Raw genomic sequence first — 106,078 nt, 5'->3', positions numbered from 1 at the left:
CAGGATGAAATCTAAACATAGCCTATTTTATCAAGTGGTGTGTATTAATATCCTACTTCTCATCATTAACACCGAGTACAGATGTGGTGTGTGGTCCACGTGCAGAGTAACCTCGAGTTAACCACGAACAAAACCTGCTCGGAGCAGTTTAGAGATGCGGTGTAAATTGCCATGGCAACAGACCTCGGTTAACACCTATCCACCTTTCGTAGTGCGGGTTGACCGGCAAGTTACACCCGACGTCACCAACTTACTCCTGAAGTTACCTGAATAAGCCAGTTATCTTGCTTCGTAGTACAGGCCACTGATGACTTTGGTGATTCCCCTTTTTTGTAGCGCCACCAAAAGATCAAATATTTTACATATCCTGTGACACATCTCTACATCTACTAAATAGACTGGCACATTTACTTGACTTACTGACTTTGGTTTATCTCCTGACTTTTCCTCTTGTGCCACCTCGAGGTTGATAAGTCTGTTTTCTGAAATGTCTCATTAATGGACAGCTGTTGGCACAGACGTTTATGGTCTCCAGAGGATGAATTGTAATAACCTTTATGATCCTCTGACTTTTCATCCAGCGCCGTCATCAGGTCAATATTTTAATTTGTCCACTACTTTGGTTTTTGATTTTATACTGTACCTCACAATCCAAGGACATTCCCATCAGCCTCTGTACTTTGTGCTTAGTGCTAATTAGAAAATGTTTGCACATGACTACAGCCTGTTCTGAAGCTGTTTCTTTGTCATGTCACAAAAATAAAATCTATTGAAATAAAATAAATATAATAATAATGGAACAAATTTAGAACAGCTTCAGTCCCGCTTGTTCCTGCCTTCATAACGGTCTATGAAAAACAACTCATCAGACCAAAACTACCTTCTTAGTGCTACAGTCTTTTGTGTTCTTCACATCATGTTGTGGAAGTGCTTTCTGAATAGCATCCCCGCTATCAAAAAAGGCTTTAATGCAATTCGAAAGAGAGTGCTTTTTACTGTGCAGATAGGGGCACAAAACGTGTGGGTTCAGTTGTGGTTATTTTTCAGGCCAAAGCTTTGTAATGACTCATAGGTCATTCTGTTTGTGAGGTTCTGCTGGCAAACTCCCTGTACAGCGTGTTGGGGTTTTAATTTTCCAGGCTTTAAACATATTAAGCCAACAAGCCTGCATTACCATAAAACTCAGCCTTTGACACTGACTGTTCATAATTATTCTGGATATAAATGTGGTGCTGGACAATCTTGTGGTAAAAAACGCTCCTCCAGAGCTGCACGAAAACAATGGATTTTTTTATTTTTTTTTACTTCTTGGTCCTTGGTTTTACTTGAACGTGTGTTTTTTTACATGTTTCAAGTACTTGGATAGGATCTGAACCGACAACCCCTTTGTCACTAAACTTGCGTGTTAACCATTAAGAGTATCGGAGGGGGCGGAGCTAGACTCTCAGCGCAGTGCTTTATTACGAGGCCCACCTTCTACAAAGTAATTTATACTAAGTTTACATGACCAAGGACTCACTGAAAATCCACTGAGTCCGTCTGTGTCGTGGCTGCCAAAGCTGATCGCAGCCACTCTAGTCAATGCTTGTGCTCACACCAGAAGTGTCTCTCCGCTCCTCTCTGGAGAGAATACGACGCCATTTTCAAACAATAAACACAGTTAAAACAGACAAAAAAGAAATAATTTAATTATTTATCCTACTTAATCATAGTAGAAGGTCAAAAAGCAAGCACTTATCTCTAAATAGACAAAATCTAAACATGTCAGCAAAGTCAGGCAGGTAAAATTGCTTATGGCTTATTCTGAAATGCCTCCTGTGGGATCAGCAGATCGCAACAAAAGCGGGTCACATAGAGCTGAGCTGTAAAGAAGGTAGTAGAAGCATAAAAAGGACATATTAAAAACAAGTCATTAATGTGGGGCAGGCTGCACACTCCGCTGCTGAAACACTTAGAAGCGCCTGTTTCATTTGATATGAGCGGCTGCACCGTTATTTTGACAGTGCATATTTCCTATGCCCAATTCTCTTGTTGTTTCTACAAGCAATTTTAGCCCACGTAGCGGGGCCCTACCTATCCTGGGCCCTGAGTAGGCCGCCCCCATGCACCCATGCTATTTCCGCTTATGGTATCAGGTCTTTCTGAGCTCTGTCAGCCCTCACAGACACAGAAGACTATATGGAGATAAAAATAAGCTGATTAGAATCCATCGTTAACCGCTTATCCTGTGTACAGGGTCGCGGGGGGGCTGGAGCCGATCCCAGCTGACACTGGGCGAAAGGCGGGGTACACCATGGACAGGTCGCCAGTCCATCGCAGGGCTGATTAGAATCATGACACTAAACATGAAATTTGACCTCGTCACGCTGGGAATTCAGATGGAAATCTTGTTTGCTGGGGCGGCTTTTGTCCAGAAATATTTCTCAACAACTATTTGATGGACTGCCATGAAGTTTTGTACAGGTATTCATGGTTCCCTGAGGATAAATCCTGCTGGCTTTGGTTATCCCTGACGTATAATCTAGTGCCACCAGCAGGTCAAAGTTTTCATTTATTCATCCAGTGAAACCTCTCCACCTGTACTACATGGATTGCCACAAAATTAAACTTGCATGGCTGTAGACTCTTAGTCTTGTTTAAACTTAATTTTATTTTGTTGCTTGGTACTTGAATAAAATGGAGACAATGTGCAATTTTAAACTAATTAATTTATTCTAATTAATTAGTTAGTGCAGAGAAACTTTCATTCTGCTGAACATGCCAAAATGTGAAATTTATCTACAGACAAACAGGAAATCAAAGCTGTTTAAACTGTAAATCAAAAAACTGTCTCAGAACTTTGTTTTTTTCTTACCAATTGTTACCAAATTATATGGGTATATGGATAGACGACAAACTTTTATTCAATGTACATATTGCTAATCTAGTTAGAAAACTCAAGTTGACGATTGGCTTTTATTTTAGAAATAAATCTAGCTTTAAATTTAATGCCAAAAACACTTGTGGAAGCTACTTTTCTGTCTGTTGTATATGCACGCAGCCTCCTCCATCTTACAGCCTTGATGTGTATTATGCATCTCTACGTTTTATTACAAATGTAAATTCCCTCACTTACTATTGCATTCTTTATGATTTAGTGGGTTGGAAATCACTGACCACCCACAGACAACAGCACTGGTGTATTTTTATATATAAAGCAACGATTGGTAAACTTCCAGCTTACCTCTCTGTCTATGTTCTGCTAGTTACCAGCTACTCTCCTCCAAGTGGTTGCTTTTCAATGTACCCCGGGTTTTGACAGATCTGGGAAAAACTGCACTTGCAGACTATACACCCCGGGTATGGAATAATTTGCAAAAAGATCTCAAAGTAGAGACGTCTATTTCAATATAAAATGATATGAATTGATAAATTTTAGAGCGTCATTAAGAATGTGGTTGTTTTTCTTGAGAGGCCATTGTTTTTGAATAGCTTTTTTCTTGTTGATATTTTTGTTTTATTGTGAATTTTGTCATGTTGTATATGTTGCATTTTAATATGTTGCGTGTATGTATGGCTGTTACCTTGGCCGGATCTCTCGTAAAAGAGATTTTTGAACTCAATGTGTCACAGACACTGGCAAAACACACATCTCACGAAAGAGCATACACATGCTACAATGACCGGACAGGGAATGAACAGAAACACCAAACATTTATACACAGGGATCAAGGGAGAACAGAGAGACAGACAGGCAGAGCGCTTCTGGAGTAACAGACAGGATACAGGTTACTAAAGACTAAACACAGACATAATCAAAGTAAGAAGTAACAGATCAGAATAATATACTGTAAATAACAAACTAATCCAGACACAAGCAGACAGATCACCAATAAACTACAACCAACAGGGAAAACAGACTGAAGCAAGGGTTAAACAGAACACAGAGAGGACAAAGACAAATAATGTAAACACAGAACAAGGAGTAAATATAAAGACTTTAACTAAGACGCAGAACTAAAATGCAGGGCTAAATCTAAGATACAAGCAACCTGGTTTCATGGGATATACGTACCTCTGACTACATTTTTGCAGCTCCACAATTGTGTACCCTCAGGTACATTTTGCCACAGTTTTGAGAAACAAATGTCCACTGGGGGTGCTAAAGAGACGGACAGTAATGGAACACTGTGGTTGACTTTTTAATTTTTATTATTAAAAAGGCCTAAACCTCAACTTTTATACTTTTATTTAAATATACTATTTTACAGTAGTGAACATGTGTATGTACTGTCACAGCCCAGCTCTTGGACTGTAACAAAAACGGGCGACACACGGGTAAACTAAATAACAAATTGATTTATTCATAAGAAAAATGTGTCCCATGCTGCTGATTACCCTGCCAATCAGGTCTGCAGCCCTGGAGACAGAAAGCATATGGATAGCAGTATGAACCCCTGCAGAGGGGGCCGTCACAGTACCTTAACCAAGCAAAATATGGACTTTTTTCACTGCAAAACGGCCATAACAACTTGACCTTTGTAGTCTGATTTTTTAAGTGATTTATTTATCTACCCGGATCCACTCCCTACACCATGGGTTTTGCTTATTTTTCTTATTAATAAATCAGTTTGTTATTTAGTTTACGTGTGTGTCGTAATTGTGGAGCTGCAAAAATGTAGTCAGAGGTACGTATATCCCATGAGACCAGGTTGGATACAAGACAGACAGCTACAAATGAGCAAAACTGAACCTGCAAATGAACAATGGAATTAACGAGCCTAAACAGAGAACACAAGACCAGGAACAAAACCCCAAATCAGAAAACATGGACCAGCTGTTACACAGACCAGGGTAGGGAACAGAGACAGGACCAACCAGGAAACAGGACAACACTCAACAAGGAACAGAACAGTAATAAGGAAAATACCAAAACACCCCTAAACACCAGCTGGCAGATAATAACCAGATAAATGATAACCCAGACTAAACAACAGATGCCGAACTGATCAATAAGTAAACACAGTGAACTAAACTCAGCGGAACAGATGACAGAAGTAAAATGTAGATACAAAACCCAAACCACAGAGGTTAAAAAAATAAATTAATTTAAAAAAAAATTACATAAAAATTACACAGTTCTAGTTACAATGCACCTAATATTAAATAAGAATAGATAAAATTGTAAAATTGTACAGACTGAAAAATATTTGAACAGCTTAATCACTGTGTATCATGTCTGGGTGATGACATTCTTCAGCACTTACCTCTCCTCGCCATGTGGGGCCGCCGGCGTGCGAACATCTCTCACAGCTGATGTAATACAACTTTCCTGCTTAGATCCCTTTTGATTTTGCTTCACTTACTTCAAAGGCAAAAGTCCTTTTACAAGAGAAGGAGAACCACCTGCAGGGCTGTCTCACCCTGAAAAATGTGTGTGTTCATGAATGTGAAAGAAACTGTATGAAAGTGTCTAAATTTGTATTAGTGTGAGTTAGAGAGAATAAGTGTGTGTGTGTGTCTTATAGAAACTCTTGCTCCTCATCTCTGACATTTCCAGGTCACTCAGTTATAAGATGGCTTCTCTGCCTCCTGCCCCCTCTCTTCCTCTTTTCCCTCTCTTTCCTCCCCCTCTGCTTTTCTCTTTTTACCACTCACCATCTCTTGGAGGCAGGGAGGGTGTAAGACAGAAGGAGAGAACTGGATAGAAAACAAAGAAATGGTTTTCAGCCACAGGCACCACTGTCTTCCATCTAGGTTACTATCGTAGGTAGTACGCTAATTAGCCAGGCATGCTAACGTTTGCAGATTATGCCAGAGCAGACAAACTGACCATTTAATCCATTTCTCACACTTTGGCTTTTGTGTATTGGATTTTGGAAAGACTAAACAAAAGACACTACCCTCCAAAGAAGGAATACCTCTCTTACTAAAGCCCCATGTGTTTATCAAAAAGTATTTTGCGTTATTTGTTAAGGCTGATGGTAAGCACAGTAGCCTCGCTCGCTAGCGCCAAGGCTAGCTTGGCTTGCCCCCACTTTGCACGTCATATTGGTTCTCTGAGACTCTCCCCAGGCAGACTTTGAGTTTCTATAGGTGGTCTTTTCTTTCTTTCTTTCTGTTGCCACCAAACTCACTTCCCAGTTTCTTTTATTTTGTTTACATGAACATAAAACGCATCACTTACCGTGCAGATAGCAGATGTCCAGAAGAGTGAATGTTAAAGCTTTCAGGTGTTGCCTCAACAGAACATCAAAAAACAGACAAAGCTGATGCTGATTTTTTATTCGTATATGTAGATCTTGAATAGTTAAAAAAATAAAATAAAAAAAAAAAAAAGACATGGGAGATTTGGGATACAGCATACAGACATATATTTCTTTAGAGGAAAAGTCAGAAACAGTATGTGTAAGGGAAACCGGTTGGAGGAGGGGGAATACACAATTTGTTGTGCTTAGAGCTGAGATGCTGAAATCAGCAAAAACATTTTGCTTCAGAAGAGTTTTGCTCCCATTTATGGCTGCTTTCACTGCACATTCCCTCAGTAACAGCTGAGACGGAAGCAGGCGAGCGCCGGGCCAGCTGTAATTGGTTTGCTTAACCTGCTGAGACTCACAGACACACACATGCAAAAACACACACACACACACACACAGGTGAAAGGTAAACAAAAATGCCATGATGATAGGACAAGCCTGTTTAAGTAGTCAGCTGACTCGTGAAGCTGCAGAGTCAAAACTCTGAGCTGGATTTATACTCCAGAGGGGTGAAGGGGATGAAATATTCAGCCACGCTGCTTGTAAAACACACTTACAGCATTATGGCCTGAGCCAAATTACTGCAGGTGGTTTGTAATATCAGACTGCGTTTCCACCCAAAACCCCATGCGTTTTAGGAAGTGACCTAAAGAATTTATTTGTGATGGGAACCGGAGTCCTTTTTGTGTTTGAGCATTTATTTTCTCATCGTATTTTAAAAAAAAACATTCTGGTTATGCTCCGATTGTTGACAGGAAAGCCTTCACAATGGCTAAATCTTAAGAAGCTCCACCAACACAAATGTAGTGTTGTAGTCAAGACCATGTCGAGACCAAGACCAAGGGAGGGCGAGTCAAGACCAAGACCAGTTCCCCACGTTACATGACACACAATAAAATGTGAAATGAGATCAGAGGTACTTCTCAGATTGATCTGAAAGATCCACATTCCCATTAAAACGCCCACGTACAAACACTAAAAGCTGAAATCAACGTAAGCATCTTTATCCAACGCTCCTTTTCTATACTGACCATCGCGCGGAGGGGGGACAGTCGTTAACGGTAACAACACATTTTTAATTAGGGTTATTGGTTGCATTGCAAGCAATACGTTTTACATCCAATCAAAGTTAGGATGTTAACAAATAAATCCAAAAATGCAAAAGCAAATTAGTGATCTTCCCAAAGTTATGGTCTAGACCGGTCTTGAAATAAAATCCTGAGTCCTCAATGTCCGAGACCGAGACGAGACCGAGTACAAATGCGGTCGAGTCTGAGACAAGACCAAGACCATCGAATAGAGGTCTTAAGACCGGTCTCGAGACCAAGATTGTTCTCGAGTACCACAACACAAGCAACATGTCTATCAACTGCTTCCCATATCGACTGTTAAGAGAAAAACTACACAATAATATACGTTTTTAAAAATCTTTTAGGAAAGGGGCAAATGTAATAGGTTGAGTTTCCCAGATGCGCATGTGAGACATATTGGGTGTTTCTCAAAACCAACAATGCAAAGAATGGACTTGTGTTCTTGGGGAGAACGTTCTTGGAAGAATGAACTTGCAATATTCGACATCTACATAGCTGATTTCTCGCCTCAAATCTTCTCAGAAGTGGATTTAGTGATGAAATAACGTACGAAAATTATACAAAACGTTCTGTTGTTGGCCTCACTCTCAGCTTCTTTCAGTCCCTCGCTTGAATGCCAAAATGAATCCCAGGATATATTTGCCGTCAAGTTCACACAAGTTACCAGCCGATGCATCCTTGGTAAAACGGGCGTGTCAAGAACATTTCCGGGATTTTTAACCGTTCTTGCCAAAATGATAACTTGTGTATTTGGACGGTACTTAGGCCACAAAAGATCACGTTTCACAAGAACACAGATTGAGAGAGGCCCTTTGTCACGATCCTGTCCTGAGGTTGTCTGTGTTATATTATTTTGGCCGTTCCCTCTCTGTCTTTTGATGCTTGTTTCTGGGTTTTGGTTCTTGATCCAGAGGTTTTGGTTTTGTATCTGCATTTTAGTCCTGTCATCTGTTCTGTGGAGTTTAGTTCGCTGTGAGTTTACTTTTTGATCAGTGTGGTATCTGTTGTTTGGTCTGTAAGGTTTGGGGTTTCAGTCTGTCTGTTGTCTTGTATCCAGTCATCTCAGTGTGTGTTTGCATTTTGATCTGGTCCTGTCTGTTTGTGCCTTGTGGAGTTGGTCTTTGTTGTTCTGTCTTCTGCTTGTTCTGTGTGGTTGTTCTGGTCTGATCTGTCCTATATATTTCGGTGTCTGGCTTAGTTCTTGTTCGGTTCTGTTCCTGTCTGATGTTTCCGTAGATTCATGCTTCGGTTCTGTCTGTCTGCTAGGTGTAAATTTTTGTTTGATCATTCTGCTTCAGTCTGTTCTGTCCTCATTAAGCTTATTATTCGGTTTGCCTGTTTGTCCAGTTCTAGTTGTTGTCTTTGTTGTTTGATTCTTGGCCTTTTGGCAACCTGTTAGTCTCAGTCTGTTGTCCCTGGGTTTGTTTGTAGCCTATCTGTGTTGTTGGTCTTTCAGTGTGTGTTTCCTGTCATGTATCTTAGGGTTAGCCCTCCATTTTAGTTCTGTGTCTTAGTTAAAGGGATACTATGCGATTCTGCAGAGTTTGTTGATAAACAAACAAACCAGTCCTACTCTGCTGAAATATAGCATAATACACAGCGTCTGCTGTCCGAGAGCACGTTAGCGTCAATAAGAGGGCATGTTTTAGCAGCACTGTAGAAGGTGTGTGACCACAAGCCTGTCAATATTTAAATATGTAGTGAAGCAAAATACTTTTAAATCTAAGACACGGAGTCTAGTTTATTTATCGGTAAGATTATCGAGAGTAACTTCAATAATTAACAATTAGTGGACAAACATCACCAAACAAACAATATGTGTAAGCTCACAAACGCAGCATCCAAAACACAACAGAGTAAAAAACTAGTGACTGAAAAGGGTTGGAAAGCACAGGAGCGACAGGGCCGAAGTCAGTGCTAACTTTGGGGCTAACCTCCTTCACTCTTTATTCAACAGTTGGCAGCAACACGCAGGAGCTCCTCTTTAGTCCGGAGAAGCTGCAGTCTTTATTCACCAGCCTCTGTAACGTCTACTGTACATTTACTGCTGAACAAGCCTTACTGCTGATCCGTTTCTCTCTATTCACCTGAGCTCTGTTTACACCGGTTCACACACACGCTCAGTCTATTTCTCCTCTAGCACACACTCTGACCGCTGCGGCTAAGCTAACAAAGCTAACCAGCTGGGATTGTCACAAACATGACAACAGACAGACAAGACAGTAATACTGAAGCTGTCGTTTATGTGGAACAGCAAAACTAACGTTCCTTTCAAATCTCGTAGATTTATCCAGCATTGAAACCCCTCACAGATATTAACACAGGTCTTCCCCTCGCCTGGTCATATAACTTGTCTCACAATTACTTAGACCTTTCCCTCTGTGGCTATTTCTCAGTCATCTTCACAGCTAAAGTCCCGTAAGAAGTCCAGCATGTTTGAATGTACCGCTGTTTGTTTACATTCTCTCTCCCACTGCTTCGAGCGCGCCACCACCACCTGCTGCTCGCTCCGAGCAGCTTTGTTTGTGATCAATTTACAGACCCAGGGCTGTGTAGGAAAACCGGATTTTTTTTCAGAGCACACGAAAAACAGAGAGCTAACTACCCATGAGGAAATATTTGCTGAATTTAACAAAAAGTGTATTGGATCGCAAAGTACCCCTTTAATGTCTGTGTTTAGTGTTCAGTAACCTGTATTCTGTCTGTTACTCCAGAAGCGCCTGTCTCTCTCTCTCTGCCTGCCTGTGTCTCGTTAGTCTCATGTCTCTCACCTGTGTATCCTCTCCAGCTCGTTAACCCTGGGTGTATATGCTTGCTTGTTTCCCTCAGTCTTTGTCTGGTCATTGTGGCTTGTGATGCTCTGTCTCAGTCATGTGTGTAGTTGTGTCCTGTGACCTGCCTCATTTGGATCTGTACTTTGTTGGATTACTGTGTTCGTTTTGGCTTGTTTATCTTGGTTCCTTTGGACTCAGCAACTCAACTAGTAAGTGTGCTCGCTTATTGTTTTTTTTTTTTTCTTTTCTTATATAAATCATCAAACTGAACCTGCCAGTATCTGTTTCCTGTATTTGGGTCCACCAACCTGCTCACCATACACCAATCCTGACACATTAATGTAAGTAACTATGTTGACGGCTTTCTGGACAGAAATGTGAGTCCTTTTTTTTTCATTTCTTTAACCTACCTTTCCTTTTTTGTATTGCCAATGTTTGTATCTTAGCTTTCATGTTAATGTACAGTAAGTTAGCGAACACTGGCTTGCAGGTATAGCTAGCTAAAACAAAGCTCAAACTGAATATTTCTGTAAGGTTTCAGGATTATACACAAGCTTTGGTAGTTTATTAGCTTATTTTAAAATACTTTTAGGACTTTGTTATCAGAGCTTGACATTAACACTCACCAACCCGCCAAATGTGGGACACTCCCACTAGCCATGTTGAAAAATTGTAGTCTTTTCAAAAGGCATCTGAAATGACAATCGAATTGCAATTTGACACTACAACTCCCATGAGTAGTAGTGTTTGCTCATTGGTCCATTCGTGAAGCCTATTGTCTTGGCCGACAACACTGTAAACAAAAAGATGCTGTGGGGATTGTGCAATGGATAAGACACATACCTTTTGGTGTGAGAGACCCGGGTTCAATCCCCCACTGTGACATATCCACCATTGTGTCCCTGAGCAAGACACTTAACCCCTAGTTGCTCCAGAAGCGTGCGACTTCTGACATAGCAATTGTAAGTCGCTTTGGATAAAAGTGTCGATGAATAAATGTAACTGAGATTAAACTAGCGGACTGGCCGTCGGACTGAGGGCTGTTTTAGCCTGCTGTCAATTATCAACTTCACCAGCGATAGCAAGCTTTTTTTTTAATAGGAGACCCCAGACAACAGGCGCGTCTCACTCTTTCCTGCGATGCACGTGCCAAATATGAAATCCAGACTTTATCAAACAAAAAGCTGAGTCTGTCACGGGACAGCCACAGTCCCCCAGACCTGTAGACCGTCAGCCTCCCTTCTTGTTTTAACCTGATGGTATGATCTGTCTGGTCGAATGCACACACAACACTGCGTTGTGCGCAACGTCAGTACGCGAGTGTGCGTGGTCGAGCAGTGTGGAGGAAAAAAGGCAGAGCGGAGACAGAGATAAGGCAGGAGGGAAGTGCTGCAAAATTACAGAGATCTTTATGATTAAGGATCGTGGTGTTACTACTAGCAGGGCTGCCCTTATGTCATGTCATATCACGATTACCTTTCCAGAGATAATTCTGTCTTTTAATAAAAGTAATCATGCCATGTAGGAAAGCAGAAGATGCATTTGTAATGGGATAATCTGAAAAAATAAAGACTTGTGTACTTGTTTCAGGTTCCAGTTACTCAGAGCGACGAGAGCTTCATGATGATGAGAATAAATCCAGTCAGAGCTCTGAGGAAATGCAGAAACAAACACTCCAAAGTGCCCAAAACTGAGATAGGCCTACATAAAATTTTAATCCTGTTCCCTTAATTGTGGATTTTTTTTAATATAAAAATTGTTTCTGATGCAGCACTTTCAGTATTTACAATAAAACGGTACTCTTTTAATGTGTTTATCTTAATAGACAACATGTTTTCAAAAAACATAATTTTCTGTGGCTAGTAAAAATGGTAACTTTCGAAAGCCACTAGCCACATTGGTTAGTGAGCAAAAAAGTTAGTGTTTTATGTTGTACCATCAAATGCAACTGGCGGAGAGGAAAAAATCTCAAACATGTGAACAATGAGCCATTTACTTGAGTAAGTTATCTTTACATCATGTCGGTAATTTAATGTTATACAGAGTTTCATGACATCAACAGTGAGCTGGGAGAACAAATTGGGATTTGTTGAGTCCTGAAACAAAACATGTTATCAATTTACAATCTGTGCAAAGACATTAGGTAGATTTATTATCATTATTATACACATCAAATAATCACCAGTGGTTAAGTGAAGGTCAAGTTATCCCCGTATGGTTCCCACAGGAAAAACCTAGGAAACAGGCTGTGTGCTGCTCTTTATCTGAGGTAAAAAAATAAATAAAAGTTAAATAAACATGCATTTTCCAAACCAACCAGTCAGTCTTCAACCTTTCAGTCTTTTCTCTTGTAAAACCTTTATTAAAAAACAAATCTCACTGTAGTGTCACTTGTGCAATTAAGTTTTCTGGTGTGGCGCTCCTTCTCCTCATGGTGCACTAAAGCCTGATGGGCTCATTACTGCCCCGTGAGGCCTGACAGTGTAAAACACACATTGGTACTTGATGGCTGATGGGAACCGCCAAGTAGAACCGCAGTTGCAATGGGTGTTTTTAGCCACAGCGAGCCACAACGAACCATTTGACACCCTAAAACAAACTTTGACAAGTGACACAAAGATTTATGCTTTATCTGAAGTGTGGCATGCCATGAAATGGAAGTGGAATTTTAACCCTACATCTTTTTAAAACAAAAACGAATGTTGACTCTTCTGTTGTCCCATGATATTTCCTACCAACAGTCAGGATTTATTTTTGTATATAATAATGATAAACTAAATCAAACCTTAACCACAGAGGTGCCAGATCAGAAAATGACCATATGTGACGAGTTCATTTTGTCAGCCATTTTAAAATTTAGTCTTAATCTTGTATCAAACTCTAGCTTGTTTCTGTTTGGAGAAATTGAGTACATTACAATTGCCCCTGGTCTCCCCTACTTCACATCAGGACCAATAACAGGGGTGATTATAGAGAAGTTTGTTGTTTCCTAACAAAAATTATAGTGGGATACAAAATACAAACTGGGATCCAGAGAATGTCTAGTACACTAGAGTATAAGTTATATACTATAAGTTACCGAAAAGATCCTGTTACTGAACCAAATAACTGTAAGTTATTAAAACATTACATTATAAACTAAACAAGACATTTTGAAAGCTTGAACGTTGCCTTTGTCTCTTTTGTTCCGGACTGAATGGGCCCCTCTGACAAAACAACTGGCCTCAGTCTGGCCCCCTTAATGAAATTGGTCTACAACCGCTAATGCTCCACAGGAACTTTTTCCTCGCGCACCAGGCGTCGGTCGGCCAACATTCAAAGCACAGGAAGAAAAAAATACTGCTGAATGAACACTGTTCAAGTGAAAATTTAGAGGGAGAAAATATGGCCTGTAATATATTGTCTCAATGTCTAATAAATTTTATTTATATAGCACACTTAAAGCAACCAAGGTGCTTCACGGGTTAAAATACAATGACAAGACAATACTTACACAGTAAAAGTACAGCAATAAAATATTATAATATACATTATACGATATAGTGATATTAAAATTGCCAGGAATAATAACAGACTTAAAGGAAATGCCAAAGAAAAGACATGTTTTTTTTTTATTTTTAAACGTTTGAGAGTTGGAGCGGTTCTGATATGGACTGGCAGGTTGTTCCACTGGTCTCCTTTATTATACTGACAAAAAGAGAGACTTTATTAACATTTTTATTTTATGAATTACATTTTAGTCTAGTCAACAATATTGCATGTTAATATAGTCACAGTCAGCGTTTAAGGACATTGTCGCCGTCTCGTCTTCGTCGGGGGGGGAGGTCGTTGACGAATACATTTCCTTTAGTTTCGTCTGAAGAAAGTAACACCATATGTGAAAATAACTGACCTAGTTAGTTGTAAAGTTTTGAGGGAGTTCTTGGGTACTGATGTCAGCCACTTTCAGAGCTGTGTTATCAAGTGCATAATTAAACCAATTAATCAATGACCCATACATGTACAGTAAGCAGTACAGCTGGTATGATCTAAAATAGGGCTACATTAGAATAAGACCCCCACATCCCTGTGAAACAGGTTTTATTATTACAGCTGATTATTGGGCTCAAAGGAACAATGAGGAGTCTGTTTTATTAGCACACAGATCAATGTCTTTCAGGCTATTAAAAACCTTTTAGGATGCGTTGGGCTTCATTATGCACTTCCTGCGTCCAAATGTGTCGTCTAATATGCTCGACCTCAGGGCAGCTGCTGTGTGAAAGAGGGATTAGTGACCCTGAGAAGGTAATTTTCTGCTGTGGTTCGGCATTACATTTAATGTTTGGGCTGGACTTAACTTTGATGATTTGAAATATGACAAGAGCTGGCTCTGTGGCTTCAGAAACCACAATCAGATTTTATAAGGTTGAGTTTTGTCACTTCATGGATAGAGAAAAGTATAACTTAACACAGAATCAACTTTTTAGAGTAATTTTGCCCCCAAAATTGATGAAAAATCAATGACGAACCCCAGGACTCTTCACCCACAGACGTCATGTTCACTTCCCCCACCATCCTCCCACCCCACACAAAGGAAACACCTTAGATGGCCATCTGATTTCCCCAAACTGGCCTTTTTTTTTTTTCTTTTTTTTTTCTCCAGTCACTAGCCATTAAAAACAATAATGGGGAAAATAATGTAAATATTGCAGATATTTACAAGTGAATCAATGTGTATCATTTTATATATTGTTGAATTCAGGGAGGAATTTAATAGTTATTTTTTGTAAATATTTAAGTCCATTTAATTTTATTAACTTTATTTAAGATTTACAAAAACTGTTTTGATGCAGTGTGATTTTCTAAATTTATGCATGCAATGCATTTGCAGTAAATCACAGTATCTACACTTTTGTGCAAGACACTTTCATAATACCCCTGCAATCACAAATGGTATCTTCTACACCATATGACAGAGTTCAGAAATTCGTACAACTACACTGACAGGAGCCGCAGAGTCTTTGCTCATTTATTTTGTTTATGCTAGAGAGACTGGTTCTGGTCCAAACCTTCAGCCATAACAGATCGATACAGACGCATTACTACAAGACGCTATACAAAATAGGAATAGGAAATAATCTGGAAACATGCGCTGCTCGGCTCAAGCTGCTCTACTACCAGGAAATTGTTTTATTTCATTCACATGACAATAAAACAGACAATAGAGTTAAACCTGATGATCACACTAACAACATTCATATATATATTATTTTTTATTGTGTACTGCAGGTTAATATTTTATCATCAGAGGCTCCGTGAATCTTTAAACACAACGTTCATAATTAATATCCCTGATCAATAAACCATAAGTTTATGTATTGATCAAATTGTCAGCTGGACACACACACACGCTGACTTGCACATGCACAGAATCACGCTGGTGTGTGTGCTTTAATAATTTATACTCGGGGTAAAAACTGGCACAAGTTTAAGTAAAGTTGCAAACACATTCAAATGTAAACACACAAAGACAAATATTAATGCACGTACATATGTACAGTTGAATGATTTATCCACATTAATCACGAGAAAGTGAACACACACGTTACAAAATTACTTAATATATGTTGTAAATATGTAAATAAATGTTTGTCTTTGCACACACATGCTGTACCACAGCGCACAATGATAGCTAGATACACAGTTGAAAATACACACCTTGATGCTGCACGTGCACACACCCTTCCAGTAGCGTGTGTGTGTGTGTGTGTGTAAGCTGCTGCATGCTTTTTTTTCTGCATTATATATGACTGACAGAGCGCTTGTATCATATCTGAACCTCAACACGCACACAGTCCTGCTGATTCCTGTTTCATCCTCCATCACACCGCGGGCTGTCATGCAGCTTTACATGAGGGGAGTGTGTTGTCATTTTTATTTTTTTTGGACACCCGGAGTCCATAAAGAAACATGCTCACAACCCCAGCATTACTTCTCAGAAATGTTGATGGTTATGGAAAGTACGTCCTGAAAAGGTGAGCTTTTGGAGGTAAGATGTAGATCTTACAATTATTTAGTGTCATTTAAACTAATTATAATTTTATTTTGATTTCTTCATACCTTTCATTCCCACCCTCACAACTTTTTTAACCTCTTACCATTCCTGTAAAACTCATGCCAAACGCCTCTTAAAGGCTCGTCCAAAGTAAATGAATGCAGTTCTTGAACATTTGGAGTATATGCATGGTTTTTGGGCTTCTCCAAAAGTTAACACTCTGAAGTTTCTAACTTGAAAGTCAGAATCGCTTTAAGTGCTACTGGAATTGTTTAATATAAGTTTAAACACGCAAAAAGTAAGTAACAACTATAGCTGGGACTTGGAAAAACACAGTGGGGTCACAGCATAAAGCCTTACCTAGTCCAATTTAAAATTTTATACCAATACCATGAAAAATGTATATTACAGTTTTTTTTTTCTAAGAGTGCGTTCCGATCGCCCTGTAGGTAGGTAGATTTTATTGTCACAATACAAGTTGAGTTTTGTAAGTCCCTTCTGCTACATAGCAGACAGTAAACATTAATAAAGATTCAATTATGAAAAATGGTAACAGAAATAAGCTATTATCAGTGGAGCAGTGCTGAGGATGAACTAGAGTTTAAGAGTCTGATAGCTTGGGGGGGGGGGGGCTGCTCTACAGTGTGGTGCTGCGGCAGCAGAAACTTCCATATCTCTTCCCAGAAGGCAGCAGGATGATCAGGCCGTGGCTGGGTGGGTGCTGTCCTTTAGTATCCTTTGGGCTCTGCGTAGGCACCTCACCGATATCACTGATGCTCAGGAGATGGGTACCAATGATCTTCTGAGCAGTTTTAATCACCCGCTGCAGAGCCCTCCGGTCCTGGGCCGTGCACATCCCATGTTAGTGATGTTTCCAGTCAGGATGCTTTCTATTGCTCCTCTGTAAAAGCTGACAAGAACTTGGTGTGGGAATTTGGCCTTCTTAAGCTTCCTCAAGAAATACAGTCGTCTCTGAGCTTTCTTCACCAGCGTGGAGATGTGAGACGACCACGTCAGGTTCTCCGTGATGCTGATTCCCAGAAACCTGAAACTATTCACCTGCTCCACCTCAGCTCCACTGATGTAGACAGGAGTGTGTGTCTTTATCTCCTTCATCCTTCTTCCTAGTTCCCTGCTAAGTGGACTTATTCGGCCATTTTAAGTGAGATTCCAAACCGCAGGGAGGACAGCATGGTCACTTCAAAGGGCATTGAACTGTGTAGAGAAGTGAACGGTTCATCAGTTCGCAGGAAGTTGAAAAGAAAGATTACCCATAAGCCTTTGCGCCTCATAGGACTGGCAAAAACTAACAATGGAGCAGACAAAAAAGTTTGTTTCTGTAATTATTGTAGTTGTAACTAATATCATCATTATTTCAGAGGTTAGGTAACATAAAAACAATGATCATATGAATCTTTTTAAGAATGATGCTGCATAGATCTTGAAAATGAGTCCAATCACAGTCATTCACAAGTTACGTGCATTTTAAGAATATAAATAGAAGAAGTTATAGAAACATAAGTTTTGTAATTTTTATATATATTATTCATTTCAGTAAATGTCCACAGTATCCCAGGTGTTTACGTTACCAGGGTAACACACAGCGGAACTGACGTGTGCTTTGATGATGATGCACGGCGTTCCGAATGGAAGGAAAAGGAATTCAGGGACCGCATCCTTCGAAGGCTGCATTTGAAGACCGAATACGTCACAGTTGATGCGACTAGGCTGTCCCATTTTGAAGGCTCCTTCAAATGCAGCCTTCTTTTCCTCCGTTTGAAGGATCCAACAGCTGGATCCTTCGCAGCCCCCAGGTATCCCGACATTCATTGCGCGCCGGTTGATTGTCCCAGCGTAAATAATGGCGTCCCCCGGATTTTACCTGTAAATGTAAGTATTGGATTTCATCTCACTTCAAATGCCAACTACACAAATGTAAAAATAACAAGAGACATAAAAGCGCAATATGTCGTTTAAAGAATATATTGTGGAAGAAGTTAACCTGAGGTTATTAATGTGCTAATGTTAAGTTAAACTAAGCTGGGCAAGTTACAACCTCAGAAATAAAGCCTTTTCACTTAAATTAGATTCTTATCCAATACACTATTTGTTAAATTCAGCAAATATTTCTTCATGGGTAGGTGCTCGTGTGCTCTGAAAACAATCCGGTTTTCATACACAGCCCTGGGTCTGTAACAAAGCTGCTGGGAGCGAGCAGCAGGTGGTGGTGGCGCTCGAAGCAGTGGGAGAGAGAATGTAAACAAACAGCGGGACATTCAAACATGCTGGACTTCTTACGTCCCGTGTCCAACAAAGCGTTTTTACGAGCTGGTAAAAAAAAAAAAAGAGGAAAAATTAAATAAAACAGTAAGCGTGTGTGTGTGTGTGTGTGTGTGTGTGTGTGTTAAAAAAAAAATATATATATTATATATAAATTGAAAATAAATAAAACGGTAAGTGTGTGTGCGTGTTAATTGATAAAAAAAAAACAATAAAAAGAAATCAGTATCAAATGTAAAAACAAAACAATTACTAAAATATCAAATGATCAAAATAATAATAATTTGAAAATCTGCACAATTATTTGTTAGTCTGAGGTTCCACCGGTTGTCCTCACTTCATGGCATGAGGAGACATATTTTGCAGCAATTATTTCGCATTTGGGCATTTCTCCCAGTAAATAGGGGAGTTTTTGTGTGTCTGATTTGAATTTGGGGTATATTTGGGAAATGTTTGCAAAGTGTTTTTGTCTTAGTGTTTTATATTTAAGGCATGAGGTTAGAAAGTCCAGCTCTGTCTCTACCTGTCTCCTGTCACACTGGCAGCAGAGTCTCTCCTCTTGTGGTAGCCAGCTCTGTCTGTGTCGACCCTTTTCTATGGCCAGGCTGTGTTCACTCAGTCTGTATGTTGTCAACATTTTTCTTAATTTGGGACATTTTATTGTAAATTACTCAGGTAATTTGCCAGTGTGAATTCTCTTTTTAGGGTCAGATAACATTGTAATTTACTTTCTGTTTTGGTCGTTTCTTTCCAGTATTCAATATATTTTTCTTTCTGCTTGCTGATAATTTGGTTTGGTCTGCTTGAGTTGGTGTTGCTGTCCTGAGGCTGTTGGAAACTTGTTACTGCAGAGAGCCTCAGGACCAGCTGGCTGAGGGGACTCTTCTCTGGTTTCAGCTCCTGGTATGTTAGGGCTTTGTGATGGTATGTCTGGGGGTTAACTGATTTTAAGTGATTATAAAATTTAAGTGATCTTTTCTGTATTTTTAGTAAGAGGGGGGGGTATTGGCCGAGCTCTGCTCTGCACAGGTTATTTAGTGTTTTTCTCTGCACCTGCAGGATGCTCTTACAGAACTCAAGCATTTTGTTTAGCAGCAAGTCTTAAACATGACTTCTCAACAACAACGGAATTCGGAATCTCTTTCCATTGAATTAGCTGTCAGTGGAAAGGTCAGAGTTCAGCAGCCAATTTGAATACAACATATCGTAGTTGTTTACATTCAAATTATCACGATTATAAATATGAAACGATGCAGTAGTCTCTGGGGATTTACTGATGGAATAATGTGTTTTGGACTAAATATTTTTTCTGGATTGGATCATCAGGACCTTTAACAACATAAGACCATTTTAGTTGGAATATAATGGTCTGTGGATTAAGGTACTATAAGGCTTCAAAGGTGAGTCAATTTTGATTGTGCTGGTTGGTCTGACAGAGACGCTGATTGTACCCGCTGTGGTGACTGTATCTTGAGATGGTTTGCACGAGGACGTTGGCGTTCAAACGGTGTATCACACGAGCAGTTGTGCGCACATACTGAGAGCTGCCGACAGGGCATGATGGCCTGGTTTCAAATGAGGCTAAATTTTGGGGAGATGTGCGTAAAACTTGGAACCGTACCAGATGTGCTCGGGTGGTCAGATCTACTCGGGGGGCTGCACCTGTCAATAATGTGATGATGTGGCAGATTGTGATTGGCTGTATGTCGGAGTGCTTACGGATATAGTTTTAACGGGTCCTCGGATCAAATATGGAGACCCGAGAGCTCTGGGAGAACTTATACAATGAAATACAGCTCTACTTATTAAACAGGATTTAACACAGCCTGGCAATAGCTGTGTATTACTATTACAACGCTAATTTTAGCTGCCGATCAAGTTAATCAAACGGTAGCTAACTTAAGCTACTCGGACAAACTACGTAGTCCCCTGGTTATAAATGTAGGTATCAGATCTTCTCTGGGTCTTTTATTAAATATATTTTCTCTTCTTTCATATTTACTTTGGCAATATAGCAATAACGTACAGACATGTTAGCTTAAGTGGATCGGCCGCTAACAGCGTCGTATTAAGTCACCGAAAACTAGTATCCGTAAACACTACGACATACAGCCAATCACCATCTGCCATGTCATCATACAAACGTAAAGCCACTCACGTTATGTGACGTTACCAGCAGGCGCAGGCCCCCGTGCAGATCTGACCACCTGAGCACATCTGGTTGCTCCTAGTCGATATCTCTCTCTCTCTTATTAAATGAATGCTTGTGTGTCTGACTGTATACCTCAACCTTAAAAAACAAATCATACCATAATGTAGACATATGCTTAATTTACATTGTACTAATATTTCTTAGCAACTAGACACCATAGTATTCAATCAGAACACCAGTAGGCTACGTTTTATCAAATCATAACACTGCCTCATAATGCTGTCACACGTCTGACAAATTGTGCAGTTTGGCTTCATTTTCACTGATTTCTCCCACTCTCGTCGTCGTCTGGACTTTTGCATCCGCTTTTGTTTCAGAGGAGACGCCAAAACCGGATGCGATTTGTTCTCAAATACGGAACGATTCAGTATCTGTTAGCGTTAATGTTAGTTAACACATGTGTGGAGCTGAGCCTGACAGGCTGAGTCTGAGATGTCCTACAATTTCCATGAATTTTCCTACATTGCCAAATATAAATATTAGTAAAGTTGTCTCTCTCTAGTTTTTCATCATCCAATATTTTGTTGGTACATAATGAACATTACAGCCTCACTGGAACCCTAGTGAGTCCATAGTCCAGTTTTTGGTCCATGTATTGAGTAATTCTGTTGCTGTGATGGTGAAGGCAGCCTTTTGTGCTTCAAAGGTGTGAAAATGTTGTTTATGACAGCCAGTGGAGTTGACGTCTGATTCTCTGCTGTTGTAGCAAAGTTTAAAGTAGGCCAGCTAAAAGGCAGAACAAAGCACAGAGAACGCCTGGGTAACTTTTTTTCTTTAAAAATACATGAGGCAGCGCCCGCCACTCCCCACCTATCAAACATTTAGGAGCAGCGGAAAAGACGTTTAACACACCCACACACACACACACACACACTCGTACGCACCTGAAAGATACGGTGAACACAGTGTTTCATTTACATACTTACATGCATGCAAGAATAAATACAAACGTAACCTTAATTGTACTTTAAGCACATTCTCACACAAACAGTGGACTGCAGAGACATTAGTTACTGGCCTTCAGCTCCCTAATCACCCTTTAAAGAGTCTCAAAGAGCTGTGCAGGACTTGGGAATTGATGTCTTATCACACTGTGTCCTGGGGCTAATCCGCCATAGCTATCGGCATACTGGTGTTTGTTTATATATCTTAAACAGTCAACTGAACGATTACAAAAGGAGGCAACATTGACGCTAGTAAAAACATGCCCGCTAAATCCCCCCCCCCCCCCCCCCCAGCCCGCTTAGCAGAAAATACAGATTATATATTTTATACCGGATTTCTGCCTAACAGTACAGGGATGACTTTTTGGCCATATCGCAAAGCCCTATGTGAGATGCTCTTTGGCCACGTTCAGACTGCAGGCCAATGTGACCCAAATCTGATATTTTTGCCCATATGTGACTCAGATCTGATCTTTTTCTGACAGCAGGAACAGGCCAAGTCACATGGAATCTGATCTTTTCCAGTTTGGAATTGGGCCACTTCCATATGTGGTCCAAATCCTTTGTAAATGCGACCTCAGTCTGGACACTTAGGTCGGAATTGATGCAACTTTGACGTCACTCTAGAGCAGCGGTTGTCACAGTTCTGCTGTAGACGGAGCCGCGGTGAACGAAAAAGCTCCACAAAAGCCATTATTAAACATGTGGCTCTCTACCTCGATATCATCTGCCCACAGATTCCCTTTCTTACACCTGAAATCCACCGGACTGCGAGCTCTCTTCTGAGTTACGTGCTCGCTGTTTGTCAGAGAGAGAGAGAGTTGTGGGGCAGTTGCGTTGTACAACGCCACAAACCGTAATGAAAAGAACAGAAAGTTGTGAACACTTGTCATAATTCGGGAGAAATGTGACCCGTAAGACGACAATATAAAACGTGAGTCTCCCGTGAGCTAACCTCTGTTGCTCCTTGTTAACTTCTGCAGCCTGCAACGGCGTGCTGCTGCGTGTGACGTCGTGTTATTCTTCTGCGCATGCGGGTCATTTTCGGGCCGTGTACAGTTCACACTGTCTGATATGAGCCACATTTAATCAATAATGTGAACTGTCATACAAAAACAATCGGAATTGAGCATTTAGGCCTGCAGTCCGAACGTCTTTGCTATTAGTAAGTAAGGGTGTGACAATACAAATAGCTCATGATGCAAGTCGATATTGGATTCCTGAGAGCTATTCAATGACGAAATATATGACAGAAAAAATAAGTCTTTAATTTGACTGAAGCAATGTGCGTTTTGAGATGTTTGTGTTTTTCCACCGGATACCCAAAATCCTGCCACACAAACGATTTAAGTGTCGCGGCCATCTTCTATGCTAATTCCATCGTCACACTCGTCGTGCTGATGTTGCCAGACAGCTTTTCACCTCGACCAGAAACGTCACCACGTTTTAATATCATAAGATCTTGTCACACCCCTACTAGTAAGGGAAACGATTTTGTTACAGGCTGGTGACTTCCTCTGTTTGCATCTCAAAAAACAGTCATGATTCACTTCTTTCTTGCACAAACATTACTAAAATTAACAAACTGATGCCTGTTTGCCATTTGAATAAATTTTGTATTAACTGAAAGTTTAATCGTGAAATTGCATCAGATATTAAACCTAAGGTGGGTTAAAATCAAGGGCAACTGGACTTTGTTGAAATTTGACTTTGACTATTCAAAATTGTTTTGCCTCTCACCCAAGAGGCTTCTTCAGTTCTCACTGATTGGCAGGGAATCCCAGCTGTTTAACCTCCATGGGGTCGTTATGAAGATGATGCATACCGCTTGGTTCGTTAGTGCCTTCGAGTATCTTCAACTGAGTCCAGTTGTCCTTCATTTTAACCCACCTTGGGTAACCATGAACCTGGTGACTGAGAATCTTCAGACACCAGATTTCAGTGATGTTTTGTTTTTTAACACACAGACGTTGTCAGTTGAATATCGTTCCGTTTTGGTTGTCAGACAAATGCTGAATTACAAAAATAGATTAAATCGAGGCTTAACAATGCTATTGGCCCAGTCAGTCAGCCCTGGTTAGTAAGATCTAACCAAGTAGAGACAGAGCCTGTTGCTTGTTGTGATGCTAACATGATCTCTGCTGTCTCACAATCCCTCAGGCAACACGAGACTTAAAACTCTGGAGAAATTCATTGTCATATGGTCTAAGTGCGGCTGCTCAGGCGGAGAGGAGAGATTTCTGCAGCATATGTCGGCGCAAAGAACGAGAGTGCTGACGTTGAGCCGACATGAGTTAGGCAAGAAGTGGATTTTCATGTAAATCACATGGTGTATCGGTCTGACAAAGGATTTTTTTCACAGCGGCAGTAGAACAGTTTGTGAGTCCAGATTGATTGCAGAGTTACTGCGGTTAACAGACCAAAGAGCACTCAGAAAACCACTTGCTAAAAGGTCCTTCATGTATTCACCCAATTTGAAGTGCTCTGTCACGCATTTATCATGCAGCTGTCTGGCAGTGGTAGTAGAGAACATTATTTCTTAATGACTGAATAATGAATGAATAATTTGTTTTAATACAGAGCTGATGAGCTGATCGTTTTCTTAAAACTTACACAGCAGAAAATGGAGTAAAACCTTTTTTCCCGTCAGGGTGAATTTGCCATCCTGCAGCCTGTCATGCATTAGTATTTGATTGGTGTGTACTTCTGAGTTGTGGACCTCCAGATCAGCTACTCAGTAGTCCTTGTGATCCTGACAGATTAAGAAATAAATACAGAAATAAAAAGGGGAGAAGTTCACCCCTTGAGACACCGCCACTTTTGCATAATGAGGCAGAAATGCATAGAGAAATGTAAAAAGGACAGGCAGAAATAAATACCATATACCAAATACCATTGCACTAAATACATTTTAAAAAAGTCATTAATAAATAAAGTTGAAGACTATAATGCACAATAAATAAATAAGGTAATTAATACAAAGGTGAATAAATAAACTAATTAAAAGATCTACATTCTTGTATCATTGAATCAAACATTTATTGAATATTTATTGAACATTAGTTATATTGTTATTGGGGGTATTAGGGGTTTCCCAGGAGCTGTGACAGCAGCTGAGTTAGTGGGGGGATGGGCAGGAGCCATAGTATCAAATCTGTTAAAGAACAGATTAAGTTTGTTGGCCCTGTCCGAGCTGCTTTCAGCTCCTCTGCTGCCAGTCGGCCTGAAGCCAGTGATGTTCCTCATGCCGCTCCAGACGTCCTTCATGTTGTTCTGCTGGAGTTTCTGCTCCAGCTTCCTTCTATACTTCTCCTTAAGCTTGATTTATACTCCTGCGTCAGGGCTACGTGCATAACCAGGTATTTATACTTGTGCGTCGGTGTCTCCGACGTTCTGCAGTTATACCGCGGTAGCGCTACAGCGTCCACTGTGTTGACTTTTGCCGGCCGAGCAGGTTAACTTCCAGTTTAGCGCTCGGCTTACGTGAATGGAGGTAAAATGGTATACATGCGGCTGTTATGAATGGATGACATTCTGATCTCATTTCGCTCGGGTTGGGATGGTCAAATATTGATCCTCTGTGATATAGCTGCTGTTTTGGCCGCTAGAAAATTAACTTCAAAGCACGGGGCACTTCCTGTCGGCTCAGAGGCATCGCGAGGCTCCCCAGCCAACCAATCACAGTTCTTACGATCCGCATTGCCTCGACGAGTAGTTACATTTTTTTAGGTGTACGTCAGATTGTGGCGTAGGCTACTGCGTAGGGTACAGGGCTACGCGGAAGTATAAATGCACTTTAGCGTCCCTAATCTTCATCTTCAGGTCCCCCATCTCTAAGAGCCTTTGCATTCAGGATGTCCTTGATGTCCTTTGTTACCCACGGTTTGTTGTTTGGGTGAAAATGGACAGTCTTTGCTGGGACAGTGCAGTCCACACAGTAAGCCCATCTGTGTCCTCTCCATGTGGCTGACAGAGTGCATCCCAGTCTGTCATCTCAAAACACAAGTGTCTCATAGGCGTCCTCCGACCATCTCCTCACTGTTCTTGTGGTCGCAGGCCGCCTTTTCACCAGAGGCACATAGTAGTGTTGTAGTACTCAAGTCTTAAGACCACCTTTTGATGGTCTTGGTCTCGGACTCGATCGCATTTGGACTCGGTCTTGTCTCGGTCTCGGACATTGAGGACTCGGGATTTTATTTCAAGACTAGTCAAGATCATAACTTTGGGAATATCAATAAATTGCTTTTGCATGGTCTGATTTATTTGTTAACATCGTAACTTTGATTGGATGTAAAATATATCGCTTCAAATGCAACCAATAATCCTAATTAAAAATGTGTTGTTACCGTTGTCTGTCGCGATGGTCAGCATGGAAAAGTGTTGAATAAAGATCCTTACGTTGATTTCATAACTTCATGTTTGTATGTGAGCGTTTTAATGTGAATATGGATCTTTCAGATCAATGTGAGAAGTACCTATGATATTGATCCACATTTTGTGTGTCATGTAATGTGGGGAACTGGTCTTGTCTTGGTCTCGCCCTTCCTTGGTCTTGGTCTCAGCCCCTAAAAGTCTTGGTCTTGTCCCGGTCTCGATAAACTCTGGTCTTGGTCTTGACTTGGTCTCAGTTTGGGCGGTTTTGACCACAACACTAGCACATAGCAGGGATTGATGTGAACCAGGTTGTGGTCTGATCTTCCCGGGGGGGGGGGGGCGTTAGCATACAGCAGCTCTCTAGTATGGCAGCTCACATACTGGGTGAAGTTAGTTAGTGTGGTGGTCATGGTGACGTGGTTTAAGTCAACTGAGATCACTATGAGGGCGACGTTACACACCGACGTCGGGTTGGCAGAGGGCGGAATTACATCTGCACCTAGCTAACCAAGCTCGCACTACTGTCTCGTCCAAATATCGTCATGGCCTGGTGCAAAAAAATCCACATGGCGGCGGCCAAACTGCCAAACTCGAAGCTTCAAATCGGCAGCCCAGAAACGAATGGGCGACGTCACGGTGACCACGGTATGTCCGCTTCTTGTGCAGGCACATCCCCACTGAAAACAATGAACGAACAAGGGAAACAGTAGGTCAGTGAACGCACCTCACTGCAGTATACGCATGTGGCCGGACTGTGTATTTACAGCTGTTGTCATGGTAACGACGAGGGGGTCCTGAAGGTGTCTGCAGTTTCTTGTTGTTGCGTCTCAGCCAGTGTGTGTGATGCTCCTCTCTCGCTCACTAGTGCATCACCCTGTCAAATGGAAATGAAAGTAAAGGATCAGCCTGAGGACGCTGCTGTCACTGTGTGTGTGTGTATTTGTGCGTGTTGATGCTGCTGTCGCTGTACATTAGGTGTGTGTGGTGCTGTCATAGTGTGTGATGATTAGATACCGTGTGTGTGTGTGTGTGCGCTGTCAGCAGTGATGTATTGACAGCTGTGGGAATTTGATTACACTGAAGAGCCTGGAGGAAGAAAAAAAAAAACAATAACAAGATCTCGGTTAACTCCTCCTCTCACTTCTCCTCTTTCTTACTTTCCTTTCAAATCACTGCACTCTTAGCTGCATCCTATTGCACAGAACAATGTAGGATAGTAGCATGTTAGGCTGTAAACACTAATCTTGGTATAAAATTACCTAACTGCAAAACTAACCAGGCTGAAACTATTAGTCAATAAATCAATTAGTCATACGAGCCACTTTTGTTTTTGCCCCCTTTCATCATGAGCTGAACTGAAAGATCTAAGACTTTCTCTACGTACACAAAAGGCCTATTTCTCTCAAATGTTGTTCACAAATGTCAAAATCTGTGATAGTGAGCATTTCTCCTTAGCCGAGATAATCCATCCACCACACAGGTCAAGATGCTGATAAGACGGCATGGGTATTGCAAAGGTGTGACTTAGGCTGGCCACAATAAAAGGCCACTCAAATTTTTGCATTTCTGCTTCGTTTAATCCATATAACTATACATTTTTTCCTACACACTGTTTCGCACGGACCTTTATTACTGTTGTAATTCCTCCACTTCGCTGTTTGCAAAGTGGAGGAAGAGAGAGAAAATAGCAAAGGGATGATGAAGAAAGTATCCAAAGGATGGAGTTAGTTCAAGCTAAAGAAAACTACAACTCTGTAACGTTACAGTCTGTCCAACGTAAAATGAAACTTATGTCGCCTAACGTTACCGCAACAGCACAACGGCACCTGATCAGAGAGCACCCGGTGTTCTGCCGGCGGACCACTTCGAGTACTAAAATCATTGTTACCTGCAACCCTAGTTTTAACTCCTCACTAAAAAAATACATAAAAGAGGCTGAGTGGACGATAATTATTAAAAATAGGATGAAAGTTGTCAATATGCTGTTTTTTCCAATTTTATTATTATTATACAGACTAGGGCCGCAGCTAACGATGATTTTAGTATTCAAAGCTTCTATAGATTATTTCAATGATTCATTGATGCGTCGTTTAAAAAGTAGCCTACTTTTGCTTGGCGGAACCGGCGGGATCATCTGTGCGCGTTTATAGGTGATAGATATTTATTGGTCCTTTCGGAAATTCATAGTGTGTCATACAGCAAACATCAGACCGACAACGAATGAATAAATGTAATGTAATACATTACATGCTTGCTAATGTTAGAATACAGCTGGGTTTTCAAGGCTATAGCACGCTGTACATAGCTGGTAGTCAATATCAACTGCACGCCCGCAATACATTGAATTGTACATTATATATTAGATTATCATGCGTGGCGTAAAATTTCTTGTGCTCAGGAAAACAGCCTTTTCAGCTTTAAAACGATGCATTTTTCAGCTGATCTAGAGGGGTTTCAGTTGTTTGTTTAGCTTTAGAAGGAGGAGGATTTCCTCAACCCATAAAGGAACACTTTATCCTTCAGTTTATCACAAAGCATTCAACATCACCACATCTGGAGATACATGGTTTTCACTGGGCAGGAAGGGTATGAAAACAATATCTGAAAATCAACTAAAGACAAATATAGTGGAATAAAAAGTGTAATATTTGCCTCCGAAATGTGGAGGAGAAAAAGTATAAAATGAAAATACTCAGATTTGTACATAAGTACAGTACTTGAGTTATGTTGTTTCACCACGGCTAATGCGACAGTCATTTTACACAGTTTATTCAAAAGACATTTGTACCATGGACTCCTGTCTCATAATGGCATAAAACAACCTTCATCTGTTCTGGAGCTCAATAGATCAATACATCTGGATGGTGACATACGTAGCTAAAAGACCTCAACAGCTACTGCCCGATTATTTTATTTATTTTTTTGGGGTTCCAGCAGTAAATTCCCTGTTTATTTAATCTATTGACTTTTCCAAAAATCCTTATACAAAGAGTTTTAAGCATTGAACGAATCCAACCGGCAACAGTAATGGATTACACATGTACTATACTAGTAAGTCATGCCTTACTTCACTAGTTTACTCACAGCTGAAAGTAACTAGTTACACTACTAGTTACATTACTTTTGGATTACTGCGTAACATGACTTGTGATACACAATAACAAGTTACACTTCATATATGCTCAGATCACGAACTGTTTATAGCGTGTCGCTCATATTAGCCGGAAGCTTTACCGGAGAGGGTGTGGGGCAGCGGGCGAGCGTACAGGGCCAGGAAATAATGCCTCCAACCCTCGAAAGAAGTCCTTGGCGGCTCTGCAATTTCTGCATCCTCATGAACTGGCGCTGAAGTCAAAAGTTAGGTCGGAAAAGTGTTACGCAAACACGCGCGAAAAGGGACGTTTGATTTATTTTCTCCTCCCGTTACGCAAATAGTTCAAGAACCAGTTCAGAAGTAACGCGATGATTTTGTTATTAGTAACTGTAATGTGATTACTGGAGTTATCAACAGTAATGCATTACATTACTGCGGGAAGCTTCCGGTCAGCGATCTGATGCGAACGCAGAAATCCCTGAAACCTGCATTCTATCGAACGGCCAGCAGGGGGCGACTCCTCTGGTTACAAAAAAGTCCGGCTCCATTAGAAATAATGGCAAAATGATGCTACTTCTCAGCTGAATAATTCCCTCAGTAAACACTTTCATTATGAGTTTATGGTCTCAGTTGCTAGTTTCAAGTCTTCAATACAAAATGATGTTGATTTAGTAAATAATGGTCCCATTTATTTTAAACTAGACCATAAAGCAGAGTATGTTTCAGGGCGGGATTATCTTTGAGAAGTTCCACTGTTGTTGTTGGAGTCGGATGGCACCAGAGTTCTGCTGGATTGACAAGTCGTTACCATGGCGACCTGCCAATCTCGTGGATCTGTGGTTACATTACTGCGTTACAGACAATAGTAATCTGATTACAATAATGCGTCACTTTAACGCGTTACCCCCCAAGTCTGGATATGAATCATGACCATAAAACATTTGAATCAGAAGAAAAAAAACTACAAGAACAATGGAAAAAAGCAAAGTGTACATGATTATTTAAATGAGTGAAGGAACTACTCATCAAATGCGAAAGATACCTTTTCCAAGGACTAACGTAAAGATAGTTAACCGCGCTTCTTCTTGAATTGAATCTTCTCATAGTGTTTATATTGTTAATAGTTTGTGTGTTCATGTCTGACTGCAATCGCCGCTTGGGTGTCCAGCGGTGTCGGTTATACCAATTCTCCACGAGTGTGACGAGAAAGAACGGGTGCTTTGGATATCCCACAAGCTGGCCCCTTAGAAAGGCCACACTCCAGTACATGGCCTGACTTGGAGTGATTTTCACCACTTTTGTTCTCATCTCTAAAAAAAAAACAAAAAAAAACACGCATGTCAGAGAGGGAAATCATGGTTGCTCTGTGGTAAATGTAATGTAAACGATCAGACCGCTGCCAACGAGATGTCGCTGTTACACTTGAGGACTGTGGGTAGTTTAGTAATTCTCTGTGATATTGCGAATAAAACTTATTGGTTGATATTATACGGACTTCTACAGGAGCATACTGTCGTATCACAGTCTCGTTGTTCGGATGGTTATAAAATTATGGCTCACAATCAAAATACCAATATTTACGTCACTGTTGTGCTCTTTAAGCTATAACAGCTTCCTTTGGACTCAAAGGGCAACGCTGTCAAGACAGTTTGTTACTGCTGCAGACAATCCACTGATCGCAGAGATCCCACTGCTACAAAAATGTGCCGTTTTTAAATGCTGGTGTGACGGCAGGTGTTTACAATGATCTGATGATGATCGCTGTTCTTTCTCCCTGGCGTTTATGTTAAACAGAAGGAACTGGCTGAAGAAATAGGTTTTCTGCCAAGAAACCGAATGAAGGATACAGTGTGTGTGTGAGAGCTGGAGTTGTAGGCTGTGCATAATTAGTTGTGAATTGTCTGTTTTCCAGTCTACTTTCTCCTGCTGTCTGTGTCTGCAGAAGCTCTCTCTCTCTCTCACACTCACACACACTTTTCCTCCTGTAATTATTGGTGATTGTTAAGTCGTTTCTTGCTCCTGTATGGCAGCTGGCTGACAGGGACATTTGGACACCTGGCTGCACACACACAGGCTGATTTATGCTAATAAAGCCGATAAACTGCATAATGTGTAGTTTTTTTCCTCTCTGGGTAGAAAATAGAAGCTTCCCCACGTTCATACCAGAGTTCTGAAACAAAAGCTGTGTCTCTAACTGAACATAATAGTGTGCATTAGAGAATATTACACCTGATTGATTTGATTTTCACATAACGTCATGGCCAGTCATCATTGCAAGAGGTGGTAGCAGTACTTGGATCTTTTACGTAAGTAAAAATAGCCGCAGTGCTACAATCCGTGTATGGTTCGTTCTTTCATTATTTCGTTTCAAAACCAAATCAGAAAAACAAAGTCATGTTTTTTTGTTTTTTCAGTTTTAAAACCAAAATGGAAAAACAGAAAACCAAAAAACAGACCTGAGACAGACAGATCTGTTTTGTTTTTACAACACCGGTCAAAGATAGAACAAAACGCAGATCGTTTGTTTTCTGTTATGGGTTTAAAACAGAAAAACAAAACAGATGTTTGGTTTTTGGTTTTTCAGTATATCCATTTTTTCCAATTTGGTTTTGAAACGAAATAATGAGAACGAGCCATACATGGATTTGCTACAAATAAAAGTCCCTGCATTCAACATTTTACTTAAATAAAGGTTGAAGCAGGGGCGGAGCCAAACGTTGTAAACGGGGTCTAGTGGGGGTCCGGTGACATGCACCCCCGTGGAGATTTTTGCCCATTAAGCCGGCTAAATGCACTATTTTTCATGTTGTTTGAGATGATAGAATGCCTGAAAATCTAAACACTATCTGGGGGAAAAAAGATGACTGTTGCTTTGGAAAATCGTCCTGTAGAGCTACAATCTATTTATCTATTTTTTATTTCATTGTTTTCCAGCTATAGTTAATCCAAAACACAACAAATGTTGAGGATCTCTCATTTTCACTCCTGGCAACTAAAAAGAGACATACCGTAAAACTTGAATTAATAGCAGAGTCCCAAATAGCCGCCTATCCCCTTTACTGGCCTGGTGTGGGAACACATTTTGACAAATAAACGCCTGGTCTGGTTTTTATAGAAGTTCTTTGAATGTATAAAACCTCTTAAACCCTGCGGGGTCGCTCGCTTTAGCTGCTTCTAAGCTGCTTAGATCGTTAATACAAAAATAAATGTTTAAACGTATGATCAATGTGTCAGTGTGGACATGCTGCACATCGTTAGATCGGTTAGATTCTCCGCAATTCAATCGTTCAGTTCATTTAAGGGAAACGCCAAGCCCCAAAGTCAAATTCTTATAGATTTTCTGATGTAACCTGCCTGGTACAAAAGGGGAAAGGGGAAAAAAAGTGATGACTGCCATTACCTTCGAAGTGCTCATTAAAGCCCCCTCCAGCCAGTTTGAACTGCCGTTTCTTTCTCAAACAGAGAATGGGGGTGTGGTTAATAGTCGGACGTAAAACATTACCATGACAACCATAAACTGACCGGCTGGAGTGTTCACTAACAATATGCGGTGTTAACATCACTACACTGTAAAGTTTAGTCCACTTTACTGTCTGGCAGGAGTAGCTGTTACTTACCCATGATAGAAACTACCAGCTGCAATTATACAGTCGATGGTCCTGTCACGCACTGCACACGGTAACTCCCACTACATTTTAGAGTGCGCTTACTTCACCGCAGGGGTGGGGGGGGCGTTATCGCATTAATGCATTAATTAACGCAGACAATTATTTTATCGCACGAGGGGTGGGATGTTAATCAGCCTGCAAATCACCCACCCACACAAGCAGTGGAGGGAGGCTTCGGCAGACTACGCTGGATGCAGCGTTGGGCAGGCCCTCCCACGCGTATGCATGAAGGTGTTATACCTCACTTACTGAGTCCCCTTAGTGGCGCTACATAGCACTTGGCACTATGAATACAAATCGGTATTGGCGTGTAGATGTCTTCAGGGTGGGAGAGTTATCAAGCACGTTTGGTGCAGATGTGAGCATGTACACTGAAGTTACAACAACTTCCTGTGTCATGGCGAAGAGTTGATCTTTGACGCCAAACTACACGACGAAAACTCACAGATAGCACAACTTTTCATTGTTAATGCCTTTAGAAGGCACAGCAGAAATTTGAAGTTGGTCCGACTAAATCCCTAGGAGGAGTACGTTAAAGTACGAGTAAATCATCCAAAAATTGCCGTAAAATTCAAAATGGCCGATTTCCTGTTGGGTTTAGGGCATCGCTCCAAGAGGCTTTTTGGTGCGTCTGGACATGATACATGTGCCACAGAAATTTCATACATGTAGGTGAAACGTGCGGCGGGGGCTGCTTCTTTAAAGGTCACTTCCTGTTGCCAGCAGGTGGCGCTATGTCTGTGGGTGAATGTCGGCATGTACATGTGTTCAGGGCAGGATAATAACTTCCTGTTTCATGGCGAATCATCGATGCCACAGACACGCCCATTGACGAAAACTCACAGATAGCACAACTTTTCATCTTCAATGCCTTTAGAAGGCACAACAGAAATTTGACGTTGATCCGACTAAATCCCTAGGAGGAGTTCGTTAAAGTACGAAGTGTGTAAATCATCCAAAAATGGCCGACTTCCTGTTGAGTTTAGAGTATGGGTTCTTGAGGCTTTTTTGCGCGTCTTGATATGATACATGTCCCCAGAAAATTTCGTGCATGTAGGTTGAACGTGAACGAGGGGCAAATATTTTCCAATTTTCTAGGTGGCGCTAGCAAGTCATTTTGCCACGCCCATGCGTGAAACCCATAAAATACGAAATTTTTCACCAGTTCTGACATGTGTGCAAAGTTTGGTGAGTTTGAGTATCCTCAGGTCCCCAAAATGGAGCTTACTTTGCAGAAAAAGAAAAAAAAAAAAAAATATATATATATATATATATATATATATATATATATATATATATATATATATATATATATATATATATATATATATATATATATATATATATATATATATATATAATAATAAATAAATAAATAATGTGTCGTGCTCGTGCCCTAATTATAGGCTACATAACTATTTAGTAAAGGGCAATCGGATCAGTCTCTTCTCCAGTGATAAATAAAAAATATATAAAAATAAATAAAACACCATCCTACTAACCTTCAGTGAAGGACAGTTTTCCCTACATAGTAAACACTCTATAGTGGGAAATAAATTGAGATTTTGGCCACTCAATCATCACATATCATTGTCACTGACTTTTTGAGGGCACTATCAGAGCACTGAGAATCCCAAACACATAAATATAATGGTGGAAAGTAAATATAATGGGCCTGGGGGGTGTTAGCAGCCATTTCTTCAAGCGTGTTTCTTATTTCACCAGTTTAATTCTACTTCATTCTCCACATTATTTTAGTGTTTACTCACTAATTGAATCTGCTCCTGTTCCCTTCAGTTCTGTTTTCCCTGCAGACGCACACACCTACATCTCTGCTGCAAACACATCGGGTCTCTCCCTGTTTATGTCTCTGCTGACTTTCTCTATCAGCAGTATGTTTAATATGAAGAAAAGACACAGAACTCGTCTTCTGGATTTTCCACCCATGATACCATTTTCAGCAGCAGATATGCCGCATGGGAAGGAGGCTTGTTGATGATGTAGCTAATTGATGACATCTGCACAGAGTACCTGCGGGGTCTTAAAAGCATTAAAGTAATAAATTTCACATTCCAAAAGTAAGGCCTTAAAAGTATTAAATGTCATTACTAAAGTATTAAATTTCGTTTACCAAGGTCTTAAATTTGTTGTCCTTTCATATATATATTTCCGTCCAATTCTACTATAAATTGGTGCAGAAAATGTCTCCAAATGTCTCTCAAAATTTTCTAAGGGACCCCCCATTTATATATTTCAGCATTGAACATTTCATCAAAATAGTGTGGCGTGTTCACTGTAGCTTTACCTGGTCCGTGCTGGTAAAATATCCACCATGTCCACGTCTTGTAAAGTAATACCAGATAACAACTAATATACCGGAGGGGGACGGTAATATATCATGGAGGACGGTAATATACCTGGGGGGGGGGGGGGGGGGCAATATATCATGGAGGATGGTAATATACCGGGGGGGGACGGTAATATATCATGGAGGATGGTAATATACCGGGAGGATGGTAATATACCGGGGGGGGGAGGCAATATATCATGGAGGACGGTAATATATCATGGAGGATGGTAATATACCGGGGGGGGGGGCATATATCATGGAGGATGGTAATATACCTGGGGGGGACGGTAATATATCATGGAGGATGGTAATATATCTGGGGGGGACGGTAATATATCATGGAGGATGGTAATATACCTGGGGGGGGGGGGCAATATATCATGGAGGATGGTAATATACCTGGGGGGGACGGTAATATATCATGGAGGATGGTAATATACCGGAGGGGGAAGGCAATATATCATGGAGGACGGTAATATATCATGGAGGATGGTAATATACCTGGGGGGGGGGGGGGGGCGGTAATATATCATGGAGGATGGTAATATACCTGGGGGGGGGGGGGGTAACAAACCTGGGCGGACAGTAAATATCTGGGCGGACTGTAATATTAAAATTATATATATATATATATAATGTGTGTGTGTGTGTATATTAATTATAAATGGGTGGTGAAGGCGCAGTGGATAAGACAGATGCCTGTGAGAGACCCGGGTTCAACTCCCCACTGTGACCATCAACCATTGTGTCCCTGAGCAAGACACTTAACCCAGAGACATATATGGAAATTGTAAGTCGCTTTAGACAAAAGCAACTTACAAAGAATAAATGTATGTGATGTAATGATGATATACCTGTGAGGATGGTAATATACCTGTGAGGACGGTAATATACCTGGGCGGGAGTTAATAATAGCGGCGTGTGGGAAACACTGCCTGCAGAAAATTGGAAGAGATTAGGAAACTGTCCTGGTGCTCTTTAGCACTTTAACTGTATGCTGTGTGTGTGTGTGTGTGTGTGTGTGTGTACGTCTGCACGACCAATCATCAATGTCGTCTTTGATGCTTGTTGCCATGGTTACAGTAGTGGAGATATCCCAAATTCTTCTCCCAGCTCAACACTTTCTGTTCAGCTGAATGCTCTAAAACCCTGCAGGCGTGTGAACGAGTCAGGCCGACCCTCCAATTCTGCATGTTCTGTTCAATCAATGGACTCCAAATTGCCCGAACTGTAGGTGTGAATGGTTGTCTGTCTTTATGTGTCAGCCCTGTCATGGACCGTCGACCTGTCAAGGGCGTACCCCGCCTCTCGCCCAGTGTCAGCTGGGATTGGCTCCAGCCCCCTCAAGGACAAGCAGGTATAGCTAACGGATGGAAAGAAAGATCTTTAGGTATTAATCATGGTTTTAACAGTTTGTATGGGGGACAGTTTTTACATGCATTACACAACCACCAGTGACATCTCAATTACAATTTTGCAACAAAAACTGATTTACAGACATGTACCTATTCAGAAAACGCTTAGGAAATGGAGCATTCAACAGTGTTGCAAATACAGATTTTGTGAGAAGGAAGACTAGTCAAATTTTCTTTTATTCTGGTATTGTAAGGAAGTGGCATTATTTTGGATAACAATTAAAAAGTGGATCTCCTTCTCTACTCAGATTTTTATAGTTGTCATTTAACAATAATGTTTGGTGATCTAAGGGAAGATGATGAAGAAGGAAATGATCTGAACAACATAATCATTATGATGGGGAAAGCGTATATATTTAAAGTAGGGTGAAAGCTGGAGTTAAATACCATTAGACATTACGTTATAAAATCGTGACTATTAAAGGAATGTGAATTTTGTCTGTATGATTGAACAAATGTGTCTGTATACTTTTAGGTATGCATATATTTTTTTCATTCATATTTATTATGTTTTTATTATTATTTTTCTTTACTTTTGTAGCAGAGCTAACTACTGCTGGCCAGATTGCTCCCGAGAGGATACTCCCTTTGATTACCCCGTGTTTGTATTGTGAGGGGATCTCCAGGGGATGCTAGCAACACTTTGGACTTATAGTCAGGTTTGTAAAAAAAAGTTTTACAGCACAGATTCATCCCTCAAAATCCCTGCATGCCAACATGTGCCAGTGGGAAGGTCCGACACCCAGGACTTTAAATAGAAACCTGCCACTGGGAAACCAAGAAGGGATGTGAATCTGCTGCAACTCCACTCTTACTCTGTGTGTACGTGACTGAATAATAAATGTCCATGTGTGGACATGTAGTAAGCTATAACTTGCACTGTTGAAAAGCAAGATTTTTTCACCAGAAAAACTGAAGCAGTGGTTGTTTATTCAACCACTTTAAAAACTATTTATATTTACTAGGGCTGACCACGAATAGTTGAAGATTTGATGCTTCGATGGGCGGAGCCTGATTCGACTGTCAATCTCAGTTGAAGCTTTGCAGCGAAACAAGGATGCCATTTTGGCGATACAGGGGTGCTCAACGTCTGATTTTACGTAGAACTGCCAGTTTTCTCCCAATAACTTAATATACAGCCTATTACAATATACATTTCAACATTTAATGCTGTAAATAAAAAAATTAAAAAAGAAAGCTTTCAATATATGTTTTTAAAGTGCGTGTATAAACCCAGGATTGTAACCATAACCATAAGTGTGTAGTGGCAGAAGAGCCTTAACTTCACCGTTGTTGCGCAGAGTTGTCCGCACCTCGCGGGACGTTGGGATCATTTATCGCCGTTGATGAACCGCACAAAGAATATTACATCGTTTTTTTAAATAGTACTTGGAATAGACCCGCGAGGCACTGTGACGTGCATGCAGCTGTCGGCCGCTCGGCATGCACGCAAAACTCTGCACAAGACCGGTGAATGGCAGACGAGCAGAGAGAAAAGGGTCAACAATATGACTTAGTTTAGCTGGAAATGTACAGTGTAATCTTGACTGGCTGCAGAGCTGCGGTCTATTCATTCAACTTAAAGCGGAGCTCCCGTATTCAACTATGTAAATCCTGTAGTCAAGTTTTCATCCATGTGTATAGTGCAAATTTCAACCCAATATCCAGAAATGTATCAAAATGTGTGTTTCCAATCACTACCGCCATGTGAATATCAGGGCTGCAACGATTATTCGATGTAATCGACGACGCAGACTATAAAAATCTGTCGACTTGAAATTGTCGATGCGTCGTTACGTAGGTGCCGTTTAAGGGAGAGATAGCAGGAACATTTCTGGTTGTTTATTTCTTACTGCAATGCACTACAGGAAGTGCTCGTGGCAGTATCGCTTCCACTGTCTGCCACGACTGCTTGACTGTGAGACTCCTCACGAAGAAGAAGCATTCATGCGAGAAGCGGAAAGTAACGGAGAAAAGAGGCGAACAGCAGAACAGGTTTTGTTTAAGTTTTGTACGCTATTAATTCACTAAATACACTTTTGAGCGGTTTTGAGTCGAGAAATCAACTGTGTAGAATTTGAATATTGGCAGTTTAACCAAAGTTGATGGCGAATCCAAAATGTGCTCAAATGTTTTACACTATAATGCCAAAAGTTTTGGGTCGCCTGCCTTTACTTGCACTTGAAGATTAGTGACATCCCATTCTTAATCCGTAGGGTTTAATATGGAGCTGGCCCACACGGTGCAGCTATAGCAGCTTCAACTCTTCTGAGAAGGCTGTCCACAAGCTTTAGGAGTGTGTTCATGGGAATTTTTGACCATTCTTCTAGAAGCGCATTTGTGAGGTCAGGCACAGATGTTGGACGAGAAGGCCTGGCTCACAGTCGCCGCTCTAATTAATCCCAAAGGTGTTGTATCGGGTTGGGGTCAGGACTCTGTGCAGGCAAGTCACTCTATCGTCCATGTCTTTAAGGACCTTGTTTTGTGCGCTGGTGCGCTGGTGGAACAGAAAGGGGCCATCCCCAAACGGTTTCCACAAAGTTGGGAACCCCACACCATAACCCCCCCTCCACCAAACTTTACACTTGGCACAATGAAGTCAGTCAAGCACTGTTCTCCAGGAAACCACCAAACCCAGACCTGACCATCAGATTGCCAGACAGAGAAGCGTGATTCGTCTCTCCAGAGAACACGTCTCCACTGCTCTAGTGTCCAGCGTGCTTTGCACCGCTGCATCCGGCACTTTTATCTGCTGTTGATGATGTTAGAAAATATTTAGAAGAAATAAATTAGAGAGAAATGAGAGGCCAAACGGTTTCAGAAATAAACAGCAGCAGTGAAAAACGGGAGGGTTAGCAAGTCTGGTCTCCGAAGAGGAAAAGCGATCAAGGCCATTTTTACTAATACTTGAGTCATGTAATTGATGTGACAAAAGACCAACTCACCAGCAACAGTGAGTGTGAGAACTACCAGCTTCTCACTGTAGCTCCGGCAGATGGTCTGTGGTGCTGCAGTGTTGTTAACAGAGGAGCTGCAGCGCCCCCTCTGGTGGGTAAACTATGCAACACTCATGACATGAGCGAAGGATACGACTCTCTGTATTTCTTTTTTACTAGTCATACTTCGGCTGTAATAAATGCCGATATATCTGCAAGTAGCTTATATTATCTGATAATATCTGCAAAACAATAATATATTTTTGACAAATAGCTTAATTTTGTGCTCAAAGTTGCAAAGGTTGCTTAGTTGTTAAAACGTTGTGGTGACGTATGACTATAGAAATCACGTAAGTCACTCGTCGTTCTCCAAGCTTGCGCAGGGGCACTGTCATGTCTCCTTCAAAAACTGTCACGCCTCGTTAAGTCAGAGCATCAATAAACATCGGTTTGAGCTAGCTAGCCAATTTATCATGTAATTTAATTACAGTAGGTATGTCTCTCTGTGTCTGTCTGTTGGTTTGTCTTTCTAGTTTAGTTAGCTAAGGTAACTAAGTTGTAATTAGCCAGCATAGTTATTGCAGAAAGTTAGCTAACACAGAGGACCTTCATTTTATTTTTTAGTTTCCTCCTCATGGTTTAGTGTGCTGATCATTTTCATAATGGCAACTGTGCATGCAGCGTCGCACTTTAACCTGCCACCGTCTTATATGCAGCCTGCAACATGCATTTAACTTACGGTCATTTCACCGATGCATCGGCGGAGGAAATGGTATCAGAAGTCTGGAGCTGAGGAGCGATGCCATCAGCGTTGCTGAAACGGTGAGTTGTGCACTCAAATGATTTATTCACACTAATTACCTTGACATGCTGTCTGTGTGCGAGTGAGTATTACATCCTAATAATTAATTAATTTCAATTCTTGAGGCAGGTTTGAATCCAGCCACGGGCTTCTCTGTGTGGAGTTTGCGTGTTCTTCCTGTGTTCATGTTTCGCTGTACTGGGGTTTGTAGATGTGTAGAAACACATGAACAAGACATTTTACAAATTACAAAAAATATTACTAGCTCCATGAATATATAACTTATTACTGGACTGCAACAGTTTTAGCTCAGCGTACCTTATTAACAGAAACTAGTATTTAATGTACATGGATATTCTGTGCAAACAAAAGCTAATGACAATTTTTAGTCACAAGTTGGCAGCGTTGGCTCACGATACAAGAAGAATTTGGTCTTACAAATGTTCAATATGTTGTCTTTTCCTCTGGGGATTTTCACGTGTGCAACTTGTGAACTGCATGATCTGCCTTTTCCACAGGTTTCTCTCGGTAATTCTGCATTTCAACCACCATGGAAGCTGAGAGGTTGCTGTGATAGTGTGTTATATTTTATAAACATGTTTTTCTTTTCCCCAGCATGCGCATTAGCCCTCATGGAGTCCACTGCACCTGCCCCGCTTAGCAGGTCGGTCAAAAGATCCTCATGGGTGGATGAGGCAGTCGGCCTTTGTCAGTTAACGGTTTAGCACAGGACATAAATGTGAAACCAGCACAGAAGTCTTGGTTCACGGTTTTCAGGTTAAGATCTTTATGAATGAAGGCAAAGCCAGATCAGTCCTACAATTAATGTTATCCTCTGCCAAAGACATACTCAGTCACATTTCTCTATTTGTAAGATATCTAAAAAAAAATATCTCTAAAAGAGAGATTTATTCTGGTAAACAAATATGTCTCAGCCAACGCTTGAGGTGTGACTTTTGTTGTCAACATTGCAAGAAAGTATTTTGTTTTGTCACTGTACTCAGTTAAAAGAACAGTCTGTGTGTATTTTCATGTAGAGCCAGTGTTATTTAAAATATATTTTATTAATAAAATCTTGAGCTTCCCCTCATGAAACTGAGTGCAGTACTGTTATCTTGGTCTGAGCTTTGCTCTTGAGTCTTTTCTAGTTTAAAATGGGCCAGTTGTTTTATATTGACCATACACATTTGGTGCATCCACCCAAATATTTTAAAAAGTTCCAATCTTCTGTTTGTGTTATTGTTAATTGCAATTTATAAATATTAGAACACATTAATTTTATATAAAACATGTTTAACCATTAAAGCACTATGCATCTGTTCAATATATAAATGACTGCAACCGCATAAAATGTGATTCATTTAATTGTCAACCTAATGAGGCTGTATAAAATGTATAAATACCCCGTTCTTCAGGACACAACACATAAAGGTAAGGACTTCATAATGTGGCCCAGCAACCTGCCCCTCCCCGGTAAAGTAAGCGCACCATAAAACGTAGTGGGAGTTACCGCGTGCAATGCGTTGATTATGTATGACTATTAACCACACCCCCATTCTCTGTTTGAGAAACAACGTTTCTGGAGGGGGAGCTTTAAAAGAGCTCCAGTCAAAGCTTAAAAGATGCAAAACCATTTGTTTCATGTGTTAATGCGAGTAAGGTTACAGTCTCCTCATCGCTTCACACAGATGTTTTTTGCTCTTCACTGGAAGCTCGAGTGATGTTTAATTAACATGATTCATGTATGTCATCATTTATTCACTACATCTGTTTCCATTTGATGTTTATCCAGACACCAACTTTTACTTCTAAGACGAGCATAAAAACGTGTTTGTGATATTTTGACTGTTTTTCAAAATTCTTGCAAAGCCAGCTGTAGTGGGGGAAAGTACTCATATGTTTTACTTAAGTAAAAGTAGAAGTACCACAATGTAAACACAAAAAGTATTATGAGCAAAATGTTTTTATACTTGAGCAGCATTTTAATCTTACTACAGGTGGATGCTAAAGATATGAGACAGGTCTAGGTTGGAGTCATTAGCTGACCCCACAAGTGTTCATTGACCTTCCAGTTCTATTAATTTCTCATGTAACTGTCCTTGTTAGGGAGAAGACAGTTAAGCTAGCAGATATTGGTTTTCTCTGGGAATCTTACAAGCTTAAATCTTACAAGAATGTTTACATGAACTTACTGGCTGAACAGATTAGAGTACAATTCATGGATCGTGATAGAATCCCACGTGCCGTAACATTCGAGTCTAAATATCAGATTTGTTGTTCTAGGTTAAGGCCTGTTAAAGATAATCTAATAGGGAAACCTGCAGGAACTAGGAGGGAGAGGGGAAATATAAAAGGGACCAAAAGTTGTTCTCCTCCAGATTTGGTGTTGGCATTTGAAGTTGTCACATGTTGTATATGCTGCCACTGTCTCCTCGGCCGGGCTCAATAAATCATGTCATGTCAAGTCTCCAAAGCTTCATCACAACTGAACCTGTCTCACAATAACTCAGTGCAGGTGGAAAACAATTTAACTACTACTATTATATACTATTGGATAGTATAATCTAGGATTGCAGCTAACAATGATTTTAGTACTCGTTGGTTCCACGGATTATGTCATCGATGCATCATTTAAGAAGCACTTTTGCTTGGCGGCAGCTGCGTCGCCTCCAACCGTAGTTGATAGATATTTATTGGTCCTTTCGGAAATTCATAGTGTGCCATACAGCAAACATCAGACCAACAACATCAACAGACCAATAACCAGAAAGCTGCTTTACCAACACAAACGTCACCCGAGTGCTACAAGTTATACTGAGGTGCAGCTCCCCGACACCCAGTTAACTCTTGACTGTGACGTTACAACCCAAACTCACAGCCTGACCAGGAGAACAAACGCACGTGTGCACATTTTCAGCTGAGGATTGTGGCTTACTTTGGCTAGCCTTCAACTCAACAATCAGTCATGATTTAAGTTAAATGCTAAAGTTACTCTTACCTTGTCTGTGGTCCGCTGGCAGAACACCGGCTGCTCTCTGATCAGGTGTTGTCATGCTGTTGCCGAGGCGGCATAAGTTTCATTTTACGGTGGATGCGCCATCATAATCACGTCGTGTTCACTCTGGTAAGCGCGATGTGCGAGTAATAAGTAATAAATGCCCGTGCTATATAGTTATATGGATTAAACGAATCCTTGATGCAAAGAATTTTCGTCGATGCATTTTAGTAATCGATTTAATTTAGTTTATAGCACAGTATCATATTTTATAAACTGATTGTATGTTTTGCAAAATCTTAATCTGTAAAGTAAAAAGTAACTAAATTTGCAGCGTAGTAGAACAGCTTGTTCCACATTTGCCAACATTTAACACAGGATAGTAAAATGGATTGCGTGAAGTAATATAATTATCACAGAGAGACCTCTATTTCTCCACGTGGAGTTAGTGTCGTGCTGGGAGCTTTTTGTTTCATGTTAGCAGACTCCATTTTGTTACTTTCTGTGTTGTCGCTGTGTGTACATTTCAGAATCAGTAGCTAAGAGGCTCAGGAGCGCGCATGCAGTCACGTAAACCAATGGCTTTTGCAAAGAATGCGACCCGATTTCTTCACATAGGAAGCAGCGTGTTGGCTGTCAGAGGTAACCAAGAAAGCCGGCGAATGGTTTATTGTATTGTGATGTTACAACCCGTTCACATATAGGCAATAAAAAAGTTATTCAGTTCATCATAAAACTACATATAGCCTTAAAGTAAAGCACTTCAGTAAATGTACTTAGTTTCCACCACCGGAAACCAAAGTAAAAAAAACAAGACTTGCAAAAAAACAAAAGCATGACGATTGCTACTTTAATGAGCCACAGAAAGCTGCTGAGGAATGAAAATTAAAACTGAGCCGCTGGAGACATTATGTGGGCCACATGGAGTATGTGCAGCCTAATCTAATTACACACAAAGAGGTGTGTAGGAGAGCAGTTTATTGTATGAACTGCCTTGGGGTGGGTGGGGCTCTTCCTGTTGTGAGTTTTAGAGGCTTATTGGATGACAAATATAGGACCCCCGGATGTTATTCACTGCTTTAACATGCACAGTAACATAATGGATCCATGCTCTATAAGATGAGTTATTGATTGATTACTGTTTTGACAGACAAGGAGGAAACATTTGTTCTCCTGTAAATGTCTGCTGATGTTTGCAGATTGTTTCTATAAGTCGGTAGTGTGTGTGTGTGTGTGTGTGTGTGTGTTTGATTTGTTGCTGACTTCAGGATTAAAATAGCTCCTTTCATCTCTCCTTGTTTCCTCTCTTTCTTCTTTGTCTCCTCTCCTTTTAGCTTGTAAAGTTGATTATTTAGCTGCATTTGTTTCCAAATATGGACAAAGAAACTATAAACACCACTTTGGAAATAAGAGAGAAGAAAGAAGCATGTTCACTGGACAGGCAAAGTGAAGTTCAATTATGTTGAGTAACACAGTTTTGAGTATTGCTTCGCGCAAAGCGACATGGCTAACTCTAGCAGCCTGGCTTCCCTCCAGAGCAAGAAACGACTGTAAGAATCCCTATTTGAACTAGAAACCCAGATCTTTGTGCGACGGTAAAGGCAGAGTAAAACCCCCGGTAGTATTAATAAGTAGGCGGGTTTTGTTACTTACTGATCTAACAGAAAGAAATCTTTCATAGCGCTCTCCATCGAGTCAATCCATCAGAGGTTCACTCTTGTTTTACCTCGGAGCCCTAACCCTATCCCCAGGGGGAAAAACGCCTAAAATTACAAAATGACCCAACCCAAAATGAATCGGCTATACTCCTCAACATTAGCTCAAGTTAGTGGTTCTAATCGAACATTGTTGAACCGTCTGCAGCAGTGTCTTGCCCATGCAATGCAAATGAAATGATGCTCAAACACAGGAGCACACAGTGCAAGACACCTGCAAAATGCACCACAGAGCGCCACAAGACGTCATTCCTGCCTGTGGCCATCAAACTTTATTACTCCCTCTAAGTGTCTGACATACGGGCCCTTAGTTAGTTATTAAACTGGACCTTTATTATCTGGTTTGTGCAAGAATACCTGTTTAAATACTTAATGTGCAACAATCTGCTGCAGTTCTGTTGCTACTATTTAAACATTATTACTGTTCACCATAACAATTCCTTTAATATTCACACCCCTTTATGATCCATAAAGTATTTCTGATTAAACTGCGTAACGTGTTCTCATGTGCAGTGGGAGCACAGAGTCTGTAGACACAGGACGCACACAGCAGCAGAAACAACGTGTAGCGTCTTTACAAGAGCAGCGAACACCGAGAGCTTCTGTTTACAAGCTGGTAGCAAGTCAGAGAGACAAACCAAGGCTAAAAGTTCACTCACCCTGCGTTCACTACAAGGTCATTTTCTTGAGCTATATTTAGAAATATAGCTCAAGAAGAGCTTTTTCAGCTGAAGAGCCACACTTTCAAAAGAGGCTAAATTTGTATTGGAGAGAGTCATTAAACAAAATGGCAACTCCACCTCCTTTCCTTTGCACTATAGCTTCCCTCGTGAAACTGAACGCTGCACTGTTATCTCGGTCTAAGTTTCAGTTAAAAACATGAAATTAAGATTGTGCTTGAGAATAAAATCATTGATCAAAAATGTTTTTCCTGACAAGACCTGGTGTTTAATAAAGCTACAGGCCGTGGCTGATGAAGAATGGAGGCTTCCTGTTTACCTATCAAGGCAGGAATTGAGAAAGCTACCAGCCCACATGGCCCCGGCTTGTCCTGGCAAGAGACAAGTGCCATTTTCCTTGTAGCTTTGACCGAGCAGATATCAGTTAGAGCTTGCTGTATTTTGTACACACATAACTGGACGTGCTGTGCTTTTATCAGGCTGGGCAGGACAGAGGGAAGCGACGGGGGTTAAGTCTGGTCCCAGCAGCTCTTTAATCTGGTCAGTGAGGAGGAGGAGGAGGGAGAAGGGTTGACTGCAGATGACGGTGACCTGGTTGCGGTTTGAGGGGGTGAAGAAGGCGAATAAGGTTAGCGAGCGGGGTGGAGACTCTTCCTCTCTTCTGGCTAAAGAGGCTGAGATGGCTCTCCTACAAGGTTTCTGTCGCTCTGTGTTATTTCCTTGTTTTGATTCCTCTTGTCTCTCGCCCTCGGCAGACGGATCAGATGAATGATGCGGAAAATAAAACTGGTTAGAGTCGAACAATTTTACAACTGACTTGCTAAGGCCAAGTCCATCTGCCTTAAAAAGATGTCTGCGGTCCCAGTGACCTTCAAAAGTGACCTGTTTATTAGACTTAATTCACTCTCAAAGCTATGAAGAAAATATATTAGAATATAAAAGCCTGGAGAACAATTCGCAGTCCTTCGCAGGCCGTAGTAAGTGTTTAGTGTGCAGATTATGCAACATTCATCTCAGTGAAACAATCAGTTTTAAAGAAAACGTTCAAACACCTCAAGTAGTAGTAGACTAATGTCCACTTTTCAAGTCTTATTTCTGTCCCATTGTGCGGCTTTATGTTTAGTTGAATTGTTGTCGGTCTTTTGTTTGTTTGTTTTTTTCATCAATAAAAAAATTACTAGCAGAGCTGTTTAAGCATTTTGGGGCAAGTCAAATCTCAAGTAATTCTTAGTCTAAGTCAAGTCTGCGGTCACGTGACTCAAGTCCAAAGTCCATATGAGAAGGTTACCAAGTCAGGAACGATGAGAGTCCCCTGTGGGACAAAGTCTGACATGATTTTAAAAGTCTCAAATCGTTTAAGACACAACCAAATTAAGTCTGAATAATTTAAGACAAGGTCAAGTCACATTAAAGCCCAAATGATGAGAGGCAGTTCAAAGTCAAGACTCTATTAAAGAGTCTGGGTCAAGTCTCAAGTTATCTGAGTTAAGTCTGACATCTGAAGTTATTTGTAAAAAATGATGATGTCAGGTATTTTGAGAAAAGTGTAGTCTGAAGTCGTGACTGAGGTCATGTCCAAATCAAGTGTTTTAAGTCTTTTGAATAAAATATAAGGTCATTTAAAGATATAATACATAACCTTCCTGCATTAAAATGTCCAAAAACGACTAGACCTGTGTTATATAGAGTGCTGGGCAACTATTAAAATTTTTAATCTGCTATATATAAAAATGCAATAACATGTGGTTTGCAAACACTTTAAACAAATAAGGTGCTTTTTCCCAGCAGTGTTCCCTTTACACAGCAGCAATAAAACATTTCTTGTAAATCTCAACTTAAATATTAATGTAATCAAATCAAATATAAAACCGAAGCTGTTTGCCACTGCCAGGGCGTTACCTTTTATCAAGCTTGTTAAAACAAGTCCAGAGCCACGATCAGAACATCATAACAGGAACCTTCTGAGCAGCAGGTTAACATTTATAAATCTGTTTTAAGGTATCAGCAGAAACATTTTTCTTTTATCAGTGAGCAGCAGATCATATCAGACAATTTCAAGCCTAGTATCAAATCTTGTAAATTAAGACATGACCAGGTGAAGTCTCCAGTCAATTCAGACAATTCCATGCCAGGCCTAAAGTCTTTTTAGACAGTCAAAACAATTCGTATGAGACAAGTAAAGTCTCAAATAATTTGAGACGGGTCCAAATTTAAGTCTCAAGTCTTTTGACACACGTCCAAGCCCTCAATCATTCAAGAAGTGACTACATGTCAAGCTTCAAGTCATCTGGGACGTAATTTAAGACGTGTACATGTCATGTCTTAATTGACCCTTTGCTAAGCCACGCCCCAAATATAGGACTCGCTCTAACTGAGGTCCGACACTCACGGATGCGTTCCATTCACTCTAATTTAAAAAGCGCCGTTTTCTAGCTTTTTTTTTGGCTGTATTTTTCTAAGATCTGGTCAAACGCTGTTCCTGGGGCACTTGTAATAGTTACAGTCGCTACCCAGAGAGGTTGAAAGGAGAAGTACGATTTTATTCTCTTTCCAAAACCTAAAATAAATCCAGAAAAATGTCGGCTGTGGATTGATCCTGATGTAATGTTAGTTGGCATTTTTATGTGTAGTTTCAGGAACTCTTTGTATCTGTTAATCCGTCCAATCGGTTCAGCTGGCATCTTTTAAAAAGAAAGACGTCTCCTCTCAGATGTTTACCTAATTTGAATTGGAAGAGCCACTGGCCAACCAGAGTCCAAGATTATGACTATCCTGCCTTCAGGAAACAGTGTTCAAATTATTCAATCAAAACTATTTTTTGAACTTAAATCCTATCCTATCTAAACCATAAAGAACAGTTTTCCTATCCTGGGGTATGTTTGAAAACTTGGAAAAGAAACCTGAATAATCAGGGGTCTTTAAAGAACGCAAAGGAAACCTCACAGGTTCTGAGTGCATTCACATCCTGTGACTCTGAACCAGCTGATGAAAACTACTATACATGCATGAAATCGCCCTATGGAGCAAATACTTTTGCATTTACATTTAAAGCTACTAAAGGGGGGGATTTGAAGGGTGAGTTAAGTCCAGCCAGTGTAAAGGCAGAGGTTCCTCTGTTTGGGTGTGTTGGGGAACTCCCTTGGGGTGAAAGTACTGGATTTGGCAGCAATTAAGCCAATCCGCTCAGAGCTAAAAGACCGTGTCTAAGCGTTAATTCCTCCTTGTAGTCTTTGAATGTAAAAGTTTACCTCAGAGCATCTCCATGGTCAAGAAAAAGTAATAACTTTCAATGGCTTTATTAGCGGCAGTGAAGTGAGAAGAGGAAGAGGACAAAGAGGAGGAGGATGAAGGCTTTGCAATAATGAGGCCAAGCAAGCAAACATGACTGCAGCCAAAATACGTCCGCATCATCACTGCCTTATTAAAGCTTGCTTCAGGGAAACAGAAAAAAACAAAAAAAAACACGAGGTCTACAAACTACAAACAAAGGGTAAGAAAGGGAAGGGAAGAAAAGAGCAAAGGCAAGGATAAGAAAAGGACATTCATGAAAAGGACAGGAAAACAGGAGAAGAAAAGGAGAGAGGAGTGGGGAGGTGAGTGGACAGAAGAGCCGCCAAATGTATTCTGGCGGGCAGATTTCATCCTTGCCTTCCCTCATTTGAAGGACAGGCGTAGAAAATGTTGTTGAGAACTCTGCAAAGGTGGGCGTTAAAAATTTCCCAAGCGTAGCTGTGATTGGAGAAGTGTCAGAAACTGAGCTCAAGTTAACTTCATGTAAAAGTTTTGACAAATTCACCGGCAGGCGTTTGTTCCTCTGACACTACTGTGATAAAAACATCCTTATCTGATTTCACCTGTACATCGAGGCGAGCTCTACGATCCTTTTCCTATGATCACAGGAGTTGTTTATAGCTCTACTTTTTTTAAACGTGTACCTGAAATATTAATCACTGGGAAGTCAGGTAAGGCCTTTAGTTTGTTGAAGGTGTAAGCAGAGCTAAACCATCACGTTCCCACATTGAAAGTATATTTTCAGTGTGACAGTTGATTATTGCTGGTGGTTGTGAAACAGACTAAGGACAATTTTTCTTTTACAGTTAAATTAAGCCTGAAAGTAAAACTATCACAGGGATGAATACTGTTTAACTAGGATGCTCAATAGTGTTTAAAACCAGTTTAGGATTTATCATCTGACGTTTATCTAAGAGACAAATACATTTAGAATTAGGTCACGGTTAATTAATCGTAACGGTTCCGTTGCACGGAACAAAACAGGCAACTTGCACAAAACGGAAACAAAGTTACAGGAGCGGTGCGCCAGCTTAAGTGTCGTGTATCAGAGTCCACTGTACACTGGCTAAAGTATGGCAGAGGGGCCAAACTGTGAAGCTTTATTTCCACCAAAGAAACGGCTGAAGTCGGCAGTGTGGGAGCATTTCGGGTACACCAAGTCTGACCAGGGCGTTGCTGAATGATTTCTTGGTTAAAAAATATCTTATTGTATATATTTAACGAGGGCTGCATGATTTGGAGAAAAGGTCATATTGCGAATATTGTGGACAATATTGAGATTTGCGATTCAATTCTAATGTTACAAATGGTACTTTGAGGCTACTTGCGTAATTATCAAGGTACGTGCGAAATAATGACGTGTCAATGTCTCAACTTGAACAGACTTAAACAATATTTATAACAATAACTAGTAAAACAGATGTAAGACAAAGGAAGTGTGTTGCTCTACAGAGGAGGTGGCTAGAAGCAGCAAATGTTGGTACATCTTTCTTATGCAGAGTCTCTATCCACGACCTGGAGGAGTAGCTGTACAGGAGTGTATTAAATAAAGAGTTTAATATTTAGTTAATAGTATACTGTTAGTATAACAATAATATACTACATAATTTGATATAATAGTATACTATTTTACCACTCGTCGAATATTAAATCCAGTTTCAACTGTTTAATTTCTGTGGGTTGTTTTTAATCATTTAATCCTTGTGCAAGCAAAAGGCTCTACATAGGTCTCTAATTTGTTTGAAAAGTGACTGACAAAGCATGTCGGCTAACGTTTTCTCATTGCACGTTGGCTTATCAGTTTTTAGAGGCACATGCGAGAGCCCGGTGTGGGCGGAGATAATGAGCAGACTGCCCTGTGTTTCATCTCATGGACCAAACCTACTTCTTAACCAGCTGAGCTACAGAGGCCTTTTGATTTGGAGCATAATCAACATAAAGTCTAACTCTCCACATGATTAAGTCGCATTATGGTCTTAATTTGGACCCTTTTAACTATATTCTCGCACTTTTTCCAGTGTGGGCATGTCATATATTCAAAAACATGGTTAAAATTAGTCGGAAGATTGTCTTGACTAAAGCAGAGTGGTGCAGAGGTGTTTGACAATTTCGTTCTGGATTCATGTGTTGGATGGAATCCAGCTGAAACTCTGCAGGTCAAGTCGATCTGAAACACTAATGAAGCAGTGAAGTCACAGTCTTGACTCTTACTCTGCTGGCACATTGCCCGCATTTCCCTGGAATTCGTCGTGCAAATAAAAAGCTGTTAGAAATCCATTTAAGGGTGTAGGTAATTAGGTTTCTCCATCAGTAATCTATCTTTGCTAATGAGGTTATTTTTAGTCGCTTAATCTGAAAAATTAAAGCTGATTTCCTGCTTATATGGACATTTTTGAAACCAGGTTAGTGCCCAAAGTGGAGAGTAATCAGCTTATCTAAGTGCGGCATTGTCAGTGGACTTTAACTGTATGGAAACGTGCTAAACAGACACTTTGAGATTACTCGCTGTTTATATCTGTTTACCTGCTCAGTACTGTAAATCCCATATTCTTCATCTTTCCTTTCTTCTTTTTTTTTTTCTCCATTTCATTTCTTCCTCACCAATGTAGGTTAACAGTGAAGTTGACAGCCGTGTAAGGATTTATAGCGTTTCCCACTACTGTGTCCTCACAGATGACAGCTGTTATTACCCAGTGAATAATAATGCAACAGTCAGCGCTCGTGAACGGTGCCTAATATAGCTGCTGTTTCACTGTCACATCTATGGGGGGAGGAGGAGGAGGAGAGGAAAGGAAAGTAGAAGAGAAAAGGAGGATTTTAAGTGACAGAAAGCAGCAGGAAAAAATGGAAGAAAAGAGCAGGGAGGATATGAGTGATGAGGTGAGTTTACACCCTGTTGGTGTAATTGGATTAAGATTAAATCATTAATGTTAACAGAAGGATAATCCCCTGAATATGTCAACATACAGCTGCCTGCTACACCAAAACTATTAATCTCATCAACAGTGAACAGTTCCTACTGTCACCCAAAGGAAAATAAAATTACTGAAGAAATACACTGACGTTTTGGAAGATGTCCCCATTAGTCAGCTGGTCAATCATTAAAGCTTCTAATAAGCGAGGAGGCTGACATTTTGAAAAATATAATTGCGTGCTGTCATACAGGATGTGTTTTGCCCATAAGGAGAAGCACATAGGAGAAGCTACAGTGGCCAACACAGGACAAAAGATGTCGTAATCTGAGAAAGCGGAGTCTCCAGTCAATCAATTTTGGAAAGTTTTTTTGGGGGGGTCGACCAATAATCAGCCTAATCGATTACTGGCGTCGATATTCAGCATTTGCATCGGTCGTTTTAAAAACAGATAGCTGGTATAATTAATAAATTTAAAAAATGTGCCTCTTCTGGCTCTGATGCAGCCGCCTCTCTGTCTGTACTCATTACACTGTGTGCTGGAGCCCCGGGAGTCCCGCCCACAGTACTAGCTGATTGGTTACAGGTAACGAGTAATAGCCTATCAACACTGACTATTTCGGAAGTAGCCAGTAGAGCGAGCGAGCCACCGAACTGCTGCTCCGCAAATACACACGAGTTTAAGGACTTAAACTAACTGGTGTCTTCTTTCTAAACTTCACTCTTCACTATTTTGGTGTCAGGAATATAGTTTATTTTACATGTTCCATTTGGTTCCAGTGAGATACTGATTTTATTATTATTTATTTATTTTAAATAATGTGTTTTTAAAAGGCAGTTATTTAGTAATGAAAAACCCATAAGAGTATTGATAAAGAACAGAACCAATAAATGTGTCAATAAAGGAATCGGTATCAGGATCTGCCCGGAATAAAACCATATTGGTTGACCCGTATTAGGAAATGCTTAATTATTCAGTAAAACACAATATGCAAATATTGTTGTTTGTTCATCAAACAACAATATCATCAAGAATTAACTCTTACTTTTTTATTTTTTTTACTGTACTGTGTTCATACATTTTGTTTCATCTGGACTAACTAAACCAAAATAAATCAAGAACATCTTAAAAACTCACATCTAGTGTAAGTATGATCTTGGCAACTGAGAGATGCCAAGAGTGCGTAACATTGTCACTGTTTCACTTCTTTGATAATAAAGTTTCATGCTGTCGCCTCTTGTACTAAATAACACGTGTGGTCCTCCATTTGTCCAAATTTCACTTCTCTTCTTACTTCTAATAAACCAGAATGCTACCAGCTGCTGCCACTTCTTCTTCGTTTTGGGCTACTGTAGAAACATTTTAACTTCCGAGTAACGGGACGCTGTCACAATCCTGCTCTGTGTTTGTGTTTTGATCTTTGTTTCAGTCTGTGTCGCTGTCTTATTTTGAAATGGTCTGTGTTGGGTTTTGGGTCTCACGCTTGTTTTGTGTTTGGTCTGCATGTCTGTTTTGTACGTGTGCTTGTCTGTTGTTGGTTTATTTTGCTAACGGGTTGTATCGGGTTTTGTCTTGTACTCGCTCTTGGTTTTGGTCTGTTGATTCTGTCAGTTTGGTACGTGTCTCAGCGTCTTATCCTGTTTCCTGATTTAGGTTGAACTTGTCTCCATCTGTTGTCTGTGTTTTGTCATAGTTCCTGTCTGCCCTGATTACCTTAATGTGTCACACCTATTGTTAATCACCCTGCCTGCCTGTGTGTTGTGTGTCAGTATATAGAGCCCTTATTTCTGTTCAGACTCTGTCAAGTGTTTTGTTCCCCTGTGTGTGTTTGTGTGTGTGTGTGTTCAACAATGGACTATTTGGGGTTTTCAGCCTGTTGTGGATTTTGCATTTTTAATGCATGGACTCACCTTGTAGTGGATATTACCTGCATCACTTTGTGTATGCCCTGAGTTTCCATAAGTGTGAAATACATAGAGATTGCAAACTATACACTGCTCTGTGGTGCAGAGATGAAAAATAATACCCGCCACGGGGTGGATTTTCCGTTTGGCGGCCAAATGTTGGAAGGCAACCCGTCACATTGGCGGGTAAATATATCCGGTATTTAATTTCTATTTGCCGGTAATTGGCAGCAGACCGGCGTTCTTGTTGGTTGTGTGTCGCACTTTTAGGGATCTAAAATCGTGTAACACACGGATTAGGAGCGTTCATTGGTTGTTATGTTCTTTTCGTATTACTTGTGTTTGAATACAAAAGCTGTGTGTTTTTAGCTTTTAGCTGGTAGTTGGTGGTCCAGTCAGTGTCTGACACGCTGTCAGATCTTCTAATGGTCCTGCTGTCTTCCCCAGAGATCAAGGAGAACGATTCATAGGCTGTATAAAAACTCTGTCAGAACCAGTAAGCCAGAAGAGGGGGATTGTAGAAAGTGAGCAGTTGAATGATTAAGAAGCATCTTGTAAGTTTATAAAACAATTTACTGTTCTGTTTTAAGTACATTTAATAGATGTCTGTGAAGGTTCTCAGTCATCCAGGTCATAGTTATCCAACGAAGGTTGAGGTCAAGGGCAATTTTGCTTCAAATTTCACTCTGGCCTCTTCTTTAAGTTTGTATTTGACATAATACCTTATTATCTCAATAAAAAGGACGGAAACAAACATGTGACACAAAAGGCAATTTATTATTTTTGCCGGTAAAAATCAGCCACCTCGGGAGGTTCTGCTGGTTCTGACATCCGCGTTGTATGTAGATATAAATGTCTCATTCTAAGGTAATAAAAACATAACGGTTCATGATGTAAAGTCTTTATACACCACTGAAAACATAGTTATGGATATTACATTGCATTTCTTTCAATAGATCCTCACAAATATTACACACTGGACCTTTAAGGTTAGGCACGTCGTCGTAATGGTTAGTTAGGGTAGGAGGCTAGGGAATGCATTATGTCAATGAGATGCCCCCACAAGGAAAGGTTAGGGTTAGGTGTGTGTTTGTTTTATGCACATGAACATTTGTAAACAGTGAACAGTGTTGAATGCAGCAATGGCCTCTGGACCAGTGTGACTGTGCAACCGATGGCTATCGCTATTCAATACCTTTATGGTATCAACAGAAACGGCCCGGTATCGAGTAAACGTCTCCAGTCAAATCAGTAGTTAAATCGATACTTTCTGTAACCACATCGCGGCAAAAAATGACTATTTGTATGGTGTTGCTTGCAGCCAAACCTGCAAGCAACACACCCCGAAAGAGAAGAGCACACGCCGAGTCCATGCTGATTTTAACAGCTGCTCACCTTTCACGTTCGTCACTGTTGCAAGTTCGGCTTTCCTTTGGTTTCATCTTCTGGTATCATTTAACACTTTGCTGTACATTTTTATTTGCTGTTCACATCACTTGTCACAGATCGGCTTTTGTGGTGCAGCAGCGATCAGCTGATTTTACTAATGGAGCCGGACAGAAAAGGCACACACAGAAGAAGAAAATGCACAAAGCAAGAATAAAAAAAAGAAAAACAAAGACAAAAGAGTGCATGAGAGTGAGGAAGCCAAACAGAAGAGGAGAGCAGGATACTAAGTGGGAAAGGAAACAGAGAAAACATCTGAGTGTGAGGAATATGAAGCTGTGTGTGTTGGTCAGATGTGAGATTTAGCATCCACACAAAATCTTAAAAATATGCAAGTAAAGAAGCAATTTGATCTCAGGTTCAGCCTTTGAAGGATATGTTTTAATAAGCGGTGTGGCTCTACAGCATGACAGTATGCAAGAGCTGAAATCATTCCTCCTTTCCATTCTGGCTTTAAGCTAATGTAAGGCTTCAGTAGTCTGAGTTAGACAAATCAAGTTGATATCGTCTTCCTGGTAGTCGTGTGTAGGTTTATTCCTGTTGTTCTTGTTTTGTTATAACTGACACTGTAAATGTCACAGTTTAGGAATTGCAGGGAGAACTTAGAATGAAGCAGGCAGTAGGAAGACTTTAGTGGATTATTGATGAGAATAGCTTGCAGGCAGGTTCAGGTGACAGAAACTTGAAAACCACAGAGAGGTGGCACCTGGGAACAAAGGATCTGGGCTTCATAAAGAGAGAGGGGCTGATTAGGGAATAAGAGATGCAGGTGAGGAGTAGGGGTGTGGAAAATAACTGATTTTTAGATGCATCGCGACTTGGATGATTATGACTCGATTCACATATGTCAATAATCGATTATCTAGAGGTTAATTGATAACGTAATGTTGACGGAACGAAAAAGGCGGAACTCGGAAATGTGGAAGTGCAGCTGCGGTACGCACAACGGAGACGTGTGCTTCTCCCTGTTCGGCACAGACAGTATATTTGTGTATGTGTATATGTACACAAGCTCTCCTCCGCCCTCTCCATATCAGGGTCTCTGGACGCTCACCTGTTCCCGTTCTTGCCTGCCTGAAATCTCTGTCGGCGGAGAGAGACGAGGGAGAAGAGAAGCTCTGTTGCCTTTCAAGCAGCCGTGAGCTGAATGTTGCTCGTCAATGTCACTTTCCGTAAACCGACCAATCGCAGCCTGGATGGGGGAAATGCGGGACATTTAAAAATACTGACAGATAGGTGTTATTTACGCTGGGGACTTTTTGAAAGCTATTATTAAAAATGTTCTGAAAAACAGCAACAAGAAATGTTAAATAACAAATGAAACAAGGCACAATAAGAAAACATGCAATGCAACTGAAATATAGAAGAAACAAATGCTTTGTCCAAAAGCTGATTACTGCATTATATTCCATTATATTTTGAATTGTTACCTGCCACCTTAATTTTGGTCCCCTGTATATGAATTAAATTCAATTTTATTTATATAAATCACAACAACAGTTATCTCACAGCGCTTTTCATAAAGAGCAGGTCTAGACCGTACTCTATGATGTTATTTACAGAAGCCCAACAGTTCCCACCAAGAGCAGCACTAGGAGACAGAGGCAAGGAAAAACTTCCTTTTAAGAGGCAGAAACCTCGAGCAGAACCATGGCTCAGGGTGGGCGCCCATCTGCCTCCACCGAATAAAGACCTTTCCACCATAAATTGGTGCAGAACATGTCTCCAGAATGCAGGGAATTAAAGGTTTAAAGTTGTTAATGTTATAATATTTACTAGTTTTACATTAAGGTTACTGAATTGTTCCGGCTGTGTTTCTACCACATGAAAGCCCCTATTATCACAGTCAATTTAACATTGTTACATCATACCTCATCTAAGTTTGTCTGCTCTACGTTTCATCTCTAGCCTACTCTTGTTTCATCTATTATAATATCATAAAATAATCTTTCACTGTATCGTCTCATCTAATGTAGTCTAACCTGATCTAATCTCATCAAATGCGGGTTTGACTTCTGTCGTTTAATCTTTTTGTTTTATCTAACATAATGTCACTCCGTCTCATCTTGTCTAATATAATCGTGTGATATTTAATCAGTATAACCATACCCATTGAAGTGTACATACAGAGCAGTAACAAACAGAAACAAAAAAGATCACTAATGAGCCTTTTAATTGCCTCCAGAGTTGCCAAGGCAACTAACGAAGAGCATTTGACTGTGACAATCAGCTGAATAGAACCGCTTGCGTCCGATCATCCAGATCAGTTGGCTCAAGCTATCTGCAGTAGAATCATTACTGTTAACTTTAATTGCATTTTTATTAACATTTTTCCCTCCATTTCCTCAATCATTCATCTCCGGTGATGAGATGAAGAGAACATTAAACCCCGAAGCCTCACCGAATACACCCTGAACACACATGCATACGCACTACCCTGTCGTTCCAGCTGGGTGTCTTATTAACCCTCATTAGCCATTTCTCTCAGATATTAATGAGACAATCTCATGACTAACACTCCCTGCTGAGCGCGCTCAGTGTACGAGAGAGCGTCGGAGGAAGAGGAGAGGTTAGAGATGGAGAGGGAGAAAGAGGGAGAGCGAACAGATGGAAGAACTTGGATGGACAGAAGAGAGAGAGAGTCTGAATATGAGCCAGAGCACTATAAAAGAGCATCCACCTTAATGATTTATTAAGTGTTGAGTGTTTTAAATGTGAGTAAAATCAGTAAGACATGAGAATGTGTTTCTGATCTTTAGCAGTATTGCACTCACTTCTTCACTCAATCTATCTGCATTTTTTTATTCCACACATCCTTATTTCTTTCCAATCCTCGACACCTACGTTACCCACATTGCAACTTGACTGCTGACAGTTCAGTCGGAGATTCTGGTGTGTTATCCTTGTAGCGACCTTCAGCCACTCCTGCCAGTGGCCATCAGATTCATCCTCGCTTTGTTGCAGTATGGACATAAGTAGACGTCTGCTGAATTCTTACTGGACTTTCCAACTGGACTATAATTACATGTTATAATTTTAACTTCCGGCACAGTACGATACATCTTTTTAACTTATAATCACATCAATGTTGCACACCTTAACGCAGCCTGCTAGTCTGTCTGTCAAAACAACACTGACTGCTAACATGCAAAGGAACACTAAGCACAGCTGAGGTCTAAGGGAATGTCATTAGTTTTGCAGGTATTTGAGGCTAGCTACATCCTCCTGAAACATCAGAGGATCACCAAGTGATTAATAATAAAGCAAACCAAATTAAGATTTTTATTTTTATCAAGGAAGACATCAGATTAAACTCTGATAATCCCTGTGGGTAGACAAAACTGTCCCCGACTGGAAAAATATGACAGCATTTGGAGGACGTGACGAGGTAAACTGGGTCATTTCTGCCACTAAACTATTATAGGGAAACAAGACTAAGAGTCCACAGCCATGCTAGTGGCTCTGAGGCACTGCTGTGCCCAATGTCAGCATGCTAACATGACAATGCTATGTTACTGATGTTTGGCAGGTATTCTGTTTATCATGTTCCCCATCTTAGTTTAGCATATTGGCATGCTAAACCGAAAGTACAGTGGAGGCTGATGGGAATGTCATTAGGCAAGCACATAGTGCGGAGTGCCTGGACTGATATGTCCTGCTAATGAATACACACAGCACACAGACTGGGTCTTTTCTGGAGCTCCAGGATTGGCCCAGGGCTGTGCAGAAGTGTCCCCCAGCTGTGAGGCCCTCTGGCTGGGCAGCTGACAACAAGAACAGCCCCCTCCTCCAGATTCCTGGTTCTCTCTATCAGCAGAGGAGGATGTTGTTTTTTTTGGTAAAATAAACGAAACACAAAAAAGTGCCAAACAACTACAAATATGTACAATAACACAGATGCTCAGTTTCCTGTCTCTTTATCACTTCACTGCACATTTTAATTCCGTCCATCAGTGTAATAAAAAGACTCTTTAATGGAGATAAGACACTGCTGAAGGTGCCTTGAGTTAAATTAGTGCTCGGATACCAAGCTTTTTTGCCACTGATGACTGATTTTAGTGGAGTGCATTAACTGTGTGCAGGCTGCATTTCCCCTTTTAAATGCTCATGTGGAAATTAAGGGTGCTTTCACACCTGCCTCATTCAGTTCGGTTGAATCGCACTGGAGTTCGCTTTCCCCCCTTGGTGCGGTTCGTTTGGGCAGGTGTGAATCCAGCAATCACACTCGGGTGCGCACCAAAAGCGGTACACTTTCAAACTCTGGTGCGGTTCGCTTGCAGTGTGAATGCAATCGAACCAACCACAGGATTTTATGATAGCAGAGACGTGATCTGAGAATTATTTCCAAAGCTAAACTAATAAATCCATCTGCTGACAGCAAAATGTGTTCAGCAATCTTATAATTGATCAGTGTAAGCCATGCTATGTTTATGAAAATGATTTGGTAAGTATACTTGTCAGCGCGGTTATTAAAGCACGGCTGTTAAAAGAAAGTGGGCAAATAGTAGCACTTCGTTTACCCTGTCAGTTCATTAAGTCCATAAAACATTGGTGACAGTGATACCACAGTAGGCTATAGGCTAATAAGCCCTGAATTATTACTGTCCTACTTTTACGTTATTATTCATAACAGGTCAATGTGGTCAATCTGCGGTCTAAAATTACTAATCATGCTTATAATAAATTATTCTTCATGAGCTCTTTGCGGTACACATCAGAGGAATTAAAGTGCTGCATAAACTTCTTTCAGTCACCAGTGTTTGATTTCCCCACGTGGATCCTGATGATGCAGGATGACAATCGCCAAAACTGTCCAATCAACAAGTTACCTGTACGTCTGTGTATTGCCATGGTTACTTGTCTTGGTTCATTTGTAAAGCTACAGTGTGAACATGAACCGGACCAGAACTAAAATGCAACAGTGTATTTTTTCACTTGGTCCGGACCAAATGAACCGAACTTCAGGTGTGAATGCACCCTAAGATACGATTAGTCGTTAATATTTTATTACACTCAGTAGAAGCAGCATTCATTGAGATTCAGCAAAAATATGCGGTGATAACTCCGTTTGATCAGTGTGCAGAACAAAGGATCTGAAAAGGACCTTTAAGACGTGAATGCATAATTTGGCAGAACAGCTGATGAAGGCTACCTGCCGAGATTTGCATCAACCTCTTTTCTCAGCATAAATGAGCGTTACCAGCCGCGAGGTGCGTGAAATTCTCGGCAGGCGTGCAGAACTCTGCACAACCAGGCAAGACGCCGCCAGCAGAAACAGCTGATCGGTCGTGAGTTACAAGTTCACTACGCCAGAACTTATTCGGAAAAAGTGTTTCCATCTCCAATTTAGCGCATTTACTCTTTTTCAACAAGGGAAAAAAACACCTCAAGTGAGCGTAAAAACGTTTGGCCATCAACCTTTTCTAATGAGATACTTGAAAATGTGCATTAAAAAACGTTGATGGAAACGCGGCTATGGACAAGGCTAACATACTGATGCTAAGCAGGTATAATGATAACTATGTTTACCAGTCAGCTTAGCATTTGTTCGCATGCTAGTACCCCTGAGGCTGATGGGAATTTCATTATTTTTGCATGTATTTCGTGTTGGACAAAATAAAATGTTGACCTCATGTTGGTGCTATCAAAGTCAGTGGGATTTTTCTTCTGGCAACCGGGCAAGACGGCGCCAGCAGAAACAGCTGATCAGTCTTGAGTTACAAGTTCGCTACGCCAGAACGCCAGTTTTAAATGTAAACACTTTAGAAATTTTTAGAAAAGCTATGTTTTGACGGGAGGAAAGAGTTGTTTTATTCTTGACTGAGGGCTGAAAAGGATAGGAAAAGAAGCGTTTACAAATGTAGCCGGGTTAGTGTGGATGTAAAAACAGTGTTAATGACAGCAGGCTATGGCCCGGATCAAACAGAAGGCGTTTTATGCAGTGAGAGGAGCCTTTTTTAAATTCTACTCTGTTGTCAGTGTGCGCTGTTTATGCGCCCTGTGTGCTGTTTATGCGCCCTGTGTGCTGTTTATGCGCCCTGGGCGCCTCGCGTTTTGGAAGAGAAAAATTCAACTCTGAGCAGAAAAGCGCCTGACGTCATTTGCATTTGTATTTTTTTTCATTTTCCAATTGAATGAAAGGAGAGGCGGGCCCTCGGTTGTGATGATGGAAGTTTACAGCTGCTTGGATTGTGCGAAGACTGCAACGATGGAGGAGAAACTTGTGGTGACTGTTGCGGGTTATCTGGAGTTGTATAACTTTACAAACCGCAACTACCATAATATCAACAAGAAGCAGCAAGTCTGGAGGAAAGTTAGTGAGGCAATGATGTCGGGTAAGTTGCTTTCATAGGTTTAAACTGTACTAAACTGTTTAAACGTTAACAGCAGTAACAAACAGTTTGTGGTCTCACTTCTGCTTTCGTGCGGATAAGCGGTAGCCGTTGGTTAACGTTATTCATTTGTTAGCTAACATTATTTTTACTGTGTGTTGTTAGAGGAGGAATGCAGACGAAAATGGAAATAATTGAGAGACAAATATTTAAGAGAAAGGAGGGCGGAGAAGGAGAAAAGAAGTGATTCAGAAGGAGGCAGTCAGAGGAGATGGAAACTTATGTCATTTCTTGAGCCTCATGTAAAGGGGAGACCAACGACGTCCAATTGTAACTTTGATAGGCCTATAGACAGTGAGGACTGCAGGTCTACTGGTGAATCTCTCCTACTCCCTATGGTGACGCAAGTTGAGGTAGGTGGAGCAAGTTTGGGAGTCTAGGTTTGTGTGATCAGAGTAAATGATGTAGTGACATGTCAAAATGACTGTTGTGTTTCGGTGTTTAACACGTGCATATGTCATTGTCTAAGGAGGATGACCTGCTGACTGGGACCTTTGAGCCATCCTCATTGTCTCCTACACCACTATCCGCATCAACATCTATTCAGTCTCCACCTTGTGTTCCCCGGGCTGTGGAGAGTGGAAGAGGTCACAAGAGAAGAGCAGAGATTACAGACTACCAAAGAGAACTCCTTGAAGCTGTGAACAAACCTCTTGATGAGGATGGATTTCTTTGAGTTTGATCCCTGTCATGAAGAGATTGCCACCAAGGAAGAGAGCGAACATTAGACTGAAAGTGATGCAGCTCCTACAGCGATGACTGTTTAGTTTCTCTTACCTACATGCACACACAGTCCTTTACACAGATACTCAATGATTGGAAATATTAATTCCATAATCCTTTAAATTATTAATACAATTTCTACGTGACCTAAAAATATTAAAGAGTTATATCACCTGACATGTCTCCATCATGTTTCGTTTATACTTTACATGTCGGCATGTTGTTTGCCGATGAAACGCATCACAAAAACAATTCACAATATTTTAGATGATGTTTTATAAATATGCTGCTATTTATTATTTTATATCTCATTGAATATAGAATTGGCTCTTAAAAGAGCCTTTGTTTTTATATTGATGTTGGATGTATTGTGTATTCAGATGATAGCTGGTGAATTAAGACACAGCTACATGTTGCCAGGACACTTCACCAGCAGAGGAGGAGAAATAGGTGGTAAACTTCTCTCTCACAGCCAGCGCTTCTCTGGAGGCGTTGTTGCTGCCAACCTGGGTGATATCCTGCATCCCAGCTGATGGTTCAATGCACAAGGCTGTGCTGCTGGGGTCCTCTTCATCGGCAGTGTGCCAGCGGATGAAGTTGTGTAAAATGCATGTTGCCTTCACCACGACTTCAGGTGACACTCCAAGGACTCTCCTGTACAATCGCCATTGTGAAGCCAGGATGCCGAAGGCACACTCCACCATCCTCCGGGCTCGAGACAGGCGGTAATTAAAGACTCTCTGCTCTGGTGACAAGTTGTGCCCAGGGAATGGCCTCATCATGTTCCTCCGCAGAGGAAATGCCTCATCTGCCACAAAAACAAAGGCATGGCCCCTTCAGCTCAGAGGTCAAGGGCGTCATGATGAAGTGCTCGGCAGAATGCTGATAAGGAAAGCATACCTCCATCACTGCTTTTGCCATATGCTCCCACATCAATCGTCCTGAAGCGATATCTGGCACCTACCACAGCCAGGAGGACAATAGAGAAAGAACCTTTGTAGTTTTGAAACTGGAAGCCACTATTTGCTGGGGCTTGGATTGTTACGTGTTTGGAAAATTCCACAATTTCTTTTAATCCTCTGCAATGGCCTTCCACTCCTGTTCCAGGAAATGGCATGTATTCCCCAACCAGACATGACCAGATTGCCTCACACACCTCTTTCACAATGCCCACCACTGTAGAAAATCCAACCCTGTAACTGAATGCAAGTGTTCTGTACGAATCTCCAGTGGCGAGAAATCTGTCATTTAAAAGGGAGTTACAGTTACAGGTAGGTAGTGCAAGAGTCTGCACTTCATTTTGAAAATTTCCAGGTAGCCTATTTGTCAATAGGACATAGCACCAATCCTGGGTAGGCTCATAAGTGCAACCTGTCTTATCAACGCCTAGGTGGGTGTGTCTATGCATCATTTCAGAGGTAATTACTTTTTACTTTAAAGGTGACAAAGGTAGTTAATTATTTACTTTTCAGATTTAAATATTGGTATTATATCCAAAATATATTTAATAATATTAACAAATAATATGCCTATATGCTTCATGATCACAGGTTAAACTACCCAATAGGATATAGTCTAGTAATTAAAATTAGCTACACCTTTACAAGCAACAACATAACCTACTGCAAACAAATGCTCAGACGCTCGGCAGGACCGATGGACTCCCTGTAGTTGGTGGTCATTTTTGTGATGACCCTGACTCGTCCGAAAATAAGCCTTTAACCGACCATCATCCAGGCGAAGCTCTTGCACCAACTGGTGGTACTCCCCGCAGTGTCTCCTCTTTCTGAGGGTCTCATGTACCCACACGGATCTCCGTTTTCCTGTCTGCAGCATGTTTAAAAGCCTCTCATCCTTAAGGCCAGAGTAAGCGCCCTCCGCTTGTCCACTATTTTTATTAAAAGCGACAAAAGACATAGTTGTGATCAAAAGCAAACAAAAGATTACAGACCGCTGGTGCTATAATCCTTGATTGACAGGACAGCTGATTGAAAAAAAACGCATGCACACTGCTCTTGCAGGGAATTCAACCAAAAAAGGCAGCGCTGGGCGCCTCGCGTTTTCAAGCCTGCAAGCGCTTTCTGTCTGATCGGGGTCTAACACTGTTATTAACAGCATGATAACAGCAGCAGTCCAGATAATCACAAACAGTCTGGAAGGTCAGTGACTGGATGGACGGATGGCAGCGGACGCTTCGCCGCGGCGCCCTTGAACCTCCTTCCTGCTGCAGGCAGCATCGCTTGTGGCTGCTCCCTGACCTTTGACCCTGCTGGAGAGGCGACATTGCAAGTGTGAAACTGGTAACAGTAAAGGCGACGTGGGGGTTTGTACCGCTGAGATACAGAAGCAGTGAGCTGTTCTGAACGCATTCACAGTTCAGAGTCATGGAGCTTAAAACATAACACAAACATTTAATCAACCCTTTCAGAGAGAGAGAGAGAGAGAGAGAGAGAGAGAGAGAGCTCATTCTAAAGCATGTATTTCTGAACATGCCGGGGATCAGTAGAGCATTAATGGAGAAACATGCTTATACGGTACAACACACACAGTTGCATATGTAACATGCAATACTGTAAATCTGTGTTCTCTCTAACCCTGTCTTCAGGAGACGATGCTGTCCCTTTTTACACAGAAGATAAAACCATCAGCTCGACTTCCTGCATTACTGCCAGAAAAATGTTTCAGGTACCAACTGAATCTGTAATCTACTGTGAAATTATAAATACAAAACTGAAAACTACAGCAAGATATAAATTGCACAGCGAGTAGAATTTATAAGAGACTATTTACAACTTAAAATAAAAACAAATCTGGACTTGTTGACCCAACAGTAAACTACAGTCCCTACAGGCAACACTGCCTCACTGATTTGGTGGAGTTCAGACACTTCAATATGTTTTTATTTCCTGACAGTTGGGTTGTTTCGCACGTTCACACAATTTCTGTGTCTATCACAGTTTGTTCAATATCCTATAAACAAGATGCAGGATTGCACAATACCCCCAGCACAGAGGCCACCCGCAGAGCTCCAAAATAACAGCCAGGCTTTATCACCCAAAATAAAATGCTCAGAATCAGATTTATTGCCAAGTTCAAACTTACAAGTCATTTTCTTTGGCATAGTGGTGCATGAAAAATAATTATTTAAAATAAAAGCAATAGAAAGCAAGTATTGTAACCACAACTGTACACTAACAATGTAATGTCTGATATAATAATAATAATAATAATAATTAATAAAGTAACGACAGTCCCCTTTTCATACTATTTCTGTTGTTTTTTTATTAATTTTTTAAGTTTCACAAGCCAAGAATTTTCTGTACATCACGAGCCATATGTCTCTTCATTTAATTTAAATGACTGTAATGTAATGACAGAATAACGGCAGTACGGACATTAAAAGTGTCTTACAGCTGTGTTTACCTCTGCTGTTCTTGCTGGACTCGTCTGCTGCTGTGTGCAAGACTGACGGGAGGCTGCAGAGGAGTGACTGCCGGAGCAGAGGGCTCTGTTTGGACAATCAACCTAAAAGGCAACACCTGGGCAACAAGAAACATCTGGCAGTCACATGTTCCAATAGTTTTGCTCACTTGAAAAATGGGTGGGTTCAAACAAAGGGTGGTATGTCCTGAGTTGTTTAACACATCTAGATGTGAATACCAGGAAATGGGAGCTGAAATTCTGAACTCTTGTCTCATCTTTTGATCTTAAACCCAAATGTCTTCAGTGAAAAACAAAAACAACAACAACAACAAAAAGGAATTTGCCTTCCCGTTCCAATACCTTTGGAGGGGACTGTATATCTTTGATCTGGATTATATAGATTTTTGGGTATGGCCCCCAGCAAAAACAGTATCGGGTCTGGAGGGACATCCACCCCTAAAATACTATCAACTTCTTTTTTAACGTTCTTCCAAAAACATTGGATTATCGGACAGTCCCAAAAGACGTGCTTGGTGTCCCCTACTTTTCCACATTTTCGCCAACACTGTGCCAAGGTTTGACCTTTTGTATATGAGGAAATGATTCTTTATCTTCCAGTCAAATTCCTTCCACAGTTGGCTATTAATTCCTTTATAACATCTTGTGCATATGTCAACCCATTTAAAATTTTCAATTATAAGATTTAATTCCAGTTCCCATTTTTCCTTAATATAGTTTTTCCTTAATATGATATCGTGTCTTATCTGGAAATACAGATCTTTTGATGGGAGGTTAAATTGTTCCTGGAGCTGGGAAATTTTTTTGAATACTGTTCCTTGAAAGAGTTGGTTGATTGTACAAAGACCCCTAACAGCCCACCTCTTAAACCCATTATCCCACATGGGTGGGGGTGAAGTCTATTTTTCCTACTATCGGCATGGCTCTTGAAATTGATTTTGGTCCCTCAAGTGTTTTCTTAACTGCTGTCCAAACCTTCGTGTCTGTTTCATCCATTTATTCTCTATTTAATTTTATTTTTTGATTGATTCGGTAATAATAAATGGTAGAATTGACTTCTCTAGTTGAGCTCTGCTCCATCTGAGTCCATATGGCCTCCGGGTCGTTCCCAGTCCGCGCCACTACTGCGTTTATTTGTGCATCCCAGTAATACTTTTTTAAGATTGGCAGACCCAGACCACCTCCCCTGTCTTTAGGCAAATGGAGTGTTTTTATCTGTACTCTCTGCCTCTTCTTTTGCCAGATAAATGTAGAGATTAGTCTATCCAGCATGTTGAAGGTAGAAACAGGTTTTCTTAGTGGCAGGGATTGAAAGATAAAGAAAAGTCTAGGTAGTAGGTTCATTTTTACCGTCTCAATTCTACCTAATAATGAGAGGGGGAGGATCTCCCATCTCTTCACGTCCTGTTCTATTTGGTTAATTAAATTATTGTAGTTGACCTTGAATAATTGAATAGGATTGGGGGTAATAACGATTCTCAGGAGCACAGACTTTACAAGGATCTTTTAGACGGGAGAGAGTTATTAGGGACAGAAGCAAACCATTGGAAATTTACAAGGATGAGGAACTGATTGAGAGGTTTCCATTCTGTCGGAGAGATATAGCCTATATAGCTATGAACTTGTTGAAGGGCTGTCACCTGACTTACAGTTTGTGTCGGACCACAACGCAGCATTGACACCCGCATTACTGTTAATAGTGCTACGTTTTTATGCAAATGGTGCGTTGTTGGAGACATGATTAATGCAAGCGATTAACTTTTGTATCTCAATGTCGGTGTTAACAAAATAGCGGAAGATAGTTTACAACCCAGCAATGTACACTGCTGGGCAACTGCTTTAGTTCTGTGGCCTTTCACATGAACGTGCATCGCTAACACCAGGTGTAGTTAAGCCTCGGCTTAAGTTTGGTTGGTGCAATCGACGTTAGGTCAACTCTGAAGACTGGTCTTAACTAAGACCTACTTATCAGTTAGGACCAGGTTTAGTAAATCCCTGTTGGTGCAACTGGCTCCTGGTATCTAAATCCTTGTTTGGACCAGCGGAAAGATGCCTTTCCATTTAGCTGTGTAGGTCAGGTCCCAGAGAACATCATGGCTTCTGATATTAACCCATATTCATGTAGGCATTTCCTAAGTGCGGGGATAGAAGGAGATGGATTTTTTTTTTTACCAACATATCATTGGCGAACAAAGTTATCTTATGAATTTACTCCCCTTCGTCATTTATTCCTTGGACTTCTACATTTTGGCGTATAGCCTCCAACCAGAGGCTCAATGCTGAGGGCACAAAGGATGGGTGAAAGTGAGTCCAGCATGCCAGCATTTGTTAATTAGCACTACATACAAAATACAGTAGAGGCTAATGGAAATGTCATTTGGTCATAAAGCACTGGATAAATAATATCTTAAGTCTTAAGTTAAGATAGGAAGAGTCTAAGATTTTTTTCAATTTGGTATTACAGAAGCAAATCCTAACTAAAGATAAGAAAAGTGTTTTACAGAAGTATTCTAACTTCGTATAATCTTAAACAGACTCTCCTAACTTTAGGATAACTGTTAAGCTGTCCTAACTTGTACTTTTCCACCGGGTAGTGTTTGCTAACTCATTTAATCCACATGGTTCCTCTTTAATTGCTTTTACAAAATCAACAAATGTCAACGGGCGGAACTTAATTGATTCTACCGATGTGTTTGATGACAAAACCCTCGTTAGTAGAAAGGCTGCAGGCCATGTAACGCTAGATAACGTCTCATTATATAACAATGTAAAGGCTTGATGTAACAAAAGGATCTTAATGCAGGTCTTTGATAGGAGGAGATCATTAAATTCAAGAAATAGGCCTACATGAAAAACATGGCGACGTTAGCCGGCAGCCTTGATTATTGATTATTGTGTCTTCATATCATTGTAAATGGACTTATTTTCTTTTTGACAGCATCAACACTCCGCTGGATGCCGGATATGCGGCAGAGACTGTGTCCGCTATTTTAGCCCACTCTCTCTTTTTAATCTCCCAAGTTAAGCGTTATGTGGATTTGGATTTCTCGACGGAGGTTACCAACACCTCTAAGTCATCTGACTTGAAATTCAATGATAGTTGTTGTTTCTGCTCCATTTTCAGGGTATGTTTCATTACAAAACTACAAAAAACAGTGATTAAAAGCCGTTTAGCTCGGCGAAATGAGAAAAGTGGCATCGGTTGCTAGGTAACAGACATAAAAGTTGATAACCGATGTTGGATTGAGTATTTAGCCTGAGATAAGATAGGATGAAGTAAGATAAGATAGGATTCCTAAAGTTAGTTAGGAAAGGAACATTGATTTAGGAACTATTAATCTGTAATGGCCTTTTTCCTAAATCAGTTCCTAACCCTTATTACCATGGTTACCAAGCTTTTAGGATAGTTGCAATCTGCGCCATCAAATCATGAATCATTCACTTGTCCACAGTGTAAGCAGGTATGCAACAGTAATATTGGTCTGTCCACTGTATATAGTTACTGTATATGGATTATTGCATCGATGCCTTTTAGGAATGGTGTTACTCAAGTTTCTCAATGAATCGTTTCAGCCCGGACCAAAGTGCTTCTAGCTGCCTCCTCTGTTTTATATCTGTTTTACTTATTGTTATAAATATTGTTTAACTTTGATCAAGTTGAGAAATACACATTTCAAAATGTCAGTATTTCACGCATTCCTTGATAATTCAGCAAGTAGACTCAGAGTACCATTTGTTCCATTATAACCAAATTGCAATATTGTCCACAATAACCACAATATGACTTTTTCTCCAAATTGTGCAGCCCTAATTTAGACTGACCACTCATGATGATGTGGATCCACGCTGAGTTCAGCTGCTGTTTTTAGGTCACAGGGTGAAAAGTATTTAGCATTCACAGCATTTTTATATAGCTCCTATTAACCTCCGTGTTAACACAACTCTCGGAGGACAGAGCTCAGTGCTGCTGCATCGGGAAACACACAGCTGAACCCTCCACCTCCACACACACTGATACTCCACCAGCAGGGAAACACAGTTTAGTTATGTTGTTTAGGGCTGCAGCTAACGATGATGGAAAAAAAACAAAAACAAACAAACAAACAACAAACCTAAGCACCTAAACCAGTGGTATTCAATTAGATTTCGAAGAGGTCCAGTTAGAGAACATTTCCCAAAGCAATGGCCCGAAACATCAAAACAACTAACTTGCATTCATCATTCAGTGCCATAACGTATAGTTGTATCAACATATGTTTTTACTCAAAAACGGACTGTTGAATCAAATAATATTTCAAGAATATTTACAGTTTTTACAGTCAGTTTTCACATCAAACTGGAGGGATAATCAATAACTACTCTAATAATAAATTCTAAATTTAAGTAAACTAAAATAAAGTGCCTAATTTTTAGAAAAAATGAAATCAAAACTGTAGCTTGAAGTGATGAAGTGCAGTCTTTTAATTTTATAATAAACACTCAACACATCACAAAAACTGAACAGCTGTAATGCCTCCTCTTCTCTTTCATTCCCTCTTATAGAGCTACCACTTTCCTACTTTCTCTTGTTCAGTGAGAAACGTGAGCTCTAGCTAGCATATTGGAGATCTAAGAGATATTCTGGTTTTGAACTGCCCGTGGGAAGAACGTACATGTAAAAATCTGTATATTCTTGATAAAAAGCCACGTGAAATCTCTTTTCCCTTTCGTCTCCTCAATTCGTGTGTGTTTCCAAAACGTCTCTGGTGAATCTCGCAGACTCGACTCGCAAGCATCGGAATGCACGGATTTGATTGGCTGAGCAGGGTCACATAAGACGATTGGAGCACCTTTGATTGGTCTGTGTTTCCTGGGCCGCTAAACCAGTACAGTAAATGCTAGGAAAGCTATGCGGGTTAAACGCTCCGTCATGAGGTAGTAAATCTCAATAATAAATGTGCTGTAGGTTAGCAGTCCAGAGAAAACATTATCACTATGAGTGACCTCTGACCTAAACCAAATGACTGTAATGTGTTAAACATTATCAGTTGAAACATGTTTAGGTTTAGAGCACACATTAAACACATCGTCACCCAAAGGCTTGAATAAGTACATTTAGCCATTTTTGTAATCTTGAAAAAATACATTATATACATCATTACATTATATATATGGCTCAGTGTCATTTGGACATGCCACCACTTTGATCCAGACTGAAATACAAACAACTAGAACTTGGGTTTTGGGCTAAATGTTTTGTGAAATAGGGTAAACAGCAGCATAACTTCATATTTAAATCTCAGAATCTAACTGCTGATCGGTTCTGAGCTCCATTAGTGCGTCTAAATTATTTCAGCAGCTAAATGTTGGATTCTGTTTCCTCTGCAGAGTTTCCTCTGTCTGTTCTGTCAAGCTAATAAGTACAGTGTTTAGTTTTTCTGCATAAATGTCCCATGGAAACATTTAAAATAAAACACTCATACATCAACACAATAAAGAAATCACCTGAAAAATTAAAATGGCCGGCTGTGGTGGGATAAATCTGAGAAAATATTAGTTGGGTTGAGAGCGGGTGGATCATTTGTGCGTACATAATTATTCAGATATTGTCAGGGCTGATCCGCCCATCACACCAATGTAGCTCCTGTAATATGTCAAAACAGTGTAAACAGCTCCTGATGTCAAATTATTAGGCTGCAACATCAAGAGCATTCAGCACTGACCTGATTTTGTGACCATTACCGCCCGCTCACTTACATTTATCTGATGCTTTTATCCAAAGCAACTTATAATTGTTATACATGTCAGAGGTCGCACGCCTCTGGAGCAACTAGGGGTTGCTCGAGGACACATTGGGGGATTGAACCCAGGTCCCTCAAAGGCATAGTCTTATCCACTGCACCATCACAACCCCGGCTACTGCAAACATTGTGACATGCAGAGTAAAAAAAGGACACAAATGGTTGGGCTATGCAGAATAACCGCTATTGCATTCATTTTTGTCAGTAACAATTGAGAAGTTTTTCAAAGTTCAGACTTGTCTTGCTTTGGTCTTGTATTATATAAGCGCATGTAACGGAAACCAGCGAGGCGGTGCAGTCCGTAAACCTCACTCCCTGACACATCAAGAGACGCACTAGCAACCAATGTTAGTGCCTGTAGCTTTTAGACTCCTTGGCAGCATGTCTGTCTCCTGTATTCGGGGTCGTCAGTTCGAGTCTGGCCCTTGCAATACATTCTCGGGAACAGCCGCATACGCTCACTTTAATCTTCTTTTCAACTATGTTTGTTGACTCCATCTTATCAGCGCTACTGCGGGACCTGCAGTATATTTTTTAACCGCCCGCAGCAGACTTAAAACCACCCGCTCCCGCGCGATTTGTGATGGGTCCCACGGGATCCCAATCCCAATGCAGCTCTCTAGCCTGCACCAGAGCCATTTAAAGAGAGAGTCGCGTCATCTCTGTTCACTCCAGTGGACCAGTTTTTCACAGCAATGGTGGATCATGGAGCGTCTGAATAGTTCCCGGAAGTTAGCATCAAATGCTAGCAGCGCAGCGGAGCTCCAATAGAAAATGCTATCTGGGATGCATGTTTGAAATGTTAGATGTGTAAAAAACAAGATTATATATTATTAGCACAACTGAATCAATTTAACACGTGCATTAAAAGATGTTAGTGGACTTCACCCACTAAATTAGAAGATTTAGGGACATTAACGGTTAACAAATTAACATACTGGCAATGGATAAAGTTAGCAGCAGAATATATAAAGAGGGGCAGCTTATTAATTTATTTTTAAATATGTATTTTTGTGGGGTGGTATTTAATTTTATTAAAATATATTAGTGGTGCATGTATGAATAAAAGATTTCAAAACATTATTTATTGGGGGAGGGGTATCCCTAACACTAAAAGCATATTATAAAAACAGTCTTCATTAATTATATTACAGCAGTAGACTCTGCGAGTTGGAAGAGAAGTGATGCTAAAGAGTACTGAGTGGACCATGGTGAGATAGAAAACACATGATTGTAAATGCCTATTATAATATACCATTTATAAGAAATCATACTTAAAATTTTCTTTCCCTTCTCTCAGTGTCTGCATCCTGTCTTAGCTTATGAGCTTATTTTCCACACAACAATTCAGGTTTATTTACCCACATTAATAGATCATAGTGGCTGAATGCACCATATTGGTGCAACACTCAATTCTTACTGGATATATTTACTCTAATTACATAATTACTTTGTACAAATTCATGTCACATCATCATCAGAGTTCCTGTGTGTGAGAACTGTGTGAAAAAATAAAAACATTCACTAACTAACAAACTGTCTAGTAACTGATGCCAACATCAGCAGCAAAAGCTGTTAATGAAGTTTCAAAATTTAACAATCCATACCTTTCTGAACTGAGAGCAACTTGACTTCTTATGAAACGTCCAGATGCTCCCGATTCACCGTTTCTTGGATAAACATGACCTGGATGAATCTTTACAGATGTGTAGGCTTGTCTGACCCTTTTTCTCTTGTTCTCCCTCTCTCAGAACAAGAATCACAAGAGATTCAGTGGAGCCTGAAGATGATCTGCAGTGATGTTTTTAATAAACCAAACATAAAGCCAATGATGTGTTCTTTCTTTGTGGAAAAATACCTCACATATTTTTTGTTGTTAGCCTCTTTAGTGATTGTAAGGAAGCTCCTGTTGACCTGAATCAACCATTTTTTCCACCTCTCCATGTCAGCTGGGAAACCAAACTTTCGTACTCCTTTTCTGACCGACAGTTCAGAGACACAAACCACTTAACATACTGTTTTCTGAGTTTATTGGAGATTTATTAAGTTAATACATGATGATCATTGATGGTCACCTGTCTGTTCTATCTAAAGTCATAAAGATTATATTAGTCATTAAGATCAATTAACCCTGGTACCATGGGATTACTAAAAGGAATGTTAGAAAGGTAAATCTGATCTGTGTTTTTGTTTATATATGTCCTCCTTTTTAAAAAATAGCAATGTAACTACATACACGTGTCACTGTGCTGTGCAAATATTGTAAATCAACGCATTTATTGTATAAATTACCAGAAATCGCTTAAAATCGCCGTTTTGTCGTTTCTCTCGCCCAGGACATCCGGGAACTATCTGCGGTCTCCATGAACCACGTGACGATGTAGCATTTTGGACCCCCGCTGACGCAACGCTCTCTTTAAAGGGCTCTGGTCTGCACCATAGGACTGCACATGTAAGTTGCACGCTGTCACTAGGGGGTGCTGCAGCAGCCTCCGCACCCCTCTTCTTGGACATAAAGACCAGCAACTTAAACTAGAGAAAACAGAGTAAACCACGAGTTTACTAATTTCATCTCACAAATCTGAATCAGAATCAGCTTTATTGGCTAAGTATGTGTTCACATATGAAATCGGACACCGGTTTTTAAGTTGCTCAAATGTTATACCAGAGATGTTTTAAGAGGAGACGCACCACTTAAAGAATCCTCAGTACAGCTTGTTGATTCTATTATAGAGGTTTTATGTCCTGGTGACCAGTGAAAGTGCAATTATGGCTCTCTCCCATTCATTTAGATAGGGACCTGGGGTCTCATATATAAAACTGTGCGTAGAAACCTCCCTAAATGTGTACGTACACCCAAAAGCTAAAAATGACGTACGCCAAAAAATATTCAGACTTATAAAACCGTGCGTACGCACAGTTGTAAACAAGTTCCCTTTATAAATCAAAATCAACTTGAAATGAGACGCATGTGAGGGAACTCGATGTCCAACCCTTCGAACACCCACAGCTGCCTATGAATGGTCAGTGAAGCTCATTAATATTAATCTGTCCTGACTGCAGGGAGAAAAGGAGGCAAACTCTGACTTATTTACACAAACAGTCCGCTCACTGAACGAGGCTGCTGACGAGTTATAAGAAATATGACTTGTAAATGACAATAAAATAGTGTTAAGTTTTACATAATGTGTTTTTACAAGCAGCTCATCACATCCACACGCTGGCTCAATAAGGCAACGAACATGTGATAATATATGAAACTATGCACTCATATTTGCTTGACTGACGCATTGAAAACGGCATCAATTTAAATGTAATTTGTCCTCATGTACAGCTTATTTATGAGAATAAATTTAATGCATGCAAGTATTAATTAATTATGATTCCTGATTAAACTGAACAACATATTTGAGGCGTTCTTTTGCAGAAACAGTATCTCTGTTTGTGTTTATGATCCTAAATGTGGTTCTTTTTGTGTGCGCTGTAAATGATCTGAAATTATGTTTTTTTATAAATACCATTTATAAATACCGTTTATAATAATTGTTAGTCCTAAATAATTGCCTGGAGGCTTTACCAAGTTGGCTGCTAAGTGGCAGGACTTGCCTATATAATGACTAATAAACGCAAGCTATGATAATAACTCAGTTAAATTTGGCTATGAGTTTTAAGGATTAAGGATAATCTATTAATAAACTATTGGACACCACTGATCACAGAATGCAGGGTTTTAGTCTTACTGCTTGTCGTTTCTCCCAGCCGGGTTGCTGTTCGGCAGCCTCACACTGGCAGAGTTCCATGCGTTCTCGGTTAGGACGGCTTAAAGCTGTCGGCCGGTCGCTTTCTCTGCCAGGGAATTGCTCAGGGGGTCCGTCTTGGTTGGCTTATTGAAGAAAATTTGCAGTAGGAGGCCTTTACAACCCCGGCTCAGATTAAAGGTTTGGTCGTCCTTTGTTACTGCTGGCAGGCCCATGTAGCTGGGTCCGGGCGTCGGTGGGAGCAGTGTAAGTTAGCTCAACGAATAAAGCTTAAAAGAACTTGGTCGTTCTTGAATTAAAATTGTGTAACTTAGCAGTTTGATAACTTTTAACAAACAAAACCAAAAGTAAATTAAAAAGCAAGTAAGTTGCTGGAAACGAGGGAAAAGCCGAGGTTGCGGCACTTCGTGTGTGTGATCCTTGCTGAAAATTAAAGCACTGCAAAATTAACTTATTTAGATTCTTTTCAACAACAATATCAACAATAACATGGTGACATAACTACTCAAATGGAGTGGAGAGACCTGTCAAGTAACTTAAAGATTATTTAATTAAACAAGGTAATACTTTGAGTTTTGAGGAGACCGTACTCCTTGTTTACACAAAGGAATTCAGGGCTGTCCTCTGGTGTTCTGGAGTTTCTCACGCCTGGCTGTAAAAGTGAGGATATCCTTTGATGTGACGTAATTAAATAAAGAGGGAGGACAGTTGCCATGGTTACGTGTGTAGGGACAGTTTAGGGTTTCCTGCCCTCTTTCCAAAAGAGTTCTGATAGGCTGTTCAGGAGAAAGCTAATTTCTGTTTAGTGTTCCTTTGTCATTTTAACAGTCAGGCACCGAGCCTTATCTCGGCTGCTGCCAAAGGTGGCCAGTTTTACGATCGAACTGCCCAGAAACAGCACTTAGGGAAAGCAAACCTTTCAACCCCCCTCCTTTGGGGTCTCTTCAGCCGTCTGTTGAGGGTTGATATCTCAACTCCTCCCCCCTCAGGGAGAGAGAAGGAATTTGGAGTCCACAAATTTATTTGATATAAAATGAACAAATCCACACTGGCTCAATCACAACAAGGGTTGAGGGTTAGGTTTAGGCAAGTAGTTGTTACGGTAAAGCTAAGTCTGCAGGGAATGAATGTAAGTCAATTGAATGTCCTGTGATAGAAACACGTGTGTGTGTGCGTGTATGCATGCATGCTTACGTGTGCACAAGTCTTAAAGCAAATTCACTCCTCTGTAATGTGGTCTGAGGTGTGAAATGACCTGGAGCCTGTGATGCAAGTTCAACATGCCCAGGATATCTTTTCATTATCTGGCTTCACTGACCCGAACAATCGTGACGAAGCTAAGCGGGCACACGACACTGGTTAACCACTCAGTAAATAAACCCAGGGTTTCCCAATCCAGCCATGAGCACATTCACATAAAAGGCGCTGTGTTTACAGCAGATTAACAGGCTTATATCACTGCCCATTATTAGGGCACGAGCAGACTGACATCTGACTATAATTACATTTGTGTGTTCCATTAAATTGATGTGTTGCTTAGATGTATTCTTATTTTAGCCTTACCCCTTCAGGTGTCTGTAGCTCAGCAGATTCAGCAGGGATCAGAGTCTGGCTCATAAAAAGCAATTACACCAATGATCCTCTTTAAAAACAAAAAATAATGCACAATAATAATTGTTAAGTTATTAGAGAACACCTGCAAGAAGACAGAGTGACTTCATGAAATGTTTATAGGGCTGCAACTGTTGAAACTTCACAATAAAATATCAGTACATTAAAAAAACAAATTAGCAAGTATACCCTCATCTCTCACTACCTCTTAAATATGGTTAAATTTGTTTAAATTTATTCCAAACAAACCAGAAATGTAAGCAGCATCACTTCCTGTGGAGGTCTGGGGTTGACTGGCAGCAAGTTTTAGTCCTGTGAATGTATGATGGTCATTTTATGGTATCATTTATATCAGTTAAGTAAGTATAATATTTCTACAGCACCTTTCACAGATAAAAATCACAAAGTTCAGTCTAATCTGGTATTACAGGACCAGTGCAATGTTAGTGGCTGAGTTTTGAAGGCATTTGGTCATGAGGTAACTAACTACTGGATCATTACAATTCATTCATGACAATCCATTGATAGTTGTTGTGATATTTCAATAAAAAATGCAAATGTCAACCTCATGGCGGTGCCACAGTAAAAGTCAGAGGATCACCAAAGTCATTAAGATTCATTATCTGGGACAAGTGATGAATGTTTGTGCAATCCAACTTACGGGTGCTGAGATCTTTCATTGGGAACTTAATACTAAGTCGGGATAACCAAAGTCAGCAAGCTTCATCTCCTGAATATATGTTGAAGATTTAACGGCAATCTACAGACCTACTTATAGTTTCCATTGGTGGAAAAAGTACTACCTAACGTACTTGTACTACTTAATAAAAGTACAGATACCACACTGAAATACTACTCAAGTAAAAGTAAAAGTCATCCAGTAAAATACTACTACTACTCTTACAAAAAGCATCATATCTTTTTAAATGAAATCAAGACAGGTTTGAATTCAGCAGTGTGAGTTACAGTGAATCACAATAAGGAAAACTGAGTTGCAGGAGAACAAGTTGATATTTGCTGTACTGTGTGGGGGATTAGCCTGGGTTATTGCTCTGCTGATGTGGTAGTATCGCTGTCAGACCATTTGACAGACACAGAACCATTTGGGACTGTATTTTAGGATGAAACAAGGAGGTGGAAACTGAAAACACTTCTGAACAGGCAGAAATGTCAGAAAACAAATGTTAACTTCAGCAGCTCACAAAGTTAATTTTGCCAGCCATTTTCCACTGTATACTTTTTTTCAAGTTTTAGTTGACTAAAAGTCTGGGTATTTTAGTCAAAGGAAAATCAAAAGTATTTTAGTCTAGTCATTTTAGTCTTTTCTAACTCATTAGTATAATTTTGATCAACATTTTGGTCAATCTGCTCAAACTAATGTAGCGATACGAGTCAAATGTTGTCTTTGTTCTCATTTTTATTGCAAAGGAGACATTAAACATAAAAGCAACAGGGAATTTAACAAAGTTTTAAAAGTTAAATAGAAAATAAAAACAGGCAGGTCTCCGGCCTTTGCTTATTTTACTCCTTTAATTCCCCATCTCCCCCAACCCTTCTTTAGATACAGTCATCACTGTAAATCCAGAATGCCCACGATATAAACTCTGGTAAAAGCGGTTGACAGCGGGCCCTGTCAACAAGTTACTTAGGGACTCTAACCCTAAGGGGATTCTAACCCTTTAACACTTAGGGACTCTAACTTAGGGATTCTAACCCAGGAAGCCAATACAGGAAGCCAATGTAAAGACCTCAGAACTGGAGTGATGTGATCCACTTTTTTGGTCTTAGTGAGGACTCGAGCAGCTGCGTTCTGAATCAGCTGCAGCTGTCTGATGGATTTCTTAGGGAGCCTGTAAGGACACTGTTACAGTAGTAGAGTCGACTGAAGATAAATGCATGGATAAGTTTTTCCAGGTCTTGCTGAGACAGAAGTCCTTTAATCCTTGATATATTCTTCAGGTGAGCTGACTTAACTAATTAATGTGGCTCCTCAAATTCAGGTCTGAGCCCATGACTACAAGATTTCTGGCTTGATTTGTGGTTCTTAACAGATTACAGATTGAAGCTGAGCACTGACTTTCAATCGCTCTTCCTTGGCTCCAAAAACAATAACTTCAGTTTCATCTTTGTTTAATTGGAGAAAATTTTGGCACATCCAATTGTTATCCTGTTCAATACAGTTACTCAGCGCTTGTATGGGATCGTAGTCCTCTGGTGAAATGGTTATGTAAATCTGTGTGTCATCTGCATAGTTGCGGTAATATTTTGTTGTTTTTCATAATCTGAGCCAGTGGAAGCATGTAAATGTTAAATAAAAGAGGTCCCAGAATGGAACCTTGGGGAACTCCACATGTCATTTTTGTCAGCTCAGATGTGTGATTACCTATAGACAAAGTAGTCCCTGTCCTTTAAGTAGGATTCAAACCAGTTTAGTACTGTGCCAGAAAGTCCAACCCAGTCTGTTTAGTAATATGTTGTGGTCGACCGTGTCGAATGCAGCACTGAGATCCAATAATACTAAAACTAAAATTCTGCCACTGTCAGTGTTTAAATGGATGTCATTAAAGACCTTAACAAGAGCCGTCTCAGTGCTGTGGTCAAAATCCTGACTGGAAGACATCAAAACAGTTATTTAGTGCCAAGAAAGCACTAAGATGTTGAAAAACAGCTTTTTCAATGATTTTACTTAAAAATGGGAGATTTGATATGGGCCTATAATTGCTCATTAGTGAACTGTCTAGATTGCTCTTTTTTAAGAGTGGCTTAATGACTGCCGTTGTAGCCATTTTGCTACAGTTAGCATTCACACAACACCTGTGGGGAGCCCCCAGCTGCAGTAGTAGGCCTACATTGTATTCTTCAAAAATGAAAGAGAGATTGTATTTACGTTTTTTTTATGAATTACATTTTAGTCTGGTCATTTTTCGTCAACAATATTGCATGTTAATATAGTCACAGTCAGCGTCTAAGCACATTGTCGCCGTCTCGTGTTCGTCTCGTTTTCGTGGTAAAAAAACGTCGTTGACAAAAAATATTTTGTTTAGTTTTGTCTGACCAAACAGCAAATTTGCACCTCAGTTTTAAGACGTTTATGTTGCAACACTACTCGATCACAAAGTGGCTGTGACTCACAGCATGAGTTGACGTCCACATTATCAGTTCTACATTTGTTTTCATGGCTGCTCCACTCAGGTACGCTGCGTGCTTTCTTTTTTTTTTGGGTGATTAACGATGGTCTCAGAAAGTAAAAACTCAGAAAAGTCATTTGGCTTAGAAGTGTTGCAAAGTAAAAGTAAAAGCTGCTACAGCTTGAAATACTCAGGTAAAGTATAAATCCGGAAACAAATTACTTAAGTAAAGTATTTGTATTCATTACTTTAAACCTCTGTTTTATTACAGAGCCAAGCAACCCTCTGACAATTTTTGTTTTGGCATCAAGTTCCTCAGCTGTGCTGGATCCTGTCTCTGCTTGTACTGATTATATAGCTACACATGCATGAGAAGAACATCCGTAAAAATTTAACTAATGATCTTCCGTTTTCTAATTGTAAAAACACACTGACCCTGTACCTGTCACTGTTTCCATTGTCCTGCTGCTGCTGCTTCTCTTCCTCATCCTACTCCTGCAGCTCCTCCTGTTCCTCCTCCTCTTCCTACTTCCTTCAACTGTTGTTTATAATATGTTTAAATATATAATATAGCCTATATACCTATCATAAATGCATATATAAATAATCTCAGGTTATATCATTACTTATCATTGCCTGTGCTGGGCCTGCAAAAGCACCTTTCCACCAACGAAGGTCGGTCGGTCAGTTAATTAGGCACATTTAACTGCATCTTGTGCCGACATTTTTTTCTTCTAAATCCTTATATTTTCGACACCACACATTTCTTTTTCCTCTTTCTTTCTTTTCAACATATTTACCTGCTCTGTTGTGCTGGTCACATGACCCTGGGCTGACTAAACTCTGACTAAACCTATTGAGAACTCCCAGCGCCATTGAGCCAATCACATTTCAGCAAAAACGAGGATCGTCCAAGTTGGGAGGGGCCGCTTGGATCCCCCCTCAATATTGAAAGTATTGGTTTGGCCCTGTCTGATAGACACAAAGACAGCGTTCACTGCAGCTGCCCGGCCGTTAAAGTTGAAAAACTGAAAACGCCGGCTGGTTCGGTCTGAAATGGACCAGCCGTTCGGGAATGTTCCCAAAATTCCCGATGGCCAATCCGCCACTGGCGTCAGTGTTATTTTCACGCTCGTACATCAGTGAGGCACTTAATCATTACCTTAATTGACAGCTAGGTTCAGACAAATGTTTGGACGAACCACGCCCAGATTCAGACTTCGCACCAAAGTGTGAAATTGATCCTTTTCAGCTAAGAACTTCAGTTTTCTCATTGTCCTTTTAAAAATTCCCATCATTTGTTATCATTCGTGCTCTCCATTATGTTGTCAGGGCCGGTGTCACGTTCATATCTCATTTGTTCAGCTCCTCAGGTTTTCTCCTTGCAGTCTGTTATTAACTAGCAGCTTCTTACTGAGAATCTGCTGCTCCTCCACTGTAACAACCCTGTCTGACTGACAGCCAAAAACTACACTCATTTTAGTTTAAGAGGTTTGGCAAAACACAGAGCTGCAGCAGAGAGAGACGGAGGGAGAGGCTTATTTCAATATCTCACTGCTGTTTGTGTGCAGCTTTTTGAACGTTGGTGTTTTGTTTACTACATTCAGTTCAGCTACACTGAGACAGACAACTTTTTTTAAACCTTAATTAGCCAGGACAGCCTTTTGACATTGAAATCTCTTTTTTTCAAGAGAGCCGACTAAAATCACTGCACAATGTTATGTTATGCAAACTAACACAGAGCAAACAACTGCAGAAAGAAAAATAATGAAGAAAAGAAGCAGAATTTTTAGACTTTAACCCTTTGAAAACGGGCTGGCCTCGATCTGACCACGGGAGAATGTTGTTTACATGATCGTGTTCAAATCAATCTAAAATAAAAACTACAATAGCTAGAGCATTCATTCTTTTTGCAGTGCAAAGAGGATGTTTTTGTCTTTTGCGCCATCACCTTCGCTTCGTGATGACGTCATTCCGTTAAGTTGCTTGCGGTGGAAGACGGTGTGAAAACTCTTGGTGGCGCTAGAGGGTTTCCTCAAACTGGCCGCAGTAGCCCTTTGGTTTTTTTTGCACATTGTACTTTTTAAATCGATCTAAAGTAAAAACTGTAATAGCTAGAGTATTAATTTTAGTTAGCGTAGTTTAGTGTATAGTTTAGTTCTTAGTTAACATAGAATGCCTTGGTCTAACTTACTTTTGTAGTAGTTGACAGGAGCTGCTATGATGACTACATCAAGTGAACATACAGCACTTTCACAAAATAAACACCTTTGGACTAAAAATGAAAACATCTCAAAAACTAAAAAAGGTTCAAATAACTTGTGGAGTGTTGAGAACTATTTTGTTCATCTGTCTACATTTGAAAATATTCTGGATCAATGTGTTTTATGTTTATTTTGTAGAATTGTGTAAACATGCCAGTGCATTTGTATTTTTTATTCATTTATCACACAGTTTCAGTACTTTTATCAATTATTATGGTACTGACTTACATAACCTTTTGGCTGAGGTTGTACAGATTTTATGGATATAAAGCATTTGAAGATACTATTAGAAATTACATCACAATAGCAAAAATACCAGAGTAGGCACTGGCGGACCAGTTGTATTGCAGAGTTCGAAGGGTTAAAGTCCTGTTGATGCCCCCTAAAGGCTGCAGTCATCATTAAAACCACAAGAAAAATATGACGGAACACACAACATCCTGTTGATTTAGCTTTTCTCTGAATCATACATTTAAAAGTTTTTTGCTCCATTAAGGAGGCAACGACAGCGTGTAGAACCAGAATATCTTTACATCTAACTCTGTGAGTTAAAGGTTTATTTCAACCTAATCAGAATCAGTGATTGTCTTCTGATCTGACTCTGAGGAAGACCAATAACAAGATGACTAAAACAGTTGCAGTGCAGCGATGACAGCTGCATTTATAAACTGTACAACTCTGTGTGTGTGTGTGTGTGTGTGTGTGTGTGTGTGTGTTGGCAGCAGGCCTGACTCCCCAGAGTGTGTCTGTAAATGGGACAATTACCTTGGCCTGCTACTGTAATACTAGATACACACTGTCTGTGTGTGTGTGTGTGTGTGTGTGTGTGTGTGTGTGTGTGTGAGATAGAGACCAGATGGGGGGGTTAGTCCATCAGCTGTTTATTTTGCCGACTCCTCCGTTTTCATAATAATGACTGGACCTGGAGCGCACACACCACTGGTGGAAGATGTATTCAGATTTTTTACTTAAGTAAAAGCAGCAGTACTACAGTGTAGAAATACTGTGTTAGAAAAAGTGCATAAAAGTATAAAAGTACATAAGTATAAGCATCAAAATGCACTTGAAGTACCAATAGCAAAAGCACTCTTTATGGCACATTTCAGAACAATATGTTATTGGGATGTTATTGTTGACACTTTAATATATAAGCATCACTAATGCAGCCTAATCAATAATAATATATCACAATCTATGAGTTGATTGTAGTAGAATATTTTTTATATTTTCTATGAATCTGTAAAAAGTAAGTTAAATAAGTTGAAAAAGTAGGGCTGGGCAAGTCAACGCATTATTATCGCAGTAACGGCCACAATTACTTTATCGCGCGTTAACGTAGTTTTAATTATTATTATTTCGACAGTCCGTTGCTCGCTGGCTCTAAATACACATCCAGTCAAACCGTGGGTCACAGGAGGGGCGGGGGATGTTGATCAGCCTGCAAATCAGCCGCCCAAACAAGCAGCAGAGGGAGGCTTCGCTGTGTGGGAGAATTAAGACACGTAAACAGCGGGCGCTCTATTGAGGGTAACCATGACAACAGCTTCTGTGCGCTACACAGCTGTAGCCTATTTAACTTAAGTTTAAACTATAGGCTACATCACTTTACCTGACAGGCCTTCATCTAGTTTTGCGGGGACGCTCTGCCGTGTGAATTCCCTCCTGTTGATGTCCTATTTAGTAAAACAGAAAGAGATTCTGGAAACTCACAAACAGCGAGGATCAGTCTCTCTTCCAATCATTTCTGCTGCACGCTGCGTACAAAACGTTCAAGACAATTCAGCTTTGGCAGCGGGCGGCGTGTGCGTGAGGCGACCACTTCAGCTCACTGTAACAGGGACACTTGCTGCTGAACACAGACTGTTTCTGCTGCTCCCTGATAAAAGAAAAATGTTTCTGCTGATACCTGAAAACAGATTTATAAATGTGAACTTGTTGCTCAGAAGGAGCCTGTTATGATGTTCTGATCGTGGCTCTGGACTCTAACTTGTTTGAACAAGCTTGATAAAAGGTAACGCCCTGGAAGTGTCAAATTGGTTTTATATTTGATTTGATTACATTAATGTTTAAGGTGAGATTTACAAGAAATATGTGTTTGCAAACCACGTTATTGCACATTTGTGTTTATAGCAGTACATGCGATTAATCACGATAAAAAACTTGAATCATTGCCCAGCACTATAAAAAAGTAAAATATTTCCCTCTGAAATGTTGTCAAGTTTAAATTAACATAAAAAGGAAATAATTAAGTAAAGTATAGGACCTCAAAAAGTACAGTACTTGTGTAAATGTACTTCCACCACTGATCCACACAGCTGTCCTCACAGTTTACACTCGGCGGCCAGATAAACTTGTTTCCCGTCACAAATTTGACTGTCGCCTCCCAAAATAAAACGTCTGGATCTATTTTAACCGAAGCGCGGCTCTTTAATCAGGGTGAGAACAAAACCATTAAACAACAAAACAAATCTGCTGTCCGTCCTCGTTTCCACTCGTTTCTTCTCCTCTAGAGTGTTTGATGATCAGTCGCCTAACACACACACAGGAGCTGAAGGTTTTCAGATTTCTAAATCAAGCCTGACTTCAAAGACATTTTTTGCTAAAATAAGAAAAGCAAAGCAGCACTTGGGTGTTGTGGCTCTGTGGACTGAAATTTCTTCAGAGGAATGACCCTTTTGTAATTGTTCTCTATTCATAGTCCTACTTTTTAATGAATGTCCTACAGTCCATGTGCAATATACTGAGTGCAATGCAGATACGGCCATATGTGCAATATATGGCAATGTGCAATGTTGGCAACTGCGTTATATATTTTAAACAATGTTTTTAGGTGTCTGGTTGTCTGTAGATTGTAAATTATTTATTTATTGTTTTTGTATAATATTGTAGTGCCTTATGAGTAAGTGTATCATTGCTTCAATATTCTTTATGATAATACAGTGTGGAAGAAGTACTCAGATCTTTTACTTGAGTAAAAGTACAAATGCAGGAATCTAAAGAAAAACTACTCAATCTGCAGTAAAATGTCTTGTGACTGTTATATTACATCATTAGATTGTTGATACTATTCTGTACACGTGACATTTTCTTCCCTATCTGTCTGTCCTATGAGGGGGATTCCTCCTTTGTTGCTCTTCCTGAGGTTTCCTCCATTTTCCCCCCCATTTAAAGTTTTTTTGTAAAATGTTGTAAAGATCGTAAAGCCCCTTCAGACATATTTGTGATTTGTGATATCGGGCTGTACGTATAGATTAAATGGCCCTTACTTGACTGTAAAATGCTAATGTTGTTAAATAATTTCCCCCTCCAAAGACTGTGCCATAACTAATTTCAGACGGGAGTTTTGAGACTAAATAACCTACACATTTACACAGGTTGCATTCATCTGTCGACCGTGATTAACCCAAACATCTCTGCTTTAGCAGTGATCGCTCTTGAGAGCACAACATATGAATCAGCCGCCGAATTTGCGTATTTAGTGGGTTGTGCAGCCAGATTTGTGCCCATGAATAATATCTTTTGTTTGTTGTGTCTCCACAACAGAGAGAGCAAGGAATGGTTTGGGGGTATTGAGGGCAACAGTATGTCAGTGTAGTAGTAGGGCACTGTACTTTGATTACTTTTTTAGGTGCATGTATGTATAGATTACTTTTACAAATGACAAATATGCAAATTCATATCATTATTTAACCTGTGAACAAATAGTTGAAAAAGCTAGAGCAGATAATAAATAACAAACAGAAAGCATAAGGACTACTAAGGAATTTATGGACGATTTTAGTGGACTTTAATATTTGTAACCCACAGAAAACAATCCATAAATGTACAGTATACTATGATGCGCAAATATTTCACTATCTACAAATGTGTATTTTTACATTTGTGATGTGTAAAATCATATCCAAAAAAATACAGAATGACTTCTACACACAAAACAGCTTTTGCACATTTGCAGATTGCTTTCTGTCAATTTGTGGAATTTTGTCCAATGTGTACTGCGGAGATCTGTAAAAAAATATATATATATACACAAATATCTCACTACCCAAAACATGTATTTTTACATGTTGTGTAAAATCATATTCACAAAAATACAGTGCAATTTGCAAATATGTACAATTTGCTCTGTACACACATTTTTTAATTTCACATACACAGTGTTATTTACGCATTTGTGGATCTATTTTTACACACAAAACAGTTTTTGCACATTTGCGGATCATTTCCTGTCTATTTGCAGGTCACGTTACATTTGTGACTTCCTTTTTATGCATTTGTGGAATTTTGTCCACTCTGTACCACAGAGATCTGTAAATGTGAGAGCAGTTTATCAGCTACACCAGCAGGTGGCGGTAGCGACCTTGCCTCTCATGAGTTGTAAGAATATCCATTGCAGTACCCAGGGTCATCTGTAGGAGACAACAACTTCTGCTTCTGCTGGACTCTACTCTAAATTTTTCTGTACAAGTGTATATAGTTTACTTTACTATTACTATAGTAACTTTTACTAGCAGCCAAAACAGCAGCTGTAACACGGTGGATCAATATATTTGACCGTCACAACCCGAGCGAAATGACTCGTTTCACTATCAGAATGTGATCCACTCGGTCGACAACATTAGAAAAGGCTATACCAGCCGCACGTGTACAATTTTACCCCCATTCACGTTAGCGGAGGGCTAAACTGGAAGTTAGCCTGCTCGGCCGGCAAAAGTCAACACAGTGTATGCTGTAGCGCTACCGCCAACTAGCGTTTGGGGGTGTAATTGCAGATTCACGGACACACGGACGCACAAGTATAAATGCCTGGCTACGTGTGTAGCCTACGGCGTAACTACGCACGTAGACCCTACGCAGGAGTATAAATCAAGTTTTATACTTTCCACGTCCGCGAGTATGCGAGGGTACGCGAGGGTCCGCGTGACGGAAAAATCGTCATCAGAGGGGGTACACGCAGGGTCCAGGTTAGACTAGCGCTACCCGGGCAACAACCGATCTACTGCGCATGTGTGGAGCGTGTCCGCCAAGCTGACTGCAGAAGGTAGTAGAAGGTGGTCTTTAGAAGCTGACACGCTGCAAACGACGCATACATTTACTGGCTGAATATTTTCCGCCAGTAGTTTCGCTGCTCTTGTAACAGCACCTTTCACATAGATGTTCTTTGAAGAAAGAGGAGAGAAAGCCGGCCAAGCGTTGAGTGTTACTGTCCTCGCACAGTGAGCGAGTGAAAACATTTGTGAGGTATAGTTTAATGATCTGAATAAATGTCTGGGAAATGTTTGAGCCAGTAGCATCAAGAATTGTTTTGTAGAAACATATCCTTTGCTGCTGTTATGAAGTGAAAATAATATTATATTGTTGTTACTTTTTTGTTAATAAGTAAATTTATATTATTACTTTTTAAAGGAGCAATACGTAGAATTTATTACATATCCTGAATTACTGGTCCAAAGACTCTGACTCTGGGACACTGTTAGTTTTGTTTATTTTTTAGAACCCATGGTCAATAAGTAAAAATAATATTTGGTTTCCTAATAAGACCTTAGAGAAAAAGGAAGGTTAAAAGGAAGTTTTTCCTTGCCTCTGTCTCCTAGTGCTGCTCTTGGTGGGAACTGTTGGGCTTCTGTAAATATCATAGAGTACGGTCTAGACCTAATCTTTTATGAAAAGCGCTGTGAGATAACTGTTGTTGTGATTTGGCGCTATATAAATAAAATTGAATTGAATAGAGAGCGTTGGTAGGACTGCAGCTCTCAGTCACTAAAGTAGCTTCATGATTCACGAAGGTGAAGGAGAAAGAGAGCAGAGAGAGAGTGAGAGGAAGAAAAGACATCACAAAAGAAGAAATGAGTGGGATAGATGGACGTTTAAAAAGCAGTTTGTGTGAAAGAGATTCAAAGATTCATGAAGCACTGAGAGTTTTTTTTTTTTTCATTACAGACTGAACGCTTTAGAGTAAATAAGACGGTCCAAACTAAAAGAGAAGGCGAACAGAAAGGAGGTAGACAGATGGGTTTATGAAACACAAATGAAAAAAAAACAAAAAACTACAAGAACAAAGAACGAGTTGAAGCAAAGAGCAACAGAGGGAAGAGCAAAGTGAGAGCGAAACAGAGCGGAAGACTGCAGCAGAAGGTGTAGATAAACAGACAGTTTGAAGCGGGTTAATGAGCTGACATAAAACAGAATGACAGAGTGAGGATGGTAATTAACACTGTTACAGGCTGACCTGAGAGCTGCAGGTAGAGCTGCAACACCTCAATTACATCTCTCTCACACACAGACATGGAATCAGATAAGTGGAAAATTCAACAAGGTTTACAGTCCTGATAACGACAACAACTTTGTTGTTCTGGTGTGAGGTCCTGTTGTTTTTGACCCAAAACCACAGATTAGGAAAACAATAATAATAATCTCCTGCTCCAAATTATCTCAAGGAGAAGTTTGCATTTTTGTGCTTCTTTGCTTTCTTTCCAAGAGTTACATATGGTGATGAATATCAATCTCAATCGCCTGGATGGTAATTATTAAGTTAGCAGCTTCGTTTAGCAAAAAGACTGAAAACAGGGAGAAACGGCGAGGCGGGCTCTGTGACGTTGCTCCAGAAGCTGGGTTCACAAAAATAAATGTTGACTTAGATCAAACTGACTAAACTAGTCAGACTTCAGATAGACGAATAAATCCATTTGAAGAGCTGTGTAGTTCTTCACTAACTTGTGGAGGACTGCTTGCCATGAATTCTGGGTAAATGAAGACTTTTTTCAAACCAAAACATTATGCTTCTGCTTAAAGTCTACGCCATATGTGCACCATCGACGATGCAAAGTTGCCTACACGTGGCCGTAGCCTGTATGTAGCTGGTGGCTACACAGACCAAAACAACTGTGACTGGTTGGCTTGGTGGCTTCTCATTTCCTCCTACGCATTTCCTGCTTGTCCTTCTTCTGCTTCAACGGGTTCAAGGGTCGTACATACCATCTCCACATGCGCCTTTCTCTTGTTTCTGTGTTGTAGTAATTTCTCTAAAAATAACTGCAGTTGAACCCTGATCAGGTCCAACTCCAACAATTCGTTGATCTCAGCTCAGAGGAAGCTCACGCAGGTAGAATTTTGCTCGTTAGGCCTGTTCTTTAAATCAGGCAAAAGTGCGGTTCCAACTTTGTGCAGTCGGAGAAAAGCAACTGTGGTCGCCAGACTTGGCGTCCGCGGCCACCTTGCTCCCGTGAGGTTTTAATGTCACGTGGCATGGTGACCTTTTCCAGCGCCGGCGAACGTCAGACACAATTTCTAACCAGCATGCCTTATGTTAAGTCCAGCACGCGTCACATTAAGTCAGCGCTGCGCAGTGCCACATGAAGTCAAACGCACCTATTGTTTGTTGTAGCCTGCACCAGCAAAGAAGAAGAACCTCAACACAGTGGATCATTGGAAACCCCACTAGTGTTTTGAGGGTGTAATTGCAGAGCGATGCAGACACCAGCGCAAGTATAAATGTTCTCGACAGCCATCAGCTACGGCGTGGAAGGACATTTTACTTTAGCAAAACGCAGGAAGTGAAATACACCAAGACACACGAGGAAGGGCTTACCAAAATAACAACAGGAAATCCAAAACAAACAATATATAACATGTGGTGCTAGTAGGTAGATTAATTTTCTTACCATTAGACAGAGCCAGGCTAGCTGTTTCCCCCTGTTTCCAGTCTTTATGCTAAGCTTTGCTAAGCAGCTGCTAGCTGTAGATCATATTTACTAGGGACCGACCGATGTGTTTTTTTCTGGGCCGATCCCGAATATTAGTAACCAATTAGATATGACTGATATGTGGATTGATATACATTTGTGTAAAAATTTGTGTTAAAACAGAAACTCCAAAACTTTGTTGAAAATAACAAGATTAAAGTTTATTAAAGTCATGTTTAATCTTTAAAATGGTAAATTAAATGAATTAGAGATCCATCCCGGAGAAGGACTTGTTAATTATGACAAATTATCATAAACTTTGTCTTTACCGGCTGCCATTTATGTTGTATTTATTTCCGATTGTTAGGATTTTATTGATACATTTATTGATTGACTATTTATTTGTTCTGTTCTTTATCTAAACTCTCATTGGTTTTTCATTGCTAAATAATTGCCTTTTAAAAATATGTTATTTAAAAAAAGAATAAATTCAGAACATTAATCAAATTTAATATTTTATTATAACTAACTGTTTTCAGAGCAGCAACAAAAGTAAAGTTTACAGCAGCAAAAACACTTTATAAAATCAGTATCTCACTGGAAACAAAAGGAACATGTTAAACTATATATAGCAGCTGCATCAGAACCAAAGGAGTGCATTTTTTTATAATGAATTGATTATATTGGCTGTTTTTGAAGTGACCGATGCAGAGTATTGGACAAATGCTGAATATCGGTGCCAATTATTAGTCGACCACTAATATGCGTCAGAGTTTAACTATTGATAACAATCGGTTTCATCACTTTTTCCAGTGTACATTTGTAGAAGTATCACAATTAATCAAAACAAACCAAATTGTGGCAAAAGGAAATGCTTGTAATTTTGAATTAAAAATATCTTCTTATCCCCTTTCTGTAGCAGCTCTTTGTCCTTCTCTTAGATCTATAGATCAGATGACCGCAGGGTCACAGAAATCTTTATGTGCTCCATCCATCATCGTCAGGGTGCTGTGATCTCTGACCTTTGAGCTCATTGTTACGGCTCTTTGCTGCTGGCTAAGCAAAGTATTATTTCATTATAACTCTCTCCAGTTCCAAATACAGGAAAAACAAATCAAACCAACACAATGCCACCTGTCAAGGACAACTACCTGCTATTAGACCATTTACAGTTTTCATTATACTGTAAAATAAAAAGTCACGTGTCACTGTTTGTCATGTGTGAAAAGACAGAATAATAATTATTTAGAACAAACAAAGTCTACAGTAAAACTTTGTCCATTGTGTTTGATTCACATTCAATTCAAGTTTTTACGACAGTTGGAAATCCCACATGACCTAAATGCAGCATAAAGCTGTCACTGCTGGTAGCACAGTCCCTCCCTCTGTGTTATTTGTCTGATATTAAATTTTCATGTCAGAATCATCACTTTTTTATTTCTATTGTGAGTGTTTATGTTATGGTGTTTGACTCATTTTCTCTCAGTGAGGTCAGGCGCCGGTTGCACCAGCTGTTTTACATGTTACTAAATTATAGACTCGTTCTTACGTAGAGATTAGTGTTTACTTAATATTTACACCCACTAACTGCCAGGTGTAACTGTTGTGTAGCAAACTGAAGCGTCACCAACGGCATGTTGTTTACACGCTTTGCGTATAAAACGTAGAAGCCACGCTGATGCCGTCTTCTCAGTCACTATTTCATCCAGTTTTTTTCTTCTCTTTTTTAGTTTTTTAGTGCAAAACAGCACACACAAGTGCAACCAGCTGACGACGACAGTTTGCCTCATTGCTTGTTCTTTTTCTGAAGTTACTTTTGATCATGTGAGTGTCTGTGAGATCCCAAGTACCTGGAATCACCACTCTGAAATGTGCGTGGATCTGCATCTTGACTGAATCATCTTCGACACAGATGTGTGCAGACATAACACAAATGCCCACTTTTGCAAAAGATTTATTTTGTGCCTCTAAAACTGTAAGTTGTGCTAGCTTGTTATGATGCAATGATTTCCTGGTTGCATAGTTGATTAATCTTGATGCTTGCTCTCGGACAGCACTATAGATTTACTGATTTTAGACATTAATAATTAGTCTTTATACATCATAAGACAGTTTTATTGGTGCATCCTGATTTAGTATATTGGTTTGTAGTTAATAAGACCTTAGGGAGGGCTTTAAACTTAGTGACAGATTTATGAATAGCTGCTGCAGTCCAGATCACCTAAGTATTGTGGACTGTCAGAGATGAAAAGTGAGCTTAGGTTTATGGTTCAGCTTAGGTTTAATTGTTCTACCGGAGTCTGCTGTTCTGTCATGACGCTGAGTTGAGTAGTCTGCTATCTCAATAGCAGAGTCCGGGATGGATGAACGAAGCCAGGTCTCCGTAAACAGCAGGATGCTGTTTTTCACTGTGTTGTTCGCTGCAATCTGTAGGCGCAATTCATCCATTTTATTTGCGAGGGATCTTGCGTTAGTGAGGCACTAAAGTCAACTCTGATGACACTTAAACCTCAAAATTTGTTTCTCTTTGATGCGGTTAATTCTCCTCCACCTTCATATGACAGCAATGCTTTCTGGACAAAAAAGAATAACGGCATATGAAATAATAATGTGAAAAGTTCAGGTTAAGAGAAATTAGCAGAGCGGCATTAGTGGACTTGTCGCAAATGATTCGTCACATTATTAGATAATTTATTGATGTGCTGGCCGGGAAAGGCGGAGGTGGAGGAGGAAGACCAGAAGAGAAGTCGGATGATGTGTTTAAAAACAGGAAGGGCTGCCCTTCAAGATGTTCCTGCTTTTATTATTAATAAAACAGGTCAAAATGGGCATTCTTCATGGTCATAGAATATTAATTCTGTGATCCTGAGAAGCTGCTAACAGCTTGTTATGTTGAGATAAGAGTATGACAAACTGACGGCACTACATAAAAAGTCAGAGAGTCACCACAGTTATTATTACAATGCATCCTGAAGGGATGGATGGAAGAGTTTGTGTGAACACATTTCATAGCAATCCATCCAATTTCTATTTCTTAACCAAAGCAGTGGACCAACCAACCGGCAGACACTGACATCCATAGATAAAAACTGAGCAAAAAGTGCAAAAGTAAGTATAAAAAATAAATAAAAAATATTTGGCTCAGCGAAAGGTTTCACACCCGCATAAATGTTTTTTCTGGCCACTTGGGGGCAGCTCAACAAGCTGAAACACAACACTGACAAGAGATGCATCTGGCTACATGCGACGCTGCACAGCGTTGACTTAACATGATGTGCCCTGGACGGCGTGCTGGTTAGAAATTGTGTCCAACTTCCGCCGGCGCTGTCACCATGTCACATGATATTAAAACCTTGCAGGAGCCAAGGCGGCTGCAGGCGCAGGGCCGCAGTTGCTTTTTTAGGGCTACACAAAGGTGGAACCACACTTTGGCACTAAATGGCTGCTGCATCATCCAGGTGGGTGCTACACATTGGTGGTGGTAGGGGTGAGTCCCCCCACAGTGAGATCAACGACTAATCTCACGGCATTTGTGCTGCAAGATTTTTATTCTTTTTTTATTCCCCACCCCTGCAGTCACCTGGGGAGAGTTCAAACTCAAAACGTTTTGCACCGGTTTGCAACGTTTTCTGAATGAACGACATCCTTGCAGCGTTACGCAACGTTCTGCAACGGGCTTCGAGGTATGTTTTCTCCCGTTTGGTGGGCGTGTCTCAGGTGTTACCCAATCAGCTGAGGCAAGTTTGTAAACACAATGGTGTTAAAAAGGCGGGTAAATTCAGTGCGCTTGCGTGCAAAAAATGTTTTTTCGGCGCTGAACTCGCCCCTGCAGCTCACGTTAGACTATGAAGTCGGCGGAAGTCAACCGCAGTCATCTCGAGCGCACCTATGTTATCATCTTGTAAGGTCGTTACAGCAAACGTATTAGTAAACAGTTGCCAATATGTCTCGAGCTGAGAAGGAGATAGTCACACTTTTGTCTAGTAAAATAATATTTTACTGACCGCTCTCACAGCCATGGACGGATTATGAGCCACAAACGTGTGAAAGGCTACTCACCCCTCCTGCATAGCTGCAACACGTTTTTCACCTCTTTGCAGTCCTTTTTCACCTCTTTGCAGTCTCTTTGTAGTTGTTTCGTGTGTCTTTGCGGTTGCTTTGTTCGCATTTTGCATTTCTTTGTGGTTATTCTGAGCCTCTTTTAGTCGCTTTGACACTTCAAACCATGGGCCCCCTGATCCCTTACACCTGTGCCTTTGCCCGTTAGGCCTGTTCTTTAATCCATTCACTCTCATAGCAGGCTGAACCTTGAACTTTTGTTCAAGTGAAATCATTGTTCAATTTCCAACTCAACCACACAAACCTATCCGTGGTTTCAGTTATTAGGTGATACGTCGGGGACAAGGTGAGCTGTGTGTCCCTGCAGAAATGTTCCTTTAAAACGGGGAGGACCTTTGTGTGGGCTGAAGCACGCAGGGATACACGGCTGATTAAGCTTTGCGAGCGTGTGGAGCTGCACTCTCAGGGCTCCTCTGTCCATTAGGCCCTGAGGAGTTAAATCAGGCGTACACCCCCGCTGCTCTGCTCACTTCACATTAAAACAACACTGGACACTAACAGACCTTATGAATTTGCAAAGCTGCACGAAACTTCATTGAGGTATATATTGAGAGAAATCATACTGAAGACCAGTAATGACTCATGTGTTAGTCAGAGTATACCTGCATATGTTTTGTTTTGGGACTGAGGTGATGAAGTCTATTAATATCTGCTCAAAGCAACATTATTTAACTTAGCTCAGAGCTTTATTACTTTATTTTTTAATAGTTATGTTTAAGCACTTGGTTAAGGTTGGGGAAAGATCACCGCCTTGGTTAAACATTTGATTAATTGATTTTAAAGTGCACCTCACTTTTAAAAATACTTTACTACTACGACTTCATTTACTTTACTTTTACTTTCTTTTTAAAAATATTTTAACCTACTGGATACATGGTCAGAGAATAAATATGAATATTGTTTTGTCATACACCTAAAGGTGACCACCACACATGAAACTGTTTTACTATTCATTTTACTTGTTTTACAATCTCTGTTTGATTTCTCTCTTTTGCTATGTTCTTACTTTTTTAGAATTTGTCTTTGTGTGTTTTATTCATTTTTTGTGGTGCACATTTTATTGTACATCATGCGGGACCCAAGTTGTGAACCCTGATCTCTGGTGTTAATATCCTGAACTTTGCTCGCCCACGATCCACTTCCCTTCGACTCCTGTGCGATACCTAAATGTAGCACTTGATTGGCTAAACAACAACAACAAAAAACATTGCTTATGAACGTAATCCAGGTTGGGATTACACCACCACAATTTCTAGTCAATTTTAACCGCCTGAATTTCCATCACCCCTTGTCTCTGTTGCTTTTTACTCCAAGCACAACTCACACTAACAGATTTGTATCCATCCATCCATACATCCACCTCCATCTGTTCTATTCTCCATAAATGTGTCAATCAACTAAGACCATTAGTCTTTCTTGTTCTAATCTCTATAGGCAGCAAATGTAATTTTACCTTTCTCCTTTGTTCTACACATTTTTAAATCATGAACCTACAGTGATCAATCAAGATCCCCTATCCCCCCATTGTCATACAGTTTCACTATTGGCAGTGGTGGAAGAAATATTCAGATCCTTTACATAAGTAAAAGTACCAGTACAACAGTGTAAAAATACACCATTAGCCCCTTAACGCTGACTGTCACAAATTCGCATCACACCTCTTCCTGTCAGACTGCAGCCGAGATAACCTGTGGTTTCTCGTTTATGCCTGTGTTTGCTAATTTGCATCATACCTACATTATACCTGATTTTATATCTTTTCTCAAATGAACAACCTCCACTTTATTTAGCATCAGCTCCAAAGCAAATGAAAAGAAAAATATTATATTTCCTTATATAATTATAAACAAATTCAGGCATCAAGGGGTTAAAAGTATTACATTGAAATTCCTTATTATCAGCAAAATGTAAATAAATGTTAAAAGAAAAAGAGCCGTTCTCTTTGAGCCCCACATAATTTGTGATTGTGGTTTAGATGAAAATCTCTCTTTGGTGGACTGATAACTCGGAGACATCTGAAACATGAGAAGGGGCCACAACTAAACACACAGAGATGGAGGTCAGAGTTCATCACATGTTGTCATAACGCCTCAACATAATGCAAATGAGAATGATACCAAAGAAGAAGAAACAGCTTGACAAACTCTCTAAAAGTGCTGAATTTGTTTGACAAGCACTTTTCTTGGAGTCAACATGTTTTCCTCAGCTCACAAACTGCTTGGATGAAGGCAGATTTTGCAAATGTTCTGGCCCATACTGAAACAGACCTCCAATATAACAGATGAGCAGCAGGTGATTAAAACGCAGAGTGAAACACCTGAGGAGATATGAGGAAATGTATCGTGGAGCTTTATTAAAAAGATCACCTGCTGTTCTCAAAGACTTCTTCTTTCTCTTTTCCTCCTTTTGTCCCCCCATCATCCTCCAGCCTCTCCTTCTCCCTCTCTTCACTTTTCAGTCTGAACTTGTTGTGCTTGTTTGACTTCATTTAGAATAGTTAAAAGAACCAATAAGATTTATAGGGATATTGGCAGAAATATTTGCAGAAGTGGAATATAAGTCTGTTTTCATTAGTGTATGATTTGCAGATGCAAAAAAAAGCCTCAGCTACTCTTCCGGGGGTCACGTGATAATAAGAATAGTTTTCCTTACCTTAGAACTAGTCGTTTATATCTACAGAGGGAGAGTGTCCTCTTCCACAGAGTCTGCCATGTTGCAACGCCATGTTTTTACAGTAGCCCAGAATTAGAGCTGAACAATTAATTGTTTTCAAATCGTAACTGAGATTTGAAAGAAGGCGATTAGCTAATGGTGAAGACGGCGATTAAAATGTAGGTTAATGACACAGTGCATCTGACCCGTTTTAAACATGCCGTTGTCATCCTTGTGTGACAGACCTCGCCAATCAGAAGCGCCATGCTTCTTCTGTTACAGAGCGGGCACCAGGGCATGCCCATTTTAAAACAAAAAAAACAAAGTAGAGAAAAATGTGGTATAATGGCGCCAGCTGAACCGACACAGGCAGCGGTTTAGTCTGGCGGAGCGTTTTGCTGCCCTACATTGTTGACGTGTTGTTAATGTGTCATTATGTGTGCTTCAACTATGGATAACAGCGCTCTGTGAGCCGGCTTCGTTCTGCTCTGTGCACGGCATGGAGCATTACAGAATAAGAGCATTTTGCTGACTTGTTCAGATTTTGTTACTTTGCTCAGTTGTCCTTGATTCTTGTGCTTCTACGTGATTAGGTAGGCTTAATAGTTAAATAGTTGTTTTTTTGTCTGTTTTAAATGTTGACATACGATCGGGAGTCTGCACTGGGTGTTTTTATTTTGGAAATCGACCAGATTCTCTATGCGGCTCGGTGTCTGACTTCCTGTCTGGTTCATCTGCTTCTTGACAGCTTCTGTCAAAAACAGACCGACAGTAAATATTGAACTTCAGCTAAATTTAAAAAATATAATTAATTAATTTTAAAAAACGCAAATTGAATTGTAATCACAATATCTGGCAGAAAAATTGCAATTAGATTTTTTGCACAAATCGTTGAGCCCTACCCAGAATGGACTAACCAAATGCTGGCTCTAGAGAGGGCCTTCCGTGTTTTTCATGAGTTTTGCTGCCACTGTTTGTCCTGCACTCTTGGAACAGGGGAGTGAGGGGAAGGGTTATCAGTGGGTTATATACTGCAACCACCAGAGATGGGTACTCGAGTCGCACACAGTGACTTTAGACTCTGCTTGAGACTCGTCCTCGAAAGACTTCAGACTTGAGTCAGACTTGAGGTGAGGGACTCGTGAACAATGTTTATTTTTAGGAAACGTCTGATGAGCTTGCTGTTATTCCCCTCCCTGCGTTGCCTATAACCTGCCTGCATATCACATACTACATTTCCGCCACATGTGACCACACGTGAGAGAGAACAACAAACACAGGTGTCGTGCCGAAAAGTGATCTTCTGCCAAAAACCGAAAGCTGCATCGGCCAGTCTCTTTACAACTACAGCTGCATCTGGATCAAACAGACGTGCAAATAAACATCACTTTATGTCCGTGGTAATAACAAAGGTATGTCTTTGTGAAACTTTACCGTTTCTTTTAACAGAATAATCACAATTGTGGCCAAATAAGTGTTTGCAGTTTATACCGTAAGCCAGCATGACATTTAGTGATTTTAGGTAATAATAGAAGCCTGTTGTTGCTGATGGATTATGTGTTTGGTAGGCCTATGTCTAATATTCTTGTTTATATTTGAAAAACAGACTGTAGCCTATAATTAACATGACTAACTGCTGAGTTAAATATAAAATTTTGCAATTATCCGTATGATTCTACATTGTTGAACTTGTTGTGTACCAACCAATCCTTTTTACCTGTTAAAATACATTAAATGTCCAATACAACCCATAACATGCAGTATTTCACTTGCCAGAAAGTGATTGCAGCTTCTACTTATTGACTGAAAGGTAGTTTCTGCCCCTGAAAAGTGTTGCTAAGACACTGGTTTGAGAGTCTGGGGGATGTGTTGACAGTAGTTTATAAGCTGTCATTAATTGCATTGCACATTACATGGTTGTAAGTGAAAAACAGGTTACAGTTACAGAATTCCTTACAGCTATGCAGTTTTATAAGCAGCCGGTTTGAACACACTAGACTTGTTTCTGTCCTGATTCCCACACACACACACAAAACAGTTTTTGCACATTTGCAGATTGGTTCCTGTCAATTTGTGGGTCACGTTACATTTGTAACTTCCTTTTTACACATTTGTGGAATTTTCTACAATGGACACATTTCCAATTTCTGTGTAGAAGTCACTCTGTGTTTTTGTGGATATGATTCTACACATCACAAATGTAAAAAAAAAAAAAAAAAACTGTGATTCACTGTGATTGGCTCAGCTGATTCAGAGTGATACCACCGATATAGTCAGCTGAGAGTGAATCCATTAATCACTAATCACCATACCCTCTGATCTATATTCCACTTCACCCAGCTCTTTTGCACTCTGTGCTACTGCACATACATAAGCCACAATAGCAAGTGCATTTGTAGATGTTCACACGGTCACTGCACTTTAACGATTAAATTGGTCCCATTTTTTAAACCAAGATAACCAACCAAAATAAAGTGTCACTTTATTAATGCATCTGAAGCACCTTTTTATGTGTGAATTTTAGATGAACATTCATTTGGACACATGTAGAGAATGAGCAGTTTTACAGTATGAGGGATATTGGGAAATAAAAGATATCTGATAGCGACTTCATCATCATGAGCATAAAAAAGTCTTTGTGATCTTTTTTTGCTGTCTATAAGCTCTTTCAGGGGTCTCCGTGATTCTAATTTCCAGGTGCTGCCTTGCTGTGATGATTGGTTCATTCCAATTTATCTTGTCAATCTGCAGGTTGAAGTGGCTCTTCAGTGCAGGAGACAGTAGATTATTGGAGTCAGATTGGATTTTAAACACTGTCTGAGACGTTGCAGAAATGTAAAAGTCTTTCCACTGTTATATTAGTGGATCATTATAATTGATGTATTGATTAGTGATGGTAAAAATGAATCTTTTGACAGACTCGAATCTTCAAATCCCGTTCATTAACATGAACTAATCTTTTTTTGAGTCATTTCGTTAATTTGAACTCAAGTGGGCGATTTAAAAAAACAGCACAGTTCTCAAACAGGGAAGGATGCCTGACTTGCTTTAATTGACAAAGTTTAATGCACAAACCAAATTCAAACGATGTAAAAACCACACAAATATGTTGTCAATATTCAATCGCCACTACTCCGGCTAATATGTATATAATTATAATTACTATCATTATATCTCTAAAGTGCTCATTCATACAGTAGTCTAACGTCCCTATCCACGAGTAAAATCTATATGTTAACATCAGATTTGCTGGGAATATATTGAAGTAATAATAATAATAATAAATTTTATTTATAATGCACTTTACATTTCAGGGAAATCTCAAAGTGCTACAGCAACAAGGGGTTAAAAACAGTTCCAGAAAATAACAATAAGTAATAAGCTTGACACGCTATATGAATAAACAGACTTTTCAAATTCAACCAATTTAATAATGATCTGGATAAAACCACCAAGTTCAACTCTCTTCAGCCGTTAGCTGTAAACACTAGCAGGACTAAAGTTACAGTACGGCTGTGTTAAAACTATAGCACATCACCACTGTGCTGTAATAACGTTATGCTTTATTAAATGTCACATACTGTAATTAACAAAATAGATAATGTCAGTCCAGTGACTGTCACCTGACAACGGACTAGCCCATGTGAGTGGTGAACAATTAGTTCATTCCTGCTCCACTGTAGCCAAGTTGTCACGTGACAAATGAACGACTTAAACCCATAGACCTACAGCTGAGAGTCGTGAACTAATCAACATTGTTTCCTGTGCGGACTGAGCCCATGCAGCTGATTCCAGAGCCTGGGAGCTTCCCTGGAAAAGGATCTGTCCCCAAAACTGTGGAGCTTGGACTTGGGGACGTAGAGGAGACTGGCTGAGGTGGATCTGAGGGACCGTGAGGGTTGGTAGGGGGAGAGGAGGACAGTGAGGTATGAAGGGGCCAGGCGGTGAATGGCTTTGTAGGTAAGGACCAGGATTTTGTATGTGATCCAGTGAGAAATGGGAAGCCAGTGTAGTTGTTTTAGGACTGGAGTGATGTGGTGCCAGGATTTGGAGCGGGTGATGAGTCGTGCGGCTGAGTTCTGGACCAGTTGGAGTCTTTTTATGTAGGTTGAGCTGATACCAAGGAGTAGTGAGTTGCAGTAGTCCAGCCGTGAGGAGATGAAGGCGTGAATGAGTCTTTCAGCAGCAGGGAGTGTGAGTGAGGGTTTGATTTTGGCAACTTTGTGAAGGTGAAAGAAGGAGGTTTTAATGACATGACAGATGTGGGGCTCAAGGGAGAGGGTTGAATCAAAAATCACACCGAGGTTGAGGGCCTGGGGAGATGGGGAGACAATGGTGCCGTCGATAGTGAGAGTGGGGTTATTGGCTTTGCTGAGAGTGGATTGGGAGCCTATGAGGAGGAATTCTGTTTTATTGCTGTTGTTTAGTTTGAGGATGTTGTGTTGCATTCAGGTTTTAATCGCTGACAGACAGGAGTTGATGTGGGGGGGGGGGGGGATTGTGAGGGGATTTGGTGCTGAGGTTGATCTGGGTGTCATCGGTATAACAGTGGAAGTTCAGGTTGAAGTGGGGGAGTATCTGACCAAGGGGGAGGATGTAGATGATGGAGAGAAGGGGGCTGAGTACGGAGCCTTGGGGAACGCATTGGGTGACTGTGACTGTAGCAGAGGTACGGTTATGAAGAGATGAAGTGGGATCTGTTGGAAAGGTAGGAAAGGAGCCAGGTGAGTGCAGTACCTTCGATACCAAGGTCTTGGAGTCTGGTGAGCTGGATGTTATGGTATCGAAGGCTGCACTCAGGTCAAGAAAACTAAGGGATGTTAAGGGTACCGGTGTCAGCAGAAGTGAGGAGGTCGTTGAAGACTTTGAGGAGAGCAGTTTCTGTGCTGTGGAGGGGACGAAAACCATATTGGAAAGGTTCAAATTGGTTATTGGCATGAAGATGAGTTTGTAATTGTGAGGCGACTATACGTTCAAGGGTTTTAGACAGAAAGGGGAGGTTGGATATTGGGCGGTACTTATTAAGGGAAGCGGGATCCAGACCAGGTTTTTTAAGGACTGGGGTGACAGCGGCAGTTTTGAAAGCAGAGGGGACAATTCCAAGGGATAGTGAGGAGTTGAAGAGGTTAGTGAGGTAGGGGGAAAGGACAGGGAGGTATGACTTCAAGAGTGGAGTAGGGACGCAGTCAAGTGAGCAGCTGATGAGTTTAGAGATTTTAGCGGTGACCAGGTCATACTGGGAGAGGACACAGTGTGGAGGAGGAGGAGGGAGGTCAGGCGGGATAGGGGGAAGAGGGTCCGTGGTAGGTGCTGGAGTAGATACTGGGAGGTCAGATGCAGGGAATAGAGATTGATAAATAATGTTGATTTTATCAGCAAAAAAGTGAAGGAATGAGTTGCAGAGATCCGGAGAAGAGGTAGGGAGGGTGTTGGTCCGAGGCTTGATGAGGTTGTTCATTGTGGAGAAGAGGGTTCTGGGGTTATGACAGGGGTTGGTGAAGATGGAGGAAAGGTAGGCAGATTTGTAGGCAATGAGGGCATCTTTGTAGGCAATGAGGTCGAGTTTATAGGCTTCATGGTGGACTGTGAGAGATGATTTTTTTGTCAGACGTTCAAGTTGGCGGCCAGTTTGTTTCATTTTCCGGAGTGCAGGTGTGTACCAGGGTGACGAGGTGTTAAAGGTGACGGTTTTTGTTTTGAGGGGGGCCAGAGTGTCAAGGGAGGTACACAAAGCGGAGTTGAGGTGGTTTGTGAGATCATCAGATGAGGTGAGAGTCCAGGTGGAGAGTGGTGGAGAGCAGGTCAGAGAGATGGTGGGGATCAATGGATTTAAGGCTGCGGAAGGTGATTTCTCTAAGGAGGTGGGGGCGTGCGGTTGGAGAAGGAATGGTGTACCGTATCAGTTTGTGATCAGAGAGGGGAAAGAGGCATGGATGGAGGTCGAGCACTGGTAGGTTAATGGAGCAGACCAGGTCGAGGATGTGTCCTTTGTCATGGGTGGGGAATGTGACATGTTGGATGAGAGTGAAGTTGTCCAGTAAAATGGTGAGGGGAACGCCTATATGGATGTTGAAGTCACCGAGTAGCAGCAGACGTGAAGAGAGAGATGAGGCTAGTTTGAGGAGTTCTGTAAAATCAGAGAGGAAGGAAGGGTTTGGTTTAGGTGGCCGGTAGACGAGGATAACTGTCATGGGGGAAAGAGCTTTGAAGGCGAGATATTTAAATGAAGATACTGAGGGGAGGGTGAGTTCAGTGATCCGGAAGTTCTGATTGTAAATGACGGCGAGGCCGCCTCCACGACAGGAGGGGCGGGATTTGCAGTTGTAATTGTAGCCAGTGGGGGATGCTTGGTTGAGAGCGAAGAAGTCATTGGATTGTTGCCAGGTTTTGGTGAGCAGAAAGAAATCCAGCGTGTTGTCAAGGATTAGTTCATGGAGGGCAGGGGCTTTATTGTTAATCGATCGGGTGTTGAGGAGGGCAAAGTTGGCATGGTGAGAGGGTGGTGAGATGGGGGCAAGATCTGAGGTTGTCCCACTTAACAGTGCGTGGGGGGGGGGTAATGCAGTTGAGGAGGGACAGCGAATTTGCAAATTATTGGAGAATAGGTATATGTGAAGTGCAAATAGCACTTTAATCCAGTCCGTTTTTTTTGTGCAGCCTGTCGGTGTGCTCAGCTCTATGTGATGCAGCAGGGGAAGCATTTCGATGACGTGGGAGAGGTGCGACAGAGCGTGCAGGGGACCAGACGGATGGAATGGATTGTCCGTGGTGAAGATAAACAAACTTGCAGCGAAAGCTTCTGTGGATGTAACGGGGTCGTCGAAGAAGTCCGAGCTGTTTGATGACTGGGATGCACGATGGATGATCCACGGCATGACAGGAGGAGATGAAAGTCTCGGTTACGGCTCGCATCTGGTGGAGGTTGCCTGTGAGAAGGGCTAGGAAATCGGGATAGCCGCTAATGCAGCTAGAGTTAGCCACCACGCGTTGGATGAGCAAGAGCAGCCAGCTAGCGGCTAACCGACGAGGCAGTAGTCCGGTCGAGGTGCCCAAGCGGCTTCAGGAACCAGCTGAAAGGCTGCCCAGAGGTCGGGGTACAGTGAACACAAACTCTCACAAAACAGGAGCAAAGCAGGCGGAATAGCAGACAAAAAAGTGGCGAATAAACAGCGCCAGCGTCCTCTCACATCCAACACCGAGTGGTACAGACCAAGTTCCAGCGTCTCCACCTTATGGTCCCAGGAACATAGACCAGAAAGCAAGGGAGACTTCAGGGCGGGACTACCTTGTGATTGACAAATCTTTACCATGGTGACCTGTCAATCAGGCTAGAGTGACTTGTACCCACAAGACTGTGTAAATTTAACCAGCGCCATTGAAAAAGCTTATTAGGAGTCGGCTGTTCACTTTCTCTGGTGAGAACATTTAGTTTTAAGACTGTTGTTCACTAGATAAAAGTTATCAGCCCTGTTAAAATGACAGTTAACGTGAATAACAGATGCACATAGCTAAGCAAACTAGCTAGCTCGCCCAAATATGGTCACGTCCGGTGCCGCTGGTTGCAAAAAAATCAACACGGCGGAGCCAACTCGAAGCTTCAAAACAGCAGTCCACAAACCAACGGGTGATGTCACGATGACTATGTTCAGTTCTTATATACAGTCTGTGGATCGCGGTCATGGTTAACAGAAACACACAATGACTGTCGTTTGGAAAGTAAATTAGTGGTCTTCTAAAGTCCAATATTTTATTCTATAATACCTACAGGTTTTCTTGATTTCTTGCTTTGCTACCAATCATAATTCCCACAACAGTGTCAGAGTTTAAAGAGCCTTGGTTTGGATTGTTTGGTTAAATTGGACTAATTTCATGGCTCATGTGGTGATTTCCCACAGAGCCTTCAGGGATAAAGCTGTGTCCAGTGGAGCCTCCTCATCTTCAGATCTCAGCAGTGATGGTAGTGACTAAAATGTTATGAGAAGCAGTTTTTATGGCCAAAACTATAAAAATATGATCCATTTTTTAAAAACTGATCATTTAAGTCATCTCATCAGATGAAAATAGATCTTTAGATCTGATTATAAACAAGCTCTTCACGTCCTGTGAAACATCATGTTCTGTCTTCACCTGAAATTGTTCTTCATTTGTAAGGTTTACATTTCATCTTCTTAAGCTTTCATCATAGTTAGATTTTGCCTTTTTGTCAGTGGAGAATCTTTAGTCTGACAGTTTCCCCTTCATAATAGCATTGCTTCTTGATTTGCATGACTTTAATCCTCCCCCATTTTGGGATTTAATTCAATCTGTCAAGCAGCAGCTTTTGGTACAAAGTGCAGTCAAAGCCACAGTTGTGAATTCCTTCCAGCTCTCCTTCTTCTGCAATTCAATTTGATGTCCTAATGATCACCCCCATTTCCATACTGAATACTGGAGGGAAGCGCTGCACCCCTGCCATGAGCCCAATTTCCAGGTGCTGCCATGCTGTGATGAATTTCCATGTTGTGAGTCAGATGTATCTTAGAAAAAGGCTCTTGCTGGGTTCATAAACTCATTTTGTACTTCAAGGCTGGGTGACACCGAACCAGAAGGGCACAATTACTGTCTTTTGTTGTTCTGTTTGATTGCATTTAGTTCCAAATCACGCTGCTTTTTGCAGTGAATTGTAGATTAGTTGTGTTTGTTTTAGGGTGCATTTTAGTGGTTGTTGTCGGGTTGGCTGAACTGCTGTTAGATTTAGGGTTGGCTGTGGCTCAGGAGGTAGAGCGGGTGGTCCCAGGGTTGCCGCTTCAATCCCTGGCTCCTCCTGTCTATGCCCTTGAGCAAGACAGGATAGAGTACGGTCTAGACCTGCTCTTTTATGAAAAGCGCTGTGAGATAACTGTTGTTGTGATTTGGCGCTATATAAATAAAATTGAATTGAATTGAAAGACACTGAACTCCGAGACCTTGCATTGCAGCTCCATCGGTGTGTAAGTGTGTGTTTGTGAATGAGAGGCATTTTGTCCTTTAAGGTAGAAAAGTGCAATATATAAATGCAGTCTGTTTCCCATTTGCCATTTTTCCTTCTATGGTGATTTCACATATCAGCTGAAGGAGTATGGTTTTTACAAAACATAACGTTTCTTAAAGCCACCGGCTGAATTAAAAAAATAAAGCAAGTACATCCCGACGTTGGAACTACTGTTTTTCTGCACATGCAGGATTTATAGGAGAAGTAAACATTGCTTGTCAAAGCATCAGTGCCAAAGTTTCTTTCTGTAAGTTTCCCATCGCTGTCCTTCTTCTGCAGATGCTTCAATAAATCAGATGTAGAAATGTTCACGGTTGAAAGCTTTTAGCCGGTCGCACAAAGTTTACAACTGAAGACAAGGTTC

At 40.6% G+C, this 106,078-nt stretch overlaps 1 long non-coding RNA gene across 3 annotated transcripts; it reads left to right on the top strand.

The window, feature by feature from the left end:
- The first annotated feature begins 10,165 nt into the window (after positions 1–10,165).
- LOC119894955 lies at positions 10,166–62,446 on the top strand. Of its 3 annotated transcripts, none has more exons than XR_005443008.1 (4): positions 10,166–10,310; positions 61,296–61,489; positions 61,652–61,899; positions 62,016–62,446. It is a non-coding gene; the product is annotated as an uncharacterized LOC119894955 (long non-coding RNA). The 3 variants fall into 3 exon arrangements; XR_005443007.1 differs by lacking the exon at positions 61,652–61,899 and adding an exon at positions 37,014–37,131 and having other exon boundaries at positions 10,167–10,310; XR_005443006.1 differs by lacking the exon at positions 61,652–61,899 and having other exon boundaries at positions 10,171–10,310.
- The last annotated feature ends 43,632 nt before the right edge of the window (positions 62,447–106,078 follow it).

This window comes from Micropterus salmoides, unplaced genomic scaffold (assembly GCF_014851395.1).
Source record: "Micropterus salmoides isolate LMB-PRFRI ecotype aquatic unplaced genomic scaffold, ASM1485139v1 Ms_hic_scaffold_9, whole genome shotgun sequence".
Classification (NCBI taxonomy): domain Eukaryota; kingdom Metazoa; phylum Chordata; class Actinopteri; order Centrarchiformes; family Centrarchidae; genus Micropterus; species Micropterus salmoides.
Note: the sequence above shows the minus strand (reverse complement) of the source record. Positions and strands in the feature narration are given on the sequence as shown.